Source organism: Lipophrys pholis, assembly GCF_963383615.2.
Source record: "Lipophrys pholis genome assembly, chromosome: 9".
In the NCBI taxonomy this organism is placed as follows: Eukaryota; Metazoa; Chordata; class Actinopteri; order Blenniiformes; family Blenniidae; genus Lipophrys; species Lipophrys pholis.
The window spans coordinates 17194803-17338981 of record NC_137639.1 but is presented as its reverse complement, the minus strand read 5'-3'; the positions used below and the strand labels follow the sequence as shown (position 1 = coordinate 17338981).

Sequence of the window (144179 nt, the reverse complement as noted above, 5' to 3'; positions counted from 1 at the left end):
ATTTCCAGTTAGCAGCTCCATTAAACATTACAGCTCACACTCTATTTAACCTTTGTCATACTGTAGAGGGGGGTAAAAAAAAGCTGTTGAGAGGGTAATAAACAATTGTATATTTTCCATAAATACAATTTAAAACATCCACACAAGAAAACAATCATCAAAAAAATGAGGTAGCATCAACCCCCCACCCCCACCCCCACCCCCACCCCCACCCCAACACTGATATTCATACACTGACTCTTCGCCTTTATAAAGATGAATTTTATTCCGGCTGCTCCACTCATCACACAGACTGCGACTCTATAGAAGTCTTCCTCTCTTTCTACCCTGTGCGTCTGAACCATGCCGTTCTGTTTTGCATGCTCTTTCACAAATATCATCCTCTTGCATCAGCTCTGTCTGACTGCATTTTCCGTGCTCTGAGTGCTCGACAACACCTCTGGGTTGTGGTTGTGTTGCTGCCGTGCACTGCCTGTTTTCACGCCGCTCAACATGTGCACCTCTGCCGGGAAACTCCCTTATTTCCCTTTTACGCTCATACCTGCAACACCTGCCTGGAACCACCGTCTTTGTTTATTTTGAGCATGTGGCGGCACACACAACACACACAACACACCTGGAACTGAATCCACCTCTTTGTTGTCACAAGGCGAATGCGCGCCATCCTGCAGTGCCCTTTGACTATTAGCTGTCTGCCATAATTATTATAATTGATTTCAATGGAAATTCTTCTCCTGCTAAAGTTCCATTGCAGGCATGTAATGACCAAGTTAAAACCTCGTAAACATGTAATTTATCAATGACCCTCACTAACCGGTTCTATTTTTGTCTGATTCACCATTTGAACAAAAGAAAGTGTTTTCATTGTAATGCCATTCACAAAGCACTATTGCTTGAAAACAAGAAGACCTCAGTACTGAGCTCTTCAGCTTCTTTCCACAATGCAGAAATGTTCAATAATAAATGGATTTCACTTATCGAGCACATATTGTCACGTTCCCTCGTTTTCAAATACACACGCTTAAACTTCATTTCAAGACGCTCAATCACTATTCACAGCAATTTGGGGACCAGTCTCTTACTTGAGGACACTTCACCAACTGAGCAAATGAAGAATATATGTAGACTGTTGATGTCCATGTCAGTGTTGATTATAGGCTCTTTCTGTGAGTGCCAGTAAACTGTCCATATGGGACTCTGCCATTTGTATTAGTGGCACAGTGTCCAACCCATGGGACACTAACCTGGATCAAATAATTATGCAAGTTTGATCAATAGTTAAAAATGACAATATTGTGACATGTCCTTCTCAGCATGAGTATATTGTGGCTAAGCTTAACTACACCGGGGGGAAAGTGTAACGGATCGAGAGAGGAACTCAAAAGCAGACTCACACAACAGTAATAGAGTTCAGAGAGTTTGTTGAAGAACAAAGGTAAAAAAATATCCAGAGGGTAATCCTAAACGAAGTCCAATACAAGAGCAAAAGTCCAGAAACACGAAAGGTCCAAGACACGAGCGAACATTAGGGAACACAAGGAAGTTGTGGGATGTCACGACGCAAAGGTATGACGGCAATCTGGCAACGGGCACATGAGGGAAAGGGGTTTATATACACTGGGGAAGGGGAAGACAGGTGAGATGTATTGACATAATTAGATGCACAGAGGGAGGACTGTAAAGGACAAGTGTGCATCGACGGAGAAGAGACAGGTGAGAAGAGACAAACAAAGAAGAGATGCAGAAAGACACACAAGAAGACCTGACAGGAGGTGATTAGTTATGAATAAATTGTAACTTGGATGAAAGTACAGTACATTTGGAAAAATATGCGTTTGTCGTTATTAAGGTTCAGTATGGATACTCTTCAGGTACTGCTCTGTGGACCCATCATCCACCTCAATTATTTCTACATGGATTTTCCCATCACTCCCCTTACGTCAGTCACAATTTTTCTTTTCTTTCTTTCTTTAGAAAAACTACTCATGACATGAGATGATGACAGGCTGATGAACTATATGGATGGATGGGAGGGATGGCTGGATGGATGGATGGATGGATTTGCTCATTCATCGATTGACTGCATATTGGACAGACTGACTGAATTTCTTTTCTTCTTTTTTCTATTAAATATGAAGATTGTTCATACTGTTGAGGTAATGTCAGTATTTTGTGAACTTTGGGGATGTCTCTGCTCTTTCTCCATTTATTTCTTGTTAAAATGACAATAACTGCAGCTACAAGGTATTGTTCAAAGCTCTCACCTTGCATGCTTATTGTCATATTCTGTGCTTAAAGTTTTCTGTCAGCTGTGAGGACAGCCTTTATGTGAAGAATAATATCCTCACTCTAATATCATTTTTGGAGATAAGAAAAAGTAAAGTATGAAATGTGAAAGAGCAAAATAGGTCCCCAGCTATATTTCTCTTCTGATTTAGTCCTTCTTTTTTTTTCCTTGCCAAGGGGCTGAATTGTCTCGAGATAATTACTGGAGCGGGTTGTCCTGCTGTGATGAAATATTACCACGTGTTTTCAGCAAACTTTGTGCTCAGACAGCACCTTGGAAACTCCCTGATGTCACTTTGTAAAACCAGCCCTTACAGTGGAAGACACTGGCTTGCGTAACACAATGTGACATCTTCAATTTGAATGTTGAAAAACAACGCGATTGTTTCAAAGGGAAACCCACTTCTGAACTCAAACAAAATTTTCTGCGTCGTTTTTTTAAAGGCATTTTTTAAAAGTAACAGCAGGAGCAGTAACAGAAAATGACTGACACGGTAATAGGAATAGATAAATAAATATAGTGGTGTTGGGTCAAATGGAAACAAAATGCCGTACACTCACACACGGCAATCAAGTGTTTAAAGAATAAACCGAAGAGAAGCCGTCTCAGAGTGATTTACATACATTATCCAACATCAAAAGGACCGTACACCGAGTTATTACTTCAAAAGCTTGTGTTTGCGACTTTGTGGAATTGAACGGCGTCCCCGTGCTTCACCTGTTCAAGATGAACCTGACCCTGTCCTTGTAATATTAAGGTGTTAAATTCAAAAAAGGTGCTGACCTCTTGCATTCCGAAGTGGTTTCTTTTGGGGATTTGTGGGTGAGGAGCTTCAGAATACAGAATTATCCTACAAAGCGAACCCTGCTGATAAAAAAAATAAATAAATAAATAGCATAAACATGATTTCTTTGCTGCACTGTTCTGGTCTTACATTGGTCTAGTTACTGAGTCACATTTTTTTTGGACACCCTTAACAGCAGTATTTAATTTCCAACATTCCACATTACAAGCCAGTTCTACTCACATCTGATATGTTTTATTGTCATTACGTTTATTTTTCAGGGACCATGTACAAAATCAGTAATCTTGAAGAAAAGATGCTTCATACCTGCAGTCACCGGGCAGGCACACAACATATTAATACATATTTACATATAAAATACTGTAAAAATTTGTAAAAAGATGATGGTTACAAGTATGATTATAATCATCAGTCTAGTATAAACTAGAATAGACACCAAATAAATTATTCTGCTCAATGCTGTTCTACCAGCAGGTTAAGCCTTATAAGGCTCCCCTGAGCAAATCGTAAGTCACCTTTGGTTTATTATTTCTTATTATTGCAGTATATGACTCGCCAAACAGCAGGCCTCTATTTGGACAGCCGTATAAGCGTCCCTGCTGCCCTCATCACATGTTGTGCAGGAAGAGACCGCTCTGACGACAGGCCAACTCGTTTGTCAAACGTCTTCCGCCACCTCCTTTTCATAATAAAGAGTCGTCCATAAAGACGCATCGGGCACAGATAACTAAATTTGATTTAATAACTCACGATTGCAGAGATCTCAGTCTGTCAGACACTCATATTGCAAAAAAAAAGGCCAGTCGTTACCACGGAAACCATGTTTGGCAAGCGTGGGAGATAAATTGCTGCAGTGTCTCGCAAATAATAATTTCTATTATCTGCGCTGGATGTTTAGATTATCATGTAAATAGGGGGATGTGCCGGACGACGGTAGGCAGGAGCTGAGGGTTAGTGAACAGAGGAGATCAAATATAACAGCCGAGCGATCACCACATGGGAGAGCCGAGACACATGCAGAGGAGGGAGGTAAGCCACTATTTCTCCTTTATTTCTTCGTCCTGAGGTGGTTCCTTTACTTTCTTTTAGTAGGGAGCTTGCAGAAGAGAGACTTGGAACACTTTGTTAAAGACAAAACTGCTTCATCAGCATTGTTAGAGTCTGCTCCAAGATTACCGGAGTCCAGCTGACAGACGGGTGGTACAAAAAGCTTGACAGCTCAGTTCAATAGATGGATAGGCACATTTCTTTCTTAATACTTCTCATGACACAGGTGGAGGAAAAGATATAAAAACAAAGAGAATTTCTGCGATTAACCAGCAGATGAAGGATCCAATGAAACAGATCATATTTTTTTTGTGTTTGTGTTTTGTGTAATTTACAACTGAAGTGAATTAAACATAAAGAAGAAGAAAGAAACCTCACCGGGTTTTGTAAACCTGAGGACTGTTCTAAACAAATATCTGCATTTCCATTTTTTTTTTTTGTTAACATCGCTGCTGGATGCCAAACTGTGTGTTGTTTCTATGACAGGATGTTTTAATATGACAGATTGGGATTGTTTTTTCTTTCCTTTATGATTCTGCTTCATATAAAGTGATTGGTAACAGAATCAGTCTGAAAAACAACAACAACAACAAAAATCAATTTCTCAGCCATGTCTGCAGGTTGCTTAAACTGGTGGTTCTTTGGTTTCGTCACTCTCCAGGCATGCAATACGAAAAAACTTCCTCTTGCTTAGTCACTAGTCTATAAGAGCTGCGTTTCTATCACACATGTTCACTCTCATTTCCAGCAGCTCAAAACAGAAGAGGGTAAGAGAACAGCCTTTTCCAAACCTTTAAAGGTTTTTATTTTGTGCTCAAATCTCAAATCTATTTATCTCAATTTTTAGTTCTTTATATCTCCTTCATGTACAGATATAGACATTGTGTCAGTGACAGTACTGTGTTGTGCAGACTGTGCCTGTGTTGAGACGTTAATTTCCCCTGTGTCGTTAACTCATTAAGTTTATGAGGGTCATCATTTTCACAGCATGTCCAGTATTTGTGCATATACTGCGAACAAGGCCTGGGAGTTAATGATCGAAGCATCATTGCACTGTATTTACAACAAGAAGCAACCAACAACACAGTGTTACACTCAGTTTGTGTACAAACTCATATGCCAGAATGTCACTGTGTCTCCTCATTAGGAGATAATACAGCACTATAATACACTGTGAAATAGGGATAAGGGAAGAAATTAAGAACGAACATTTGAAAGAAAGAAATTATTCTTTATCTCCGGATGGTTTGTTCGGTGTTTGAGCTTGTAAGCTGAAATTTAATGTTTCAAAAAAAATGTATAGCTGTGTGTTCTTAAACCAAGTGTCAAAGGGACAATAGTTTGAAATACTTTGCTGTGCAGTGCGGTAATCTCTTTCCATTCCCTCTTATCGGCAGAGCTCAAAGCCCTCGAGGAAACGATGAGCGCCGGTTTATTGGTGAGGACAGGAAAACTACGCTGTCTTGTCGGGTTTGTTCCGGGCCACTGACCCAATAAGACGCCTCCGTCTCCCGCGGTTCGGACCGCCTGACAGATCAAACCTCCCTCCGCTGAAGTCTATTCATCCCCCCTGAGTCGGGAACATAATGTGACACGTCTCGATTCTTGACTGACTCGACTGACTCACACACACCGAGGCCACCATGCAGCAGTGCCACACTTGGCTGTGTCTCTCTGTCTACATCATCACCTTCGTGCTGGGCTTCCCGGCCAACATCCTTGCCTTCTACACGTTCTGCAAAAAAGTGAGGCACAAACCCATGCCCATCGACATCCTGCTCCTCAACCTGACCATCTCCGACCTCCTCTTCCTCCTCTTCCTGCCCTTCAAGATGCAGGAAGTGATGAACAACATGCGCTGGAACATGCCCTACGTCCTCTGTCCGCTGTCCGGCTTCATCTTCTACATGACCATCTACAACAGCACCTTCTTCCTCACCGCTGTCAGTGTCGAGCGCTACCTGGGTGTGGCGTTCCCCATTCAGCACACCCTGAAGCGACGACCCGTGTACGCTGTTGCTGCAAGCGTCTTCTGCTGGATTTTCTGCGTCGCCCACCTCAGCATTGTGTTTATCATTCCCTTCATTGGCACAGAAGAATCCCAGAATTCCACCCCGGGCTCCAATGGCTCAACAAACGTTATGATGGTTGACAACAAGCGTGACGTGTGTTATGAAAACTTCACACAGGCTCAGCTGGATATCCTCCTGCCTGTGCGCCTGGAGCTCTGTGTGGTGCTTTTCTTCATCCCCTTAGTGATTTGCAGTTACTGCTACATCAACTTCATCAGGGTTCTGTCCAGGCTGCAACACATCGACCGACGCCGGCGTCTCAGGGCCATCGGCCTGGCCCTGGGAACTCTGTTAGTCTTTGCTTTTTGTTTTGGCCCCTATAACATCTCTCACATCGTGGGCATTATTCAGTGGAAAAGTCCTCACTGGAGGGACAAGGCCCTGCTCTGCAGCACTTTTAATGCCTGTCTGGACCCTCTTATTTTCTATTTCTCTTCCTCTGCCGTAAGAGGTACCGTGGGCAATGTGATGGAAGGGTTCAAACGTCGCCTCCACAGGTGCTTGTCCTGTCCCATGTTCCAGGGCTTCTGTGGGGGAATTAACAAGACTCCAAAAGATAAAGAACACAAACAAGGGGAGATCAATGCTATCCGAACTGACTGAAAAGGAGCCGTGAGCAGTTGCCTTTGCTAATTTGTTATTTTTCCATCCCTGGAAGGAGGAAATTACTGCAACGTTTATGTTTTTACCCATGAGAATATAATTTGTAGACAGTGCTACATGTCTGACTATCTGATGAACTCTTTGTTTGCGAGCCAGATTAGACAAGCTTTTTTTTTTTTTTTTTAAATGTTGTGTTATATATAAATCAACTGAGAATGGGTTCTTTGAACTGTCACATAAAAAAAAAAAAGAAGTTACAAGGCTTTCATAAGAAGTCTGTTTCTGCAGTCAGGTATTGTGGTGAAGCGTTTCAGTAGTAACAGCAACAAAATGATCATTGAAGCAACAGACTCGGACATCATCTCTATGCAATACAAGCTGAAAGCTTTTTGACCAGTTTTCATCAAGAAGAGGGCATGTTATCTGCTTCCAACAACATAGTCTTTATTTTGTTAAGCTCTCTTGATAAAAGAAGGAAGAGTGGATTCAAGTGTGCAGAAAATAACAACTCCTGGTAAACCATTCTAAATGTGAACATATTTTTTTCATACTAACATTCTTTTTCCTTACCTTGTGTTTGAATGGTGCTATATAAATACATATGCATTGCCTTGTAATATTACAATGTAAATAAAATAGTTTTTATGAAAAAGAAATCTCCGTTTAAGTTTTGCATCATTCCTGACTATTGCATCATTTTATGACGGCATCAGTTTAGTAAGAAGAGACCCTATTTGTACACACATGCATAAGCAAACATGAGGGAGGGGGAAGAGAAGATAAAAAGGCAACCCACACAAAGCCTATTTTCATAAATGAATCACATGATAATACATTTACATTTATACTGATCGAGATATAACCCAGTCAGTGCTGCTTGTATTTGCATGCACGCACGTGTACCTGAAGGAGCAGAGATAAGGACTAAGGTGTTGTTTTTTTTTAAAGAACAAATGATTAATTTTAGGACCGCGAGTAAATACCCACACGTCTCATGAACTCAAAGGTAATCACCAGATTAAGCTCACTATTACTTTAAAACCCATAAAAATAACAATATGGTGGTGTAGTGAATAGTATTCTTATTTTATAGAAAGAAATCTCTGGTTTGAGTCTGTTTGATATATGTTGAGGGAGAACAATAGAAAGTTTTTTGAGTGGAAAAAAAAGCATCCTGTTGTGGCACCCATTATGCGTTTATTTATTCTAATACTGTAGATACTTCAGCTTGCTCTAAATGTCATGTTCATTATTCCTGGCAGATTTTTTTTCCCCCTTTTCTTTGCTCTTAGCAGTGTGGGCAGGCCTAAATTTAAAACAAACTTCCTCCAACACGGGAATCAAGATCCAACCCCACACGCTGCGCACCTAAACAATGCTATCACACAGGCAAGCCCCAGCATTGGCTGTAATCCCGTTTTGTGAGGATTAGGCCTGTGAGGAGGTTGAGCTGATCACTGTATCTGTTTGACAGGTGGATCATGCATGAAGCATTCATTTTGACGCACAAACCCCAGTGAATCACTAAGATGTGCAAGCTCCCAGCCTCCAGGGCACAATAAGCAAATCCAAAAAACGCACTAGTCAGCATGCCACCGCCAAAGAAAAAAAATTACTGAGATAAACAGCTTTGATGTGCAGAAGACAGTCTCTGATGCGTCAGTGTTTGGAGGGATATACAGTATGAGAAAGGTAAATATGCACACACGTGAAGTGGTTTCGGATCTCTGAGGTGAAAATAAGCATACTTCTGGAAAATAGGAGAGAGAGAGGGAGAGAGGGAGAGGGAGAGGGAGAGGGAGAGAGAGAGAGAGAGAGAGGGAGAGGGAGAGGGAGAGGGAGGGAGAGAGAGAGAGACAGAGAGAGAGAGAGAGAGAGAGACAGAGACAGAGACAGAGAGAGAGAGAGAGAGAGAGAGAGAGAGAGAGAGAGAGAGAGAGAGAGAGAGAGAGAGAGAGACTCAACTAGCATTCACATGTCCTGAAGATTTAACCAGTAACCCAGAATTGATTGTATTTCTTCAGTGAAGATTCTCCACGTGAATTTGGATGATGATGTTTGTCAAAGGTTGGTCTGCTGGGACGAGCCGCCCAACACCCAACGGTCCTTTTTTGTTTTCCCTCCTATTTCATTTTCCTGGAAGACAATAATTGGTTATTGCGTCAGTGTTGACTTTTTCCAAACAATGTATGATAGGTTACAGGGATAAGCCAGCGAGCGAAGCAGAGAAAATGTGCCCTGTGTGATCTCGCCTGCACGTTTCTGTGTGCGCGTGTGTGCCTGTCTACACACTGTGTGTGTGTGTGTGTGTGTGTGTGTGTGTGTGTGTGTGTGTGTGTGTGTGTGTGTGTGTGTGCGCACATGTGTTTGCCAAAGGCAGAAGAAAATATTGTACTCACATGGCAGACATCATTTCCCTTGCACCCGGGAATGTTTGACTGCTGTAAGAGCAAGATTGCATAAATTAAACATATTCCTCCCCCCCTCACCAACATCTTTCTCTAATTCTTGCCCCAAAGAGGTTTACTCGCTCACCTTCCAAGAGAAACACAACGGCCATTGCAGACAGGAAACACATCTTGACAATATTCAAGTATCCAATCAGCTCATCAGGGGAGGCATCTGGAAAGTAGAACAAATAAAGAAAAAAAGACAAGGAAAAAAAAAGGCAAACACTGATTAGCACCGACTTATCTTGTTATTGAGCATGACAGGGTGAAATAAGGGAGGTTGAACAGGCTTCTACTGATGGACACTCTCCTCCTCCTCTCTGGGAGGAGAGGTATTTAAACATTGATTGCGGAAATCATTAATTTGTTCAAGTATGCAGTATTGCAGGCAATCTGTTGCCTTGGAATGATCAATGTCTGACCCACATTGACAGTCAAGTAGGGCAAACGCTGAGCGGGACACTTGTAGTATGGAGGTTGTGTTGCGCACTCTGCATCAGTGCAGATTGTGTTATTCTGGAGGGAGTTATCTTTAAAGTACAATAAAAGGAGCTTTTAGTATCCAGTAAAAGTCACGTTCAGGGCAGGTGACTGACAGCTGGAAGCCTTCCAAGACTCTTGGAAATTTCCTACTTGAATCATCATTTTATGAGCGGCAGAGCTGTCTTATCACATAGTATTTAGCAAATAAAAATTAAATTGTGTCTGGATGCATAGCCTATAAAGTTGTCCGAATCGATAATTTCATGAAAACACCGGATGAAACGAGTGGTGTGAAGCAGGTCAGACATGAGCTTTCACTTCCTTTCAGCTCTGGGGAGCTTTTCTAGGAAATCAAAAAAAAAAAACCCATTCGTTATTTCCCTGTCTGTTTTTTGCTCACAACTCTCTCTTACTGCCCTTTTCTTGACACAAGGGAGAGATGCTTTCAACAAAAGAAAAAGAAAAAAATACTACCATATACTATTTGCCCAGTACTAAACAGCAGACATGAAAAGTCAGCAGGTTGCAACTGAACTCAGTCTGTGGTTAACACTCAAGAGTAAAGATTGAAATTCTGAATTAAGCTTTAATAGAGCTCAATTAGATTATTTCACAAAATCCATTACTCTCTAGTACTCTGAGACAACCACTGCCCACCCGGAGAGAACATGCAGCCTCCTCGAAGAAACCCGAGCCCTGAACCAAACCACAGTGAGACATTACTGCGTGCCCTGATTGTGGATCACTGTATGATTAATTCAGTGTTCGTGCAGTGACATGTGCTCAACATTCACCGAATCGGTGATTCATGCAGCTGAGGTGATCTTCCTTCACCTCAAACACATCTTAATGTTTGAAGCCATCTGCCAACCAAAATGTTCAAAAACAAAGTTAAATAACCTAAACTGGAGGGCAGTACACACTGTTCTGTTCGTTATGCTGCTGAACATTAAGACTGAATAAAGTATCAAAACAGAATCCACTGATATTACCTCTGCTTTTATTTTACTGAAGAGACCAGATTAAATAAGTTTTATAAGTCTTCTTCAACAACTTTGAGGCCGTGTGTGTGTGTGTGTGCATGCGTTGTTTTGTTTTTCCAGTGAATGTGTGAAATTTATTTACCCCAGGTGAAGGAGGCAGTCAGAGCGCCGGTCATGGCCGGGTGGTCTTGCACACCACATGTGAAGATTATCCCTGCTTTTAGGGATTGCTTCTTTGGCAGGAGAAAAGCACTGAACAGGTACATTTCCTGTTGGTTTGTGTCCGTTATCTGGAAACACTTTGAGAGGTCTGACGGGGCCGAGCTCGCCAACCAGCCGGCCGAGTGGTCAGACACGTTGCCTCTGGTGCCGTTGGTCGAGAGTGTGCAGTTGGTGACTGAGAGGTGTTCGGTATCAGCTGCTGCTGCGCTTTGGTACGTCCAGGTGAGGCTCAGCGTACTGGGGTGAAATCCCCCCGTGAAACAGAATAGAGCCCACTCCCCGGTCTCTGGGTCTGAGGGAATCTGGAGGAAAAGTTTGGGGGCAGAAGGTGAAGCTGGTAGTGGGAAGAAAAGGGGACAAAGAAAGAAGCAAACAAGATGTGTTCATTCAGATGACCAAACTAGGTCAGTGCCAACGCAAATAATAACATTACGAGGATGAAAAATAGGGCAGAAATGTGAAAAGAGAAAATGTGGTGGTATTAGTCATAATGCAACCATCCATACAAAGGAGAAGTCAGGACAAAAACCTGACTGATTAAAGGGTAGAAATGAACAAATTGGAGTAGAGAGCTTATGGGCTATGATCAAAATGTAGACCTTCAACATTTTCTGGGAGGCAGAAAAAAAAGAGGGCAAAAAATAACATACACAACAAAACAGAAGGCATGCACTTATGACAAATCTGCACGGCTGATGTGAACTATTTTATCACACATGAGATTCTCTGACTCACACTGCATCCACTGTTTCTGCTATTTACCTTAATAGACTAAAGGTCTGCAACCTTTATGACCAGAAGAACCATTATTGCCCCTGTCACCATAGAATTGGTTTGTCTTGAGCTACAATGCAGAGATTATATCTAGAATAAAGATATCCCAGTTTATAAACTATATTTTATACAGTTTTGATATCAGAAATCACCATTATTGATCAGGTAAGTGACATAGAAGAATTGGCACGTATTTCAGTTGATAAAATATTGAAACAAACCAGTATTTTAGTGTCACAGGTACCATTTCAAACTGTGAGATGAGTCCGTTTGAAAAACAGCCTGGTGGTCATCAAAATGAAATATACATGTGTAGTCACTACCAGCTGAGGAGTTTGTGGGACTGCAGGGACGCAGGTCACACCAGACCAACTCCACCAACTATATATCATTAACGTGTGAAATGTGACTGAAAATACACTCACACATTTCCAAAATGATTAAAATGTTTAAACGTGTCAATGTTAGAAATTCTGGAGGCAATGTTCCACTCAAGGAAAATCATAGAGGAGTTTTAGTTTTTTTTTTCTTTTACGCATGAAAGATTTCCACATAATAATTTGGCAATCCCTCCCTGCCTTGTTTTCTGGTGGGTTTCAATTCCCTGGGCAAGATCGATACAAGGCACCGCACATAGTGCCGGGGTGATTATTTCTAGATCTGTCATGAAACTGCTCAGGCAAAAAGATGAACTCTGAGGGAATTTCTCACGACTTGAATTTTTATAGATTGCGCCTGGCTGCTTGCTTTATGGTGATACATGGTCCTCACCGGCCCTTCTATCGAGCTGCCTCGCACTGAAACGGCGCCTCTGGTTTCACGAATGATACAAATGAGACTTAATTTCAAGCACCTGAAGCAGAGCAAGCTTTAATGGGTAGCGGGTATGTGCATTTCTGTATCAGCGTATTTGTTTCTCACCTAAAACAACCAGCTCGGTACCATTGCCCCACTCGGGGTCCTTCTGCAGGACGTTCACTTCGCAGTAATACCACCCGCAATCCTCCAGTGTAACCTGAGGGATTACCAGGGAGGAGGTTTGATTCTTCTCCACGACGACGTGTCTGGATGACTTCAGGATGAGCTGCTTTTCCGGCTTCATTCTGAACCACTGAACCCCGTACTTGAGGGATTCGACTTTGAAATGACAGGAAAGGGTTGCTGTCTCGCCACGCATCACGCTGAGAGACGGGGGATACTGTGTAACCCTCAGTCCCTCTGGGGTCGCTGTCAAGGCTAAAGACAAAGTCATTAAAACAGTGTGTCATACGAGGAACTTTTAAAAGAGCTGATCAGACCTGTGGGGTCATCTACAAATACTTTGAATGTGTGTTTAATATTCAACGGCTGACAGCTGGGAGTGAGGTTTGAAAACTCTCCTCGACAAGTATGAAAGTATGAAATGGGTCCTCGATTTAGTATAATTGGATAATTCGACAAATATTTACTGAATCATTCTCAATGTGATAAACTTCACCGAAAACAAAAGATATTCTATTTTCTCCCCAACAAGGTTGAATGCAGTTACAGAAGACTTTGAAAGCGGTTTGATTGGAGAGACTGTTGTCTTGTGATCAAGTGAATATTAAATCATAATGCTGAATTGCTGCAGATCAGACAGGCAGTAATACAATTGGTAGCTCACAGCTGGAGTGCAGTCGACAAAAAGAAGCAGAATCACTTTTTTACAATATCACAATTATTTCTTTTGACATCTCACTATATGATGATGATGATGATGTCCAGCCTACATATATGACCATAGTTTGCAGGGGTCACCACAGCAAGTCATTGCCGCTTGCACAGTAGACTTGGTCATTTATTTATTTATTTGTTAATCTATTTTACAATGTATAAACTGAGCGCCACAAGTTGATCTTCAGTAAAACAAAAGGATGCAGCCAAATGAACCCTGTCACCACATGCCATAAGAAACAGGAGTAAATGTTATTTACTTCTGCTGAACCGACACACATCCTCGGTATTAGTTTAAAAAATATCTTTGTTTCATACTTTGACAAAAGTTCACCAAATATATGCAAAATGTTTCGATATTCAAAAAAAACAACTCTTCAAACAATCTCCTACAAACAGTCTGATCTATCGTTCATTGATTGTATCTCAAATAAAGGTCAAAACTAGATAAATATACTTGATCTTGCTACTTTTTTGCAGCACACTGTTCTATTTTTTAAAAGTTAGAATAAAAAGTATATATAGTAATTGCAGAGTTGAGAATTTTAACTTTTTGCTTTGATCTGGATTAATTACCAGACTATTCATATCGAACAGAGATTTTCAGCGACTATTAATCATAAATAAGTAGAAATTGATGCCACAGGCAGATATGACTCATGAGTGTTCAGACTGACCTGAAACTTGACCTGCCAACAGAAGGAGCAAGCAGAGGAGAGGCTGTACGGACATGTTGTTGCTGTTTGCCACTCAAGTCTTGAGTGGTGGAATAATTTCTCAAGCGCCTCCGAAGTGTGCTGTGCATTTAAAAAGTGTCCATGTCAGCTATGTTCTGTCTTTTTTCTCTGGTGAATGCTAACTTTGGAGGTGATGGTTCATTAATAGGTCATATTTCAACACAAACTCAAATTTCAAAGAGCACAGAGGTGAAAAACCAAAACCCCAATAAACAAATTACACTTGTCAGTGTCAAACAAATAGGCACTTTGTCGACATGCTGACAGAAACCACAGTGCAACTGTAAGCAATCTATCATTAAACTGCAGGTCTTCAACAAGTTTCCTGCCTTCTTCTTCAGGTCTATTAAATCCAAATATTTTTATTTTTAAGTAGATCTTTCCATTTTATAAGTAAACAGTAAAAGTAATGAAATTATATTTGACAAAAACATTATTAGAGGGAGTCACATGTCCCCTTTCTTTATTGAGGGATTCGGTACATGTTCCTGAATGTGTTGATTTATTATTTCTGGTGCAAGAGCCGTACAGTTCCAGAGTGGTCCTAATGAGCTGCGTTATATTGAATTCAGATCCGTTTTCTCTGAGGAAAGGAATCATGTGATGCTCGATGAAACAGTCATCATCAAAGCTGGAAACAGTAAGTTTTAAAAATGGTCTAAAGTCACTGAATCGTAGCTAAAGGAGAGTCACTCTAAAAATACCATAATGTGACCTCATTTGATAAAATAAACATGATGGATCAATTTGAAAATGGATAGTCAGTCACATTATTACTTGTCCACTAAGTTAAAATATAGAGCCTTTAAAATTAGCAATTGCCATCTCAGACTACAATTTACATTTGTATATTAATTTCAATTGAACAATCGAAGTTTCTATTCAGAGAGGATTGTAAATGACAGATGATTGAAATCTTCCTGGGACCACATATGGTGCTGTAGTGTTTGGCACTGTGCGCTCACAGTGGTCCAGGGTACAAGTCCGTGTGTGTGTGTGTGTGTGTGTGTGTGTGTGTGTGTGTGTGTGTGTGTGTGTGTGTGTGTGTGTGTGTGTGTGTACGTGAGAGAGAGAGAGAGAGAGAGAGAGAAAGAGAAAGAGAGAGGGAGACTGTGATTTCCTTGTGATGGACTGGTGACCCATTCAGTGACCCTGAATTGAATAAAGTGGTGGAGTTCTGAGAGATGGAGCCCGCCTGGCATGAAATCGGGTTAATTCTTGACATTCAAGGGGATGTGGGTTCAAATCCTGGTAGCAGCAGAAGGGGATCAAGCTTAAAAACTAGTCAACTTGTTGTGAAGACGCAACAGCTGAAGAGACTTTTGATATTTATGTTTTTGCTCGCATATTGGAGGCCCTAATCTTGACTGATGAATACCACTTGATAGCTTCCCTCTCTGGACAGATCTAAACAAAGACAATATGGGCTTAATTGCGTTAAAACAATTAATTAGAATTGATTAGCTCCCGAAAGCCAATACCAATTTGTTTGATAATTCATGATTGAACAAGTGCAGCTGTGTTGAAGTTGAAGCTGAGGAGAAACAGATGTTTGAGGAGGACAAGAGGAGTTCCCTCCTGGTTGTAACGTCTCTCACTTGGAGCTCCAAGCCAGAAAGAAATTAACACTAACCACCTGGTATTTTCATAGAGAACACGGGTAATGACTGCAGATCAGCGCTATCACGCAGTTATCACTCACTAATTCAAGCAGTTGGAAGGACTGCTCATGACAGCATCCCATCAAACCAGGCTTTCACACATTCTCATGCTGAAGAAAAGAAAAAAGAAAGGTTCAAGGCAAACCTGCAAACACAACAATAACAGACTATTTCCTCAGCACTATGCAAAAAGCAAGTTGAAACAACTTGCCTGACCTCACCTCCTTTCTAACCACAGGGGCCATCAGAGTCTAGAAACAAAGCCACACACAAGCTCTGTTGAAAACAAAACTGATTTTTATTTTTTGTCTCCCTCCACTTGTCGTTTTTTTTTTTTTTAACTCCACTTCATGGATTTTGAAAAGAAAAAAAAAGAAAAAACTTAAAAAAAAGAAAAAAAGGAGAAATGCATACTAAAATCAAAGTAAAAAAAAAAAAAAGACAAGTTCAACGACTAAACAAATAAAAAAAAAAATACAATCATCGCTTCACAGCACTGAACATCTGTCAGGGTTGAAGACAAATGTTTGGGTCCTTTCATTCTGTCTGGTGTGTTTACATTGATACAATCTGGAGAAATGTTACAAACGCTTGTAATCTTGGTGTGTGTAGTGAGCAGACCAAACAACACGCACGCACGCACGCACGCACGCACGCACGCACGCACGCACGCACGCACGCACGCACGCACGCACGCACGCACGCACGCACGCACGCACACATGGCACTACCTCTGTGGGGCCTTCCTGTTGACACAATGCGTTTCCTTGACCCTTTCTGTAACACAGTGGTGTTGAACATTAGGCCCGCAGGCGAACACTTAAACACCACAGTCCAGTCTGGGCCAAAAAAGACAGAAAATCTAATGTTTCAATAAAAGTAGCTGCTATGTGTGATTTGTCCACTTGGGATTATATTGTTTTAAAAAGAATCTTTATTTTTTTTTCAACAAATATGAGAAAATCTATGAAGATCGTGCTTCTTTGTGCCAAAACCACGATGAAATCTGAAGTGGTTCTTATTTATAGGATATGAATTGATAAGATTTCGCTGCTCTGGCCATACTGAGTTTAAACTCGGTTTTGACACTATTGTCCTAACCCAAACCTTCAAGTACCAAACTTAAATCCTGACCCTTACCTTAATTGTATAAAATCTCCTCTTCACCCTTAAAAGTGTGAAACATGTAAATTCATCTGGGTCGCTCCATTTTGGACAATACAGGTCGGACTCCACAAGTGCAGTGTGTTTTTAGTTCTTGGTGCTCACAAAAACAGTAAACAAGTCGACTTTCACACAGTCACTCGCAGCACTCTATTTCTGGTGTCTTCTTGTTGTTGAGATAATGCATTTTCTGCTCCCTTGTCCTAACTTTAATCACCACAACAATGTGCCCAAATCTAACCCTGACCATTGTCTCGACCATCAACCCTCAAGCACATGTTCATTGATGAGGCAGTTTACATTATGGACACTGCAGTGTGGGTCGGACTTTAGGATAATAGTGAGATCCCTGTTTTCTTGCTCCACTGAGATATTTACAAGATTGACACACACACAGTTAACCAACACCTGTTGGAGGATTTGAGGCGATTCCTACACAAAAGCCACATGAGGGCAACAAGACCAAAAGAAACCCAAAGGATAAGCGAAGAAGACAAAGAATGAAGCAGAGAGAAAGAGAGAGATGGGTTCTACTTCGGATTGTAACCGAAGACAACTCAATCTCATAATTATACACAGTGGGGCTCTTCTGGTGAAATTTGTTATTAGTTTTGCAATGAGACATTTTCCAGTAATGGCTCCTTGAGTCTGAGACTTGTTATTTCCCTCTTGAAGCACACCGTACCTGACCGGCCCCCCTGTCATACATCCTGTCACGTAGCGCACCGAACACGGTGGGTACCACGACGACTTCAACGCAACCTGGCATCCCGTCTATCTTGTAACGGCAACATAAATCAACACAAAAACACCAGTTGGCACTGTCACTTGTGAAAGAAATCCAACTTTTCCCTGTCAGCTTGCAGCACCACAACCAATATTTACCCATTGGGTGATTGACAGAGAAAATGCCAGGCGTGGGAGGGTAATTCTGGAAGGCCAAGTAATGGGACTCTTTCTATGTTGGAGATGTGAGGTGGGCGACTTAATGACTAGTGGAGACGCGGTGGGCGCGATGGCTCCATTGTGCTGCGCTTTCCGTGTGAACATCACTGTTGCTCAGCTGGTGGAGTGCAGCATGCTGTTAATTAGCCAGGCGTTCCTGTTCGTGGAGAGGTGAGTGATTGACAAGACACCATCTGTGGTCACAGTTAGGGCGAGACTAGTGGTCCGAGTGCGGAGGCTTTGAATTCATGCAGAATATCTGAACTGATATCTATCTATCTATCTATCTATCTATCTATCTATCTATCTATCTATCTATCTATCTATCTATCTATCTATCTATCTATCTATCTATCTATCTATCTATCTATCTATCTATCTATCTATCTATCTATCTATCTATCTATCTATCTATCTATCTATCTATCTCATTCTCTTATTTCTTGTCATAACCCGGTCTCATACATCGTACCGCTGCATTCATTAGCTGTAGTAATGGAAAAGTACTGAGCCTTGATAGACTTTCAACATTGACTTTGCCCATGAGAACTGAATGAGCCTGTAGATGGTTGGTAAACAATGGATAATTAGGATAATGTATGGGAATTAGCCGTGCTTTGCAGTAAAGGACATTAGCAGGGGATTTAGTACAATGAGAATGATTCATATATAATTGTCACTCCCCATAACATATCCGTTTGGTATACTGACTCCGGTGCCGCAGTGCCTTTTCAATTGCTCACATGATCAAATTATATTCTGCCACGCATAATTTCTTATTATTGCATTGCACACGCTCACCTAATGTTTGTGTAGATATACTAATCAGATATAAGCCTCCAGACACAGAGTGCCAATAGCTGCTGACGATGGCTGATGCAAAAAGCTCCAGGTTGCATCTCTGTTATTGCTGATAAGATACAAAGTATCAGTGCTGCACCTACCAAATGACACAAACAATGTGAAAAAAACAATAACAATGCTCGGCTCAGGGTATAATTATTTAGCAAATAAACGACAAATCCCAGCCTGCGTTGACATGAAAAGAAAAATGAGTGATTAATTCTTCACTGGTTGGAGGTGAACCGTGCTCTCTGAACACACAGTTTACTGAGCTGACATTACAGCTTTCCCAAATAGTTTCATGGAGGGGCTGAAAATCAATGCACAATTAGAGGTGTCTTGTATCAGGCATGATGAATTATGCTCTCTGTTCTAAGGCTGGTCTATAGACACTTGATCAATTCAGCTTCTGGGGACCTGGTAAAGCCTGGCGGAGGAGAAATTGCTCTATTCCAAAGCCATTCAGTCGAATATATTGATTAACCATTGAGTCCTGAATTGAAAGTCTGTACAGGATCTGCTTTACTGTAGCCAAGGTGCTGTAGGACAGGCTCAGCCTGCAGCCACATATACAAGAAACAGTTACATTCACATTTCCGGAGGAGACGTACACTTTTCTTTTTTGGGCTATTCTTCAGTCTTTACGCTGCAGTATCATATTAATCATAATATTTCACTGCAGCTGCAATGATTTCCGCTCACATCCATTTTGTTTTTAAGTTATCTGAGTATTCTGAGTAGGCGCAGAGCTCTTGGATGAACATCAGGTAGGCAATTTTGAAGATTCTTATTTCTAAAACCCATTTCATTATACAAAACAAAACTGTAATCCAGAAAATAAAATGAACTGAATCTAGCTATAAACAAAATAGTTACAAAAGTAGAGATTTTGTGCAAAACATTGAAATGCTTGGTAACATAGAGCAACTTTTTTTTTTTCGTGCACTCTGAGCAACAGCTTCACTGTCTTATTAACAAAGATTCTGTAAACAGATCATCATAACCAGCTACAGGAGCCAATCAACACTTTCTCATCAGGGTGCACTGAATGTAATTAGGGGCTGAGGAAACGTCTTGTTTATATCACTGTAAACTCATTGAACTCCAGTTGGGGGGTTATTTTTACACTTGAAGTAGGCCAGACTGTGTTTGTGATCAAGGCTATGTTAATGCTATTCATATTACATAGTGCAACCATAAATAGTGTGTGTGGTACACCTTCCCCAGGGAGAGGCCACGCCGCTCAAGTTTGGGAGTGCAACATGAGCGTCTGCCTATCTTCCTCTCCGAAATGGAGAGTTCACTGTCTGGTTAGTGTCATCCCATCTCCCCCTGGCTCCAAGATTTTGGATTTGCATTGTCAAGCTATCCTCCCACGGGCACCGTCAGACCAGGGTGCTCTTTCAGCATCCTTATCTACCCTCAAATTGTGCACCTGGGGATCTGCTGCAGTCCTGCCCACAACTCTCTCACCAGAACTCCTGTCACACCACCAGAGTGACTCATTTACAGAACTGTGCAAAGATTCATCATTTGGAGGCTGGGATCCGTGCCCGTCATATAATATGATCGGCTTGGCCCCTGATTGGTCCCAAATTAGTTTAACCAGTCAGTGACAACATACAGAACATAGTCTGACTTCTAAAGATCGAGACGAGAAGAATAGATTTCAGGTTCCACTTTCCTCAACTCATTTCCTGTTCAACTAAAATATCATTGCTCAAGTGTTTTGACAGTAGATTCCCTCCTTTCCCCAGCCTTTGATGAGTCATCATGCACTCAAGGGTAATTTCTTTTCTGCAACCAATACTCATGTTTGGTTGACGTACCTGCAGCTATGCAGGGTTCTCTCCTCACCGCCAGCTTTGGATGTATCCTCAAACTGGAGGGGGTGAGTATCACACATCCAGTGCAATTAGAAACAGTCAATCAAATCTGCAACATGCCCCCTCTGTTCTGAACTCTTCTTTTCACTTCTTTTTTGTTTTACAAACTATTAAGCTCGACTGTACCAAACAATTGACACAAACTATGACTAAAAAAGCAAAGTCTGATTAAAAAATATGCATAGATTAAGAAACTTTTAGCAATTTTTGCATTTCTAAAAAAAAAAATCATTACACTTATTCCGTGCCCATATGCAATTGTGCACATACTGTATATGCACCACCGGTTTGAATCGTTCTCAGCTCACCTAACTTGAAAATGTAATACAGCCGAGTTACAAATTGGGTTGAACCAGCTTTTACAGTGCAGCTTCAGAGAAAGAAAAAAATGTTTTGCATTAAATATGGTGATTTCCACTGAGTACCGATTCATCATCAAACTGGTAAAACACAGAGGACACAGAAAATGCTTCGAATGTGTTCTGAAAAAACCTGAAAAAACATGCCTTGTGTACCAGGAAGAAGTGGTGCAATTTAAAAGCAATTGGAGCTCATGTTCAACATTGATTTAGTTGAGGTTTTTGCTATTTACTGCTCCTTGTATGATGAATAAAAACTATTCATGCCATCGTGTTTCAAAGCTCGTTTTACTTTTAGTGCCTTAAACTTTTGCACAGCACTGTAAAATTCAATCTGGCCCATAGAAACATGTGATTTTGCTGCGTATTTGTACAAATGCTCACATTCAATTTACAAGCACAGCACCAATTTCAAATCACATTGTCTGTTTTCTTCTTCATCTGGACCATTTACCCACAAACACAACATACAATATTTCTTTTTTTTTTTTTTCTTCCCAAAATCCATCTGTACACAAATATCAACGTGCTTTTTTTGTTTGTTTTTTAAAACCCACACACATGACAATATGTTATTTTTTGTCCATATCTTTATCTTCAGCTTTTTTCTTTTTTTCATCAAGGACAGATTATGTACATACAGATGTTATATGTCACTGGAAGACCCAGTAGAACACTGACATGGAACAGTAGGTGAGTGACAAACTGATATAGAAAATGACATAAAAGACAGAGATAATGAGAAAAAAAAAAGTTGGTTGTGACACCGGAAAGTACCAAACGACCTGCTCTTGTGCTTGAAATGGGATCCGTCATTGTTTTTTTTTGTGTGTTTTTTTTGGAGCAACAAGATGCATGCACAATGTGTGTTCTGTCACACAGACAACCCAAATACATCGCGGAGGGCAAGACTCTTGAGTACAACAAGTAGTGTTTTAGATTAAGGGCCATTTAAAGAGAGCTTCACAATCATTTCAGAGTACTGTACACAATAAAAGTACAACAACAGACTTATTCGATATACCTTGTTAATGGTAGATTTCCAGATATTACACCACAGCTTTAACCATGACTGATATCTCTTGCACAGTAGAATTAGGGGTTATTGCTGGTTTGAAAAATAAAAACAATTAAAAAATAAAAACACATTCAGACATTTGATTCAATATAGAAGAATCCCATGTTCGGGTTGCAGTACTCAGAGTTCAGCCGGGCAAAAACTCTCCATGCAGGCTTGTTATGGCAAATTTGCATATAGTCGCTGCATGGGAGCGGAACAGTGATGCAGGGGAGACACGAGTGCCATCGTGTTGAAATACAGGCATTCCTTCCGCTGTTTGTGCTTTGGGGGTAGAAGTGGCTGGATAATTGTGCCATGAGGGGTTCTGTAGTGCCCATGCCTGCATCACAGGTACACACTGGGGGGGCGGGGTGCACCAAGACGAAGTCGTCCTTGAAGAGGATTCCTGTCAGCGGCAGGATTGAGCTTGATTTATGGGAGGCCATAACTGGGCGGCAGGAAGGACAGGTGGAGCTTGGGCTTCTTCGCTTAGCCAGCCACAGGTAATGGCTAATTACATCTTTATCTCCCTGCGGTCTAGTGGAACAAGAACTGACTTATAGCCACGACCAGAGACAGACACGGATCCAAATCATTTATCTAGCTGGTTGGTGAAAGACACACTATGATAAGTGGACAAATGTGCTGTAAATGTGTGTGTGTGTGTGTGTGATGCAGTATGACATGAGGGTCAAATACATAAACTGTTACAAATTATAAATTACACCATCATTCACTGCTTCTGGACTCAGATGAAATGATCCCTCACACAGTTTCTAATGTGTTTTTAAAAAGCTTGTCATGGCAAAATAGAGCACATCACTTCAAAAACTTTACATTTTTTTTTTCTTTTTTCATCGTAGTTGTTGAATGTGTATGTGTGTGAGTAAAGTACAAAAATCTTTTTTTCCCCCACGCACGGCTCTTTACCATCAGATTTTGTTCATTTTTTTCGCACATGGAATTACTATTCATAGTTAATCAAATACTTATTAACATCATCATCATCTTCATCATCATCGGTAGTATTATTAACACCAAAAAAGTAAAAGCAGGTAACCTTGCAGAGCAAAACAGACACAGTGCAGGGAAGAAGAAACAGAGCGGGAGGGAGGGAGGGAGGGTGGGAGTGATGGGAGTATGGACTCACAACAGGAACATCTCTAACCAGTACATGCTATCAACAAGCGACAAGGAAGATGAAGGAGCAGCCTTGAAACCGAAGATATTGTTGTCTGAGGACAGTCTCTTGCTGCTTCAGAAGACTGGAGCCATTTCAAGGCTTATGGGAGATGTTGTTCAGGGTGCAAGGTGACTGGAAGTCACTGATCCGGCCTCTGTACTGCATATATTTACACTGGGGGAGGGTAAATGAGGGAGGAGGACGAGGAGGAAGTAGGGCCACACAGAGCAGAGAACACTATAGCGATGCAAAAGGGCAACTAGACAAAGCACTTTTAACAGAGGGGCCGGGGGGGGGGGGGGGGGGGGGGGGGGGGGTAAAAAGGTCTGGGTAGTGAGGGAGTCCACATGCGAAACCTTGGTACAAACCCCCCCGACTTACATAAAGGGGTAGTCAGGACCGACGGCGTCACCACCCACCCTTTTTTTAAAATACATTTTTGACATCATTCATAGCAGCTTCACTGCTACACAGTTAAAACCAAAAAGCCAGTGTGTATGTGTGTGTGTGTGTGTGTGTGTGTGAGATCAACGGGTGACATTTCACATGGGCACCGATTTGACAATTTGACAGGTAAGAAGACCTCCAGTATTACATTGTAAGTCATCATTATCACTGTATCATTTCCATAAATATCCACCATAGTACTGTGGTATTATGTATAATTTCCATAAGGCAAACATTGTAGGTCAGTCAATAGTCTATGTAGTATATTACATAAATGATCATCCATTTAGATTATCTATTTTTTGTCACTGATCACCAACACAATCCTCATGAATTTACACTCTCTATAAACATCAGCTCGGTGGTAATAATGGGGAAAACAAGGTGAGGAGGGGAAGTACCAAGTCAGACAGATCTGCAAAGCATTCTGGGAGACAAGAGAGACTGTGTGTGTAAGAGCGAGAGAGGAAGAGAGAGAAAAGATAATGATGATGAGTTGACCTCAAAGTTGAATTGAGGGTGCTGGGGTTTTGGGATGGCGGGGGGGTAGTCGTGTGTTTGATGCAATGATTCAATGGCTCCTGGAATAATGCATATTCTTTTTGTTCACAGTGATGGGTTCGTAATTAAAGAATTTCATTTCCGTTTTCCTTCCGTAGATAAAGGGTGTGGGGGGGTGTGGGGGGTGCGTTGGGCGGGGGGCGTTCAGGGACATTTAAGGACAATTCCAGGAGGAGCTTGACCATTACAGCTTCAGGAGAAGAACAGCAGCGAGCGAAACCCAAACGGCCATGCTGACGCCCATCCCTGCATGTAGACCGCTCCCTCGTCCCTGTAGAGAGCCTGGTCCTGCACACAAAAACACGGGAGAGGAAGGAAAATTCAAAAACAATATTAACAACATACATAAAGCTACAAACACTAATTAATTATGACTGAAGGGTCTTTCTATGTGCTGATTTTGACTATAAATTACACAAATTCATTCTGACGAATTGGTACCATGCTTTTTAATCTGTGTTTTACATGAAGAATACAATGCTCGTGTATGTTTTATAATTTGCATCATTGTTACTACTGTTCTCCCACCATCTGATATTTGCTGATGTGATAGAAAGGAATTACTCTGAATTGAATTCAGATGATAGTGCAGCTACAATGGAAATACGTTGCAGGCTGAAGCACAACAAAGAGCATTCCTGGGAGATTGTGTTTGATCTACTTGGATGTGAATTATGAAACCCCTCCGTAAAACTGTGACTTTTGTTAATTATATAGTTGACAAACAATGACACACAAAGCATTTTGGTATCTAAATATAGTATTTTCTTGTGTTTGGTGGAGTGTTTTGTTGCAGCAATGCTTCTTTGCAATGGATTTCATCATGGTGGAAAGCATCATGTTTGAATATTGCCACATTTCTAATAAACATGTACTGGAGGGATGCGCTGCAGGGATGTGTACCACAGAACACACACACACATTTTCTTGTGATGCAAGTCGTAGACTGTGGGCACATGCACAATGACACCATCAATTATCTGATGTGGCTCCAGATAATTCAATAACATTTAAAGGTTCTTCCAGAATTTGCATAAAACTGTCAGATTTTTGGCTGGATTTTCTCGATCGCTCAATCCGGGCCGTTTGATATCCCCACCACTCCAGTAATTTTCCTCACAGTTAAATAATTTATATCAAATAATTTCAAGATGTTACTGAATCCCATTCCAAGCTCACAGGCATTTACAACCTTTCTTCTGATGGCCTACAAGAGCTATTCAGATCTTGGCATGACGCCATCATGCACATCAATAGAAAAGAGAACAACAGAGCGTAAATGTCAGATGCTTGAATAAGACAGGTTGTGTGTTTTGGCTAGAGAGGTTCTGGGGGTGTGGGGGGGGGGGGGGCACTTATTAAAACGTGTTTCCGTCACAGAATTTGTTGAGCAGAATAGAGATTAATTAAAATGATAAAATAAGTGAAAAGGTAACAGCAGGTGTGGACTGCATATAAAGTCCTACCAGATGTCAGATAAAAATGTTTTGATTGCCTAATAGCTAATAGTCATTAACAATTTTAACTTAGGATGTGAAACATATCTGGAAATCCAGTGTTCAACCAAGAACTACTACTTGAGTTGGGGTTGGCTCACTTTGTGCAGCCCCGAGCTCAACTGTGATACAAAGTAAAGCGAGTAATGATATCTGGAAAAAAACCAAACATCATTCACATTCATTCATCATTCATTAACAGTCACACGTAGGCCAGTGTCGGCATCAATAATGTTAGTTTTATCTGTGCGAAATCCCTCGATTAATTTGGCAGGGAAGATGAATGAGAAGATGGACATTCTGACTTGTGAATGAAGTGTTGTAATTGGCATATTGAAGAGGGCAATTGAAATGAAATGCAACACTAATTTATGTTTACGTGTTGCATCTGCTTTTGACACATCCCAAAATAAATCCGTACAAACTCTTTTAATTTGGTAACAAAAATATGTTTAATCTCAACAACAGAGGAGCACGTTATAGTGTTTGGAGTTGATTCTTTCACCTGTCAAATACAATACATTTTGATCGCGTCCAAAAAACTAATGACATAAAGCACGGCCTGTCTCATGGGAGTGTGCCAGAATGTCACGCCAGCGAGACAGCATGACTAATACGGTCACTTTGGCACCGGAAACCCACATGGCATGCAACCCAGAAAATCATTTGTAAATACAGCGGTGTGAAAAAGTCTTTGTCCCCTTCCTGAGCTCTTACTTGTTTGCATGTGTTCCACACTTGAATGTTTCAGGTCATCAAACAAATTTGAACATTAGTCAAAGATAACACAAGTAAACACAAAATGCAGTTTTAAAATGAAAGGTTTTATTAATGAGGAAGAAAAAGAAATTCCAAAGATACATGGCCCTGTGTGAAAAAGTGTTTGCCCCCTAAACCTAATAACTAGTTGGGCAACCCTTAGCAGCAAATACTGCAGTCAAGTGTTTGCGATGACTTGCAATGAGTCTTTTACAACGCTGTGGAGGAATTGTGGTCCACTCATCTTTGCAGAATTGTTGCAATTCAGCCACATTGGAGGGTTTTCGAGCATGAACCGCCTTTTTAAGGTCATGCCACAACGTCTCAATAGGAATGAGGTCAGGACTTTGACTCGGCCACTCCAAAGGCTCCATTTTGTTTTTCTTCAGCCATTCAGAGGTGGACTTGCTGCTGTGTTTTGGATCATTGTCCTGCTGTAGAACCCAAGTTTGCTTCAGCTTGAGGTCACGAACAGATGGCCGGACATTCTCCTTCAGGACATTCTCCTTCAGGATGTTTTGGTAAACAGCAGGATTCATGCTTCCATTTATCACAGCAAGTCTTCCAGGTCCTGAAGCAGCAAAACAGCCCCAGACCATCACACTGCCACCGCCATATTGTACTGTTGGTATGATGTTCTTTTTCTGAAATGTGGTATTACTTTTACGGCAGATGCAACGGGACACAGACCTTCCAATTGTCTCGTCAGTCCACAGAATATTTCCCCAAAAGTCTTGTGGATCATCAAAATGTTTTCTGGCAAAAACGAGACGAGCCTTAATGTTCTTTTTGCTCAGCAGAGGTTTTCGTCTTGGAACTCCTTGCGCCATGCAGGCCATTTCTGCCCCGTCTCTTTCTTATGATGGAGTCATGAACACTGACTTTAACTGAGGCAAGTGATGCCTGCAGTTCTTTAGATGTTGTTGTGGGGTCTTTTGGGGGGGGGGGGGGGGGGGGGGGGGGGCAACACTTTTTCACACAGGGGCATGTATCTTTGGATTTTTTTCTTCCTCATTAATAAAACCCTTCATTTAAAAACTGCATTTTGTGTTTACTCGTGTTGTCTTTGACTAATGTTTAAATTTGTTTGATGATCTGAAACATTTGTGTGGAAAACCTGCAAAAAAGTAAGAAATCAGGAAGGGGACAAACACTTTTTCACACCACTGTCGGTAGGGCCACCGTAAGATTGACTTTAATCTTTTTCATTACATTGAGGTTCCTCATTTAAAGTTTGAAAGCAATTAAATGCTGACAAGATAACCTACAGATGGGAACTATTCATATCGTGTGTGTGTGTGTGTGTGTGTGCACTGAAAGCTAACAGAATCTACTGCAGTATGAAATCAGAAAGACAAACAGCAAACCCACCTAAGTAGACACTTTCACCAACATGTGCAGCGTTCAGAAGTAAAGCCTTTTCAAGAAAAAAAAAAAGCTTACTACAAAATGCTGCAAATATCATCAACTAAGGGTGTGAATAATTAAAAAATAATTCACTAATTAATCACAACTCTGAGTGTAATTAATCTTGACTTATTGCAGAATTATGAATTTATAATTAAAACACAAAATCAAAAATTTAATGTGAAGGGATGGGGTTTCGTCTAATTTCTTTGACTTGAGTGGTGGCAGCAGCCCACCTTGCAGAAACTGCAGCCCCTGTATCTTTGATAATGATCAATATTTGGTTAAACGACTACATTTTTTAAAGAGGCCAGTCTGGGCTTAACTAACTTCATCCAGTGACTGGATTTATCTGGATTTATCTACGTATATCATGATTTGGAATGTTTGGTATATATTTTAGCGTCCAACCTGCATTCGATATAAACATTGAATGTATCCCTGTACTTAGACCGTCAGATCATTATTTTGGATTAACCAGTTTTATTCATGTGCCACCGATCCACAATTCAACCACTCACGTTTATAACAAAAGAAACAAATAAATCAAAACCTTCACTAACAGTACAATAATAAAAAAATTCCCCAAATAATCAATATGGAGAAAAAAAATTGAACAGTAAAATACTGAGAGTGATATAACTATTATAACATTTTATGGAATAAAGATAGAACAAACTACAGTCCTTGCGTGACCACTGTTCTCACACCACTGGGGTGCTTTGCTCTCATCTGTTAATGATGAATTTCTTTGGTGGTAGTTAAATTCAACATCATCCTTTTTTGTCTCTTCCATCGCAATACCAAAGCAGCAGTAGCAGTTTACACAGGAAGCGGTAGTGTTGGGGAAGGCAGCTTGTCATGTCAAATTAACGTCAAAAGACAAAAAAGTTATTGCAATAATTTTGAAACAAAAACAGATGCACTGCCTGTGATAATGTCGAGGGTGAGCACTAGACTGTTTCTGACTTTAATTCATGAAGTTAGGGAGTTAGTGCACGCAGGTTTTCCTCTTCTCTGCTTGCCAACAAGACCTTTCAGTCTGGAGTTTGCGTGTTCTCCCTGCGGCACCCTCCCATCATTCAAAAACATGCTTGTTGGGTTAATTGATTGTAAATTTAGTGCATGTAAATTCATTTGTACCTGTCCCTCTGTTCGGATCAGTTTTAATCCCATGACGGTATATCAAATAAAACTGATTGTAGAAGATGTACAACACGAGGTATCGCTGCTGAAGTGAAGCCATGCCACAAGTTGTGAGGTTTTAATGGATCAATCCAACTGAAGCCTGAAAACTTCCAAACTTCAAAACTATTCAGAGAAAAAGCTGAACATTATTCTGTATAAAATTAAGGATTTGTTTTCCTTCCAATTTTACATTGGTTGCTCCAGCAGGTTTCCTAACTGGCACTGTTGATGTGGCGAGTTTTAGCACAAGTTGCAGTTCCTGCGACATCTGGGCCTCGAAGTGAAAACTTCACCTGATGTGTCTACAAGAGGACTAACAGTGTACAAAATGTGAATAGAAATATTGAATTTAAGCCAAGGCATTGCAAATCTCTGGAAGAATCGTCTACACATTGTGTGGTATGTGGTCTAATAGATTAACCCGGTGGCTTTTAACTGTATAAAGTGAAAGCTGGTACAGAGTGCCAGCGGTGGGAGTAATGGACTCACTAGCAAAGGCTAATTACAATAATGTGCCAATTTTGATGTAATAGTGGGTTGTTGATGATGAAATGTTGCCTGTGGCACCTTTAAAATGGTGAACAAAGAGGTGCAAAAGCGGGGAAACAGAGTCATTGGAGGCAATGATAGTGAGGGACAGCACATGAATAGAAATGCCAGAAAAGTATCTGATTATGGTCCGATTTTCTGTGCCCGGGCCCAAGCAGAAAGAGGTTTGTTGTGTTCTAATGATGGCAGCGGGAGATTAGGAGGGAAAGAGGAAGCATAAGGACAGATGATGGAGAGATAGGCTGACAGAAGTGGCAGCGGTGGTGGAAAAAGAGAGCAGGAAGACGTATGGGTCTGGCAGAGGAGTGAGTCATTGAAGGGAGACTGGCCGAGATAATGGGTAAAGGAATGAAAGAAGAAAGGGGATAGATGAAGGACTCACTTAAGATGGTAATGCTGAATGCACTAAAGACGGACAGGGAGGGGTGTGACGGGCAATGGAAGGGTAGGAAATCGCTCATTGGGGACGGTTAATGTGAATGGGGCTCCGGGAGAAATGACAACTTCTTGGGTAACGGGACAGAGCAGCGAGACAGTGGGAGTGTGTACGGAAGAGAGATGAAGGGTGCGGGTGTGAATGAACGGAGCAGCGAGCGCCAGCGAGAAAGAGAGACGGTAATATAGGCAAGCAAAGCTTTAATGGGGCGGAGAATAACGAAAATGGGGAGAACTGGGGTGGGGGGGGGGGGGGTGGTGGTGGTGGGGGGGGGGGGGGTTCTGCGAATACGCTGCGCAGTGCACCGAGCCAAAACAGACCGGGTGAGGAGGAAAAGAAAGTGAATACCACTCCATTTTGTGTTGCAGCTGCGGGCCATTTCTTAAGTGTGACCCCTGCACGTTGACTGATAGTCACACCAAATTAAAGTGAGCTTCTTGGTGATACCACGGCTTTGCACACCTGTGCACGGTCCCCTGTCCACGCACCTGCATGCAGTTAGTTCTGCGATAACTTACGAAACAGCAGCATGCTGGCGTTGGAAGCCCCCAGACGATTTGAGGCGAAGCAGGTGTAGTTCCCAAAATGTTTTTCTGTAATATTGGTGAACAGCAGCAGCGAGCGCGTCTTCTCATTTTTGATCCTCAGGGTGTTGTCACTCTCTACCGGCCTGGGTGGTAGTGGTGGGTGTGCAAAAAAAAAAACAACGAAAAAACAAAAGGAAGGAAAAAGAGTAAATGTGTGTGACAAGAAAAGAGAGATAACACAACACAACATCGCACCTGGTGACTCAGCCTTCATGAAAAACTTTTTTTTCCTTGTCTCCCTTATCTCTGGAGACAACCATGCAACATAATCCCTTTCCACACATGCGCCCTGCTTCACCTTGGACTAATAGTGAATCTCACAGGCCATAAATAACAGAGACCTCGTATTGGGGCCTATTATACTCTATTAACGGTTCTCTCCGTCCAGAAAGGCTTTGTCTAAGTACTTCAGTGTCCTGCATTTCCTGATGCCAAATCACCTAAATCTTGTGTGCTCCCTGGGACCTTTTATAAACTTGAAGGGGGCAGTTTATGTGCAGGTAATATAGAGGGAATATGTTGCCAACAAGCTAATAATTCTCCAAAGAGGGCAAAAACATGTCTGATTGGCTCAGATGTTATCTGATGTCAGAGGCTGGGTACATTGATGGCAGCCAAGACCACATTCACAGTGAACAAGAGACGTCTAAATGTTGCTAGTTGTGCCTGAAAATATGTGGTTTTTCATCTTCTTCTTGTAAGTTTTATTGATCTCAGTGAAGATAAATATGCCAAAATACATTATTTTGTCTGATTAGAAATTATTAAAGAGAGAAAGGAAACAGCTATTTTTCCGAGAATCAACTGGTTATTTTTTTTCCTTTTCTCTTCCCTCCAGCTCTCTGTGATCACCTGCTGTAGATGTTGTTTTAGTGTTGCTCAACACTTCATTTATTTATTCTCATCAACGTATTTTCCCATTTTGTGTTGACAAACAACCAATGGGTTAAAAACAGTGGTTTGATTGGAGCTCATAAAAGCTCTGTGTTAACAAGGCAAACGGTTAGGGCTGCTCTCCTGCACTCAGACATCGATTAATCAATGTCAAAGCCACAAAACAAAAACACAGACTACCGACCTGTGCTGTGTGATGGGATGCACGGACTTTTAAAACGAGTGATCATGGGGAGTTTTAGAGGGAAAATCTGGCCTTTTGAATTCATTACTGCTTTTTTCCTCACCATGCACATTGTTTCCACAGTTCAGATTTCAGTCCTGAATCAAAGGCTGCATGTGAAGATCACAGCAGCAAGTAATCTAGTTTCAGTCAGATTGAAGGTAATACAAATAGTAATCAAGACCCAAAAAAAATCCTCTGGCTTGATCTCGAATGATGCCCACCTTGCTCTTTGACAGCAGCTGTGATTTGTTGCTGAATTAGAACATCTTTTATAGACACAGATGTTCCTTGATCCTCACTAATGACAGGATTGAGAACGGATCCTTCTCATAACCGTAACTACTCGAGTTCGGGTCTGCAATCTGTAATCTTGATAACAGCCACTTTTGCTCCCTTTCACCAAATGAAATCTTGTGTTGGTAAGTTTCAAAAGAATGCCTGGAATTTATTAAGTTTTCAGGTATTTCATTATATTTATAGCAGTTTCTGTCATTTCATTTCAGTCATTTTGAGTATTCTATGTATTTTATCCATTTTTATTAAATTTTTTCAAGCAAGTATAGCTGTTTCAGCAGTCTTAACCACTTTGGTTGTTTAGGTTGTTTTAACTAATTTAGCCCTTTTTAGCAATTTCAGCTGTTTTTGTCATGTTGGGCTGTTTCTAACTATTTGGGCTAATTGTATCTATTTATTTCCATTCGCTTAAGATGCGATCAGGTTTATTTTGTATGAAAAAGAAAAGGCGTTGTTGAATATTGAGGAGTGTTTTGATTGGATGGTGGGCTTTTGTGGACTCTTCCTCAGGTCCATTGGAGGGGAGATTGAGATCACCTGTGAGCTGATCGCAGAGCTCTGCCTGATTGGCCGGCCAAACAGGAGCATGGACATAACAGGACAAGGGATTTTCTGTTTGTCTTTGCAGAAGCTATAAGAATTGGAGAGTTGTTGATTTGTAACCTCAATGCTTCTGTTGAGTCAAATTAAGATTTCCTTTTTTTGTCACTTCACACTTGTAAAATCCAGGACCTGGTTATTTCACTCTTCTCCCCTCAAACCTCATACTGTCTGTAGTGTAACAAGCTGGTGAATCCGTGGAAAAAGTGGAAAAATATAAGTGGACACCATTTACCATCTAAGAAACTAGTAGAGTCATAAACACAAATTGTATTGACATCATGCCTGGCATTAAAAGGAGATGCTATATTGGGAAAAGCAAAAACTATTTATTGATCTTTCTTTGTTCATGCTACAGCCATATAATCAAAACAAATCCTGTCAGTCGAAGGGTGTAAAGGTTACTTGTGATTACTGCACTATGTATATATATATGTATCTATAGAAGTATACATTCAGTGTTTTTAATTCCATTTCTAATCTCTAAACTGTTCATACCGCAATGTATTTAAATAAATAAAAACATATCCAATGTTTATGTTTTATATGCAATCCTTAGCTGCCAGAATTGTGGACTACATGAAAAGCTCAATGCAACTATATAGCCCACTATCATGTGTGATTAAAATCAGGATGCAGTCACTTACATCTCACGTGAAAGAATATTTTTCATAACAGGACATTGTCTCAATAATGGGAAAAGATTTATCTCCCAGATATTCCACCAAGTGTTGCTCTTGACTGGTGACATAGACAGCCCATTGCCAACTTTATGATCCTGCCATTAAATTCAAAATAAGCCAATATTTTTAATGAAGTAGTATAATATCTAGGCTTCACTGTGAATAAAATATGGATTCATAAAAATTGTATCCTGCTTCATTTACATTTTAAAATTGTTCCAATATTTTGGGAAATGACTTTGCAATGCAATGACATTCAGGATTGGTGAATGATAAGGAAATGATAGTTTTCCCTATTTAATTTTAAGGCAGGTTTTTAATGCATTTGATTTGCTTTTTTAAATAGCATTTAGCTATGTGGAATGTGGCTGAAAAAGCCTTTTAATAACAAAGAAAAAAACTGAAATAAACCATATTGGGTTTGTAAAGTCGGACAATAGGTCGGTAATTGTTAATTTTGCTTTGAGCAGATGAAATTAAACATTATAAGCTCTGAACACGTCGACTTTCTCACCTGTGGTCATCTCTGTACCACTCAAAAGAGGCTGGTGGGACTGCCATGGCTTCACAACGCAAGATGGCTGTCTTCCCCAAATGTGCTGGCATGTTCTTCATGTCCGTGATCATTGGTGGATCTAGAAGAAATTAAAATTGAGAGAGAGAAAAGGGCACATAAACAGAAATATCAGATTCAAAACACCAGCATGCAGCCACCTGTTCTGAAAAGTCGAGTCAGGTCTCTCCGCAAGGTTGAAAAACACCCACAGAGAACTCAATTAAAATGTACACATAATAATGCATCTGCAGCATTTACATACATTATTAATACATCATTTGTGCACAAGAGGTTTTAACTGAATTATTACCTCAGGGCAATTGAGGGGTTCACGGAGGGATACTTACAGTTGACTGTGACTTTGACCTTGCGCTGGTCGGGCGGGGCCACACCGTTGTTGGTGATGCATTCGTAGTCCTCGGCCTGCTGCCTCTTGATCTCGGTGATGTCGAGGAACTCCCCCTCACTCACCAGCCCATCTAATGGAGCAAAGGGGAAGTCAAAGGTGGCCATATATCAGATAAAAGGGTTGACAGGTTTACTTTACAGCCGCACACAGACTGGCTGGGATAATTTATGTCGGGAAAGGGTTGAGAAAATCCACAGAAATCTGGAACAGAAAAACAACGTAATATCTCATAGCATTTGGGAAATTTGACTTGATATGATGCAGTGACAGAAACAGTTCTTCTGGTTTTGTCCTGAAATTCAGGAGATTGAGAAATCCAACTGTGTGTGTGTGTGTGTGTGTGTGTGTGTGTGTGTGTGTGTGTGTGTGTGTGTGTGTGTGTGTGTGTGTGTGTTTATTTGTGTTTGCCCTTTGAAAAGTCACATACAATATTTCAATCATCTTTGACAAATTCCTGCAGGATTCCCGCAGGCCTCACCATTTCAGTGTGTTTTTACATTTGTCTTTTCTAATTATTGTAGGTATTACTCAAGCACACCCAGTTTTTCTTATTTCTTTGTACATACTTTCACACAAATTTGTCACTCCGACATTAAAAAAAACAAAACACTGATGATGAGCACTGATATGTAATTTTGTAGAGATTCCAACAAAACTGGAATTAATCAATGTCACTCTAACCATGCTGAGCTCTCAGCCCCTTTTAGCAGATCACAATTATAGCTGCTCTACATGTACTGAGTTTAGTCATGTCCATCTGCAGAGCTTTTAAATTTGTGGTGGAGCTGGTGAACTGACCCACTGATGCTTTATTGGGTTTTTGTCCAGTCATAACGTCAATATGATGACGGTCAATGAAACTGACATTGTATCAACAGGAACTGGGTCTGAATATGAGTTTCATGTAATAATATTGCTGAAGGAAATTTGAATAAACAATGTGTCGGCCTTTAATAGTTAGTAGTAGTAGTAGTAGTAGTTGTAGTAGTAGTAGTAGTAGTAGTAGTAGTAAATATTATGACTGAGAAGTGCTCAACACAGTAGGACAAAGCAGATGAGGTTACACAGGTTACCTGTCTCTTTAAAGGGAGGTGATGTTTTTTTTTCACCATACTTTGAGTTCACTTCAAGAATTATAAAACCAAAATATCCATCCATCCATCCATCCATCCATCCATCCATCCATCCATCCATCCATCCATCCATCCATCCATCCATCCGTTCAGGGTAGCAGAGCACTGGAGCCAATCCCAGATGACTATGGGCGGGGTCTTTAGTCCATCTCAGGGCAAACACAGAGAGACAGGCAACAACATTCCCACCCAGTTAACCTCGCGCATGTTTTTGGACGCAACTCCACGCAGAAAGGACCACCCACGATTTCAACCAATGACATTTCCGCTCCGAGGTGAGACGCACTCACCACTGCTGCACAATATACTAGCTCGGTAAAATAATAGGTCAGTTGGTGAATTGCTGTGTAAATGCAAAGTCAGTAAACACAATCTGACAACACTGACACCATTACTTTCAAAGTGTCAAGGGAAATTGTAAGCCTGGCTTCTAAGCCCTGCACACAGGGGGAGACAGCTCATTCACCACATTACATAGCGAGAAGAAAATTTGGTTGTTATTTGATGTTGACAAACTCCCAGGTGCTCCCAAAACCAAATTAGTCAGTCTCACACTTTCGCTCTTTTTTCCGTGGGCGATGAGGAGCCACAGAATCGTTGCAGAGGGGGAGAGTCGAGGGGACGGGCAACAAGTTATTGCTCCTTCATGTGGGGGAAAGGATGCTGGGGGTGTTATTGGCTCGACAGCAGCAGTGAGAGAGAGCGAGAGAGACAGAGAGAGAGAGAGAGAGAAAACAAGAGCAGAGACAGAAGACGAATGAGCGTGCGCTCCCTCATCTCTGCAAGTCTCAGCAGCCAGCTGTCTCAAAGCCTCCAAAACCATTAGGCCTTTTTTTCCCCTCCCTTTACCCCATTAAAGAAGTCAGACTGTGGAACACGACATAATATATAATCTCGGCACTAACAAGGAAATCCAGCTCTTAAATTGCCGCTCACTTTTCCCTTTCAAAGGCCTCCTCCACAAAACATGCACCAAACCACTGTCGATCAGTAGACCTTCACTTCCCCTCACAAACACACCAACAGCTCCTGAGTGCCACACAAACACACACCAGTGAAAAAGACGCTAAACGCCACGATTATTCCTGTCAGAGATTAGTGCGGCGGTTCTAATTGAAGATTATACTGGAGGATTATTAGTGCGGCTACTGAGCTGGAGACGATTATTTGCAGCTGCTGCGGCAGAGCCTGAGCAGCGAGCGACAACTGCGGTGATGGGTGCCTGTGCCACGCGAGCGGCTGCAGGCGGGCGGGCGGGCAGGCGGGCGGACGGGCGGGTGGGTGCAGGGCGGTGGGGTGGAGTGGGTGCAATGTTATTCACTCATTCCATTAGTCTAATAAATACAGCTCTCTCATGACATCTCTGTCAAGCAGGCAGAGCACACAACTTTTGCAGGAAGGGTGGGGTGGGGGGCTGAGGCAGCAAGGAAGGGGAAAAGCGAAAGAAAAAGAAGAAATCAGACTAACACGGGAGAAAATACACACACAAAGCTGTTACAGATGAGGTCCAAGAAATAAAAAAGGACAAAGAAAAATAAAAAAATAAATGAGAGCGCTAGAGTGCACATTACAGACACAGAGAGCGGGAATTTGCTTGCGATGCAAGGGGGCCGGAGACACACAGATATGAAGATAAAAGAAAGGGACAGAAGCAGTAACATGACGAGGGGAAATAGTAAGAGATGTTGAGTCGGTTATTTGATGTGGCGTTTTTTTTTTTCTTCTGTGGACTTTTCAACCACGGCACCTATGTGTGATGTAATATAACAGTGCAAAAGCAGCGCTCTCTCTCTTCCTTCTTTTCCCCTCCATCTCCTGAGGTTCCCCTGCATTGCACACCTCTCTTCTCTTTGGTGGGAGATCATATCTGAGCTGAGCAGGGCCCTGGCACTCCCACAATGGCCTGTAAAATACAGCTCCATCAACCACTTATGGCTTTTGAAGGAGCCTGACTCCTGACCACCAGAGATAGTTGGATTGCACCTGAGAAGAGAAGGCGGGTGGGGAGGTGCACGAATGAGGAGGTGGTGGTGGAGGTAAGGGCAGATCAGGAGTTCTGGCCTGTCCAACAGCGAAGCGGCGCTCCATTTCCCCACCAGCACTTTGAGCTGGACTACATCATAAGGGCACTTGATTTCTCTGCTCCTCTTATCCATTTCCATTACAAAAACTAGCGTCAAGCCAGAAAGGTCTGATGTCAGGTTAAAACAGAGACGGATGGACAGGCTGACAGGTCGGTGAAACCTGTTATTTGGAAGAGTATGGGGATGAAACAGGTGTTATCTGAGGTAACGGAAACAGCTGAATTTAAACAAGGAAAGTCCATTCAGTCGAGTGCTCGTCCCTTTGCTTTAAAAGATCTTTATGTTCTGTCAACACTTGATCATTACTGCATTCTTGTTCTGTGTTCTTTCTTTGATCACGTGCAATATGAAGCACATCACAATTAAACCATGTTTGGGATGTTTCTGAAAAGAATTGTTATATAAATGACATAAAAACACCTTTCACTATAAAACATTATACAGAACAAAGACGCCATAGTCACAATGTGAAATAAGTGCTTGTATTTATCGTATTACATTTACCAAGGATAAAATAGATTTCTGATAAAGGACCTAGGTTGGCAACAACTGATTAGACACAATACAGATCGACATGTGGAGGCTGTGCTAATTAACCTTTTGGAACTGGAGGCAACATTTATGTAAATACCATTACGACTGTTTTCATTGTCTGTGTTTTTTATGTTTTGAAGCTCGGCGCAATGCAATTCCTTATTCCCCTTATTTCTACACCTTAAAGATGCATTTTGTTAGCCAGAGATTTTTGAAGCAATTATATGAATACATTTGGGAAAGCTCTGAAGGTGTTGCTAAAGGTTTTAATTAGCTGAAACACTGACATCTAGCCTTGAAAGTTAGCCACAAGAGGTTAACTCTTTTAACTACAAGAGTGAGCACATTTATTTAGATTTTCTCAATGTAGAATTCCCCAAAAGGTGCAATGAGTGACTACTTCAGCCACTGTTTGTCAAAGATCTGTCAGTTCTTTAAAATTACTGTGTGGTCTTGACTGTGCAGGAGTCACTGTAATGACTAAAATTTAGATGCAAAAAGCTAAATTCTTCAGATTTTTGCAGTTTTTTTTTACATTTTGTAGATGTTATTGATGGTCTAGGAGTTATGGTTATAAGAAGTGTGCAAACCAGTCCTGCCAGTGGTGATGGAGTAAAACGGCTGTGTCAATGTGGAAAGCTCAAAGATCATCTTTAAGGGTTTTATCTAAAAAGTTCGTTTATTAATAAGATTTCTAAATAACTTGACTTTCATCAGCAAGTGACAGGTTTTAAATGTCGGTCAATTTGTCTGGAACGGACTGTTCCAGCAGATTCGACTGAGGAGCAGAGCTCTACAAAGAGAAGTCACCCCCCAAATTTACTAGATAATACAAAGAAAGAACACAAGCACACACACACACATACTACCATTAGTTGTAGTTACGATTCTAAATGATTCATGTATTTTATTTGAGGGGGGGGGTTAGGTAAAATCGTTTTACATTCTGCTCAAGATTCTTAGATGAAATAGAATTTTCTTTAAAAACTTGAATTTCTGAGTGAGCAAATAATAAATAAAAAATCCCCTAAATTGTCTGTTTTTATGGTCAAAGAAATTCTACAAAAATCAAACCCAACAATACATTGATACAACAGACGAGTATTGTCGGACTGAAGTCTGATGAGGCTTATTCAGCTCCCCACTGTGATGATTCAGGCTTGGTGACATGTTCTTTTATAGCCATAAGCGCAGTACATTTGTTTGAGTTAATCCTCCACGTTGATGTTAAAACTTACTAACGTGTATTAATTCTCGTCTAAAGATGGTTGCCAGCAACCAAAATGCTGACTTTCTTTTTAATATCTACATTCAGAAATTTTACTGAGTCATATTTTTGTCAATACATATAATGAATCTGGAATTATTCTACGTTAATTTCTATGTTAATGGAAAGAAGCAGTGATTCTTGATGTGGGAGAGACCACATTGCCAGCTTTAATCTTTACTGCTGATATATATATATATATATATATATATATATATATATATATATATATATATATATATATTTTTTTTTTTCTGTTTCATATTTGTGATTTGAGCAGCTGCAATCAAAACATGCACAAAAACTTCTCTCCGGACACTCTTTTTTTATTTCCACCTGTCAGCTGCATGCCTTCGGACTTTCCCTTCTTCCCTGTCACCTGATTTCCCTCCTACCTGCACACCTGCTCCTGATTCCCACACCACCTGTCTCCCATTACCTTTACTTAGTATAAATACTTGCCAGCATGTGCCATTTATCTGACAGATCCTCTAATGCACTCAGAGCTGCAGTGTTCAAGCCTGTACCCTAGACTAATTCGCCTCTACTTACTGTTGCCCACCTCTTCAATGAATTCAAAGCAAGCCATATTTTAATTATACCTCTCTGTTGTTGAGTCCACTGCATGCGTCCACATAACACCCACCAGAAATATCACAAAGCAATCTATTACCAGCAATTGTAAACAACTTGTCAAAAATATAAAAGGGTAACTGTGCCATGTTTCTGCCTATCATTCAATCGCTGACATGTTAGCTTGAACTAAAAGTACATCCGCCGATATGCCTACAACAACAGTGAACATGTTCTCCTGCTAAGTCTGTGTGCCTGGGGGTTTTAATGGATGGTATGTCAGATGATAAGCCTGAGCCGCGCTGGTGTATTTAACTCAATGAGACAAAACGCCTGTGTGTGTCTGTGCAGGTCAACTGATGGATGCCAGTGAGAGTGATTGTATCTCTGCTTTAGTGAAGATGCAGGAGGCGGTGCCTGCAAATAACAGAGCAGAGCGGCATTACTATCTGCACTGTGAGTAAGGACTGTGGTAACTGCAGTCAAGTTGCAGAGGGGTCAGAGGCTTTCGAGGGGTCCCTTTCACCTCTGATGGGACGGAGGCTCCTGTTCCACCACCACCTGGCGCACACACACACACACACACACACCCCTCACCTCACTTCCTTATGCCCTCCACTCCTCCCTGTGGTTTCTCCATGTACTCACTGAGTAATGGGGACAGATGGCCAGCAGCTTCTTGCTGTTTTTTTGGGCTCGACCACCCCCCCTTCTTTCCTTTTCTCTGCCGCCCCTAGTCTCCCGCAACTGATGGCTTGGTTGCAGAGACTCCCACAGAATAGTAATGTGGGCCCTATCTCTTCCTCCGCAAGCTGAGGGGTTATTGGGAGGGGAGGGGGTAGTGTGAGATGGTGGGCGCGGTTAGAGGGAGGATTACTGCTGACAGAGGAGAATTGCTGGAGGGTTTCAAGTGAAGACAACTGCACTGAGTTTGTGATGTTAAGGTTTTGTGTGTGTGTGTGTGTGTGTGTGTGTGTGTGTGTGCGCGCGCGTTTGGCACACAGGTGTGTGTTCATGCATGTGTTCCTTTGCACATTTGCATGTCTGCAGGGGCGCGTGTGTGTATGTATGTGGGTATAATCATTACTGGCCTTGTCCCTGTCTGAGATATGATGCCGTGTTGTGTAGATTCACAAACACTAACTGTGCAGAGAAGGACAATGTGTTCATACTGTATCAGGCTAACCTAGGGACAGACAGAGTGGAGGATGTCGACCAGACCACAAGTAAGCCCGGAAACTGCTTATGAGTGCACTAGTACAGTAGGTTGGCCGAACAGTACAATTACAGGGTGTTGAGTAGCTGTTCACACTGACCTATTTATTACTGCAGTCTGGATGCCGCATTTGATCTTTGCCGCCGCCGCTGTAGTCGACTACAAATCAGCCAAATAGCGGCTGTGTGAAAAGCACTTTAGCCACGACTTTGGTGACAGAGACTTTCAAAACACCAGAAAGTCTAAAATAATAATCCTCAATGAGTTCCAGCTGTCAGATTCCAAAGTTCTACAAAAGATGTTTCTGGCACACACATGCCCGATTTTAAACACAACAAACAAAGTTCGCGGTTGACAGTTCACCCGGTGGTCACAAGGATCCTAAGCTTTATCCCACTTGAGAGAGAAACAGCAACACAACTGAATAACGTGCTAACCTTTTCCTCAAAAACAGACACATAAAATACACTCAGAAAGAAAATAATATATTGAGTCGTAACACAGTGGCGTATTAAATAGATGGCGTTTTCCTTTATGTTCCTGGCAGGTGACACAGCACTGCCAATTACAGTAATAATGCTAAAAATCCCCTATCTCTAGTGTTGTGACATCTTTGTGCTCTGTGCTGCCTCAAATAAGTGGGCTGTTATCAAGTTTCTGTGGAGCTTAATGATGAGCCATTCATTTGAATCAAATGGTGTTGGAGGTAAGGATGCATCTAAAACATGCAGAGATTTGGGAAACAGCTGAAAAACACTGCTCTTTGAGGGTTTGAGAGGGTCGTTTAATCCAACTTTAGAGACTGGTGACGATCATAGAGGGAATAAATACGGATTAAATGCTGTGCACATCAGATCAAATGGATCTGACTTCAACCATCGAGCCCTGCATCCCGACCACCCAGAACCAGCTCTGGTTCTTCACACCGACAGATGCTGAAAACAGCTGATTTAATGCCAAAATTGGCTGTTCACACAGTGATGCCCATTGACAGGGTAGATGAAGACAGATGCTGATGATTACGGGCAGCGCAGTGGGAATAATTACGTATAATGTGTGGTTATTTGGGACAAAACACTGGGACATTGGGGAAAAAGGAGGAGTGTGAATTTAAGTTAGGGACAGATTAAACAGCTGGGTTTAAGAATGATGACACGCGAACAAGGGATAAAGACACAGGCATGGGCTGAATGCTGATAAACCTATAGGCTGAGAGGAAAAAAAAAAAAAAAAAAGACCTCAACAGGCAAAACCAGGTTAGGGATGAACTCAAAAGACAGAGATAAAAGTGAAGCTGAGAACAAGAGATCAGTGGATCTGAAGACAAGCAAACAAGAAGAGAGGCTTACATTTCTGGTCCTTCCAGGTGACAGTGGGCTCGGGTCGACCAACTGCCAGACAGTAGAGATTCACATTCTCTCCCTCGTTCACCGAAACATTTTTAGAGATGTTGACGATTTTGGCCGGCACTGAAAAAAAACCAAAACAAAAAAAAAAAAAACCCTCAAGACCATGCTATTAAAATTTGACCTCAAAATCACCTTTTCTGCTGGCATACATTATTGATAAGGTGTGGTAATACAGCCTGTAAAGGTGTTTAAAATATAATGCAAATCTCTGCACCTTAGACAGACAGGCAATCAGCTGATTAATGAGCTGTACCCGAGTGCTTACTGAACTGTGCAACAATATGCTTGACCGTCTACTTAAAATGCACTGAATTGTAAATTGCTGCAAATGGGCATTAAAGCCTCCCTCTCCTTCTCCTGACATCGATTCTAATTTGATCTGTGGAGAAATGGACATTTGTAAAAGTGTTCGCAGGATCATTTATTTCTTCAACTTTTTAAGCAAATGACCACCCTTGAATACTCCTTTGCCCTCAAACTCAGTGTTGGGATGGTATGCGTGTAGCTAGTTTGATAACAAGATGGCCCTTGAATTTAAATGGCCCATTATCATTGTTTTTAATGAGCTTGTCTCTGAGATTGCTTTTTTTTTTTCTTTTCTTTTTTTTTTACAAGACATCTACCGAGGATCCTTTGCTCCATCTTGCAGGAGTTGAATACTCGCAGCGATAAAGCAGATTGGAGCCTCGGTGAAGCTGCTCCTGCTTGATGCACTGACTTGAGGGTGTAATTATTTCGTGTGATATCAAGCCTGGTCTGCAATTGCAGGCGACTGGAATTGGGTATATAATTGGGTGTGTGTGGTCTGATCTATGGAAAGCTTTTGGGTCCGGTGGACAAAAGGTTCTGCTGCGGTATATAAAAGCTCTTTTAGTAAAGAGGATGACATTGTCTTGTTCACCTGTGAACTGCAAACAAGCTCTATTTATTTATTTTTTTATTCTAGCAGAATCAACCTCATGGTTGCTGATATAAGTGGTTTCATTCCATTAGCCATGTACGGCTGAAAAATATTCATACAAATTGACAGAGGCGCGGGGGAAAAGGTCTGAGATCCATTCTTGAGGCAGTCCGGCGTCAATACATCATGTCGCACAAGATCACTCAGACTCTCACTCACTTAGCCACTGACTTGATGACTGAGCCCGAGTTGTGGTCCTGCACTGTCAGTTATTTACTCAGGCAGTTGGACAGCCTCCTGTATACCTCATCTACCCAGCACACGGCCTCATCCATCTGATCCACCTAACTTTCTGTTTATAAAGACAAGTAACCTTAATGGGCCGCAGGCAAATAACAAATGGACCTGGGCTGGGCTCCGCTCACAATCGTCTTTCTGGTTATTTGTCAACTGTGCGTGGCCGACTTTCCTGAAGACACATGCACACAGTTTTCAAGATGTAAGTAATTTCCCTTTGATAGGGGCATAAATAGCAACCTTAAATACAGATGCGTCGTAAACTTTAACGAGGAAGTCGTCTATCATAAATTTTAATCATATGTTTAAGTGTGATTTAACGGAAAAGAAACACTGAAACGTAACCACAGAGAAACTCCTAATTATTTTCCCTGATGTCGAACCTCAATCACACCCAATAGACGACACTATGCTTGGATGAATAACAATATACATAATTAAACCATTTAGTGAATCCAAGGCAGCGTACAGTACCATGGGCACCATAAATGTTTAGTCAATCAAAGGCAGCATACAGTACCATGGGCACTGTAAATGTTTTTCTGCAACCGCAGTGGCAATCAAATCTGCATATTAGAGAAATTACCTGGGGCTACTGCACACGTTTTACGGCCACGTATAATGAATTCCCTTACTGACCTTGAACGATGAGGTAGACATGGGCAATGCGAGGCTTGTTGTTGGCCTGGAACGTGCAGGTGTAGGGCCCCTCGTCAGTTACTTGGACTTTTTCGATATGAATGGAGAAGTCACTGTTGTTGCTGTTGATCAGAGTCACACGCTTGTCCAGAGACCACTTATCTGTCCCAGTGAAGAGGATATTAGAGCGGTTCAGCCAGGCCTTGTGGGTCACCTCCTCGTCAATCCGACATCTGTCAGGCAAGAGGAAGTGAAGAGCAGATGGAAAAGATTGTTTCAATTTCTGTTGTGATATATCAGTATCAGATGCATCATAGTTCCCTTATTTTTGTCCTGCAACAATGCTCCTCAAAATGTTCCTCTCATTAGGTGGAAATGGAGAAACAGATTCCAAAAAAAGGCAAAAGCTAAACCCACATCAAATGTACAGTACAAAAGATTTAAGTGCGATGATGCACTTGGGGACAGTGATCCAGTCTGCCCTCAATTCAACTCAATGTCTTATTTAAATAACAGAACTTATGACATATTCATCCGATGGCTCCCAAGAATACAACTTAACGTTATAATAGTAAACAAACAAATCCCACAAGAAAACAAAGCCAAAGCCGAGCCACTACTCCTCCACATTGAGAGGAGCCAGTTGAGGTGGTTCAGGAATCTGATTATAACACCCCCTGGTTCCCTCCCTTTAGAGGTTTACCAGACATGTTGGACTCGGAGGCGTCCCCGAGGTCGGCCCATGACTCTCTAGTCTAGAGAGATTATACCCCTGGTTTGGTCAGGGAGCAACTTCGGTACTGCCCAGGAGAGCTGGAGGAAGCTGCAGAGGACAGATATATCTGGACTTCTTTGTTCTCTATACTAACATTTTAACCTATATGGACTAAGCAGTAAGGATGATGGATGGATGGATGGATGGAAATCCCACAAGAGTAGCCAAAGCAAGGCAAATTTATTTATAGCGCACGATTCAGACGCAAGGCAATTCACAGTGGTTTACAAGGAAATACATTAAAACAAGGCGATTAAGAAATACATTAAAATGAAGTGATTAAGAAAGGCTGAATGCTGCGACACCAGATCCTTCCCACAGTCAAAGCGGGAAGTTTCAGAGAGCTCCAACAAGCTAATATGATGTCAACCACATAACATTTATGCATCTGCACAATGTTTCTTAAAGAGGCCATCTGTATAAACAAACCTTGTCACAGTAAAAGGGAAAATAGCCAGACCTCATAAGGGTAGCTTCAGTAGTAAATCTTTATTTTAAGTCACAAAGAAAGACTTGCATTCTGTGTAGTACTGATTTCTACTGATGCTATTAATTGTTCAAATTAAATTTTATTAGCGTGTTGCTTTATCTTGATGAAAACTGTGAGATACTGATAGGAGACACTTTATCATTTCGCTATGTGAACGCTCCCAAATGGTAGATTTGAGTCTCAGCTGCATGAATAGGCGATGGTACAGGCAAAAATGTCCATTTTATGAGAGAGAAACCTCTAGCACCAGATGATGATGATAAAGAGGAGTAAGAAGAGGTCAAAGAGTAGCAGCAGCAGCAGCAGCAGAAGAAGAGATTTCAGCTGTCAGAGTCAGACAGTTTGCTCTAAGTCAACAGTCCTCTTGAGCTGAAATCAACATCATATTTATTACTTCACCTGCGAGCATGTAGCTGCTGACTGTCTTCATGAACTGCAAAATGGACACTAGAGTGACTCTGCATATGCTTTTGTGGTAATAAAGAGACGATACAGGACAGGCGTTTAATGGGTTTTAATCATACATCCCATTTTAGTACTTGAGCATTCTCAACACACTTTACATGATCATTCATATTCACCCATTAATGCGTTACGGCTGTCATGCAAGGGGCCACACACTGAGGATTCTTTGACGCAAACCTGCCACCATCTTAGCCACAGCCAATTTGGTAAAGTCAATTTTTCTGCTTTTTAAAAACAAGATAAAATGACTGTTTTGTTAGATTATTTCAATTCTTCTGTTTATTTTTGAAGGTTTTAAAGAAAATATCTGTATTAGTGAGGGTCTTAGTCCAAATAGAGCAAGCACCAGAATGGCTTTATAATTATTGGCATAAAAGCCGTTCAAAAACTATTAACTCCAAAACTAATTTCTTGATTATGAGTGGAAACACGGACGGAAAAATCTACAATACCATTCACCACATTCCCTTCTCAGTTAAGAAATGTTTTTTCCCTGTACATTTGTTGTAATTACACCTGTCTAAAAACTTCAGCAATAATTTTCTATTTTTGTTGCACAGAGAAAAATCCGCCACACTACTTTTGAGTAATTACATCTGCATATTTATAAGGTTCAAGATACAAACAATTCAAGTCAACTGGTTTTCCAAACACTAGCTGAAATATAATGATTAAAAGGAAATTGCATCTACTAATATGAAGAAAATATATCATTATGTGGAAATGTTTGGAAACTCGTGTATTCAAAATTGGTGAAGCATACACAATATGTTTTAAAGATGGTGCTTGTTTTCTTACCTTGGCCACTAGATGTCCTTACCCAGCTTCAACTAGTTTAATGATATGCTTCTGAAGTCTTAATGTTTAATTAATATGACCTGGATAAATACCATTGAGGTAGACGTTAGATCACTTGCCAAGTAGGTGGCAGGGACACAACAATAACAAACACAACACAGGTAAGCTTGAAAGTCTTTGATAAACAGGCTACAAGACACAGAGCTGATGTTCAGGTCGCCTCACCTCAGAGCCATTACAAAAAAAAAAAAAAAAGATATTGATTGCGATTAGATGCATGGCTGTGGCTGTGGCTGGTAGGTTCAGATAAAGAAACACCAAAGTAAGAAATCCCATCATAAAAATCCATTATCTGTGGACACAAATGCTCTATTAATCTATTTTTAAAAATAATCACTTATGCACTGATGATGTTGCTACAGGACGGCAAGCCCAGAGGAAATGAATACCATAATAGCATCAAATGTGCCTTGTCTTAATGGGCCGCATCAAAACTAACACAACAGCATTGTCTTAGGCAAAACAGAAGTATTTGTGCCACTTGAGCAGTGATTTTACATTAAAATGAAGTTTATTTATGAATCTCTTTAGTCATTTCTTCGGCGGCTATTATTTGCTGTCCGGCAACACACACATCTTATTATAAAATGTGCTATCGAACAGTACTACACAGCTTTGTGTCACATTTGATGCACAGTGAATTCAGTTTGATGGTTCATATGTGAAAACATCAAGAGAAAGTCTCTACATGGGGCTTCACAGCATCAACAAAACACCTTCAGGCTCCACATCTTGTCTACAATATAGATCAGCAGTTTAAGTTCTTTGACTTTCAACTTTGACAAGGACTTGACGTCAGTAAATACTGACAGATCTGTTGGCTTCACAACGAATGAATCTCTTGAATGAAAACTAATTGTTCAGATTGAATAGCTGTTTATTTTTTCTTATGAATGAGAGTGTGGTGTATAGGTTATATCCACAGCTGTTTAGTCATATATATTCGAGCATTTATGATTGTATGAGTGCTGCACTGCATGTGTAACTTCTGGCAGATTCACCTGTCAGCCATAACATTATGACCAACAGAGTCCGTGACTGTGATTATCTTTTCATTGTGGCAGGAATTGACAGGAACAAATGACAGAACGTTTTGTCCTGAAAGCTGATGCTTTTGTAGCAGGAAAAAAAAAAAAGGGCAAGCGTAAGAATTTAAGCGAGCTTGACGGGGGCAACATGCTGATGGTTAGACCTCTGGGTCAGAGCATCTCCAAAACTACAGCTCTTATGGGGTGTTACCGGTCTGTAGTGCTCAGCGTCAATCGGTAGTGGCTCCAGGAAGAACAAGCAGTAACCAGTGATGGGGTCATGGATGACCAAGATTCACTGATGCATGCAGTCCGATGGAGGTCCACCTCACAACCTGATGGGATTAAAAGATCTGCTGCTAAAACCATGGAGCCAGATACCCCAGTGCAGCTTCAACTATCCATCTGAGTTCAGGTCAGGGCTGTTTTGGCAGCAAAAAAAAAAGGGGAGGGCGATATCCTATCAAGCAAGTGGTCCTCGCGGAAGTGTCTGCAACCTACAGCTATGAAGCCACCTGTGGGCCCCCAGTTCTTTCACTGTGGCTCCCTGAAGCTTTCACAACATTATTTGTGAAAAATATTTCATTAAAAAATAATGGAACTGAACTAAAGTAGCGAGAAGTGACTTAAAGTAGAAAGGATACAATGGCCAAGAACAACTAAAATCGCAAAAACAATGAGAAAAGGTGACAAGGAGAAGTTGCCGAACTGTCTAAGAGTCAAAATGGCTTTAAAAGCAAAAATAGAAAACAACTGGAACTGTTTAAAAGTGTTAAAAGTGCTAAAATTGTTCAGGTAAAACTGCAAAACACAGCAAAAAAAGTCAAAGATGTTAAACGATATCCACAGTTTAAAATTTGAGTCATGAAACTTCATAAATCGAACCTAAGAAATAAGTTTTGTCTGTAAAGCAAAATAATATGTACAACGTTATGAACTGTGTTACTTCATTTAAAAGGTTGAATATGTCAACCTTTTAACTTGTGACCCCAAGTTAAATTTATTTGGTGGAAAATGGCAAAAAAGGCTCTTTTGGTCATATCGACTGTAAACTGTGCTATGGCCGCTGTATAAACACAATGCAGGAGGTGTGTATTTGTTTGTTCACATACCAATAGGGAAAAGAGAAAAGGGAACAAACTAATGATGTGAATATAATTTTACATTGAAATTAAGATGGTTCATAAAGCTCTTTAGTAATGCCCTTGACAACTACTTGCTGTCTTTCAAATCTACTCCAACATCTGATAAAATATGTGTTGTCTTACTCCACTGCTCTGCTCCGATTGATGCCAAACGGTGAGGTAAGAAAAATGTCACATTTGAAGCCCAGACTTTCATAAACCCAGTGCATTCTGTTTTGAGGATTTAGGTGCGAAAACACCAAGATAAATCCCACAGATCAGACCTCACAGCATTATCAGAACACCTTGGGCGATGCGGCTTGACGACAATATAGATCAGTGGTTTTACTTCTCTGATTTTCAACTTTGAGGGAGACTTGTTGATGTTAACAAATATTGACAGAACCGTACATGGCTTCAGAATAACATATTTGTTTTTCCTAGAAAGCGGCTTTTTTTTTTTTCCAAAGGAAAAAAGAACTTAAAAATACGTTTGTTCAGAGTAGTTGGACCAGCAGATAAAAGTGATGAAAATAGTGTTGACTTAGATTTTTTTTTTTTTTTTTTGGCACTGCTGAGTTCACTGCCATGTCACATGCATGCAAGGGAGGAAAGAAAAGCAAGCTGGCTGTTTTTCCCTGCTTGTCGGCTGGGACCTGGGAAGAACTATGATTTCCACGGTATCACTCACAGTTAGGCAGGGGTGGTTGGACAAAGAGGAGGTCGACCCACTGAGGTGACCTGGGCATCATTATCAGAAGGTGATTGCAGAAACACCGGGTGACACCGAGTGATATTTAAAAGACATTATCATTCAATTACCTTGGATAGACAGAAGTGGAAAATATGGCACAATGTGGGATGCTTAATTGAAGTTATGAGACAGACAATTGGCAATTACACCAGACTGGCAGGTGGCGGGGGGGGGGGGCAAACATGTTTTCCATGTAATCAGTTGGTGCAGGTGTAGCATCAAGAAATACCTCAAAGTGACGTTTTCGTCTTCAAGCACCGTGATGTTGTCCGGCAGGTGTCCGAATTCTGCGCCGCTCACACTGGACCCTGCCAAGAAAAATGAGAGGAGAGCAATGAGCATCCAATAACGACAGCAGACGCTGCGCTGCTGTTCATCAATCTCAGGTGCTTCAGGATCTGCTGCTGCACCAAGTCATTTGGAGCGGGGGGATGGCGTCCCGCATCCGGCTTCCTTATTTCTGAAGGGAAAGTAATAAATATACTAAACAAAAGAGTCACAATGTCTGCACTGACCCCCATACTTGAATAATGATTTGGTTTTACCCTGCATTCTGGTGGGATGCACGTTCATTGAACAGCACTGATAATGAGCCAGGGGAAGAGGATTCACGCGGAGCCGCCGGAGCATGAAATGAAGGGACAGCAACGGTAACAGAAGGGATGCTCATCCTGCCTACCAATACACACACACACACACACACACACACACACACACACACACACACACACAGTGAAAACGCTATGCTTACAAAGGCACAAACATACATTACCAACTCACACAAGAGCAGACACACATCATGAGAGTCATTACCTGAAGACAAAACACAAACTTGGCAGCTGTGAGTGGCTGACACACTGACGCTGACACAGAGGAAATATACATGAAAACAGTTTGAAGCCATTTTGGTGAACTCGCCACGGACTGAAAACAAAGATAACCAAATAACTTATACGCTGGCCTTAATATTGCCTGCTGAGGCGAGCCGCTTCCCAGTAAGACACTTGGCTCTGTCCGTCTGAACTCTGCCAACACACAGCATGGCACCCAATACCTCAGCTGGAGTCCTCCCTCCATCCTTTCTTCACTTTGCCTGAAATATGACCCCAATATTCCAACAGACTTTTGCTGCTGTCTGGCCTAGAGGTTCAATAAATGGTGACTTTATGAAACAAAGCTACTGCAGTCAGGTGCTAAGCGGCATCTCAATGTTTATTATAGAGCAGCACAAAGACAGAGACATGTTAAGCATGCCATATGAGAAAATGTGAAGAGATGAGACCCAACAAATGCACCATTAAATGGATGAGAAATGTGGGTTTTAAATTAAAGGAGAGTCTTTGAGGAATCATGATTTGATTACAGAGAATAATGAGATAGACTTCTGAATTTTAATTCACAACATGGACGACTAATCAAAAGATTTTCAAACGCATAGCAGAAAGTCCCGCCAACTACATTAAATAGTAATTTATCATCTCTTAAATAAAGACTAATTATGCCTGTTTTCATGCCGGTGTTGCTGGTTTTGTAAACTTGAGTGTGGTTTACCTTTTCTCTGTGGCTGTGTGATGATAGACAGAATATATTCATGCCCGTGTATTCATATATTCATGTGTATACAATTGTATGTGTGCATCGTCAATCCTGGCACATATGAGCACTTAATATGCCGAGGTAACTGCTGCTCCTGAGCGTGAACGTGCACATTTGTTTGCTGACATACCGACAAGGAACAAGAAAAGAGAACAAACTAATGATGCCTCAAAAGAAAACTGGCTCTGAAAATCTCCTGCTAAAAGCTGTAATCGCATTAATGGTTGCAGCTGCTGTGCTATCTAGGCTGGCCAAGGAGGCACAAACTCTCTCTCTCTCACCCACTGAAAGTCTTAGGGGAGGGGCGAGGGACATTAGCCATTGTCGTCAATATTAAAAAACTGCAACAAGCTTTACTTCAACTGTGGTTTTTCCTATGGAGTAATGTTGCATAGAATTGCTTCCTGTTGCAGATCATTCTCAGCTCAAGTCCTTTCGAAAGCTGTGTACTCCACAGACTAGACTTTATTTAGGTTAATTCAATTCAGTTCCAGAGGTTGAGGCTCGAAGATGGGTGTCATAAATAAACTATCCCACATATGCAATTATACTGACACATACACAGATGGAAATACATTCTCCCTATCAGACAATGTACCCACAGGGACCCATGCAGTCAATTTGATTGAATGAATGATGTATGCATATGGTGAATACTCCAAACAACATTGCAGAGGTTACAAACCAATGGGGAGCAATTCCCATTTCCCTACTCAATTCCCAGTTTCACAGTTCGATTGGCACCTTGTATTCTAAAGCCTGCATCACCCAGGCTCCACTCGCAGGCAACGTGCGATGTGAGAACCGGGTCAACACATCCAGTCCGCACTTTTTCCCCCCAACACCAAATCACAAGACAAATCACAAGACAAATCGCAGATTAGGCAAACATATGACTGTAGATGCAGGAATTCATTATGACAACAAATAGAAATAATTTACTTTACTTTCCAATGTGGTAAATACAGATGTGATTCCATTAAGAAACAAGCAAGACAGAGAGAGAAACACATTTAGTGTCCAATCGCTGCACACTATCGACATACTTGATGCAGCATGTCTCCTTCTTGATCAACCCACTTTAAATGCATCAGTATAACAAGACCAGCATCTGTCTTTGAGCGACAGGAGACCACCTCTGTCCTAAGAGCAAAGTGCCCCCGGGGCAGTGCGAGCATTCACTCTGCTGTTTTTTCTCCCTTTTGCTTGCAAAGCAAAGCAATGTGTGGGAAGCAATGCTGTAATTACTCACTTGACAGGTGGAATACTGTTTTGATTTTAGGATCTCAGGAAAATTAATGCAAACTATGATACATAACATCCATGCCCAAAGGCATGTCAACTGACTGCACAGCTTCATGTATATTTATAGATGATGGAGAGGGACAAAAAATCAATTGAAATAATAGTGAAGACACACAAATATGGGAAAGAAATATTGCTTTACTTTGATTATGTTGTTTTGGTATTATCACACAGTAGCCATCTTTTGGGGGGATGTTGTATTATCTCATCTAACAGCTTTTTTTTTTTTTTTTCTATTTTCCATTAGCAGTAAGATCGGGAGCCAAAAATTCTGCAATGTATCTGTGTGTAGATTGAACGTTGAAGTACCGGTGGGAAAACTGGCCAGGGCATTCAAACAAAATACTGTAATACATTTTTTATTTATAGAGATAAATGGTTATTACTGCCATGGATAAAAGACAATGAAGCAGCACCAAGTGTTGGGTGTAAAACCAGAATGCAAACATCATTTGGCTGAATGACAGCATGCACCTCCCACCAACCATTTATCTCTTTCTGGCAATTAATTCAAATGTTCCTGGCCAGATACAAGGGACATGATCAAACAGAGCAATAATGAGGCCAGAATGCATCACCCAGCGTGCCACAGAATGCCCAGTTCTTCAGACGTCACTTTGAATTTCTAGAGTTACGTTCGGGCTGTATTGATCCCCATCTCCGATTCTTCCCCCTCCCTGCTGCCTCCTGGGGCTCGGCATGCAGGCTGATGAACTGCGCCCACCAGGATGATTCAGGAGTTCTGAGCATTGACACTCCTGAAGGGGAAGCATTTGCCAACAGGGAAGCTCAAGCCATCGACTACCCTGCAGACTTTAAATGTGGAAACAGACACACCAAAAGCTTTTTGTCTTCAAAGCTTTGGTACACTGCAACAAAGACAGGAGAGAAAAATGGAGAGCCAGTTCTGGACACTGTTGTTTGTGAAAGGGTGTAGTGGCCCCCAACGTTAGTGTGGCCACCGGCATATTGAGTTTCACTGCTCACTGCTGTCCACGGCAGATACAGTCTGGTCTGGCGACTGGTATCTCTTGTCCTTGCTATGACCTGCTTCACACACAAAAGGAACCCCCCACCTTCACACCAGACCACACAAACACAAACTTGAATGCTGTCCAAATGACTCCCTCAAGCTTTTGTCTGCACACAGTATTGCGCTAGAGCTGACATTTGCAAAGAATAAAATTTTATAGGTACGACTGAGGTATTACACACAGGAATACACTAGGCAGGCAGACTATTAATTTGCAGATACTGTACTTTTTTTGTGACTCACTTCTGTTATTGTGCACCCTACAACAGCAGAAGTATTTTCATCTGTGGATAAGACTTATCTATTGCTGGCCCATATGTAGACATTCACATAATTCCCTCCACTTGCGGTCCACTGTTTTTGTTTCTGCGCTCTCCTGCATTGTGTCTTTTGTCTGTGAAAACATTGCGAGGCTGCTTGCTCAGTACCCACGAGACATCTATTATGTGATTTGTATTCTCTTGACTTTTACATGCGCCTGTTTGTAATTTCACTTGCTACTGGCAGACACTTATGAGTAGAGCTCTATTGAGCTGTACATCTTTAGCCTGCAATGTCCTTGAAAGGCTGTCTTTGTACTGTTCATCTAGTTCTTGCCCTTGACGATCAAATAAAGACAGAGAGCAGGGAAAGCTACTTCTGAATGCATGATTGGCGTCAAGACGGATAACAGCAGTGGCTATAATGAAACCCATAACAATAATCCGTTTTAACAGGGGCTGCTGTGGTTTTGAAATTGGAAAAAAAAAAAGGAGAGTGGTTTAACGCAGAGAGCAAGGGTGAGGTGGAGATAGATAACTGAGGTGAGGTCCTGAGAGGGAAAGTCATTGAGAACGAGCCAAAGCAGTGAGTAGTTGAATATGGAATCAAAGATGCAGCAACTGTTACTGCAGCAATAGTAGCTGTGGCGGTAACGTCGCAGTTGTGATAACAGCAGCAGAGAAATATGAAGTGGAGAGAAACACTGGGGCAGGGAGCAAAGCAAAGAAAAGTCACAACCGCATAATTAACAACGGCATGCTGCAGCCAATTAAATATTTACAGAGGCTCTTTCTTTCGACACCTTGATGATGAGGAGCGGCAGCCCAAGGATTATCAGATGCCAGGAGCCGCAGGCTGGAGGCAAGAGGTTAGGGATGCGAGATTAAACATTAACTGGCAAAGATATCCCTTTCTCTTCATCGTCTGATCCTATTAACACCAGACAGCCCAAGTCCGACTTCCCAGCCTGCTCTGCAAAATAAAAAAAATTAACAATTCTGTTTTCAGGCTCTCCTCCTCAATCTTCTCTTTCCATTTTCTCTACTACCTATTCAGGCCCTGTACGACCTATCAATGAAATCCCCGACTACCCTCCTGGCTGCTTCCACCCTCAGCACCACCTGTCAGGGACAAAGCAACAGGAGAGCAAGGAGAGAGTGATGGGCGAGTGGCGAGAAACCACCTGGATGCCTCTCTCAAACAGCAAAACAAGATGGATATGCAGGTCTCTCACTTTTCACAATTGCTGGTGAAGCAAAATGGATGTCGGCAGGATTCCACTTGACAGGAAATCTAAGAAATGTCAGAGAAGTCACGGTGAATGAATTGTTTTGAATCTGTCTGGTAATGTCACCCCCCCCCCCCCCCCCCGACCAAATCTGTTTTTTCCTGTAGGGGGTATGCTCTGGAATGGCTAAAATGAGTGTTTACGTGACTGTGGGTTGTTTCCACATGAGGCTGTCTGGTGAGCTTGTACTCGGGGATCAAGAGGATTGGTTGGACATTTAGCTGCTTGTTATTCAAGGTCATACACTGTTCGTATAGGGTCCCAATATCAAAACCATTTACATGTATTTGCTAACACAGCCTGTTTTCACGAGCATGCCAAAATAATCAACATTGACGGTAAATCAGGTCATCACCCTCCGGTGTTCGACTGAGCCTTACCATAAATGTGACATCTGCCCCCCTTTTTTCATTGTAGACATGCTGCATCTACAGTTCTGCCTCTGGTCTCTCCCTCCCATCCACCATCTCACTCCATCCCCTCGTCTCCCTCCCACCTACTAATCCCTCTTCACACATCAATCAATAGAGCACTGCAGAGTGCACGGAGCCATACAGTACTCAATGCAGCAGTTGCACAACTTCAATGGGCTGCTACAGATCTTTACCATTGAATCAAGCGTGGCTGGGGAGGAAAGCCGAACGTGCTAAAACCCGGGACGAGCCCCACTCCGCTTTCTTTTACCCCCTATTTTCCTCGGACTGACGCCTACACCCCTGAGCACTCTTAAAATCAATATCGTGGTTAAACTGTTACTTCCTTTTTCGGTAGACACACACACACACACACACACACACACACACACACACACACACACACACACACACACACACACACACACACACACACACACACACACACACACACACACACACACACACACACACACACGTGCTTGCCAAGACCCTGTAGACTCCCCTAAATACACCCTGTGCACTGGTAATTTGACAGATTTGTGGGCAGTGCTGTCAATGGCCTTAAAAGAGAAGCTTAAAATACCAATTCACCCCAAACTGCCAATATCCTCAAACAATAATATAGTTTTTTATAAGCAACAAGAGGAATATCACAGTTGCAGTTCATGATCCAAGCAACTTCATGGGATTTTTTAGGGCACAGAGGAAATTCAGTTCCAGTTTATTGTTATTTTTAAATCAGTAATATATATTTTACATTCATAAGTTATACAGCACTAAATACCGTAATATGCAGCGTGTTTACTTCTTCATTACAATGATATTCCTACATTCAGCATTGTTTAAATGGTAACTTCTGGATGCATTTGAATTTACTTTCAATATATTTAATAAGTCAGCCATTATCTGAAATGCCATTTTTCATTGTATGAGGTCTGACATCTCAGCATTTTTTTTTTCTCAAAGTTTTCTTCTTGCTATGTTTTTGCTGAAGCATTTATAAATTTGTTGATGCCAAACCATTGCTAACGAATAGGGTGACGGATGAGCTGAGCCGCTCCATACTGTCTTCTTCTCAGACTGCAAGCGACCTTAAGTAAAACCTTAATCCTGGTTTCCAATTTGCATAATAACATCAATCCATCTTCTGTACCACTTATATCCTGTTCAGGATTCAAGATGCATGATGACATATAGGGTAGAATCACTTTTCAAAGTTCAAAAAATGAACTGATTAATTGATTACTGGTGATTACTTTACCATATGGGCCATTAATGTTGGAATTTGCTTGGAATTTCTCCAATGCAGAAAAGTAAAAGTGAACTCTAAAGGTTTTGTTATGGTTTTATGTAAAACTTATCAAACCACGTATTAGTTGCTTGTGGAAGTTGTTGTCGAATCAGCACAATGTGTCTGAAAAAACAATGCGAAAGTGACCACTTTCAAAATGAAATGAGACATATGCTTATTATACAGTCAACAAGCCCCTTGTTCTATTTTTTGCAATGTTACTGATTTGAATTCAGAGTTTTTAAGTAATCATTTTTTGTTAATTCTTAAAGATTTTTCCCCCTGGAGCACTCTCAGCCTTCTCCTCTAATGAAGGTTGCAAACCACCTCTGCTCTCTGATTGCAGAAACACAATGAAGCCAAATGCTGGTTGACGTAACCAAGCCTCCCTCACCCTCAAAATAACATAACTCAATTGGCTCTTAAGTTTCAAAAGCCTCATTATTAACTGCAAATCTGCTTTTGAAATCCTTGGATCTGGCCAAGTTCTCAGGTTAGGAGCAATAACCTGAGGGATCAATTCAGCAAACAAGTAGATCAGAATAGTACTTTAGTTTGCATTTTCTTTTTTCCCCCCCAAAATAATTAATTTCCCCTTTTCAGTAAGCAGTCCCAGTTAGGGTGATGCAGGTGCAGAGATCTTTAAGCATATTTTCGCTGACACATTGTCTCTGGATTTCTTTGCCTTAAACAAAGTGGTTGAATCCTTTTTCCTGCCTACAATCCTGGACTCTACAGTCAGTTTGTTTTATCTCCAATCCTCTAAGTGTCAGCTGTTGACCACCAGTCTGTTGGAGTTTTGTTGGGGGCGCCCAGTGTCTTGTTATCACTATTGATGCCGTAATGTTACTGTCTGCTATTACCTGCAACATGTCTCTCTCACAGCATGTGACTATTCTAAACTCCTGCCGAGACCAGTAAATCCTTATAAGATTTTATTTTTTTATGGGTAGTATACTTGTTTTACTGGCCAGAATTTGCAAATTTTGCAGACCATTTGCTCTTTATGTCAACAGTTAAGAAGCACAGCCAGCGAAATAACATTAAAACTTCAGTTGTGTGTCTGCTTTGTTCTGAACTGAGCTTTTCTAATAACTATCAGACAAAAAGATCGTTAATCATCACTTTTGATCATTTTGTGTTTTTTTGCATTCCATATGAAGATTCTCAAATTATCTATGTATGTATCTTTCAATTATCCTTTATCTTTTGAATATATATATATATATATATATATATATATATATATATACATATATATATTTTTTTTTTTTTATCATTTCTAGGAAAGATGCTGTTACATAAAGTCACATAATACTAACTTCCTAACATAATCACCCGTGTTATAACAATCTTACCCACATTTCAAAACCTTTTCCTCATAGTTTCAATCATAAATTGGTTGAACTTATGTCATTGTTTTCACAAATAATGTTTAAATAGACAATTCAAAATATAGTAAAACTGAAAAAAAAACTTGAGCAGGAGTTAAGAAAAAACTAAGTGCTTGTAGAACAGCTTAAAGTATTATTAAAAGGCACAACAATAACAAATACCTCTCAGAAGTAATGGGCAACACAGAAGAGAAACAAATAGGTAACAAACGTAAATAAAGTATGACATCACATAATTAGCAATACACAAACATGGAAAAAGAATAATCAAAGCAAGTCCTCAAAACACACTAATCAGGAAATCATAAATAAACAATGAATAAACTTAGAATGACGCATTCGTGTTGATGAAGAAATCTCATTAGCAATCAATAAAAATATATATTTTTCACAATTCTAATGAAGAGGAATGAGGAGGAAGATTTTTCCATTTTTTTTCCTGAATCGCCCTCTAAGAGATTTAGATTCATCTATTCATAAAGGGGACAGATATCAACGAACACAAACATGCAACGTTAAAGCCAGAGAAAATGTCCACATTTAGTCCTTAGTAAAACAACGGCAGCCACATGAAGTTAATAACGTAAAGAACACAGCTACGTATAATGAGTAAAATATAAAACATCCTCAGAAAGTGGTAACTGTCATTTAACTCATTTGTTTTTTTCTTTGTTTTTTCCATTAAGACCTTGTTATTCAATCTGAAATACAAAATAACAAATACAATCAATCACAACTTCGAATATATTGTTTTTCTGTATTTTTGCTTTTGATGGGATCATTGTTTATCAGATGCTGTGAGACTGAACAAATATTTCCAGCCAAGTGGCTAAGCTTGCAGCACAGCGGTGAGGCTTACCCTATAGTTTACTCTTGAGCCTCTAAGAGGCCACAATAAAAACAGCAATTACCGACCGATAGTGACAGGAGACAAAGTGTAATAGCATGGGAGCAGTTATTTTTGATAGAACCATTGGCTATAAAGGAGAGTCAAAAGGAATGAGGCATCAAAAAGTCCGTTGAGTGTTTTGGGCTGTGTGTGTGTGTGTGTGTGTGTGTGTGTGTGTGTGTGTGTGTGTGTGTGTGTGTGTGTGTGTGTGTGTGTGTGTGTGTGTGTGTGTGTGTGTGTGTGTGTGTGTGTGTGTGTGTGTGTGTGTGTGTGTGTGTGTGTGTGTGTGTGTGTGTGTGTGTGTGTGCGTGTATAATGGATGACCAGGCAACACAAGCTGCCAATGGACATTTACTCCACACTTGAAAAGTAGGTCTAATGAGAAAAAAACTGAGTTTGAAGAGAGCGTGAAAATTACTGCCGCTGTTGTTAATCTGGACATTAACTTACACTGAAAAGAGCTGAAATCATGCCATTTCCATCAAAGACACAAGATAATATGCTGAAAATGCATTCAGTGAATTCTGAACAAAGTCTCAAGTCATTGTGGAGCTGAATAAAAGATTTCATTCTGCTTTTGTTTGGATTTTTTCTCTGCATGCATGCAAAAGCCTTTAGAGTACCACTAGTGTTTAGTTTATTAATTTTCCAACCAACATTCATTTCCTTCTGATAATGACATATTTCCATGGAAACATGCAAAATAAGTAATATACCCAAATAGAGCAATAAGACCAGTTGATTGTAATGTCTGAATGGAGGGCAATTAGCTGCTGTCTGAACCCACAACCATAATGAGCAATCTAAAATAAGTCTTTCTCTGTGTGTGTGTGTGTGTGTGTGTGTGTGTGTGTGTGTGTGTGTGTGTGTGTGTGTGTGTGTGTGTGTGTGTGTGTGTGTGTGTGTGTGCGTTAATGTATCCTGCACAACTGCACTGCCAGTTCAGAGCTTTTAGAAGAGTGAGGGTGAAAGGAGGAAATCCAGGCAGGAAGAAAAGGATGGCGTTGCGGAGGAAAGAGAAGTGAAATAGTCTGGGGCATGCACGGGGGAGTAGGTGAGGGCCAGAAACCCAGGAGTACAGTGCTGTCAGGATAATTCACAGCAGCGGTACTTGCTGCGAAGAACAAAACAGAATTACCTGAGGGAACAGAAATCAGCTAACACCTGGTTAGGAGGGAGCTCCTGAGGGATGGCATGGGAGAAGGAGGAGGGAGGCATGGTGCAGTGCACTACGATGTTGGCAAGTACAAATAAACTAAGCATGTGTGTATGTGTGTGTGTGTGTGTGTGTGTGTGTGTGTGTGTGTGTGTGTGTGTGTGTGTGTGTGTGTGTGTGTGTGTGTGTGTGTGTGTGTGTGTGTGTGTGTGTGTGTGTGTGTGTGTGTGTGTGTGTGTGTGTGTGTGTGTGTGTGTTAACACATACGGTATATATTTATTACTGCCACATAACCCATTAAGGGTATTAGTTCATGAAAAAAACGAATGTTTAGGTGAATACATGCCTGGTTAATGTTGGAGTGAGGTTATAGTTTAACGACTGACTTGTTTGAATTAGCAGAAACATCTGCAAGAATTATTAAGGTCACTGCAATGTCCCTGGAAGAAATGAAAACACGTGAGTATTTCTGAATGTGTTTAACACACAGTACATTGTGGGGAACTATACCTGTTAAAACATTTAAATAATGTTGGCATCTTTTGATGAAGGTTTTGTGATTTCGATGCAATGACGTGTTTTCATTGACAATATAAGGACTGTGTGTTGATATCCTACATTTCGGGGGCCTAGATAAACCAATTAACAAATGAATGGATTAATTATACCTGCCTAAAATATGTTAATGGTTACCTTTTGACACAAAGTCATGCTTTAAAGCTTAGAGTTAGGTTGAGGTGAGGGTTAACAAGAAGTAGTAGTAGTAGTAGTAGAATGTGTGTGTGCGTGCGTGTGTGTGTGTGTGTGTGTGTGTGTGCGTGCGTGTGCGCGTGTGTGTGTGTGATAGAGAGGGAGAAAGAAAGCAAGATAAGATATGAATGTGTGTATTTGCATGCTCTTGTAAATCTGTTTGCTGCGCGCATGTTTTTGGTTGTGTGTGTGTGTGCGTGTGTGTGTGGGTGTGCGTATGCACACGTTTTTGTGCATGTGTTTGCACACTTCCGTCTGTTTGTGTGCAGCCAGCTTCCGCCTGGCTGTGCCCACAGCCGCCCATACAGCTGTGGATGGGCTTCATTTGCATTCTGAATCGCAGCAGCAGCTTTTGCCATTGTTGCTCCACTGCTGTGACTCGTCACTGCTCCATGCCGTACACATAGCCCCCATGCCAGCTATGTCTGGCTACAGCTGTGCTGGTGAGCACGTGGCAGACTTTCAAACCGCCGCCACAAGCTCCGTCTTTGGTCTGCGAGTTGGAGGGTGCTAAGGTTGACGTCATTTTTCTTTGGATGCTACCTGGATCACTACTCTGGAGTATATTCTCCCTCAATAAAGCGCCGAGCTCCTCCTCTTAGTGTCTGCCGGCCTGTCTCACACCAGATGGAGCCGGATGACACCCTGGCTCGCTCTTGGCACCGCCAATGCACTGTCGATGCTCAATTGCAGAAAATCCCTTTACCCATTCTCTCAACAGCATGATAGTACTGTTCTCTGGTTACTCACTCCATTTTGTTCGGAAAAGAGAGTGAGTTGAAATATTCTTTGAGTAAACCCCCCCCCCTCCTCCCCCATCCACCCTCTATCCCTTTTCTTTTAGCCTGGGTGGTGATATGCTTTTGGTATTTCTTGAAAGAGGCTAGTGCATTAGAAAGGAGCAATCGATAGAGAGCCCATTTAATCTTTGCAGCTGAGTAAAACCGAGAGGGATCTTGTGTATGACATGCTGGGGGGGAAAAAAAAGAAAACATAGTCCAGGAACAAAAATCAGAGAGATGAGAAGAAAAGTAAAGGTGAATTAATGTGTCATAGTCTGTTTGAGGAGGGAACAAGCAAGCAGCCAGTTACTTGAGGCAAAGCTAAGCTGTTCGTTTATGTCACCCCGGTGGACCGAGCCACTTATGAATCTGCTGGCTCATGTTCCTGATGAAGCTGTTTCACCAAAGCCTGAGGCAATCGAGGAATATGAGGAAATCAGGAGCATGACTAAAGCTGTGACAGAAGTAATGTGTAATTAAATACAATGCCACTGGCTAATTTTCCCTTTCATTTATCTTTACGCATCTTGAGTCTTTTCTTGTCGTGTTTTCTTGCACATGGCGTGGTATCGCTCCTTTTGCGGCAGTTATTAATCTTTTAGTGCACTGTTACAAACACAAACAAATTCTGAAGTCGTCATAAGTTATTAGAGGCCATTTCCTTGGAGCTGTTTGAATTGGATTAATGCTCCTTCATGTGGAGCATTGAAAATGATCTCTGGTCTCCCCACTCTCTCATGTGTGAATGAACTGCAAAAACAATTTTCCCACAGTGCCACAAGCAGACACAAACATGTTAATACTGCAAACCTCCATATGCATATACCTCACATCATAGCAGGTAGTACATTCCGAGATACAAACATACGCATTCTCAACTGCACTGTCATTTTGACAGCTGTAACTGTTGATAACCGCAGAGAGAAAACCTGGGGAATCATTTATTTTTCAAGTGTCCTACAATTTACAGCCCATAATACAGTAGGGAACAATAGGCCATCAAGATGTAGCCATCTTCCTGAGACATGAATTGAAATATTAATAATAAAACACACACAGCTGCCAGAATTTATTGCAAATGTCAAAGACAGTGAAAATCTGTGAGTATGGCAACAACTCTTCTGCTGGAGAAAGCACATTCTGGCCTACAAGAAATCGCGTGAAAAATAAGAAAGCCTTGAGGTGGAAACTGCAGGTATGCTGCTTTTCAAAGTGAATCCAAACATATACAGTACGTTTATTTATAGCTCCAGTGGTAATTACAGGGAAGATCAAGAGATTGCTAATTGACATGTCAGTCCTTATCACTATTCACCAAGTGTCACAGTGAGCTCGGTTTTTAGCACATCATTTCTAACCTTTTTACAAGCTGTCTCATTATCTTGTCTCTCTCCATACTGCATTGGCACCGACTTCATCTGCAAATGACCCAACAAAACATTAGCCAGATGTTTTTTCCGGGCATTTTTGCACGGGTGTCTCGAGTAAAGGATTAAAATCAGCCCCCCTCTGATATATGTCAACCTCCAGCACGACGTGATTTTGTGTGACTCAGCGCATCCGGACCGTGACTGACAGGCACTTCTTGAAGAAAGCAGAGATGGTGGAGAAGATTAGGCGAATATTTTCAAGGCAAAATCGTTCTTTTGAATCTTTTATAGTGTGATTTACAATCAATCTGCAATGCCTGGTATGTTTAAGAGGTATTTTATCATTGTATAATTCACATTTCGAGGGTAACCATCGAGCTGTAATCTTGCTTAGATACTGTACTTATGTTAAGGTTAATGACTTATTATGCTCTCAAAGAGAATTGCCCTGCTGGAGCTAAAATGTAATAGGCATGTGAAGAATTAAAAAAAAAAAAAAAAATGCTTGCAAGCATTAAATCTCACATTTTAGACATAATGTACCACACTTATCATGAATAAAATGTAAAAATGAGGAGTCTAACTTTCCACCGTAAACATAAATCCTTTTTTCTATGCTTGTATTATAAGTCATGGTTAATCTGGGCTCGAGCTGATTCCAGCATCGTATCAATACATGGGAATCACAGAGATACCTTTTACTCGTGCTTTTTATAAATTATTTTACTGCAAAAGAATCATGATAAAGAGAAAAAAAAAATAAGTGAAGTGTGAGACTGAAAAATGTTTCAATGAAATAAGTGACAAAGGAATTAATTTTAGTGATCGAGAATAGAAAAACTGGTTGAATAAGAATCATTGCAAAAGCATAGGCGCAATACCTTTGACATTTGCAAACTATATATACATACTGCAAAATGTGAGCCTTTGAACATTAGAAGAGATGCATTCTATCGACTAAGGATCTCAATAGCCTTTAACAACAATATCTTACAATGTGGGAAACAGAAAATCCTGCAATTCACCAAAAATCGATACTTGGCTTGACACAAAAAGTTTTGAGGGCACAGGGTGGTTTAGGCATTGGGAGATTTACAGTCACTGATTAACTTAACATTGTATTTGGATTTTGAGAGGAAGCCAGAGTACTTGAGAGAAAACCCAAGTTTGCACCCAGACAGCAAATTCTACACAGGAAGGTCCTTGGCCTGAGCTGAACCAGTATCACCTCACCGTGTGGCAAGACTGCTAACGACTACTACACTGTGCCGTCCTCGCTGTAAACAGAATTATGTAATTTTTCACAATATAATCAGATGCAACGAGAGCAGTTTTGCTGATTATAGACGCAAAACAATTGTTTTTTTTTTTGTTTTAAATTATTGCCCCCTATGCCCTCATTTACCTCGCAGCGGTAAGGTCTACTGCCTAACCATCCCTGAGCCCCCACACACATTAGCCCTCAGTATCATTATATGTGGAGCAGCCTCTGGAAGTGTGCCAGTGGTGGCTCAGGTCCACCATCAGTAAAATAAAACATATTTACGCTTGTAATCAGGCTGCACCTTGTTTGCTCTATAACCCCATGACTGAATGTTATGAGACAGCTGCAATCACCCACGGTGTGCAACCTGTGGCACTGGAGCCACATGGAGCTATTTAGCCCCTTTATGGTGGCTCTCCAAAGCTTTCTGAATTCACATGGAAATAAATATTTTCTTTTCTATTTGATTGTTTGCAAGACAGACTACTCTGCAAAAGGACTCCCATCGTGCTGCAAAACAAATGACAAAATATGGACAAATAGATACGATTTGACGGAGAAATAGTATAAAAAGTCAAAACAGCCAAATGACAAAAATAGCTGCCAATAACAGCCACAACTGGCTGAACAACTCGGTAGAAATGACTAATGGCAACAGGGATATAACTGCAAAAACAGAATAAAATGTCTACATATTGAATTATGGCTATGAAATGTAATTTTCATTTGAGAATATTCTAGATGAGCATCCACTGATTTATCCACCCATGCCTCTTCTGTACGGGTTGCTCGATCCCAGGCAGAAACCTGGAGAAATCCCAAGTAAACATGTGAACTCTGAACAGAAAGGTCTCCAAGGTGATACTCCAGATGGCTCACTGCTCCACACCAGCTTAAGACGAGCACACTCCATGTAATTACATAATACAAATTTAGGTTTCACTTCTATGATGCATTTTTGCACATCGTTTTGGACACAAACTATATTCAATTTTGAAAATGAGGTCATACATGTAATGGACACTGTGTTAACATATTACAGCATTCACAGTGATCTGGAAGTTTCCACAGTGACAGAAAACATTATAAATCGGCTTTTGTGAGAACACTATAGTTCATATAGTCTTTCCTCTATTGGATGGAGCATCAATGTTATCAAGATTATTATTATTCATAGAATTACACTGATAACAAAAACAGTTTCTCCCCTCGTGTCTGACAGCGCTGTTGGTGTCCTCTTCAGTAACTGCTCTTGAGAAATGTCCCTGTTTAATGTCCCCTCCAACTGTGAAATATATTAACCAACCTTCCAACTGAGGCTACTGTAGTTTCAGAAATTGGCACCTAGTTGAGTCTACACCAAAGATCTCACTGTTGGGTCTGTCTTTTTCGTTATTTATACGCTGCACTATGAGAGCCGTCAGACTGTAAATGAGTGTTGATGCCTTCCTCGCTTTGCAGTCTCCTTTTTTTCTTCTTCTCATTTTAGCTTTACTGTATACTTTCATGCCCAGGCCTTTTGCTCTGTGTGCCGTTGTTCTGTGTTTGGCTTGCTTTACTTTACATGATTGAAGGGATTGTACACCCCAAAAGAAAGTGCTTTGTTGGGAGGTTCAACAAACTATCAGCTAAAGTTTTATTCTCGAGGTAAAGAGTTGAACTCGCGGTATCACCTCTGGTCTTATAGGAGTGTGTAAAAACAACCAAAAAGCTCAATTCTCTGCAAACAAACCCTCTGTGTGGAACCTACCCTGAATACTAATCAAAGTTTACGTGAAAGTTAGCAGCTCAGTTGCACTCTTGACTGATTATCCAGCAAAGTTAAAGCAGCATCTGAAATGTATTTTTTACTTTAATCCTGACAGCAAAAGCCAGAGAGTCTTATCAGGATTATTCAGAGAAAGCCTGTTGGAAGAAAGCAGGATAGCCTCACTATTGTCATCGAATACATTCTAACCTGAAAACAGACCCATTTAAATGTATCTTTCAGTATTAAGTATTTCCTGTCTTATTTAGTATTATTTTATTGCTTTGTGTGTAGTCGTAGTAGTGGCAGTCGTTAAAGTAGAAGTAGAGGTAGAAGTAAAAGTAGTAACAGCGTAGCATAACATAGCATATAGCTGGCACAATATGACGTGAACTAGTGGAAGGGGACATTTCCATATTGTTTTCACGTTGGTCTGAGTTTACATATGATTTTACACTCAACTGAGAGAAATATATGAACCTCGCACATGAGCTGGGGTTTTCAAATATATGTCCAGGGAGTTATCTCTAATGTTCACGGCCCCATTTCATAACAGTCCTAAATGACGTTCACATCCGTGGCATTATAGAATACTGGACTCTGTTCAGAATGAATCATATACAGAACCATTGTGTGACTACATGTTTACTACGAGACACATGTCCGCAATCTTAAAGCTTCAAGTATCCAAGTCTGAATTTTGTTATTTGTTTTGCTTTTTCAACAGCATCATGAGTTATTTAGCAAAGAATTTCTGTTCTGCCAGCTGTAAATCAAGGTTAGCCAAGCGACGTCCACTGGGACCTGTGAATAAGCAGCGGGACATTTCTGGGCATAGTCGTCATTATAAACAACATTTTTGAGAAATAATCTTCCAAGATGCATTTGATTGAAGACATAATTTATCCAATAGATGTGATGTTGAACAGAAACACAGCTTGGAATATACTAAATCGTTCAGAAAAATCAAGAAAGACATTTTGAAAGAAACTAGACATGATCACTGACTTTTAGATGTTGAAACAATCTGAGATAAGTATAAATAGGTACGTTATCAAATCATCTTCAGTCACTGTCGGAGTCTCATCAAGTATATTATCATCTATCTATGTTATAAAGGAAGGACATTTACAACTCTACTGATTCAGGAGTTTGTGACGAGTGGCCGTATTTTAAAAGAAATAATGATTCAAATTATTGAACAAGTTTGTAGAAATCCACCAACAGTGTGGTGAAGCTCAACAAGTGCAGCAGCTTTGACTATCATCTCAGTCACTTTGTCCTCGAGCTCCTCTTTAGTCATTTTCCTTCAACCCCACATTTCTTCCTTTACCTACTTCCTTTTTTTTTTTTTTTTTTTTTTTTTTTTTATCATCTCACCTCTTTGCTCATCTCCTCTCCCCTGCAACGCCACAACCGATCTTCTCCAACGTCTAATTCCACTGCTTATCTGAGCATACACGTTCCGCAAAGCTCTATGATCCCTGTCACCTCGCAGCCCTCGTGGGATTCGTGAGTCATTGCTGCAGATAGACGGTGGCGTAAGAGTTGGATGGTGGGGGAGGGGAGGGGGAGCGGGGAGGGCATGTAGTGGGTTGAGGAGGTGACAGAATGAGAGGTGAAGTGGGGGGGGGTGGGGGAGTGAGGGGGGTGGGGTGGGGGTTGGGGGGCTCCATGGGAATGCTGGAGTCGTCAGACAACTGGAGGAGAAGCAGAAAGGAAAACGCAATGAAGTGCAGAAAAGAGGGCAAAGATAATGATCTGAAGTGTCCTAAATAAAATAACGATTGTACGCAAGAAAAAAGAAAAAAAAAAAAACTTGCTGGATGTAAAAATCTGCAACTGGAGAGTTTTCGTGTTCAGAACGTGTGCAGCATTTCATTTCTCTGCTGTGCTTTGTGGCACCTATCACTGCAGATCACGTCAACCAAAGCAGAAAGAAGTCTGACGTGATTTTAAACAAAAGCAAGAGGGAAACAGAGGAGAGCTAATGGATATGAATTAATAAATATAGAGAGAAAGAGAGGACAGTGTGTGAGAGCCACAGCTCCCCAGATAAAGACAGAGACAGGCAGAACATCGTTGTAAGAGATTCAGTACAGATGTGTCAGACAAATCCTGATCTTTAGTCTGACTCTGGCGGGCACAAAGGACATCCTGCTGCCATGCAGAGGGCCCCCATTAGTCCTCCTCCTCCTCCTCCTCCTCCTCCTCCTCCTCCTCCTCCTCCCACTAGCTACTGTTTCCTCATTTCTCCATTTGCCTCAGTACATTCCTCTCGTTTTTCTCCTTTGCACTGCCTCATCTTTCCCTTTTCTAATTGTCTCAGTGCTCCCGTACTTCACTCTATTTCTACGCTCTCAGTCAGTATCCTTCCTTTCGGCTCTCCCTTTCTCTTCCACTCTTCCTCTGCTTTTAAAAGAGATCATTTTTATTAAAAAAACTTCAAAAGTCTGCTCCCACTGCCCTGTCTGCTGCTGCTGCTGCTGCTTCTGCCCTCTTGATCTCTTCTCTCCTCCCTATCCGGCTTTTTCTCACCCTCTGTGTCCCTCTCCTAGTAGGTTTTCTCTCATTTTGTCCCTGGTTTCTCTGCGGCTAATGAAATTTGGGCACTTCGCTGCCACAGATGGTGCAGCAGGCTGCCCCTGGTGGCCGGGTCTGGCTTCACAAACATGAAACGAAAGAAAGAAAGAAAGCGTGGCTATATAAGGTCTGCCATCACCTCTTTTATACTGCAGATAGACCAGAGCATAATGGCAAATCCGCCTCACCAAAACCTCTTTTTTCCCAAAGCAAAATAAAAAAATAAGTACACACTTCAACCACACAACCAGTGTGTGCACACTCCCTCTTTATTTTTTATTTTTTTTTAAGAACATTTTTCTCTAAGCACTTTTTTCCATCACGCTCTTCATAATCCGTTTTTTTTTTTCTTTTCTTTTTTTTTTTTTTCCTTGGTGGCACTCTGGTTAATTGCAAACCCTTGTTCCTTCCTGGCAAGCTTGAAACCTTTTTCCCCTGCAAGGGAGGCTTCAGGCAAGAAAAAACAACCTTAAGGTTATGTTTCTCTCTCCAACTCTTCAGCCTGCACCACACCCTTATCTATTTTATTTTATTTTTTTCAAAAATTCAACTCACACACCTTGCAGGAGTCCAAGCTTAATTTATTCTGCCCTTCCTCTCTCTCAGAGTCTAAAAACACATCAAGGAGAACGTGAAAGTACCAGTAATAGAATCATGCACTGAGAGGAGCTGGAACCGGAGCACATTTCTTCTCAACTAAAGTTTCGGTGGAAACGTGTTGTTTATCACTCGTGACATCTTTCACTCATTGGTTAACTGTCAATTATGCTCATTTTTTACAAAAGTTTTTCTGACCTAAAAAAAAAAAAGAGAGAACAACTTCAAACTAAGTAAAACATGGAAAGAAAATGACTGTTTGAAACTGGGTCAATTCTTAAGGTCAGGACCTCTTTGAAAACTCAAGACAAGAACCAAAATTAATCACAACATGATTTACAAAGAAATCTTTTGGCAGCACAAAATCACACATTCTTCTTCAACTTTTCCATTTCAATTTATCAAAAGCCGTGAACTATTACAACTTTTCTTTGCCTCAAGCGTTCAAAATTGATTCATCTGAAACAATATGAGACTGCACTTAAGAAGAACTACTTCATACTTAATGTCATTCACTGAATGTGGTCAATTCAGCTTGGTGAACTTTTTTAGGTAACTAAAGTTCAAGAATGGTGGTTAACAGTTTCATCTGACAGTAAGACAATCCTCGGTTTAAGTCCAGGCTTGAGAGAATTCCTTATGTGGAATTTGCATGTAGCTCTGGGTTCCTTCAACAGTCCAACAAGATGCATTTGAGGTTTGTTTGTGACTCTGAATCTAAGAATTTCACTGTTTTCCGTGTAATGGACTGCTGGAATGTCCAGATGACCATTTTGCCAATAATGTAGGGCTGTACTTCTTGGAAATAAAGGCTTTTTTGCAGCCTTTGTGCAGATTGCTTACAAAATATAACGGCGTAATTTCTGGACTATTGAGCGCACCTGAATATAAGCTGCACCCACCTAATTTAAAAAGAAAAAAATGTTTTTTCATATTTCACTATGAGGCTCGCGTGTGGTGTGAGGCTGGAGCTGCTGGAGGAGGGCAGAGGCTGTGTGGTTGAGACGATGAGCCTCCCATGGGCTCAGGAGAAGCGTGTTGGGGGGTGGTGGGATGGTGGGTCAGATGGAGCTCTGTGAAAAGTGAATAAAGCCCCGGAGATGTATCCGTGGCATGAAGCCCTTAAAAGTCCATATATTGGCAGCGTCATTGCATAAATTCAAAGCGCGTGAAAAACGTAGCGGCTTATAGTCCAGAAATTACAGTAATCATCATACTCATTCATTGAAGATTCTGCAGCATTCTCTCAATAATAGCTGTCAAAATTATTTTTTTTTTTTTACTATTTATTAAATTGACAATTCATTAAGGGATTAAGGCTTTATTACATTCGGAAGGGGCAAAGCCATTCCATGATTGACAGTAATTACATTATTGGTTGTTACACACTCTGTAAAGTTCACTTAGTCATCTGTAGGGCGAGCACAGAAACCGATGCACCTCTGGCCAATTCAATTAATCAATTATCATGCATGTCTTACAAAGATGTGAGGACGATAAGGTAAAAGGAGACAAATCAAGCAAGCACATGGAGAAAATGCAAACTCTACAATGAAACACCCTGACCTGGAGTGAAACAGGGATCCACTCACTGTGAGGTCAGCAGGCGAACCACGATGCCCCGAAACCTTATTGTCTTGTAAAATTCAAAAGGTGGAGTGCTCAAATCTACATTCTGTGTAAAACTCACTTTCTCATTCTCTGCCTCATGATGGACTTTGGAATGCCTGCAGGCTCGACAGAGCACAGGTGTAATCTCCAGGTGAGCATGTTTGGTTTTCTCTGCCCAACCTTCAACTCTATCATCACTGAGCAAACAGAGATAATATTGTCAATACAAAGCCATTGGAGAGAAGACTGCGCTCAGATTTTCTTGTGTGGACGTCCCCTCATGTGTCAGCACATCCTGAGGTAACACTGAATGATTTATGAAGATGGGAGATTTAACATGCTTAAAAAGCACTACTCAACACTATGCTATGTTAACCTCTACAGAGAGCTATGTATAGCACTATTGGGCATATAGGTTAATTGTGCTACCTCAAGGGCATCACAGCTGTTTTGCCTTTGAGAGATGTACCATTATATACATTTTAAGGCCAAGCAATTCCTCTCCATGAATCTCACTTTTCCTTTTTTTTTCCCCCCCACTTTTTTCTACTCTTCCTTTTCTCTCCTCTCATCTCCCTAACCCCTGCAAACAAACTGCCTCGTCATCACCATTGTCATTTCCCTTGACAACGTTGGTTGCTTTCAGTGCCCCCAGGTGAAAGCTGTTCTCCCACAAAGAGGTCAGTGGTTCAAGTCCAACCAAACTTTTTTTGGAAGCGGGCAACGTCACCTTACTGTGCTTTTGTACTGTTGACATTTCAGACAAAGTACTTGTGATAAAACAGAGAGCGAGCGAGAGAGAGAAATGTTAGACTCAGGGACTTTCTGGATGTACAGGGGAAACAACAAAGAGTATTGATGGAGACTCGAAGGTATATCTGCTTTCCCTGATGCTACATGATTTTTCTGTGTGGTGCTGCTGCACTTCATTTAAAATCTCACACTTATTCAGGAGGTGCCATAGCTGGATTACATACTGACCTTTAACAAACAAATGGTACGGTGATGTATCTCTTTCCTTGATAATTGTGTTGCATGTTTTTGTTTCACCTGTTGGATTTTCAATTCCTTTTAGAGAACAGGCCATTTATTGTATTGCTCTGCGTAATCACCATTCCAGATCTCTTATTAAAACAATCTATATAGTTTGTCCTGGGATTAAAGGAAGACAAAGAGGGCTTTTATCAAGCCTAATCCACAGAACATCCGCTCTGCAAGATGTTTGGAAAAACCTGAGAAGAAAAGACATATAGTTTAAAAAAGTAAGGACTCACCAAATAGTAATGTTCCTTCTGTTTGTTCTCTTAGCATTCTGTTTTGATAAAAAAAAAAAAGAAAAAAAAAACCTTTTTTGAGAAAAGTACTGCATAATGTAATTCTTTTTTTGAGGGGGGAAATGCAGTTTTAAGTGTAATTGAAATAAATCTTTACAGGGAGAACGCAATGAAAACAATCAGACTAAATACACTAAAAAGATACGTAACGACTGAGAGATCACTCACAAAAGAAATGCAACCCTCAAGAAAAACACAAGCCAAAACATACACACTTTTCCAGATTGAAACTGATTTAGTTTGTGAGACTTTAATGCCTGAAATGACAGATGGGGATCGCTCTAGTTGACAGTTCAAATGCTTTGAATGCTTTAAATCGATTAACTTAGTTGTGTAATTGAAAAATAAAGCCAATATGTATACAACCAATCTGTCTAGGACGGCAACAAAAGATCACTTTTAGTTTTGTTATTATTTTTTAATCAATTTATGCACATTTAGTGAAAGAGAGTGTCCAGGATCTTCAAAGTGGCTGTTTTGTCCAGCTGACAGCCCATCAAGACCACTAAAACAAAGAAAATTCACATTTGAAGCGATGAGAGCAAATAATTTCTTTTTTGGGGGGGAGGTAATTCACTGAAATGAGTCATTGATTAACTAAATAGCCATTGCACAAAAGCAGTGAACCACTCTGATTAGCAATATTACCCCTGAATGGACAGCAAGCAGAGATTTTAAAGGAAGATGGAAAGCTTTTAGCATCTTCACTAACAGACAAATCTCTATCGCCTCAGGATATCTATCCTCCTATTTCCCGTCTCTAAACCGAGCTAAACTGTACATCCATTAATGAGAGCAGATGATGATGCTTAATTTTTTTCTCTCTGGCTCACAGTAACACAACTCACTCTTCACATGCTCACACACTGTCACTCCTATCTCTTTCCCACAGGAATAAACAAACCACGGAACAAGTTTGCTCCAACTTATTTTCTTTCTCCAAATCATTTCTCATCATTGCTCTTCCCACTCCGACGTTTTCTCATTCTCCATCATTCCCGGAGGTAGGCGGCGGTGCGGGGGAAACTGACAGCCGTCATTGCATCGTTTGTCGGCTCGCCTGCTAATCTGCATGGCGTTAATAATTGATTGAAGGCTGCAACCGCAGATCCATGATGGACTCTCTTCCTCTGTCTTGCTCGCTCTGATTCGTTCCGTCTTTTCTTCTCCGCCTTGAACTGTACTCCCACTTCACTTCCCCCATGCTATGAAAATGCTTTTTGGGAGCTTTTTGTCCCCTCAATTCTCTCTTTCGTGATGAATCAACTGAACCATTCTAATTCCTTCTCCACACATCCACAAAGACACTCAAGGCCCACCTCTCCCTCCGAAACTTTTACATCTCTGTTTCAGCTTTTCATCCACCTGTTCAGTTTTTTGGGAGATGAGCCTCTTCGAGTTGTTCAGCTGTCTTCTCTGTGTGAGGTGGCTTTATGTATTCCTTCTCCAAAATACACAACTGAACAATGACATGTCAATGCCTCGCCACCTGTCCCACAATAGTCTGCACCACTATCAGCATGGGTGTGTCCACACACACACACACACATGCACGCACGCACGCACACACAATTTTTACCTTGACAACATAATCCTGCGACGCTGCTGTCTGTGATTTATGAGACCCAGTTAAAAGGATGTGAGGGTTCTCTCTTTCCCTCCCCTCTCTCGCTCTCTCTCACCCAGTGGCTCTCTTTTTTTTATATCTCTAAGGGTCGAGTGTGTGTGTGTGTGTGTGTGTGTGTGCTGGAGGAGGGGTTCTACCTATAGGAAGTGCAGGGTGAATCAAGTCACTTGAGTTCCCCTGTGAGTTCTAACCACAGGCTTTTGCACCAAAACATTGCAGTGCTCATCACTCACCTTCCCAGCACACACACACACACACACGCACACACACACACACACGCACACACACACACACACACACACACACACACACACACACACACACACACACACACACACACACACACACACACACACACACACACACACACACACACACACACACACACACACACACACACACACACAAATGCATGAAAATATGCCCATTAGAAGAGAACGCATTGACTCTTATAATCTTCTAACGATTTCTCCTTAACTGTAATTTGCCATTAATTTTTCACTTTATGTGTGTTCATTTTGAAAACCTGCAAATGCAGATATTTGTCCCCGCACAATTAGGCTATGAAACAAACAAAGGAAAAAACTTGTCGTTCTGTAATTAACTGTGTTTTTAGCAGAAACAATTTTGAATATCGAGCATCGTTTGACCATTATTTCAATTTCAAGAATTTTGGTTGCTTTTTTGAAATTTTCAAAATCCATCCATCCATCCATCCATCCATCCATCCATCCATCCATCCATCCATCCATCCATCCATCCATCCATCCATCCATCTTCTATACTGTTTAATCTAGTCTGGGGACACAAAGTACTGGAAATGATCTCAGTTGGTCAAATTAGTGAATATGATAAAAACACCCTGAACAGCTAATAATGGGGAATCACACAAAGACACATACATTTAATACAATTTACATCTATGGGGCAATTTATAGTCAAAGATGTGCCTCAAATTCATGTGTGTGGGATACTGTGAGAGGATTACCAAGGCAAACTACATCAACACACTGGGAGAACATGCGAACCAAAACAGAAAGGCCCCCCAAGCCTTTCCTCAAACGAGGGATTTTACCATTGTGAGCTGAGAGTGCTAATCATTGCACCACAGTGTAGACACATTTTCATATTGTTCTCTAGAATGAACTCCGTGCTTCTACACCTCTGTACCATCCCATTTTAACTAATGCCGGAAAATCCTAATACCTACCGTATTTTCAGGAATATTGAGCACACCTGAATATAAGCTGCACCCGCAAAAATAAAAAAAGCACATATATAGGCCACGATTGACTATAAGCCACAGGTGTCCACATTGTAAAGGGGCTGGAATTTCACTGCGGGAACATGGGAATTGCTCATATTTTCATAATTCCCACAAATCTGTCTTTCATAGTGCTGGAAATTCCTGCGCACAGTGCCAAGTGTGTGTGTGTGCGGAGAAGAGCGCAGACAGACACAGTCAGCTCCACGGAAAGCAGCACAAGACGAGGTCATGAAGAGCAGAAATATCACTTTTTTGAGAAGCAGAGGCTCAAAACAGCATGTGGAAGTAGAATCTAGCGGCATGGAGCCCGGTCACCTGTAAAAATCCAAAACTTTGGCGCGTCATTGTATAAGCTGCAGGGTTCAAAGCCTGTGAAAAAAGTACCGGCTTATAGTCTGGATATTACACTAATTATTTTAGCACATGTTGTCTTTTCCCAAAATAAATATTTGTCTTTATTCAAATGATATGCTCTCAACATGCAAGCCTGGGACTTCGCCACTGATTAGGAAAAGTTGTTTGGGGGTCTAGTTCAATTATAACTTAGAAACTGTAGCCTGTCGTGGGCTTTTTTTTCGGCCCGTGAGAAATATTTTAGGGAAACAGTGAATTGTCATAATAGGGACTCATATTTGCCCCAGGGTGCACCGACAGGTTAATATGGATCTGTTTTGGCGATAAAAATACATATACCTTCCATCTGCAGCTGCATAATCGATTCAATCCTCTCACAAATATGCACACAACACACACACGTCACATACATGTTTTCTGCACAAGCACATGAGTCCTTTCCCTGCAGACACAAAAAAATCATAATAACATGTTAAGGCAGCCACCCACAGCAACTCAAATATATCAGAAAGAAACAAAGTAGCAGGAGATACAGAGATATATGTTTGTATGGGTGTTTTTTCCATGTGTGTGTGTGTGTGTGTGTGTGTGTATGTTCGGTCATCCTCCGGCTGTGCTGCTGCTCCTTAATGACCCGTGCAGTGCCTGGGAGCTGGGGGTGTCACGGCATCGTGACTAACAGCTTGGGCAGATTGGCTGCTGCCAAAGCTCCGGCCCAAGCCAATCCCAGTCCCCCATGCGCGCACACACACACACACACACACACACACACACACACACACACACACACACACACACACACTCTAATGTGACATCACTAGAAATAAGCAGTACCCTTTTGTTTGCTACCGGGGTGGTTAAAGGGGACTGAGAGATAGATACTGCGCATGAACACATGCAAACACACATTATTTTCACTACCATCCACAAGGGGTGTCACTGTGGCTTTAGCACGCCAAATGGGAATCGTCAATTCAATTACTTAATTAAATCCAGAGTCTCCAGCGCCCTGAGAAACTCAGGAGGATGCTAATTGAGAGGATGGCATCCTCACAAGAACCCCGGTGTGGCTCTGCTTCCTGACCCTTGCCACTCCATGTTACTCAAGCCAAGCGGGACAGCTCGGGGACAGAGCCCAAGATATGATCCCCAGGCGAGACAGAGTCAGAGCAAGAGGGCCAGAGCTGGATGAATCAATGAGATAAGTGGATTAGAGTTGATTTCTGCTTCCATGGACTTAACATTGAACCTGAGGTTCAGTTGCAACAAGAAAGATAGGAATAGTAGTTGTGATCCTCACTTAGGCCGACAAAAAAGTGGTTGTTTACCACAACAACAAAAAAGTAAGTTTTATGATCCGGTTTTTGGAGTTTAATTGTACTGATCTATAGGTGTAATAAAAGAAGCTGAGAAATAATCAGCGTCCCAGGGAGAGCTGAGTGGTTTGTTGGTCACCAATGTGAGCAGCTCCCCACCTGAAGGGGGAAGTTGTTTCTGTTAAGGGCAATGAAGGAGGAGAAGAAATTCTAAATGGCTTTTAATTAAAATTTAATCAAGAGATAATTTTCTCTTCCCCAAACCATTTAGGTGAAATAGATGGATAGAGATGAGTAGAAGGAGAAGGAAGGAGTGCCATGGCCATGATAGATTGGATGCTTAAACCCTACAGAGAGCCCATCACGGGTGCCTGGTTAAAATTTAATCAATCAATTGATGCTGAATGAAGCTGCCAGATTCAGATTTTTTTTGTAACTTTTTTTTTTTTGGAGGGGGGTGATCACTATATAAGTGAACTTGTTTCATTTGGCTTACCTTCACGCACCTGTGTAAAGTCTGAAAACCTGACAGATTGAAAAGACTCGCGGGGACCGCTAATACCATTTGTGTTGCTTTAACATCAGGTCAAATTGAAACAAGTAAACACAATTGTGCTGTAAAAATGAATACAATTAGCTTTGCAGTCTTCTCTGGGGCTCACCCATTATTGCTGATAATGCCACCACCTTCTGTACAGGCATCACCTTTGCTTGGCCACCAAAAACAACCCGACCTTTAAACAAAGCCTGGTGCTCAACAGAACTTTATTACTTTATTGACTTCCCTGGCTTAGTAGTGCCACTGCTGCACTGTAGACATTTCATCCTGAATGTCAGACTGCTGAAGTCATAGTTGCCCGGGAAGCTGGTCCCATCTTCATGAAACCATAGAGCCATGTAATCATCTAACCCCCCCCCACTCCCCAACTCCCTCTTGCTTAGCTCCACTCACTGCCCTTTATGAGATGCTTGGTGGGATGGGCAGGCTGCGTTTTTGCCCGAAGCCTGACCACAACATTACATTCTCCTCACTGATGTGCTGCAATATCAGAAAACACCACCAGTAATCACATTATCATATTCACGCAGCATCTGTGTGACTTATAGAAGTGGAGTGACTCGCTTCGAGGTGGATGTTGCATTGGATTACATTTCAGCTGAGTGTTTCCTGTCGTTACGGCTGGCTATTACTATTATCATTTTCCTTGCTAAGACGGCAGCCGAGAAGCACAAAGTGAGAATGTCACGGGGGTTTTAGAGGGTAGGAAGTGGTTCGGAGGGGGGTGTGGTATAAGGCTTCGGTGCATGGGGCAGAGTATGTTTCTGACATGGTGTGTGACGAGGGGCATTGCGCGACCCCTGCTCATGAATAAGACATGGGCTCAAAGGGCTGCTGGGGCACCCACTGTCCATTTGCCATTTGCACGCTTGGCCAAAGCCATGGAGGACGGCTGGTGAGGGAGAGCTGTATGGAGTCACTCTAGGAATGTGGCGCAAAGTACACAGAGGAGACGCCTGTATGCAGCTGTGCCATTTATGGATTGAGGTTTTTCAGGTCTACCATTATGCAACAGTTAATGACCAGTTTGCCTGATCACATGGACATTAACAGCATGCCGGTCTGATTGTTTTTTTAAGGAAAAGCATTTGAGATCCTAATTTTTCCTCATCACTGAGAAGATATCAGCTCATCAATGCCCCCCTGCATCAAAGTATATTGACATAATGACAAATGTTTTCTGTTCCTGTTCAATGTCTAAATGACACTGAGGTCACAGACACAATAACAATAGAGAAATAGCTGAAGGGCAAGATTTACTAATGCAGCACAGTATGTTTTCAGCACTCACTTTGGATACAGATATTTGCCTTAATCATTTCCAAAGTTGGCCTTGAGCTCACCGATCAATGCTTTTTAATGATTTCCTATGACAGTTAACATCTTGCAGTCGCACCGTTTGAGAATTCAATATATATGTCACTCAATGGTGCACGGAAAGGCAAATGTTGAGATAGCTTTAAAAATTATGATAAAAAATATCATTATTTAGTTTTCAGTAAACCAAAAACGATTGATAACTTTAATAAGAAATGCATCCGACCCAACCTCCCCATGAGAGGTTGTGCCAACATCAATTCTTCCCATCTTTTTCTCTTCACTCTTTCCATCCAACCAAGGCAGATGAGAATCAATACAGAATCAAGGAAACTGATTGAAAATAAGTTGGTCATGAAATTTCTAGATTGAACCTTCACTTCAAAAGAAACTTCTGAAACAGAAAGAGAGACAGACAAACCCAGTCAGAGAACTCTGAAGCTTGGGCCTTGTGGGTGTGAAGCAGCAAATTGAGGTGAAGAGTCAGAGAGAAGATGCTGGCTGTTTGGATAGAGAATAAGAGGTCAAAAACACTGCAGATGAATGGGACAAATAATTGCACTTCTGTTAACACAACCTGACACCTGAACAGAAAGGCTAAGCCTGGTTCAACATGGCTGTTTTTGACTTTTCATTGGAAAAAGAGCTACGAAAAAGGCTCTCAAGATTTACAGCAGGGAGCTCGCACTGTGATGTAAAGCTGAGAAACACAGCCGCACTTACGGTTCTCATTTTCTTGGAGTTATTGGATATGGTGAAACTGGTCTCCTCTTCATGAGGCTTGCTCAAATGTAAACTAATTTAAATGTTTGATACAGCCTTTAACTGCAAGCCCAAAGGTCTTCATCCTCATGTGTTTGATACACCTTTCAATTGAAAAAAAAAAAAAAAAAAGCCTATTTCAGGAGAGAGGAGAGTAGTTCAACAGAGCTGTTAACCATTGACACTGTGGCTCTGAGTGCCTGTTAGGAGAGTAACATGTCCAACTCAACTACACGAGGCCCAACAAATTATGTAATGGACACAGCAAAGAACAACAGACATATAAGGACAGTGAAACTACTGTAGCTTTAATTGAGCAATTTCCATGGCAGCGACACGCAAACACCAAGGAATTGCGCACTATATATAGTGATTTTCTTTTTTATGTTCTATTAAGCTGTGTTTTGTGCTATTTTATGCTACTTGCTATAATAATACTTCTAAAAAGATTGAATTGTCAGTGATTCACTGTTTTCCCATGTTTACTAAGAAATCATTAAAAAAAAAGTTTGCCTCGCTGTAAAGTTTATTGAATTTGTGCAAATTGAGACTTTAAATTAGTTGGGGAAAAATGCCTTTTGATTGTTGATTGTCCTATGAAACAATATAAACCTAAATGACAAAGACATTCCTTAGCAAGTGACATTTGTTCCCTATGAAACATGTATCGGGACCACACTATTTTACAGGCTGTAACACACTCATGAAAGAGGACTCAGAAGAATACAAGGGGTGTGATTATCAGAGAGCCTTTAATTAAGGCTGAGTGGAGAACATCTAGAGGACCAGTGAGCTTGCTCAGCGGGGATTATGGGTGGTCATCCTTGGCAGTTGAGAATAAAGACGAAAAACATGAAGAAACAACTGAAAGGGGAAAAAAGGACGGAGTTGGTGAAGGGTGAACTGCTATTTGAGGGTTTGATTGAGTAGGTGGAGGCGCAGGACAATCTTGGGTCCAAGCACTGTGGGAGGGAGAGTTTTAGTGAAGTTGGTGATTAAAGGCAATAAAACCCGACTCCAAGTGTGAACACTACAGTAATGAAAGAAGGAAGTGGAATAGAATAAACTGAAGCATGGAGAAACACAAGGTACAGGTGTGGACAGACGGTGGTGCTGGTGATGTAGTGTGGTAATTGGCTGGCACACAGCGAGCCTGAGACAATGACTGTGTACGTGTACTGCAGTAGAGAGAGCAGTGATCATAAGATTTGTTCATTCCCGTGGAAATGCTGGAGGCAGGATGGGGTAAAAAGGGTCAGAGGGACGAGGCTTGCCCAAGTCCGATCAGGGACAACAAAGATAAACAAGGGAGACATGGTGCCGGAGAGAGGAATAAGTGGTCGAGGGAGTGCAGAGATGCAGGAAAGGAAACAAACCAAAAGAACGGAGAGAGAAAGAGACACTGACTCATGGGAGATTTGGACCCAAATACAGAGGGGAAAAAAGAGAGAAACTCATTTACAGAAACCAGTCAGAAGTATCTTCAAAGTTTTAGATTCGATCACAGAATTTCAACTATCAAGACCGGATTACGGCTACCACAACCAAATACTTGTTTCCTATGAGAGCAAGATATCTCTGTCCATTCAGGTGACTCAGATAGTCCGAGGCAATTTATGTGCTGGCAAATATTGTAAGCTCACTCCAATCTTTCCTGTCCGGACAGTGACTAAATAGTTCACACGTACCAGGATTTCTTCCAACAAAAAGCAAGAATGATTATTTTTTCTTTCTCACTTTGTCTCAAAAGGGTAGAGGAATTGGAGTTCTGTGACAGAGCATATGTGCATTGTAGTTAAATGTGCACTGTAGGTTTAAGTCACTGCAAAAAACTCTTATTTGTCCACTTAACCCTGGCCGCATGTCTCTGCTGTCCTTGTCAATGAGCACAGCTGTCAAGTATCCCAAATGCCTACTTTTGTTACAGGTATAATGCTTGAGTTCAACCTTTACAAATATAGTCAGTTAGCAACTCCACATTGAACAATTCACCTTGTAAACCAGCTGATAAGAGAACACACTTTAAAATCCACTGAGATCGAGTGGAGTGGTGGGATCTTAATGAAACATCTTTTAAAAAAAAACACTCTGTAAGCCTTATATTAAAGCGAAAACTTAATTTTGAAAGGTTAGAAGTGGTTTGAGATTGTGCTTGGATAAATAATCACACACACTGAAGTGAGTACTGTAACAGGGGCACAATGAGTAGATAAGAAGGGGGGAAATAAAAATGAAGGCAATAAAGGTGTGCGAAAGACACAGAAAATGATGGAAAAGGAAAAGCTCAGGTGTGTGTCGCAGTTGCATTGCAAATCTCTCCAGAGAAGGAGCGAGGTGAAGGGAGAGGAGAGGATAACCATGAAGACAGATATTAATATTGCACTAAGTCAAGCAAGACTTAGGTGTGAAAATGGCCTCCAGTTTGTTCACCTGCGCTTGCCAAGCTATCGGCCTGTCCCCCACAGGCAAATTCTCTGCGACACAAACAGACACTCATATTGAAGGAGAGAAAGGGAAAAAAAACTTTTCTTGCGGCAGATAATCAAGCTCCCATCGCATGGAGCTGCATTTGTAATGTGCTTTTCCATGCTTAGGGTTATAATTCAGGACTGAAGGATTCTCAAGTTCTTACATAGCCTTGGTCACTCTGCTGTCAAGATTATAGGTGAGGCATTGATAAATCTTCCATGAAACCAGCTCAAAAGTGAGCAGAATAATTCTATAAGCCCAGAGGGAGGAGGGTAAAAGACTGCTGGGGGAATTTCAATGGGAGACGGAGAGCCAGAAAACAGGCACACTGGAAGAAGTGAGCAACAAGCTGTCGGTCTCCAAGCACTCTTGACCTACATGTCAGGATTCGAGGCTGAGCAACAAAGCCCTTCCATTTGGATGGTAATAAAATTTGGCAGCAGATGCTTTGATGTCAATTTAACGTCCTTGATAAATTTAAACAAACTGCCTTGACTGAATGAAGAGCACAAGTTAGGATGACAGGAGCAATGGCCATATGACACTATATGGACAGCGTTGAAAAACAGCCCATACGGGATATTAAAGCAGAAACCTGCCCTGCACAGTCATTATCCTCTCAACCCCCAATTCTTTCACATCCCAAACCACCAAGCCAGTCCTCTGACAAGTCCCCTGCCCGCCTCCTGGAGGCTGCTCATACTTCCTGTAAGTTTTCCCCTTTTTGGTGCCAGAAACTGGAGCTTGTTGCCATAGAAACAGCCTTGTATAAGAGGGGAGGGGGGAGGGGGGGGGGTCTCTGCCGCATTGCTCGACTTGGATGAGTGTTTTGTATGTGCATGTGTGTTTTTGTCTGATAGAGACCCTATGAATGAGTATGTAATCAAGCACTTGTGGAGATGGGATGCTGTGTTTTTTTGTTTTTTTTGTTTTTTTTTCTTGATGAAGAGGAGGAATGGAGGTCAAAATTGCTTAATAATTGTGTTGGGATTTCTATGGGAAAAGTCAACTGTCCATCATCCTAATTTGTATGCGCAGTGTGTCACATCCATTTATGGATATGTCGATGTGCTGTTACTGATCAAATTTCCCACCCATTAATGTTTGTCATTAATGTAAAACAGATTGGTGACATCACATTTACTACACGCATGGCAGGTCCATTACACACCACAGCCTCTTTAAAGCCTTTTAGCCAATCCTGGGATTGCTGTGCTGGAATTGAATTTGTTCAATTTGCTTCTGGATTCCAAAGACCTTAACAGCCTTTACAGTTGGCAGGAACCCTCCCCCTACTCTCTGACTAAGCTCTGCCAGTGGCGGAGGTGACATTATGAATTAAACCATCTGAGGAAGGTCGTGGACCCTTGGTCTTCGACTCCTATCCCTACCCCCATATTCTCATTCAGGCCCATGAGCTTGCCTCTCTCGCTGCTCAGTAGCCAAGCAGTGCATGTGCTCTATTGATCCCACAATCTCATCAAGCATGTTTCCTTGAAGATGCAATTTCCACCACATCAACACAGAGGGCCGAAGCACTTTGTTCTAGCTTCACCCGTCGTGTCATTGATCTCGCTTGCCGCTTTCTCGCCAGTTCCCCATTCCTTCCTCAGAGATTCACTGTCATTGCACTGCAGCCAGCATCAACTCCAGCAGCTCGCTGCCACCCCTCATCAGGCCTCCACCCCCACTCTTCAACAGCCCACGAATCTTAGCTCTCCACCCTATCTCCACCTCAGTGAGCGTATGCCTGCTGTTCATTTTCCATTTCTGGCCACACTTTTGACTGAAGGAGGTTCAGAGGAGCAGTGAACCACAGTGCACCCATGGACACACATACACACACTGCTTATGAACACACACATGGAAGCACACACCATTCCAACAGGCACACAAAAGTGCAGCCATATGCCCTCCATCAAATCTGTGGCAGCAAAGGCCACAAGGGACTCAATGGGGAAGCTGATGGGTATCCTCTTCTGGAAAAAAAAAATAAAAAAAATCCTCACAAAAAATTGAGTTGCACTTGATGACACAAACAGCATCTCTCCTTCATTATCTACAGTGTACAGTGAGCAAAACCACAGACATAGGCATTCTTCATATATTTGCTTTGAATGTAATGCTTTTTGTATTTCTTCACTAAACATACACCCACACTCTAAAACACGCACACACACCTCATCCCCTGGCCTTTGAATAGTGAGGTCATGGCAGTCTAAGTCTACACCTCAGGGCCTCTGAGACCTCATCCAATTCCTGCCTCCTCCTACTCCATGTCTCATGTCTCCTCCCCTCTCACCCTTCTATAATCCGCTTCTCTTTTTCTTCATGTAATCTTGTCACAAATGTGCTTCAGATATGACGAGCACATATTTCTGTCCATTACCCGCTTCCTTTCTTCCACTCCTTTCTCGCCTCTTCTCTTTAATTACTGAGGCAATCATATTTACCAATTCATTCGCTTGTTTATCCCTCCCAGTAACTGTTTGAATATTGAAATTGCTTCATTTATTTGTCTTCCCTATGCTACATTCTTGGCTGAAAGAGAAATGTAAGATGGAATTGTGGGGATTTAATTGAGTGGGTCAGTGGCTTTGCCATGAATTATTTAATAAGCAACAAATATCACTGACATGCAGGCGGTAGCAGTAGCAGTACCATGACTAAAAACACTACATGCTTGTGCGGCACCCTCCCTCTGCTCATCGCCTTGCCTCCCTCTCACTTCTACGTCAGTCCCTATATTGGATGTCAAAATTGTCTGTCACAGTCCTTTTCAACTGGCAGATAAGACACAGACTTCGCAGCAAGTGGCCTTTCAGGGACTGATGTCAGTGTTTATTTTCTGGTGTCCACAATTACGCCACTCGACGTTTGATGGCAGTGTCACCTTGAGTGAAATCAGGAAACTACGGGGGCAAACATCAACGCAGGTGAGAACTCAAACTCATGCTGGATATTTTTAGCCGTAACCAAGTCATTTGGGCATATTGTATGTCTTTCGGATTTGCCTGCTGCCTCTGAATATCTACATACTGATGGTGTAAGACTCCAGAGTAGACAACAGTGATTCACCTTTTCCCCTGTCCACTTACCTAAAGATTTTATGGCTTCTGACTTTTGTCTTTCCAGCACAATAAAATACAGCAAGGCTAATCACCACATCAGTATGCCTACAAAGGTAGTACAATAACAGGTATTGGGAATGCAATGTAGAGATAATGACAGTCCATTAGAAAAGACTGCTTCTGTTTAAATAGACTGGAGTCATAGTGCATCAAGCAGTGTCCATTCTCTAAATTGAGAATCATCCGCCATAATGCTTGAGTAACCGGACCATCTTCAAAGACTGCCACTGTTGACATGTTTGGCAATCAGCACAGAACCCCTCTGGAAGTCAGCCTGATTACCCAGTGGGGGGTAATGACATTTGTGAGTGTAATTAATCACATGTTGAGCGCCACTTTTCTCAGCAAAAGTGAATCATGCAAGACATACGTACGTCGGCATACCATTTAAAAAACAACGCCTTCTGTCTTCTTTTCTAAGCTTGTGTTTTATTTACATCCAATTACCTGGTGGTTGGAGTGACAAACACAAGTGGTCTCAGTTTCCAAGAATACACTGACCTTGTTTCTCCTTGCTTATGAAACAGAAATTAGAAAGCCTGCACTGCCTGACCAATCCTTCCAAGTGTCTTGCTGCTGCGCTGCTCTTGGTTTTAATCAGTAAAAGGATGGGACTTGCTGGCCTGTCTGAGGTAATCAACATCAGGGGCCATAAAGCGATGCTAATTGAATGGTCTCCTCATTGTCATGCACATGGGGTATCTCTCCTCATTCCCTTTCTCTCCCATCCTTCTCTTTCCACTCTGACTCTCCCACCCCTTCTTCTCTTGTTTGCCTCTCATACAAGTCCCTTGGAGACCCTCCATTGCTGGCGCTGGCTTTCCCACCAACAGCTCTAAGAAAACAGGCCTTGTTTGAAGTGGATGTAGGAGCTGCTGAGAGAGTTTAGTCCTTGTTAGGTTCCAAATTTAAGAGTGGGGCGTGCTGAAGTGAGGGAAAGAATTGGAGGACATTGTAAAAACATTCTGAGCAGATTGACGGAGCATGCGAGGTGAACGCACACATGCGTGGATGCTGAACAGTGTGTTTGTCAGACATACAGATTGAAGTTTTACATGTAGTGGATGACATCGACAAGGCTCAGAAAAAAACATTGTATTCAATGCCAGGTCAAAGATTTTTCTTTCAATTGCAAAAATTGTACTTGTGAGGAATTTATCTTTGAAAGTGCTGAAAACACAGAAACTCCTGACTTAGTTAGGTGTTCCCTCCGTGCAGTCGCTTCTTGCTCTGAGAAACAGCGTGAAAACCCATAGAGACAAGCCAAGACCGTGACCGAGCACATTGGCTAGAACAAAAGGCCACTGATTTCATATCCAGCTTTGCAGATGAAAGGAATTAGGGTTACATCATGCATCAGAATATGATTGCACATTGGTGACTCACGTCGAAAAAAATATTGTGGGAGGCTATGTTATTTGCTCCAGACATCGTTCAGCAAATTCATGTGGTTGCACAACAAGTCAGCTTAACTTGAACAAATGGCATTGCTCACACTGAGATCAATGATCTTTCCGCATATGGTGGCGATCTCCATCGAGGCTCCTTCCTCCAGGCTACAGTGGCAGAGGTACGTCATCTGGGAAGGCAAGCATGGCACTTCCAGAACCAGAGGCAGTGACGTTCTCCAGCACAAACTCCATAAAGCCGAACCATCACATACACGCACATTCACAGCGCCCACGGCGACAAGCAGAAACCACACAGCAGAGGAGTTTTCTGTGGGAGCTGAACAGCGGTTCGAGCAGGCAGACCATAGCATACTGCCTACAATTGATTTTCTTTTGTGTGCGCCTATCTTCACCTGGAAATATAACAACAATGTAATCACCCACCACCCCCCCTTCACCATCACCACTCACAGGCATACCCCTCCCCAAGGCAGCTGCTGCTCGAGCTTCCATCTGGAGAGAGGACTGACCACCGCTTATCAGCCCCTGGCTCATCTCACAGCTGGCACAGAGTCACTGGGAAAGAGGAGGGGGGTGGGGGGGGGGGTGAGAGGAAGGACAGAGCTGAAAGAGAGGAGGAGTAATGAAGGAGGGTAAAGTTGGTGCAAGAGATGGTGCTGTGGGAAGATGAAGGGCGATTAAAGGAAGATAAAGAGCAACAAATGAAGAGTGACAACAACAAAAAAGATGGGAAAGTGACGATGATTGCCAAATCAGGACATCAGCAACAACGACGATTAGATTTGAAAGTGTGTGAAAATCAGATACAAAAATGTTAAGCTCTGGGATTGTGCGGTTGGGAGTGAACCAATGTTTTCGTCCTTTACGCCTCATAAACTGTCTTTCAGGGCATCCTTCTTAAAGACTATTGATCTGAAAACGACACACACACATCCTCAGGTGTGTGGAGAAAAGTGCTTGTTGCTTCCATTGGTGATGTCGCTATTTACTCACACTTTCATTACAATCTGCACTCCTCTTAAAGAGAGAAGAGTAATACCTTCTCTGTCCTTTTAGCATCTCAGCCTACACTGCTTGAGGTACAAGCAGGGTAGGCTGTTTCAGGGGTATCCTCCTAGGTCTCTTCTCCTCCCTTGCCTGTAATGACACTTTGTGTTTGGACCAGACACTGTGTCAGTCAGCTGAACCTGTTGAGGCCATGTGTCCATCAAATAGTCCGTGTGAATCTGCAAGTGTGTCATGTAGGTTAAATGGTACACAGGACACTGTATATCTCCCATCACCTGTCACAAAATGGCTTGACACTGACACATTAAATCAAAACTACATTTTTGCCACTGAAGTATTCCATCCTTATTTGTGAACATGATGGTCTCTCTCTCTCTCTCTCTCTCTCTCTCTCTCTCTCTCTCTCTCTCTCTCTCTCTCTCTCTCTCTCTCTCTCTCTCTCTCTCTCTCTCTCTCTCTCTCTCTCTCTCTCTCTCTCTCTCTCTCTCTCTCTCTCTCTCCTCTCTCTCTCTCTCTCTCTCTCTCTCTCTCTCTGTCTCTCTCTCTGTCTCTGTCTGCCGGATGGCAGTCATTGCTCACAAATGCGATTCCCCCGGAGGCTGAAAAACCTGCCTCCTGCTTTAACTCGGTTGTGTTCCTCCTCCTTGTTACCCAACACATATTTACATCAAGGCATGGGTGGAATGCCACACAGAGACCCAGTTTTGCACTTGCTGTATTTCACGAATAGACCACTGAGTAGGACTGGTGGAAAATTACGTGCCTCATATGCTCAATCAATCTGATTTCCTTGATTCAATTGTCCAGCTTGGCTCAAAATTGGCCCTCAGTGTGCTGGGATTTCCTACTGGGCCTGCAGCTGTGGGACCATGTTGAGGCTCTGTGGGCTATAGAATATCTCACAGTAGAAGGATAGCCAACACCAGGTGTGGTCTGTCCACCTCTTGAGAGTCCAAATGGCCTCAGCATATTCCGTTTCCTTCTGGCTGTAATTACGGAATTCAACCAGTCATTTGGATGGAAGCTCACACTATTTCATTCAGTTTGAAAAGTCTTGAAGACATGTTCTAATGAGATGATAATTAACCAGCATCTGAACTTCCATGCCCCCTTGAACAGTGACATTATCTCCTCTCTTGGTTACACTAGATCAGTGAGATGCTAGTTGTCACTACTGAAGCTCCCTTCTGTCTTGGAGGCATGGAGTAAACCTTGGTGAGAGACAGGCATAGCAACCTGATTAAATCAGCAGATTTATTTTTCTGTGTTGGTCCCTGTTGTCTCTTTGTTCCAGTTTGCTTCCTTTCCAGAGTGCTTCTGATGGGAAGAGGGAAAACAAAAGGAGCAGCAGCAGAAGCTTTCTTCTTTTTCCCTCTAAAGAGATTATAAGTGCTTGCGAAATAAGACAAAAACAAAAAAAACAACACATGGAATTTTTATTTCTTATTCACTTCGTATCAGCCTGCAACCAACAACTTTGAGACGGCTTCCAGGGAGACAAAATGGCTTCAGAGCTCTTGCCACACACAGAGCTGCAACAGAAAATAGACCAGTCTTGTTTAAGCCTGCACCCCCCCCCAACCGCTCAGCTTGTTAGTTTGAATCCACCAGCCTGGTCCTGCAGAGTGGTGTAGTGGGTGGAACTGGTCAGCGAAGACTAAAGGTGTCAGGCCAAGGTTTGACTGTTAAGCAGCCACAGGAATGATCCACTGTGATCTCTTTAATTAGTCTGTTGAAGCGTGTTAATACTCCTGCGATGGAGATTGCAGCCCCTTTATTGCACATACACTGGACAGGTAACACGGACGAACTGCAGTCTTGATTCACAAGATGTTCAAAAGTGCTGGAACGCTTCATCATGATTTTTTTTCCCCCCGTGGTATATTTTTGTGTTACTATGTCTGAACTTCCACTATCAAAACTACTGTTTCATGATACTCCCACACTCTGATACTCCCTGTTTCATGGCAATCACTCCACTAAGCCTACCGCACAATACCAAGGCTCTCCCCTTGTGAATTGCCTTCCCAATCCAAAGTGACTGATCCAATTCCACATGCGATAAAACAAAAAGTTCTGGTCCTGTATGGGTGTGTAGTAGCTACTTGTGCAACTCTTTGAAAATGTCAATGGTATTGCTTACTCCCGGTTTCCTTTGTCTCTTGCTACACTTATTCTCGCTCAGTAAAAGTTCTAATGAGTTTTTGGCACGGCGTGGACTGATGCAGGAGGTGCTGATATTGGAGGAGACTTTGATGCCAGGTGGTGAATTGCTCAGAAAAAAAAGAAAGAAAAAAAAACCCAACATGAAGGTTGTCTGATGAAGTCTATGCAGCGTTATGATTGACTTTTATGGTTTTATTAAGTTAGAGTCCAGATACTGCATAATGATTTCATGATATCTAATCCTAAATAAAATATGTGTAAATTGAACGGACACATTTTTAAATTGACGTTTCGATACTTTTATAAATTAGTATGAGGACAGTCTATTACATGGCAATTATACCCTCAGATCTCTTGCAATATGGCATGAAATTAATTACAATTTCCAGGATTTCTATTTACAAATTCTCTAGATAAGCATTAGGCCCCTTCATTAACATTGCAAATAAATCATCAGGTACTACTGTGCTAATGTATTATCTATAAAAAAGGACACTTAGTATGGCCTCCTACATGTATTGTATGTTTGAAATTAGGTACTGACACTTGCTGATATTCAAGCACACCTTTTACATTGTTTCATATTATTTAAGATGAATGCATCAATCATGTGCACTAAAAGAAAATAGGATGTGATTTGCTGAAACAAATGTGGCAAATACATGAGTGTTCATCTTAAAAAAAAAAAAAAAAAAAAATGCTACAAAATGACCAAGCTCCATCATTTACAAAATGTTTTTTTTTTTTTCTCTCTATTTTCTTTTGGTTCCTTCAATTAAATACTTTTAGTTAGGGGGGGAAATTACAAAGATGCACATGTTACCAAATGCACTCATTTGCTCTATGAAAAGTGACAAGAATAATAATGAGTGTCAAATCTGTCTGTCAAAACATTATGTCAGCTGATTCAAATTAGAGGGGAATTTGCTGTATTTTCTCCATCAAATCAGGTAAGCTAAAAATGACAATGAAGTTTTGCCTTGAGATCATAAAGCCACATTTAAGACATGCATTTAGTGATCATAAGTCAAATTCATTGGTATTGAAATGTTATTACAGAGGATAATTACAGCTTTGTTGGAATCATTATTCAATTTGTAAGGAACTAAATGGATGCAGCCTTGCTTTGATAGCTATCACCGCAGTTGGTATGGATAATGGGGATATCCCAACTCACACAAAATACATTAGCTTGGACATAAATCTTGACACAACAATCCTTTTGTCATGCAGATGAACACTTGTCAGAATGAGGGAAAAAGGGATATTACTAATTATAGTTATTAAATGCATGCCTGACAGCAACGACTTGCTAGGAGGCGGACATGATGGGCTTACTGACTTATATAGAGAAACCACTTAATTTGCTAATTATCTGAACAACCCAGGCCACTTATACAGCCTCCACAAAACATGAGTCTTAAAGTGAGAGGTCCCGGTCTGGCTTTTAGAGCATCTACCCTGCCGTGTCAAGCCACGCTTGTAAAGTTTTAATGTCATTCAGATAGGAATATCAACTGTTATTTCCATTTGAGAGAGGCATAAAAATGCATGGTGGCCTGCTGCTCAGTGTGCGGGTATGAAAAAAAAATATAATATAAAAAGTCAATATGAGCGACAGCCGGCAAGCCAAAGCCGACGCATGATTGCACTCCACAAACCACCTTCTGGGGAAAGGGTCAAATGAGACTGAGATCCTGACAGAATTCTTTAAAGTCAGCAGGCTCATATCTCAAAACTAAGTATAATTTAAGGAAGACAACAAGGGCTGCAGCTGAAAATAGCAGCTAATGAAACAGGCCCCGGAGTTGTGTTGAGGAGGGAGTGACAAAGTGATGTCAAAGTGATTGGACATTTGATGAGATGAGAGTTAAAACAGAAAGCAAGTAGGAGGAAAATGTCACTCACGTTCTCTTTCTCTCTGCCTTACTGTCTCTTTGTCTCATGCACGTACGCACACACACACACATGCACGCACAGACATGAATACACATGCACTGGCACACACACACTACAAGTGCCAAGTCAAGTAAAGCGGTCTCAGGGTTGCCCTGGGTGCTGCCCATGAGTGACAATTAAACCCAGTGATCCTTTGCCACTCCGTGTCACTGGTTGCCTTTTCACAGATTTACAAGAGACTATCGTTTTTCTAGGGGCCAACATCGAATCGAAAAAAATCAGATTTTCCCTCAGCTGAGTCTTATGGTGTGTTTTCTTTCTCATGTCATCTCGCTCATTGTCTCCTCGCCTTGTAAGAGCCCTGGAAATTAATGCCTGTGTTAAGAGAGTTCGCCTCATTTGAAGCAAGAGAGTGACTTAAAATGCAACAGAAAATCCATAACCTTTATGTGCATGTACCTCAGGAATTAGTAGTTTGTGCAGAAATGAGCAGGAAAATCGGCTGAGGAGAATATGGAAAACAATTTGAAAAAGCGGAGTGGAAAATGCTCCAGGGTGACAGCCGAGGAGACTGACACAGCCATTTTTTCACATCACACAGTCGAAGTTTTCATATTGTTCTTTGCCTGCTGTCTATCAAGTTCATCACTCCACCAACACCCTAAATGCAACACTCTCGCCTGCATGCGAATTTGCTAATTTGCTGCCTCCTCTTATTTCCCCCCAGACTCATTTGAGAGGCCTGGCGTCTGCCGAACACGAGTTGGATGCACACCAGCAGGTTCACAGTCAATTAAACAAAACACAATGCTATGGTGATGAATAGAAAGCAAATGGATTTGACGATAATTTGCGCCCTTGTAACACCATTTGTGAAAGTTTGCTTCTGAAGCGATCTATGATGCTGTTATCACTACAGAGAGAAAGAAGCAGAAGCAGAACGAAAAAAGCCAGATCCCATGGAGCTGCTAGCATCAGCATACAACTTGTATAACAGCCAGCTAGTTATGAAAAGCCTGGGTGCGTGTGGGTGTTCTGCTTTTAGTCAAGTGCAAACATTTTAGCCTTGAGAGGGAGATCTGCCAGAGTCCACTGCCAATATGAATGCACCATCAACACCCACGCCATTCCCACTGACTGCAGCGCACGCCTCATACATATGAACACTGCAAACACGCACACACACACATATTCAACAAGCTCTCTCTATATTACTACTCACGGGTAAACAATTCCATACTCTGGTATGCATTGTCACACAACTTCCCTCTTGTGTGAACAAGAGGACTTGTTGGTTCACACACGTCGGGATTATCTGTCGCCTATATAAAACTATATGGAGTAGACAAAATGCAAAGCGTGGGATTCAATGTGCAGCTCATTTGACTTCAAAATTTTATATTTGCTGTGGGCAGGGAATTCACCCAGAGAGAGAGAAACCCTCAATCAAACTCTGGTGCTTGAGAATCTAATAGGCGGATTCCTAATAAAACTCCTGGACTTAATGAGTTCTGTCTTCATTTTTGACTTATCCCGAAATCTAAATAAGACGTTTCTTAAGGCATTAAAGATGAAGTAAAACTCTATGACCTTTATGAAAATCATACCTTCTTAGAGTTCTTGATAAACTCGGGAAATATCAGGTTTTTTTTAAACTTGCCACTCCAGGAGGTGCTGAGAATCAACGTAAATGTCCTTTAATCAGAATTATCTGCAGCTTTCCGCTGGGTAAAGGAGTAACTATAAACAGTCATCTTCCACCTTGACTTGTTGAGTAGGATACATTTCTTTTCAGTAACATGATAGACAAGAGAAATCGGATCCATCAAACTGATGAGGCAATTTAAGATTTTTGTCACGCTCCGAACCGTGTGGAAGACAATGCCATCACGCACGGGTCACCCGCAATATGTACGACAACGAAAGAAATTCCTACCATATTGCTCAGTAATGAGGATGATAGTGATTCTGGGCTGTCATGTGCGCACTCTGTGGGTCCCCATCTGTAGCAGCGAAGGTCACCACGACACAGCGACACAACCAGCGAACACCCCTCACCCCGTCACAGTGATGAGCAGGCGATGCTGCTGGTCCCCATTACAGATCACCTCCTCTCTGATTAATTAGACTCATTCTGCTAATTGAAAGTCACCCCTCACCCACTGCTCTGCTGCGAGGCTGAGAGCACACTGAGGGATTGCGACCGTCCCACCCTGGAATGGCGAGCCACTGATCTGCCACACTTTATTAAATCAACTAACAACTGCTAATTTTTCTCACGGTGCATCCTCCTGTCCCTCTGCTCCTGTCATTGGTCGTCCCCCCCCCCCCCCCCGCCCCCTTCACGTTTTTAATGTTCGTGTAGGACTCCTATGAATGACAGCCAACCCACACCAACTGCCCCGGGAGCAATTTGAGAAACAAGTCAATTAACTAATTAAGACCTAACGAGGAACTGGGATGCTCATTTGGGTAAATAAACAGATTTTTTTGACTGCACTTGGATGGGTAAAACGAATGTGTACTTGCAAGAAGGTCAATAAATAAAAAACAAAATAACAGAGTGTACACAGGTTTCTGCCAACAGACGCCTCCTCTTGTATGCATCAGGCGAAGAAGCAGAGACAGAGCAATATGGTGATTCATTTATTCTAATGATACTGCTGACATCAGCCAAGCGAAGGAGCTGCTCAGATCTGTCTTATCGCAGTAGAGAAAAGGGGGAGCTCTTAGCCTTCTGACTGTCAATTCATTGGCAGCCGCTGGATCATAATGATGTGGCCGCATACCAAACTGTGAACAGACACGAGCTGAATTGTTACTGATTCTCATGTCGTCCAGCCTCACTCTACATCAGGAGACAATGCTCCCATTGATCTTCCAGTTTGGCACAAGCTTTGATGAAAATGTTCTGTCAATTAGGGCTATATGACGGTAAACTGGAAGTTTAATGTGCTTATTTGTTGGTAGAAATGCAATGCATGACATCACAAGGCCTCTCTAGTAATGATCCACCGCATATGATGACGGTCATCAACTAAGTTTATAATACCATAACATTTTTCTAACTGATGTCTGACTTGTAGGGGAAAGAAGTTGAGCTGATAAAAAGAACGTGAATACACTTTTCGTATATGTATATTTCACATGTTGCTGTTAGCATCTTCTGTTCCGATATTTTTTTAACATTATTGCCTGAGATGTATTGTTTCATAATGACACAGGTTGGATTGGAACCTTTTGGAAAATTGGAATAATTGCCTGGAGTGATAAATACTGTGAGCTGGGCGAGACGACACGATGGGTTCAAATGACAAATCCTGTTTGGTTTTCCAAAAATGTTTTATGTTTGGTGCTGCAAAAAAGAAAATGTGTGCAATCGCAGGACCTTCATTACAATGGAGTCCTCAAAGAAGGACAAGCTTTATTCGAGATAAGCGTTCAATGAGCAGTCCATGGTGCCCTGCAAAGCAGAGAAAAAAAGGCATCAAGCTTAAGACCCTAACGTGTGTTATTAAGTGTCTGGTGTAAATCTTCATGCCACAGATTCAACTCTGGCAACCACTGCGACTCTGATCAAGTGTGTGGCTAATCCCCTACGACTGAGCCTCCAATATGGGTTACAAGCAGCAGGGGGGAGGACTGAGAGAAATGGATGCGTGTTTGTATACAGGGAGGAAGAGATGTGCAGAGGGAAGCAGAAAAGAGGGAATGCAAAGACCAAAAATGGTGGGAGGGGGATATATGAGAGATGGGGAGGAGAATTGGATCATTTGATCTCGGGATGAAGAAAAAAATGCTGAACAGTGGAACAAACACAGGGTGTGAGTCAGAGTTGATATCGGGGGGAAAAGTGTTGTTGTGGGAGAGAATTGTGAGATGGGAAATGGCAGTTATGATCGCTGAGAAGCAAGAGGGACCAAAGTATCAAAGTATGTGAGAGTGACCGGTGTTTTTCATGGTTGTGGTAACGGAGGTGTAGAGAGGGGCGAAAAGAGCTGAGGGTTGAGTTTTTTTTTTTTTTTTTTTGTCTCCCTTCATTTTCTGCTGGGAGTCAGCAAGTTCGGTTGTGGACTGCAGGCAAACGGATCGATGCAAGTTTCTATAGCCACAATGCTCTCGTCCATCTCTGACAACCTCCGCGATGGCGTGATAGACCAATGGGACGGAGGCAGCAAAACAAGAGAGCAAAAAGAGGGAAAGTGATGGAGTGCAAGCCTCCTAAACTCTCTGTGACCTGCTTTGAGAAGTGCATTAAATCTTCTTTGTTGACAATTAAAATTCTAGAGACATCAGTTTAATGATTCTCCTGCAGTTAATATATGTATCTCAATGCACTAAACATAGAAAACTACAGAGATGTTACACATTGATTCAAACAGAAAAAAAACCCTTAGAAAAACACATGCAAGAACATCCCCAGTTTGAATCTGGTTGGGGGCTTTCCTGTTTGGAGTTTGCACCTTCATTCTGTGCATTTGTTTGATTTTTCTCCAGGTATTTCTGATTCCTTCCACAAGCCCAAAAATTTATTTTATAATATCCATAACTGGCCACCCTAAACCTCCCGTAGGTACGAATAGATGCTATAAATGCACCTCCAACACCAAATACCAAAATCCATGTCACGTAATTTCGTCAGCCCACTTGCTACATTTCAGCCACTTCCTGTCACACACAGGAACCACACAACACATAGAAAAAAAAACACACGCACATTGTAAGAGTATAAAGATATCATTTTCAAGCAGAAGTCTAAAAGATAGTCAGTTACAAAGGGTTAATCCCCAAAGCTTCATACAGGAAGCTGAACTATTGTGTAATCCTACATACTGACAATGAAGGAAGGCCTGGCCTTGGACTGCCATAGGATAAGCTAACAAGCTGAATTAAGTGAGGAGGGGGAGGGCCACTGTACAAGGTTGAATCCTTTCAAAAGGGCTGAACATCCTCGTAAAAGCACACAAATAAAAGCACACACTCACATAAAATTTAACTGTTCATTATCTCGGTTACGCCAACTACTGTACGTGCGATGTTAATGCTAAGCCACAACTCCGTCATTTACTAGTTCGCATTATGCTTCAGCTTAGGTGAGCCGCTGAGAGATTTATGTTTGTCTTTATATCCCTGTACCACAGCACTCTGGGCCTTTCCTCTCATGCAGTGTGATATACTGTCCAGTCAATACGAGTCGGGAAAAAAAAAAAAAAGTCATGAAAACAAAGGCTGTATTTTGGAGCAGAACCAGGCCATTCAAGCCGGCAAATGGGTTTTGAGCCACCTATTGAGGAGTCCCAGCATGGAGGAGCCCTCGCATCCACTCCACACTGGGACGGAGAGAGAGAGACAGTAGAAGAAAAAGTGTAAGACTGCGATTAAGTCCCAAGATGAAGGAGCGTGTAACGCTGACAATGCCCTTCAGGAAGGTCCTTAACCTGGCCCACTCAGGCAGCACTAACTCACTAATGTGCACTGTATGAAAAATATAAGTGGCTCAAATTGCATTAGATCAAGGCAGCCATGAAGTGAATAAGTGACTGAATAAAACAATAAGCCTCAATGGGGAAAAGCACCAGCAGGAGGGAAGGAAAAAAAGCACATGGCATGTCGCTTTAGTCCCCCAGATCTGCCGGCTTCACGCTGCTGGCAGGCGGTTGGACACGCGCCACCGCCAGGTGTAGGGGATTTTATGCTTGTTACCTTGTCCTCTGTTTGAATATTGAGTTAAATTACAATCCCATAACCTGAAATGCGGTCTCGCGACTTTGTTTTTTTTTTTTTACATTTATTTTCCCTGCCCTCGCAGCAATTTGTATCACAGAGGTGCCATGTGGCCGCGACACACCTGAAAATGGATCAAAGTGCTGCATTGCATTTTTCTTCCTACCGCTTTTAGTTTTCTGCAGCGCCAGGTAGAACTGAGCTTGGTATAACGCAGCAAATCAGAGGTTTCTTTGTCCCCAGCTGTGTCCCCTGATCCCAAACTGCTACTCTCCAGGTCCTACAGCAAAACATAGCGAGTAAGCGCAAGAACACATTTTCAGTTATTATTATGCTCTTCATCAAGTCTGCCCCGCTCACTTCAGGTTTATGTTCGTTCTGTAAGTAGTTCTTTGGAGTAAAGAATGAAATTCATCACCGCACTTTTAACACGGGAATCAAACCCAACCAAATGGATGAAAAACTTGCTCCACAGGTTTATATAGGTCTCTTCTAACACTGTGACATAGAGTGTGCACGCTGATCTGAGACTGCTCTGTAGCAGTGACTAAAGTTGTAAAAATAATTTACATCTTTGTTGGAGCTTTAAGTGGCCTACAACTGACAAGAATAATAAAGTCAACTCTAAAAATAGGGACTAGTGGGTTAGCTAATTAGAGCAAAGCCCCAGAAGTGTAATTTATTTAACAGCTTAACGCTAAGTGCCATTTTTCTGGTTTGGTTCAGGAATGGGGCCTTTTATTGTTATATTTCAGTTTGAAATCTGTTTCACAGCATCCCATAAATTTCAGACAAGAATTTTTTTTCAAAATGATCATTCCGGTCACAGGTTTGTTGTCGTTCGGAGAAGTTACGAAATCTGTGTGCATTTATATGACAAAGTGAAATGAAAGATTTATTCGAACACGAGGATCAAAAGAATACATTTGAATACAATTCCGTAGCTTTACATTAAGGGAGAGGAAGTGTTTGAGAGAGGACCAAAGAAGAAGGAAAGTTCAGCAAAGTAGGCTAACTAAGGATGCTCCTGCTCACCTTGGGGCACTGTGCGTCTCAGTGGAAGCTCGTAAAACGGTGCAACGGGAGCCCCGGGCCACTCGAGGATTTCCTATCTCCAGAAACAGAAACAAAGCTCTGCAGTCATAATGTTTATGTAACATGTAAGTAGTAATGTAGCGCGATAACGAGGGAATGCCTTGTTGATATAAAGCATATGCAAAAAAGGAAGACGGTGAACTTTAATGTAGAGAAATAGCTGAATAATTCAAACAAAAATGAAACGTATGACTAAAATCAAAATATTGCCCTGCAGCTGCAGAGGTTGTTTTTTTATTATGTTTTATCTAAATTTTTACTTTGCCTGCAAAGGTATGTCATTATAGACTAAATTTAATGACTATAACGAGTCAATATATTTCTTTTAAATGCCGTCAAATAGATTCAGAGCTGCAAGGCTCTTCATTCGTGCAGCACTCAGGTCCTGCCAGTGGACAAACAACATAAGCAAATGAGACCGAAGAAAAAGAAAAAAAAGAAAAAAAAAGATTATCCTAAATTTATTTTCCAAGTGGAGCGGCTTTAGCTTGCTTCATTGGCCAGTTCCCCTTGATGGTCTGGAATGATCTTTTCCTAATGATCCCCTTATAACGATCTGAAAGACAAAACTAATCATGTATCGCCTCCTCTGGCTGGATGGATATGAGTAAAGAGCTGCCGTATTCAGGGTGCCACTACTTTGCCACTGGGCTTTAATGTTTCCACAGAGGTGAGTTTCATAACACACCTCTCAAAAGTAGGATTTTGATGCGCTGTCACTCTGACTCACTCGCTGCCTCTCGCTGCAGTTTCACACCTTCTCACTTCCTCTTTCACTCCTTTAATTATAATAACCTTATTTGCGCTGTTTTCCACCTACTCAACAGAGTACTGAGCTGACCTGTGTACCTCTGTGTCTACTTGCTCTTAAACCACAGCTGTCTCCACCCCAGTTGCCATCTTTAAGTGGATCACATATTTGAATTCGTTTTTGGGAAAACAACACAAGAGAAAAATGCTGATTTATGTTGCTTGTGAAATTAGGAGTTGGTTCATCAAGATAAACAGTCGTGGCACTAATTGTCCTGTTGGGTGCCAAATTGCAAGAAATGAGGAAAGATGAGATGTCATAATTAGAACGCTCCCATCAAATCCTAACTGGTGAGACATAAATACACAGAACATATGACAGCAATATGGGATTTACGTTTCTTTTCTTGATTAATTTCAGATTTGTTTTAATCTCAAGTATTTTAGTCCTGTTTTTTATTTTAGGGAAAACATATGTTATTATTAAGATTGCCATTTGTCATGATACATATTTGGTTCTTGTGTTATTTTGAGGACACGTTTACACTTACCCTGGTATTTGAAAAAACTGAGATATTTCTCTGCGTTTACACATAAATGCAGGGACGACTGACCACAAATAATGATTCCTGTAAAGTCCGGCCACAGTGGAGATCTGGATAAACTCTGTGTCTCCGGTTGCATCTAAGGTAGATATTTACATCACAATTTGTGACTTTGAGTTTCTTTCCAGGATTATGATTGGCTATCATGGCTTCATGCTTCCCGTTTCACTGCCCCCTACAGGTTTGGCATGCTCACAGCAGCTCTGAACCAGATGTATATGTGGGTCTGCGTCAATGAAAACATTTTTGTAAACGTAGAGGGGGAAAAATCAGTTTTTGTAAAAACCCAGGTACGCGTAAACAAGGCCTGAGAGTTCCACTCTGTGTTTGGTTTCAGGCTCCTTGACTTTCCCTCCTCGCGTCTGATTGCAGGTCCTTCCCTGATGTGTTTCACCTGTGCCTGAGTGCGATTGTCTTCACCTGGTCTCTGGAGTATATATTGGGCGTCGTCCGTGTGTTCTGGTTGTTGGTTCATCTGTGTTTCTGTGCCGGTAGCTCTCCAGTGTTTCAATCTTGTGTCCTGTGTGTTTAGACTTTCCAGTGCTTTATTGTTTTTTTTTAATTTTTTTTACTTTGATCTCGAGGACTTTATTTTGGTGATTTTAATTTTTGGTTTGTTCCAATAAAATGAGCTTCAGTCTCACCAACGGCGACGTCTCGGATCTTGAGTCATCCTCTGAGCCAAACGCAACACTATTATCTCTTTGCTATAGATCTCTGAGTGCAAATTGAACTGTAAATTGTGGATGATGTGTTTAACTCCTTACAAAGTTTAATGCTGTTAAAAGCAAAGCTGGGAATTTCAGTGTAAGCTTTGTAAACGTTCACAGGTACGCCATGTGTTTACTGTTGCAAAAGATGTTTTGCAAGGACAGTGGAAGAAGGGAAAATGTTTTAAGACACAAATCGTGATTAAAAACATGGGATTTTATCAGCTTTTCAGCAGCCATTTCTTTGTGAATATTACTGGTCTATTAGTGGTTATCTCCGTGAAGATATTCTGCTGTTTACAAAACTGATAAAATCAAACAGCAAATTAGCAAAACTGCAGAATACAAATGCAGCTGCAATTTTACTTAAAAAAAAAAAAATCCCCATTTTACACAAGAAATTTTTTTAATTATGAATAATTGAATTCATTAAAATTTTCCAGAGAGCTTTATAGAACCACTAGAGAGGGGCTAAAGGGCCACATGACCCCTGCCTTATAAATGACACGCATTCTGTTCTGTGTCAAAGTCAGCCACTTTAGTTTCATCACCGTAAAATTTGACCATGAAACTTTACTAAGAACAGTAAATAAATATTTGAAAAAAAAAAACGGAACACTTATTCATTTAAAATAGTTACATATCATTGAACGTCCTGCATCTTACAGGTGCTGCCCTCAGCTGGCTCCCCTTGTTTTAGCTCTGTGCTCAGCTCTGCCTTTGCGCTCGTCTCTTTTAGTTCACTCATTTGTTTCACGTCTCCTTCTGTCCCGTATGATCCCCCGTGAACTCTTGTGTGTCTTTGGGTGTGTTAATTAGTTCTGATTGTCTTGGTGTGTGTCTGTTCTTGTGACGTGTGTTTGTGTGTCTGCTGCTCCTGTGTGTCTCAGCCTTGCGTTTCCAATTAACCAATTGTCTTCTCCTCCACACGGAGGAGAAGACGTGGGCACATGCCCATGATCCTCATGGGTTTTACCTGTGCCTGACATTGCTTTGGATTACTCTTATTTTTTTATATATCTATGCCCTTGTCCTCTGCAGTAATCTCCGTTAAACCTCATCCAGCCTGAGGTCTGCTTTTGGTTTCGAACTGAGTTGTGATAGTTTGTTTGGGGTTTTTTTTTGTTTCTTGTAAGCCACTATTTTGTTGTTACAAAGTGCTTTGGTTCCTTTTGTGGCCGTTTTTTTATTATATTTGTTCAGAAGTGAGGAAAGTAACTTTGTTAAACCAACTTCCATCTGGTTTTTATGTTGACTTTATGTTGACTTTTTCCAACCTCAAGCCAGGGTATGCATAGTATGTTAAACTGCATCAACACATTTAGATTGTTTTGGCACACAGACAGAAACCCTCATTTTTAATTAGTTATCTTTTCAGAGCTAAGAAAGTATTGGTCATTGGATTGTTTGAAAAAAGTTCAAATCAGTGCTTCACCCATCAATTGAAGTCAGAATTCCTCGTCAGACCTCATTTTGTTATCTGCAGTAAGTTTCATTAGAGCATTATGAAGAAAGTTCTGTGCTTTGTATTATGTACTATATATTATAATCACAACCCATTGTTTTTTGTTTTTTTAAACCAGCATTTACATCTAAGCGTTTTTCAGATGTATATTTAGATATTCTAACATATGTAATGAAAATAAAGTGGTTGAAAAGCCACGTACAGCTTCATCCCACTCAGTATGTATCAGGGCTGTAGTCAAGTCCACCTTTATCGAGTCCAAGACGAGTCCAAGTCGGGTTTTGTCGAGTCCAAGTCAAGTCCGAGTCACAAAGGTCCAAGTCAAGTCTGCCTCCAAATGACATCTGGAGGCACGCTGCGTTAAACTGTCCAGTGCTGCTACTTAAACTGGCTTTAGCAGCAAAGATACCGCCTGTGTTCAGTTTATTTTGATAAGATGAAAAACTTGGTTTCAAATTTCTTTTGAAGGACATTAATCTCTGGGAATTAAAACAGAGTTGGACTCGGTCGAGATGATTAAAATATTTTGCGAGTCCAATGGCCGAGTCCGAGACAAGTCTGAGTAAAATACCAAAGAGTCCGAGACGACAAAAAAAACGACTCGAGCACTACATCCCTGGTATGTATACATTATGGTAAATACCAGACCTCTAACAGATTCCCGTCTCTACTTCGAAGTCAGTCCTATTATTATCACTTTTTGTCCTGGCTGTCTGTTTTTGACCCCATTTTGAGATTTTGCTAGTGACTGACATGTAATTGCTGATTCTTTGGTGACTAAAGCTTTGGCTATCAAGTCTTAAATACTCAGCTTTATTTATATAGGCTTTTACTACTCATCTATTTACTTGCAAGGAGCTTTACAATCTGTACAGTATAAAAACAGCATGGTAGCGCCACATTCTTAGTCACCTATTATACTGGTTTATGTTAGGGTTAGGAAATCTGACAATGCTGCTGCTTATATAACTCATGTTCTGATCTAAGAAAAGCTTTAGTGTGTTTGCTTGTGTAAAACATTAAATCAAACACCAATGTTTTGAAAGGACATGCAGATTATGTGTGATGAATACAGAAACGTCTTGTAAAACATTTAGTTTAAAGCGTTATTTCCAGTACTGGCGCCAAAACTGCTGTAATGCTGATACAATAAAACGTCCAATCCCTACTCCAATCCAGGTTTGAGGCAGCGAAACCCTGGGAGTGAGCATCAAAGAGAGAAAAAAACAGAAATTTGGAATGAAATATTTCCTCAGTAAAATATTCCTGTGAGATTAGGCCAACTATGCTGAGTTAATTCAAAGTGCAGTGCTAAAATCAGAGATGCCCTGTGTTTCAGCACCTTTAATCCATGTATAAAAAAACACTTCACTCTATTTCACATCAGGACTGCCACAAGCTGAGCACATCTCTCAGTACTCATCTAATTATGGGGGTCAGTCAGCTCTGCAGAAAGACGAGGAAAACTTGACAGATTTGCATTCATGTCGTGAGTAGAGTTCAGATCATTTGCAGAGCCATCAACTGGGTGTCCTTTCATATCCGAAGTCTCTGCTGTCCTATCACTCCTACACACGGGGGATCTTAATGATGGCTCTCTTATTTGCAGTTATTTCAGGAAATTCAATGACTTACTTGCCAGGGTCATGAGCAAAATGAACAAGACAAGCATCTTTGAAGATTATGATAATGGAAACGGAGGGCAAAATTGGAATTGTTTTAAAATTCACCCGCACGTTCCACATCTTATTATCCCTCCACTTGGCAGTCGCCCATTTTCAAAGGCGTGATAAAAATACACATTAGATACATTCACTGCGACTGTTATGTAGCAGAGTTTTATGGTCTGTACAGTCTGGCATTTCAGGATGAGAAAAAATAAACACAGCAAAAAGCAAAAGAGACGAATCAGAGATCTACAAGACGACTGTTAGCCCATCCACAAAATATTCATTAAGATTTAGTCAGCACAGAAAATGACACGCAGTCATAGATCATATAATTTGCTCGGGTTTTGACGCTCATTTCAGCAGTCATCTATGCAAGCGAAGTAAATTGAAGCTTTCCGATCTCAGTGGGAGAATGACTATTCAGTGCTTGATACAGAACCGAACTAAGGGCCAGATGGTGCAGACTAAAACATACTTTAAGAGGGAGGATGTTATTTCAAAAGACAAACTCATGCAAATCAGGTCTTCAGTGAAGCTGTTGACTCATACAATTTCACAGTGTTTACCAATAACAAATTGGAATGGCACATTAATAGTCTTTTCACTGCGAAGCCTCAGATAAGGCCGAATTTTCAGAGAAATGTGTTATTAAAGGTGACCTCAAAACTCAAATGCTACATTAGCAAATTATAAAAGGTTTACGAGGTGTCCTGCATATAATGAGTGGTGAAGAGAGGACACGCCAACCTCAGAAAATACGAACAAAATAGGAAAATGTTGGTTATGGCCTTTGATCTCCAGGAGCCAAATGCAAAGTGACAAAAACATGTGCGATTACATCAGCAAAGTAACCTCTGAAGTCCCATGTCCAATAAATAGCCTCACAATCTGCCTCCTGACCACAAAGTTATTTGTCTCATACTGGACCTGCTGCATTTTGATTAATACCTTTAGCCACTAATTAGAAGAACATGTGATAACATTGTCTGTGCCATTGTTTTTAATTGGAAATAACATTTTCATTTGAGTGTGACTGGTGTAAACAAGTTAGAGCAAATGTTAAATTCAAACATGTCCAGCAGCCTCCACGGCTGTGTGCCATTTTTCTGCCTCCGTGGTGGCTCGTACAGCAGAGTAAATAAACAGTTTTTTTTTTTCTTTTTTTGCAGCAGAGAAGACAATCTCTCAAAGATAGTGTTATCTGAAAGTTTGAGGAGACAAATGTGACTTTTTCCCCCCCTGTATTTTGTGAAATAAAATATGCATCACAGCTTCCTATGTCTCCTCTGAAGAGCCTTTCACTGCAGATGAATAATGTTGGGTTTTGGACCACTCTATTGGTGAGTTCACTATTATGGCAAGGACTGGATTATTTGTCTGGTTGATATGTGGGGATGAATTACAACTAAAACGTACTATTTAGACACCTTAACAACACAAAGAAAAAAGCCACTAAATGTATCCTTGCTGTTTGGTCAAAGCCTTTCCTTCCTGAGGCCATGAGAAAATGATATTCATTCATGCAGGTTTTGTCAAGAAGAGTTGTGGTTCTGTTTCAAACACATTAACTTTGAGCATAAAATCTTAACTTTCAGCATCACTTCCAAGAAAGGTGCCATAGTAAAACTGTTATTCACTTCACTTGTCAGGGGTCATACTGTTAAGGCTGACTGATACATCTGAAAGTTTCTAAGTTGCATTAACTCCATTTGGAAGGTTGGATATGTTTTGTAAATCCTGACTAAATCTGTTTGGTGGGAAGGAGCCCAAAATGCCTTTTCTTTTTTTTTTGGTCATAAAGGCTGCAGAAAACAGGAACAGAATACACAAAGCTGCTTCTTTTCCACTGGCCATCCCGCTCTATCTATCTATCCATCCTGTTTGTTGTGATGGACATCTGGACTGCAGCGGTGGCTAAAGGAGCTTGGAAGGACACAACATACTCTGTGTGTGTGTGTGTGTGTGTGTGTGTGTGTGTGTGTGTGTGTGTGTGTGTGTGTGTGTGTGTGTGTGTGTGTGTGTGTGTGTGTGTGTGTGTGTGTGTGTGTGTGTGTGTGTGTGTGTGTGTGTGTGTGTGTGTGTGTGTGTGTGTGTGTGTGTGTGTGTGTGTGTGAAGAGACCAGGTGCTGTGAAGTGTGAGGCTCTGCCCTCCCAGCTGATGATCAAAGACAGGCATAACAGCCACTGATGACCGTGGCTGTTGGCCAGGCCAAATACACAATACAGACTGCGGTGTCAGCTGTATCAAAGCAACACCCGCCATAAAAAGATATTACTGGCACCACAACAAAACAGCACATCTACTCTGAAACAAAAACTGAATAATGTCTCATCAATTATCCATGAAACACATTGTCTGCTTTTAGTAACCTTGGATTCCCTCATTTAGTCATTAACGACTGCGAATCAGTCGCACACTTTTAAAGAGGTTTTTTTTTTTCATGATTGGGGATTATTCAGGACAAGGAATTAAGAGACACAATCTGTCCCTGCAGCCAGTCAGAAAAGATAGTATTAATGACATCTTATGGGACCTTCCACTTTCAGGACTCCAGCACTAGATCCAGAGGGATCCAGTGTGACTCTTAGCACCTCTAAGATAGCTCCTTGATATTTTTTTTTTCTTCAATGAATTAAACTCTGTATTAAAGGAAAGTTTCCAGACGACCATTATCTATCATGTCAAGTTATGTAAGCAAAGGTCTCCATGGGTATGCAGATGGAGAGTCTTTTCCCTGAGAGAGAGCTTTGTCGAGAGGATCTTATAGCAGAAGAAGAGGAGAAAGAAACAGTCTGAATAGGAGAGAGCTGCCACAGTCTCCCAGTGCTCGGCTGTGAGAAAATGGCCCCATGGACCAACGAAGAAAAGACCATTCATCGAACTGATGGCCAAGGCTTGAACTGTCATCCTAAATGTGCCTTCACATAAAGGAACATTATATCACTTCTGTCCTTATCCATGGCTATAGTGGTGAAACAAAGGGTGGTTAAATGTCACCAGCTACTCTGGTACAGTCCCACAAGAGTCATGATGATGGAGAGATGGATCAACCAGTTTTCATCTTCGCCAACAGCTCTGGATCGAGCATAATTTGGGGTTTTCAACAGATTACCAAAATGTTATAGCACTGTGATAGGTGTTTACTCCATGTTTCTGCAACAGATTTTGCAACTAAATTACTGCGGTAGTTCTATATACTTAAGCATTTTGCTTAAACACTTGTAAAGCATGTTTGAGTTGGAAAAAAACCTTATAAACCTCAATGTTACAATTTGAAGTGAGGCTTAATCTGAAAATTGGCATAAATATGGTTCTTTGACAGCTGCTAGTTTCAATTAAGATGTGAAATTTCTTTTCGGTGAACCCTGATTCTCATTGTGCCCCAAGAAGTCAGTCAGCTCCAGCAGTGCTCACAGTCTCCGTAAAGCCTGCATGAAAGGCACCTTTGGTTTAAAAAGCGAGCAAATGTTATTCTAGGATCTGAGTGGCGGATAAACAGTGTTTTGGTGAATACACCAGGAGCACAACACAGAGCCACATTGCGAACCAAGGTCAAGTGTATACCTTTAACAGCATGTTGCTGTGGATGAATGAATCTCTTGAAAATGAACTTGCAAAATCAGTGCAATCCAAACCATTGTACTTAAACGCAGGTCAAAGTTTAAAATGATGTGAAAGAGTACAAGGTTGAGTAAGGTGAGAGGAAAAAAAGAAATCCCACTAAAACTGCAAGTGACTTCTGAGACCTGATAACCACTGTGCTATATCCAGTCAGGTAACTTGATCATTTGTACTTTGGTCACTATATCCTATTAGTAAAATCAGCATTTCATTTAGTTTTTATTTGACGTTATGATATACTGACAGCAATGCAGCAAAGACTTCACTGGTGCTTATCGTGCACTGCATCTGATAGGCGTGCTTGGGTATATTCCATTGTCACAAATGACTCCCTATAAAGTGCTGAGAGATCAATGCATACAGGGCTAACACCTGTGCTGCCTGGAGCCCTGCTAAAAGCCTCTGCGTCTCGTCTAAAGATGGAATTGGACTCCCTGGGGAATCGCCTTACAGCGGAAAAAGGGAGCCTCCCCCACAGTGTGACATAGCTGTGGAAAGCTTCATCTTCCATCTACTGTTGGAAAATCCACACAACTTCTTTTTTTTAGTTGTGTGATGCCAGAAAGTCTGATTAACTTTGTTTTTGTTTTGTTTTTTAAAGACGGGGCTTCACCACTGTTATTGCACAGCCTCATTATGGGGTGAGCTTGCAGCGTGATAGTACAAGCTGAATGTCATGCTCTCCTTGGGCCGATCAATCCAGGCGATCAGATATCAGACACCTGAGGGATGGCTCCAGCCACAGATCACTCACGCACCGCATCACACGGACGCGCACGTGAACACAATTGAAAAGGCACAGTCAGGTGCATCGCAGGGCACCGTACACAATCCCAGGAAAACCACACAAACACGTGCAAAACCATGACTGGGGCCAAGGGCGAGAGCTGGTCTGCAGACAGATGTGCTGAGCCGAATGCTTTTCCTTCCAGTTTGTCTTTCTCCTATTTCAGCCGTATTATTATCTGCATGTCAGCTTGATGAGATGACTCCCACATTGATAAGACCCTCTGTTCAATGCAATTGCTGCACTTGTCACATGCTCACTGACTGAAAATTGCGTACCTTGCTGAAGGTCACAGACAGTGGTTTACCCCGAGGGAGGGAAGGAGCGAGGAGGCGTGCAACTTCCTTTGTTTGCATGTCTTTGTCTTTGCTTGATTTCTAATTGCCTCTGTTAGAGGTTGTGGGGTTAGGGGTTAGGGGGGTTGGAGGGTGGGGGTAGGGGGGTGGGTGCAAACAAAACCATTTTGTATGTGCTTGTATAAGTCATTCAAAAAACAATCAGCAATGGTAAACATGCAGTTTGCCGACAGTGGGAGTGTTGATGACAATCATTCTGTTAGCAGATCATCTGCTTCTAACCTAGAGGGATAACAATAATTCCCTCCTAAACCTAGGAAAAGATGTTGTTTACAGAGGGAGGATGAACCTTATACGCTGCAATAAAGACTCACAAGGCTCCTGGATGTTGCTCCCTGTCAAGAACGATAACCTCATTCATCTAAATAACACTATTGTCAATCTCCAATCTATCGCACCTATTCGCCAGTGTTCAGTTTCGAGACAGTCGCGAGCTCTCTCTTTCTGCCCTCCCAAGCTTTGTCAATATGTTCAGCCATAATTCACGAGTGTATAATGCATGCCCCTATAGCTGTATGCCACCTTTTCTTTACCATCCCGCTCTGATTCTTTCTCTTTCAGTGTAAAATGTGTGGCTGTATTTTCAACTCTGACCGCCTCATTATCTCCCTCCACTATTCCTCTCCCCTTACTCTCATTTGCACAACTTTCCACCACAGCTAACAATACTCTCCAGTATTTCCGACATCAGCAAAGTATTCTCCCTTGACACTGCCATGACTTCTCATCTCCATTGCAACAAATACTCCCATTATTCTCCATCTTTCTTTTCCCACTACTCTCTCCTTTTGCTCTCTCTCCTTTCTACTTCTTCATATCCTGTTTTGTTCGAAGTAAAATATACGGGAGTTGACGGGACCCCAGACATTCTCTGTGGTACATCCATGACCCATCTTAGCAGCAAATGAAGGCTATATGGTGGCCAAGCTTTGCTCTCCCACTGAGCTGCAGCACTAATCCGCCTGGGGAATCACATCAAATAGAATTGCTCTAATGTGTCAACTGTATTTAGAAGAAAAAAAAAACAGAAGCATGACTAATAGTGCTCACCAATGTACTTCCCATATAAGATTGACTTTCATTAAATGGCGTAGCAGATTGCAGCTAGAATACTTGAGAGAATTCAACCATAAGTTACTGTGGATGATGCATTTGTTGGACAGTGCTGCACAAACACACTCAGAGTAGCTTTTAAGTCGGATATTAGGGTTAATTTACTTGGATTCTCCAGATAATTTAGCAGTTGGGGAAACACTAGAGAGTAACAAGCAGCTCAGTCATCCATGCTGCTGAATCAAACTCAATCTAAGCATGTCCACTCACTCTCTTCTCTATGCACTGCCAACATCTTCCTGGATACTAGAGTAATCCAATCAAAATGCATCATGGGGATACCATTATGAGCTCATTTGTGCAGCTGCAAAGCCTTCCCATCAAGGCAATATGCAGGAATCAATGACTCAAAACCCTTAGCTCCCTCACTTATAAAAAGTCCAAATTACATTTAGTGCAAAAATCCAATGAAAGTTTTGTTTTTAGTGTCTCTGTGAATAAAAATGGGTTCTATTGAAGTTGAGTGCAACAGCAGAGTGCAGAAGCAAGTCATATCAATCAATCTGAACCTCACCGGATTTTGTTACATCGTTAAATTGTGAAGAGAATGAAAAGGCAAAAGATAGTCTTGGAGCATTTGGAAGATGCATAATTTCTTTTCTCTCGCTCCCTTTCTAAAGGGAAATGAGCTTAAGAATTCAATCAGCTTTGGAGACCCAAAGCTGTATGAGATCCAGCTCCGCCTTGGTGTTTGTGTCCTACGTACATGAGTGAAAAGAAAACAACAACAGAAAAAGATCAAACAGAGAAAAAGAAGAAGACATTGAACCAACCACCAGCAGAGCGTAAATATAATGCAGCGCTGTTACAAAAGAAAACGCCAAGGATGTCCAAGCTGTGTACACATAAATTACTCTTTCACGAAATAGAAACAAAATTAAACCTACAAAACTTCTTTACACGGCCATGTCTACTTGCCATCTGGCCCAAGTGCTTCAATCTCGGTTACACCTTTATGCTGCTGCCTGAACACAAACCAGAGCTCTGGTATTGATCCAGTCGTATACCCCTTTTATTATCTCTTCTCCCATCCAAAGGCAGCTTTCCGCTTTGATAGCACCACTGTTGTAGAAAAGCATAAATTCTCAAGCCCATTTGCTGTGAGGGGGCGGATAAATGGATGTGAAATCAAGCCATGAAAAGCCAACATGGTATGGTGGAGAATTTTATCCTGAGCTCATTAGGAAAAGCATGTTTGCTTCTTCGCTCGTAATGGTGCACAATATGCTGAAAGAATGTTTTTCTCTCTCGGGCTTCCACATTTTATGAATGCTTTTTAATTGGGAATGTTTGTTTGGGCTTTTGTTCGACAGTTATTCTGTGGCATGCCAGCCGTGGGAGAAATCAAGCTTGGCTTCAGCTTGTCAAACTAACAGTAGGCCATAGAAAAGGTGAGGAAGAGGGTCCCGAAGTCACTCCATGCTTTGCAAACAACAGGGCAGCTGTGTGTCAGAGAGACCAGAGTAAATAGGGCTGTGGGGAGTCACAGAGCTGCCCTGATCAAAGACGTCGCTCTCAGTTTGCTGTCAGATTCTAACATCCTCTTTGTTGCTACTTTGCCCAGATTTACTAACTGACTCCCTGGCAGATGCAAAGGACGAATGCGAATGGAGGATAGGCCAAAAACAAGGAACGGAAGACACTGCTCGCAAAACTCAGTTGTATAAAATCAGTTTGTGATCGAGTTGGAGCAGGTTGGAACTCACATTCCTTGCTGCCCCATGTTGCCTCTAAGATCCACTGGTGTCTTTTAAGTTTGTTTGTTTTTTTTGGATAAAGCTGCACAGGTAAAGAGATGGTCCGGCAGGGGGAACACTGCCTGTTGTTTTCTTTGAATGTTTCTCCACACTTGCTCACCCACCTCCATCGCCTCTCTCCTCCCCGTCTGAAAACCCTGCACATGTGAAATAAGGCCTGAGGTGCATTGTTTCAACAGGAATGCTAATAAGATTCACTCGAAGGAGGAATTTCTCTTTTAGTTTTCGTTCCTCATGGAGGTGCCATGCCTCAGGGGACTGCTATGCATATATTACATTACCGCACATGGATTAGCATGAGTTTGTCAAAGAGTGTATGCATGTGTGCGCGCTTCTGCTTCTGAATGTTTGTGCTGAAGCTCAATGTAGCATGCCCTCAGAGAAACATACATACATACATTCATAAAATGCTTGAAGGTCCTGATCTTCTACCTGCCCATGCTTTATCCTCTTCTCTTTCTCCAAATGTGTTTTACCAGAGCTGCAGGCCATCTCCAATTAGGAGAATTACACTGTGCCTCCACTCAGCTTGAGCCCAGTGTGCATATCTTGCCCTCTTTCCCACATGGTGGGATCGCAATGAGGTGATGCGTGACTGCTCATGATTGAGCCCCCTTTAGCTAACAGGTGCTATCATCTCTGCAAACCTTCGCCGGAAACACACATTCACAGCCCTAACAAAAGAAGTAAAAGATGAACAAATGTTTAAAATTATCTGATCACAAAGATAGGCACAGCATGAAATCCCCGTCTGAATTAACATTGAAAGCGAGCTTTGGGACTTCAGGAAAAGAGGTAAAAAAAAAAAAAAAGAGAGGGGGGGGGCTGAATTTCAGGAACAGGGGCATGTTTTTTGATTTATGTGAGCAAATTATGGTGATTTATAGCTGTCCTAGGCAAAACTGAAAATATATTAAACAAACCTAATGGTTCTGTTTTATACAATCAAGCAGCTTGTGTTTTAAAAGCATTTGCCCTTGAATTCAGATTACTGGCTCCAGAAAGATCATTTAAAATCTCCCCACAATAACCCAAAACACTCTGAATTTAAAGGAATATATGCGTTTCTGGTATCTTCTCATTAGAGTGAGTGAGGTGGTCTTGATTACTGACAATCCGTGATGATGACTGACTAAAGCTGTGTCTGTTCCTTTACCACGACAATGTTGAAGAACTCCCACTCTACATGTCTTGCTGCTTACCGCGCTATCAACTTTGCTACACCATCCTCCTCCAGGTTTTGCTTCCTCCCCCCTTGCTGCAAATCACAGTCTTTGCACTGGTAACATCAGGTGAGAGATGATTACACCCTGCAAAGCAGAAATTGAACTGAGAGTTTGGCTGACCTCACTCGCACACCTCCACCCCCACCTTGTCTATCTTGAGTATCAAAACAACAACAACCATTGACTCATTATGTGCACCTGTGGTATTTGAATATTCATCTATTAAGGTTGTGATTTGTTGGACAAATTAGGAGCTAAGTGCATCATAACAGACATACATCTGTGCTCCTTTGCTGATAAGTACATGCAAATATCTCAGACCTCTGTTACCCAACCCCCAACGAAGATGCTTGGAACAGGACAGGGAAGTAAAGGCTGCGTTTTCTAATTCACTAAGCCCAGAGGCTAAATGACAGTTAGTCAATGGCCTGCTTTTCTGCATGCAATATCTCCCACAGAGTCAGCAACAAACTCATTTTCCCTACTCGAAAGGACCATGAAGACTTTGCAAGCATCCCCATAGTTCCTTCAGGGAGCTGTGGGAGCAGAGACGGAGAAAGAGGGAGGTTGGTATACATAGCAAGGGGAGATTGAGGTTGAGGACACTAAAAAAAAAAAGGGGAGGGGGGAAAGATGTGATGGATTGAAAAGAAGGGGAAGGAAGGTTTGAAGTGAGACGAGATAGCGTCTAGCTTGGGGGAGGGAAGGGGAGAGAAGATGGGAGGAGGACGGAGAAAAAGCGACACACTTTCCTGGCTTATTTACACGTAGCTGCCAGTATGACAGGTAATTTGGGCAAATTCTCCACAGAGCCTGCAGCAGACGGTGAGGGGATAAAGACGAAAGGAGAGAGCAAAAGAGAGGGAAAAAAAGGGAAGAGAGAGGGAGGGAGACGAGGGAACAAGCACTGAAGGGGACGTGCACAGACTACCTGACATGGCCCGAGTTGGGTCTGAGAGCAAGACCGCAAATGGGTTTCTAGATTCCAATCAGAGGTGGGGAGTGGGATAGAAGGTGGGGGTGAAGAGATGGAAGGATGACGGCAGCTCGGAGGAGGAGGAGGAGGGTGAAGCAGGGGTGGAAGTCATCCTGTTGACAGAGTCTGATCATTTTATTTATCTGCAGCAAGGAAGAGATATCAAAAGCAGTTTTTAATTCAATTTCTCTTTCTCTGTCGAGGCTGAAAGATCAAGCAGGAGGCAGGAACGGAAGAGGCAAAAAGAAAGACGGAAAAAACATATCCAGATCTCTTGATTTATTCAGCATCTGATTTATTCACTTGTTTGTCTAACTCCTGCTCACAGCGTGCATGTATGAAGACAGGTGTGAGTGTGTGTGTGTGTGTGTGTCTGTGTATGATTTAATGTGCATGTGAGTGTCCCTCTCCCTGCATTTCACTTTGGTGAAACGAGCCTGTTAGACTGTATTTATAGAAAGCTCTTGTTCTTGTTCGCATGGCTGTCTGTCAGTGCTCAGAGCCAATTAGAAAACACTTGTTAATGGAGCGAAAGCTCCCCTTCCTGCCTCAGTGTGTGTGTGTGTGTGCAAGTAGTCGGGGCTGATAACTTTATTCTCCCTTGCAGAGATGGGGATGGAGGTGTGAACGGCAGCAGCGAAAGATAACAAGGAATACGTCCCTGCGGGTGCAGGTCCCCTGAGGGGACAGAGGGGTGCACACTGCACTGGACCCTTCCACTTCCCGTGGTGACTCATGCTTCATAGGAGGAGCGTTTACCCTGTGATGACCTTCTCTCCCAGCCTCCTTTATGCGCTCAAAGCCTCAGGCATCACAGACATGACCAAACCTTCTCTTGCAACCAGATGCACATGCAAATGCAGCCGTCAATAAATCGTACACATACAGACGCACACCCTCGATCACTCCAATGTTAGGCCCACTTGTTATCAGTCTTTCTTCAAGGATTCAGTTCATTCACACTCAGGAAACACCTGGTTAACACATCCGCATGTACACATGTGCATAGCGGCTCACGGCACACAAACACACTCTGCCGTAGCTTTTCAAGAGCTTGCACCTCAGTCACCAGCCATCTGCACCCCAAACAGCTCCATGCTGTGCTGTACGCCCGCTGTTACACAGCAATCTCACAGTTTATGACACAGTAAGAGCAGAGGAGCAACAGAGGTCCCCCACATAAGAATGAGGGAGGGGGGGGGGGGGGGGGGGCAAATTGAATGAAAGAAATGGGGAGCAGATGGGCTGAGAGAGGAACACCCAAAGGCACAGAAAGAGGCTTCAGAGGAGAAATAAGAAATAGGTTTTAAGAGAGGCATAAACAAACAAAAAGGAAGCAGTAACAGGGGAACTTCAAGAGTAAAAAACAAAATGACAGAATGGACCCCACTCTTATCCAGGGTGCAATTTGCCATGCTGTTGGTGGGTGGGGGGATGCCAGGTGTAAACCTTCCCTCTTTTATATGTATCCCCTTACTACTAAATTGTTTCTATTGCAGGCAGGGAGAAAATCCACCCACCTTTATAGACATTAAAGCTCCTGCACTGGCAGACCAGACAATACACATCTAATAGGTTTTCATGTCTAAGTGAAACAGAGCTGCCAACTCGTCTGACTGACTATGAAGGCACATGCCACACACGCTGTATCTTGTGTTAAATCGTCATGCTTGGCTGAATACTGGACTTCCTGATTTTCACATTATAAGATGTTATTGTTAAAAAATAGCAGGGCCCTGTGTACAATCCAATGTACAACTTGCCCGTGAGTGTTCTTTACTGTGAAAAGTGACACGAGTCTTATAATTAGCCGAGCAACCAAGTCTGTTACTCTTAAAATAAGCATTATAGCTTATTTTATGAGTTTATTCATTACATTTGCCCTAGATTAATTTGCTTTCACTGTTTGTTCTAATAAAAAAAAAAAAAACATTAGTTTTAAATGCCACATTGTTTCCTTTCAAGAATATCAAGAGACAGGGCATGTAGTCATTCTACACTACACTCTGAGCACTTGCAAAACATGTGTGACCTACGCTTGCCCTGTCCCTAAACACACTGATACACACACAGAAGAGCACTTACTGCTGCTGCAGCTGCTGCAGCTGCTAAACATGCTGTTCATGCTCGTAAATGATGACAGTGAACAGTCTCAACATCATAGTCTGTTTTTTAGTTTTGTCTAGTTTGACGTGGGCGCTGTTTGTGGATGAAAATTGGCAGCCATACACTCGAAGCAATGCTTTCCTGTTTGTGTAAATCCATGCTGACACAGTTAATAAATTCTCAATCAGTGGCCATAATACTTTCAAATCATATTTGTGTGCATGTGGATGTGTTAGTTTTCAAGAGACGTGTAGTTAGGCACCGTGGCGGCATGTAAATCATGATGTAATGCATATTTATAATTGCATGTCATAAATGTAGGGCACATACCGTCAGACCCTGAAACTCAAGTGTGAAGACTAACCCCAAATGTAAGTTTCTTGTCCAAAAAAATTTTTATATCTTTTTTTTCCACACATAATGCCATGCACACATAGGTGATTGTCATGCATTGAGGTTTTTCCATAGTGTAGTATTTCCCGAGACTTTATCAAATAATTGCAGCAGAATTCACCAAGCGTTGGATTGTTCACCCAGTAATAAGAATCGTGACCTTGATTTCGCCGTGAGACAGGTTTGTTTTATCCTACTGATGATGTGTTATTTCAATAGTACTCTTATGCAGACTGAAAACATGGATTGCAATCAAGACAGGTACAACCCCATTTTCAAAAAGGTTGCAATGAGGGGTAAATTCTCGACAGGATTTAATGATATGCATGTTCAAATGTTTCCATCGCATGGTGGGAGGATTAACCGGAATGGTAGCAAATGTCTGATTGAAACAAATTAGTTCACTTTCACTATGGTTTGAAAATTTCAAGGATTTAACAGCTAGGTTTCGTGTGTTGTTGTTTTTTTTTTTACGAATTTCAGGAATAAAATCTGAATCAGAATGAAAAATACTTTATTTGTCCCTGAGGGAAATTCTTATTTGTTTTGTCTTAATATGTGCTGCAGAGTTTGATGCAAATGAGATGAAATTGTAAACTCGTGTGAAACAGAACATGAGTTGTACAATTTTAAAATATTTTGTCAAACTTTTTGTTTTTATTCCTATGAGACTGCTGCTGGTGATACTATAAAATATGCAGATACTTGTACTTTGTTAGAGAATGTTCAAAGTTGTGGTACAGCTCTCTTATTCTGGCCCAAAGTCTAAATCATGTACTCACAATTTTAATTTCCTTCATGCAAGGAAAGGGAAATCTAAATATATCATTCCATATATTCAACAACAAGAATTAAACCATTTTAAGTTTCTTCACAATTGCGTATATTTAAATAAAAAAAAAGATGTAAGCAAAACAAATTCTATTATTGAATGTCATGGTGTATTCTACAACATAATTTCATAACTTCCACAGCAGTGCTGTGTGCTGGACCAAATGTAATAAAATACATGTGGGAATATTGTGGTGGTATATTTATCAGCTTAGAAATTCCCACCAGGTTATAGAAGTTATTAAAGAAGTCAAAACACCAGCAGGAATTCCTCAATTAAGATCTGCAGCAAGCATACGGTGCTTCTGAATCCCATCACGTTCTGTGTTTGGTCCATTTAGAGCTCTTTGGTGTGCACTGCATTCATACTTCAATCAAACTTCAATCGAGCTGCACCAGAGTTTGTTTTGCAAGCAGACCGAGACCTGCTTTTAAAATGGCCTTGCTCTGCCAGTTCAGTGAACACCAAGGTTTTGAAAAGCAGCGCTGCAAGTGAATCACAAAAACAGAGCAATGACACCAGAGTTTGTTTTGATTGGACTGATCCTAACAAGTGTAAACAAGCCCAAAGAGAACCATGACAAGTTGTATGAGGACTGGCACCACACCTGCATTATGTTTGTATTTGACCATGATCCTTGGTTGTTATGGGTGAATTTATATCTGGAGTTTCATGTGGTCACACACTGACTTTCATAATCAAAAATGCCTTCCTGCATTGAACGAATAGGTCTACAAGTTCAAATTGCAGCAGAGAACACATAGATACCGGGAGTGGGAGGATAGTCTTGATGACAATTGGTTGAAGAATGAGCGCAATGAAACATAATCAGAGTAAAAGAAAGGATTACCTCTTTTGCTTCAGTGGAGTATGTAATTGTAGTGAGGGGGGAGAAAAAGCACTGACTTGCTGTGACAACAAAACACAATTGTGCCACAGAGAGCCGAGTGTGATGCTGGGAATTAGCAGCAGCGATAAAGATGGAGATAACAGTGAGAAGATGGGAGAGAAAGATTCGGCTGATTATCTGTCTTGATGATAACAGTGTTGGTGGTTATCATAATGAAGGTGGTGAGGATCAAACGTAGTATAATGCCTTGATGATATGACAAAAAAAAAAAAGATGGCTTGATTAAAATTGCTACTGATGCTAGGGATGATAGTGATATTTTGTTGGCACAATTTTAATCACCGAGAGTTCAGATGGAACATATTCTGCCCTAATTCAGTGTCTCAGGCAGCAGTTTCACATCATGTAATTCCTATTTCTTCCTCACATATAAAAACACAATCCCCCATAAGACTTAATAAATATTCAGCCACCAATACTGCCCTGGGGTATCAACAATGGTGTCACTCACTCGCTTTTATTTTAAATCTAGCATGACTGCTAACTCCAAAAATTAAATTAGGCCTACATGGCCATTTTATACCTACAGAGTCGAATTATTACTTTAAGCTTTTAAGCTTTTCCACCCCCTTTCCCCTCGGCCAGTGAAGGTCCCACCCAAACTCTTGTCACCCATACTGATGAGCCGTCCACCCCGTAGCCCGAGGCTGAGTCAACCTGCGTCCACAGGACCCCGCTCAGGTGCGGAAGAAGATGAGTAGGAAGAGTTAGAATATCGGAAAAGGTTCTTTCTCTTAATTAGTTGCAGGTGCTTATGTTTAACCTAAATACCAGAACAGATTATAAAGACACTGCCATCTAGCGGTCCGGTGAAAATTTCAACTCTTCTCAGCTTTACTTCCTCCACGATTACACAAAGGAGCTTTACCCGGGGTCCCTTGACATTACAGAGGAGTTAATACATTCTGCTCTCCGGATTGAGAGTATCAGGTGTGGTGGAATTGTGTCGGTCCACATCCGAGTCATGTTATATGATTATTTGATCCTGGTGAATGCAGGAAAAGAAATTCAACGCACCAACTGGATCTACACTGGAAGACGTGAGGCAGGGCTGATGCACATGATTGTTTATGTACACATAAATGTTTAACTTTGGGTAAAAATACTTTTCAAAAGACAATATGAAGACTGAAATTGAATCTTTACATGAGAATAAAGTTAATGCAGTGCAGCTCACAGTGCAATAAAAAATCAATAAAATGTCACAGTTTGATGGGACCATGAGTATTAAGTTGAAATCAGGTAGGGCATCGGTTCACAGATGAGGCATCTGCACATCAGATTCAAGTCTTTGCTTCGGCACGCCGTATTTGCTCTGCCTGTATGTTCTTGCTGCTCAATTTTCCCAAAAAAGGACACGAACACCAACACAATTCACTGACCTCAGCAAGATATAAACCATGTGAAGATGAAATGAGAACCACTACCGACTCGCTTTTACAAAAGTTTTTTTCCACTGCAGTTTTGTTATCAATTTAACACCCCATCTATCCATATGTGCTTTATCTCCAATGTCCTACCTTATACAGACGTTAACGCCAGGCGAAAGGACGCTGAGAAGATCAGATAGTGCAGGCTTCAACACACGGACAAAATGACAGACAATCACACACAGAAACATACAAAACCTTATTTACACTCACCAATTAACTTCAAAACTTCAGATTATGGTATCAAGCCAATGCACCTAGAGAAAACCCAAGTAGACACAGGAAGAGCATGCAATCGCCACACAAAAATGGCCCCATCTGCCATCACATTCACACCTCACAGCACCCCTATAATGACTGATAACTGCACAAGATGATGACTAAACCGTTATCATATTAGAAACAACTCGACGGGTCAAAACAATTATTTATCAGCAATGAGATGTTGAGATGTCAAGATTAGCGTGCGATAGGTTTTGCATCTATGTATACTAATGTGATTCCGTTGTCCTCAGGTTTCAGACTGGAAGCGGTCCATACTTGCGTAAACAAAGCTTTGATTAACTGGTCTTCGCTCTGACCCCAATCTTGGAAAAGTCCAGATATGTGCTTATTTCCACGTTGCATTACACAGGTAGTGCGTGGCAGGGTCATCCGTCAAACCTGTGTAATTAACTGAGTGGCCTGAAAATGCGCCTTTAGGATACCATTAACCCATGCTAGCCTAACAAGGCTGTGCAAACACAGGACTAAATACACCAGCAAACACACATCCGTGGCAAGAGAGAGTGGGCGAGCAGAGAGGAAAATCCATTTCATGAATATTGGATTTCATTATGAGGGTGAAAAAACAGCTTTGCTGTGGATCATTCTTTAATGACCCGAAAGTCCACACGCATGAATCTTTTAGCAGCAGCTGTCTGTTTGATATGGGGGAAGGAATAAGAGGAAAAAAAGACATGGGGAACTTGTTTCCCAATGGGTAATCATGAACTATGAGATGAGTGTTGGGTTGAGCGTCACGACCATGATCTCAGACAAACTTTTGGACAGGTAGGTTACCCTGCTGCATGCAGAGAAGGAAACCAGCAGGGGATTCTGTTCTCAAACACATTTATTACCGATTAGCTGACTAATGGAAAGACGCAAAGGCAAACAAGGTTTGGGTCTTGAATTAATGTGTGTGTCAAACATTAATGTAATATATTTTATAGATACTGGAGGCTTAGTTTCTTTTTGGTCAAGGTTTGTTTTTCATAAAATAGACCAGCATGGCATTGAGAGCCTCTCTATCTTTCCAAAATTATCTGTACCAATTGGCCAAAAGTTGAAAATCTTTATTTCACTTTTATGTAGTCGTGAACCAGAAGGCTCTTCCACACGGTGAGAAAAGTCAAGGCTGTATTAAGTATGAATGAGGAAATTTTTAAAAAACGTAACTTTTGAAAGATGACATTTCATTTCTACTTAATGTTTTCCATGTCGGTGGAATGGACAAAATTCCGATCATTATTCGCAATACTCAAATTAGCTGATTTATTTCATTCTTTTACATCTGTGTGTGTGCAAAAGTAAAAACAGGAAATAGAAATTATGTGGTCACAACATGAGGAGAAGACAAAAGACCAAAAACATAACACGCAACAGAAGACAAAAAACAACTTCTGGAAGAGACAAATTTCATAAAGTGAATGGAAAACCCGAACCAGGCTAATGCTAGGGCATCATCGTGTTCAACAAGACAATACAATATGTTATTAAAATATTAGGTTTGAGTATTATGCCATCACGTGTACATACTCGAAAAGAAGCCTGGAAATGGAATGAAACATGTAGACTGGGGTTTTAACACATTAGTTCTGATGATTACAATTATCCGATTTTTCCCAAGTTTTTTGGAGTGAGTAAGGGTTCACATCACTCCGGTTCAGGGTCCCTCCAGCCCAACTGGAGCTCCGAACCCGTCTGTCACTAGTAATTTGCCAACAGTTCACCTTTCTGGCCAGATTACACTAACCCAATTTGTGACACAACAGATGTGCGATCCTGATTTGTATGCACCTCAAATCCAACACAAATATATTTCCTCTGGGTCTTATTTTGGAAATGGAGGGCTGTCACATTCAATATATTTAGTCTCCATCCCCCCCCCCCCCCTCATGTAAATTCTTTCTCATTCAGTCATGACATAAGTGATTGACATTATGATGAGCAACGGAAAGAAACACTGCAGAAATGAAAATAAACCAGCAATAAACATGGCAGGGAACATAATATAGGTAAATATTAGTCAGGAAAGCCGAGTTGATTCGTCACACTTAGTTATGTTGCGACTCTGCTGCTCAAATCAGGATTTTCTGGTTGTATCAAAGCTTATCAGTATGCAACGATACGACCCAGAATATCAGAAAAGGGAATATCTGAGATCAAAAGGCCAGCGTGTGCACGAGATCAAAAGCTTAAAGCTAATAGAGAAAAATGAAACACATTATTAATCACTTGTAATTATCGTGAATACCACATTGGCTTTGCACTAATAACATTTTTTCTGCAGCTTGCGTTCTAATATTATGGAGCTACTTGAAGCCAGCGACTACACCTGAAGATGCAGGTGGGGGTAACACAGGCATGAAATGAATGTAGCAACCAACCTGGCAGAGCTAATCAATAAAACAACCAACCACAGCCAGACAGAGCTCTCCATATGGTGCGCTCCTCCACTACCAACTCTGCCCGCCTCCACTCTCCTCTCACAGTGTACTTCAGGAGTGCCCTCATCCTTTCCAGCTATTTACCTCCTGTAATGCAGTATTCTCCTCAGCTTTCACTTGTATGCAGCAGACACTACAGTTTCTGTTTCCTGATGATTTCACTGCAAACAGGATTCACAGACTTTTCCATTCTTTGACAACCTAAAATAAATGGTTTTACACTGTGGAGTCCAGTGCCAGCATGCTGCATGCATACAATTGTTTACAGAAAGGAAATTATGAAGTTATTGCCTTGTGATTGCATGTCTCTGTCAAAGCCAGTTATCATTACTGACCCATAAATCATGTCATGGAGACATTTGTGTAATATAATATTTGTTAATAAGTGCCCATTGCACTTGCCACTATTGGGGTCACTGACTGTGACCTTGTATTTTGATTGCTGAATACCAAAAATCTAACCAGATGATCTCAGACTGTCAGTAAACCCATGCCCCAAATTGGAAACTCCATCATCTCTCTGCTGCTCCCTTCAGGGGTCATCACAGCGAATCATCTGCCTCCATCTCACCCTGTCCCCTGCCCCGTCTACTATTACACCAACCTGCTCCTCCATCACTGCATCTCTGGTGTTTTCCTCTGCTCCTATTGACTGGCAGCTCCATATTCAACATCCTTTCTCCAATGTCTTCTAAAAATATTCTAGACATTTTGTATTAAATAGAATGATTTGAATTGACAGTCAATTGAAAATCACTATGTTTTCGGAGTTTTGCTGATATCAACACAGAAGCAATATAACAAATCTACCTCCATACCCTCGGGGTATGACAGCATGAGCCAAAACATTAGCATTTTTGACAGCACTAACACCTATTTTGTTGAAAAAATATATTCTCAAAATAGTAAAATACCACATGGAGAATATTATTAGCAATTTGGCCTTAAAGCAAGAAGAGTCAGTTCACGTCCAGGCTTGGCTCCTGCTTTCTATGTGGAGTTTGGATGTTCTCCTCGCGTAATCATGGGTTTTCTCAGAGTACTCTGGCTCCCTTCCCCCCACTTGTTCGACACACATGCACTGTCTTCCAGTTTGTTTGTGTTTTCATATCCCTCTTTGGGGATGCCTTAAATGCAGAAAACACTTTTTGCTGTGCATCAGTTGTATGTATGACATAAGATGTTCCTTCTTTAAGTGAAACACAATTTGAATAGATTGCAAAAAAGTTAACATACATTTAGACGTATGGAGTGATGAGCTCTCTTTTAAACTTACTCTATGGGCTGCTTACTATCTAGACACTGTCACTGAGGTGTACAAGCGATTGAAATGGTTCAAGAACTGCAAGGTGCTGCAAAATAAACCCTAAAACACCCTGATTGCCAATGTGTCACACTGCGGCGGCCGTCCTGAAAATTAAAGTAATCCTGGAAGCTGCTCGGTAAGTTTACTGTCAGAATACTGACTTAAAGGGGCTTTCATTACTTTCACCTGACAACACTTGAACCAGCTCGGATTCCCAATCACAGGTTCCATCACAGAGCCAACTCAGAGAGACAGACAATCGTACACATCTCACATTCTCATCTACGGGCAAATTAGAGTCACCGATTAACCTCAAACACATGTTTGCGTATCCAGATAGAACATGCAAACTGGAGGAAAGGCCACAGTCGCAGAATGAAATCACTGCCTTGCTGTGAGGCAATAATGCAAACTATTAGAAGACTGTACATTCAGCAACTTTAGCTGCCATCTGCATCATGGTAGGAATTGTCATTATCTATGGACACTCCCATTAAAGTTGCTGCAGTGGGAGTATGTTACAGGGGGGTGCCACAGCGAGGGGGGGGGGGGGGGGGGGGGTGCACAGCTTTTATGAGGCGCTGTGAAGTTTTGGTATTCCCCAGGTAATCAGGGAAAACACAGCAGGTTGACAACTTTGATGGCACTCTTTATCACATATGTCCATTTCCCCGGAGGCGTCGAGTTGCCCCAGAAAAAGCAAACAGATGGCCGCAGGTCGTGCACGCGCCTCTTTAAGTGCGAGATGAGAGACGGAAGCAGCAATGGGTGAGTGGGCACAGTCAGAGGGACTGAGGGGTCCCCAGGGCTGGGCACTAAAGCATAAACCAAGCACAAACTGCCTTGCTTTTACATTATAATAAACGTGGAGCCATGGCAATACAATTCTATCTACTTCTATGTTTGACTGTGTAATTGTTGTCTTCTGAACTGAATGTTGCAGTTTCAAAGACACAGTTTTTCAAAGCCATTCAGCCTATATGGCTTGACATCTTGTGTTGAGCCATCTCTGCTCTCAGCCTGTGCCGCACACTTGAATAAAAGGGAATCTTTGCTCATTTAGAAGTCCCAGTATTAAGAATGAAATCACTGCACAGCATCACACTGCGCTGTCAAAATGCTGACAGCAGACATGTATATGCCGGAGAATAAAAACCTCAGTGAGATGCAGGGAGCAGAAATGAGGCATTAAATGACAACCACTGACTAAAGAATTCCTCATTCTGTGCTGTGATATCAATCGCATTCGTTCAATTGCATCATATTCAGCTTTTCACATCAACATTTTTGTGAGAAAACATGCTTCAATCGGGTGCAGTACATTTCCCATGCAACGTTATTACTCAAAGTGTCAGAAATAATCAAACCTGAGGGCAAATGCCCCCCCCTGCCATCACCTCTCTTTACCATTCACCACTGATAAATTAAAAAAAATATATATATATATCATTTTGAAGAAAAATCAATAGCACCAGCAGAAATCCTTCCAACATTTTTTTTAGATTTATAAATGTTCTGTGAGGCTGAAGGGGAATACTTTTTATTTTATTTTTTTTTATTGCCGAAACTTTTCCCACTGTAGTCAATCAACTGCTGTCTGCCATTTTTTTTCCTACTGTCAAAAAAAGTCTTAATAGAAGCCCAGCATCAATAAGGTTTGATCATGATGGATTCAAGGGAGGATCAATCACGTCGGCCTGATTGAGAAAACACCTGCAGTGTCTGCACCACATTTGTCATGTCTGATTTAGCTGCCTCCCTGTAGCACACAGATCAATTCTGATTACACATGTCAGACCCCAAATAACAAACAAAGGTAAGTGAAGGTTTGATAAAGCAGATATTTACGATAAATACACTGACGTGGAACTTAATAACGGGACTTGAATAAGGTTGTTTATCTTCAATGATCCAATTTAAATATCTCAATCTGTGGCCATATTTTTCATTCCATTGTGTCATTTAAGGGGATCTCAATCACTGAGTTCTTAACCTGTCTGCTGCGGCAAATATAGGTTTGTTTATGAAGATGCAGTGAAACCTAAATCAGCCAAGTCATTTTTATAATGTCAACAACTTCAATAACATCTCAACGTGTGCTAAAGTCCCGTGGTTTTCGTCAGCTATAAAGATATTGACTTGTCAGCAAAAATATGTTGTATTAGAGTACTGTTGCCCAACATTAAGCAGCTAATTGCCCTTTTCTGACACCTTCATTATATCTTAATGGAATTGGAGGTCTGCTGGCCAGATAAAGGTCACATCGATACAGCCGGTGCCCTCTTGATAGAAAGAGAGTGAGATGTTTTGCTGCAGTGACAAAATGATTCTCCAAAGTCATTACTAAGGGGGGGGTGCTAAAATATTTGCCTTTATGTCCTAAGCCTATTTGGCGCTTCCAGCACTATATTTGATCAGTGCCTCAAACAGAGCATTAACCCTGAACACAGATGACAACAACTTCTGGCTATAATTTACATGTGCTCTTCTGTTGCAAAAACTGCTGTGACTACAGCAGCTGAGCAAGGACGGCATAATGAGGAAAAAATTTTAATTTGAAATTTGATTTGCATCCCCTGAATGATATTATGCATTTTAATGAGCACAATTTGGCCAAATCCCCGTTATACTTTGAATTGCTTTAACAAAAGAAGCCAAATGTAAGCGTGTGTTTTTAAAGTAAGTGCACCAAAGCCTTGAAAATGTGTAAAGAAATGATTCTGTGAGGGGGAATTAGGGAGTCACACTTGCATCTCCGGAATGATACAATACAAAAAGAAAACCAACATGGCAATATTTATCCATGTCCTTCCATAAACTACAACAACAAACAGTAATTGAAGCACGACTTAAAAATACAGCGTATCCTTGAAATGTCTTAATTATATCAAGATGAATGCTGTGCTCAAATTCTCTCCCATTTCAGTACAAACAGAGAGGGAATTTCACTTACTTCATTACTTAACCGGGAAAAGCAGCAGAGGCTTTTAGTGTTATCCAACTCAACATCTAATTAGTGAAATATTATAACACAATAATGCCGCTGCCTCTCCTCCCAAACCCAATTAATGGCCTATAGCAGCACAAATGTTTGATGAAATCGCACCTAACATCCCAATTAATACGAAACGACCACAAAAATCACGACTGAGATCCTGTGATATTCTGCTCAGGATTATATGTAGCAATTTTTAACACCCCAATACCCAGAGGCAATGGAGAGAGGATGCAAAGATTCAAGACAGCGTGGTGTGTCTTTCCTGCTCCTCTATTGGTGGAGCTGTCGCAAACATGTATATTGTGAGTGAAACTTTGCCTGTGAGTTTCCACTGTCGGTATGTCGCGCTGACATAGACGCTTTAATGCTGAAATCCCACCAGCTCCTTCACAGCAAGAGTCAGAGCCACATGCGGGAATTATACGGCTGGAACATTTGGGCACGTCTCTAAATCACAAGATATAACTCTGAATGCATGCACCAGACATCCTCTAATGCTGCCCATCAACATGGAAGGTTTTTTTTCAAAATCATGTAGTTTTTGCAAAAAAAGCATGTTATTTCTGCATATGTCTACAATTTATTAAGTTTATTTGAATATATTCCATGTAGCCTGTGCATGCTGAACAAGTTCCAAACCACTCATTTTGATGTGGGTGCACTGCATGAGCATCTTATTACAGGGGTGCCACCTCGCTGGAATGACTCCCTAACTAGTGGGATATCACATTAGCACCAGCTCCTTACTGCTGCAATATCACACAACTACTGACCCTGAAACAATTTTACTACTCCCACTCACAGCAACAGCACCCAAACACAGCTTTCATTGGCAGGATAAACCTGCCACGTTTTTTTATTCCACCTAATCATCTGCCTGCAAAATCAATCCATCTCGATCACTGCCTGTTGCGGGTCTTTGGATCCCCCCTCCCCTTCCTCCCTCACGCCATCTGTCTCCCTTCCTATGCTCTTTCCCAGCAGCCCTCTTTCAATCATTTTTTCATAACTCCTCCATCTCTCTGGCCTGTCCATCCTCATAAGCGCTCTCTGTCTCTCTCTCTCTCTCTCTCTCTCTCTCCCTTCGCCGTCCCCGCTCTTTGCATTAAACATATACACCGTGCTGCGTTCTGTGCGTGTTAATTTCATGGCGATGCGAGAACACGTCAGCAGATGATTGCAGACACTGATGGCGGCCACGCCTGACTCGCAGCAACACGTTAGCCGTCTCAGCTGTTGACCAGCTCATTATCATTTAGAGCTGCTCGCTGCACAAACTACACACCCACACAGTCTGTCGCTAACTCCTGACAGGAATTAGAATTATGTGAAAGTCAGGACGCGAGAGATTCTCAGAGTCACTATTATGGCGTGCCAAAGTCTGAGAGTCCAGGTACTCATATGGCTTTTTTTTTTTTTTTTGTTCCCATAGAAGACCATGTTGGTATGTGGTCCTCGTTAGCACGCCCTGTGACGCTTCTCCACCTCTCACTCATTCCTTCTTTCTCTGTCTATTAAAGTCTGGTACACAATTATCTCCATTCTCTGTCGCTGTTTCACCCTCCATCTCTTTCACTCACTCTGAATGAGAGTCTGGAACACAATTACCCCTGTTCTTCCTCTCCCTCTCTCTTTCGCTATTTCTCTCTCACTCCCTCTCTTCCGTGCACTTTATCCATCTCCCCCTCTCTCTGTGTCTCCCTCCACCTCTTATGGCTTCAGGAGAGGCCTGTGAAGGGAGCAGCTGCTGAAATATTTATTGATCTGTTTTCCTCAGTTTTATTTATTTCCCTCTCTTCCCTTCTTGCGCTCCCTTTCCCTTCACACAGACCCGCAAACACCTCCAGCATTGCGAGATGTCAGCGGCGGCACGAGGGGCTGAAAATCCACAACATAAAACCATTATTTAGCATTTGTTGCACCCAGTAGTTTTACCTGTGTAAACAAAACAAGAGACGCGAGGGCAGGATGAAGGTGTGTGCAAGAGCAGCAGCGGCATCCACTACAATGGGGCCAGCTGCGGCACGGATTGAGCCGTGAGACGGGCAGGATTGTTTCGACATATTGTGACGCCAGAATCTGCTGCAGGGAGTTGTTGACAGGAAATACCAAGTTGCTGCTCTTTTTAGTCAGTGTTCTGGAAGTTGTACACAACTACTGGCTATTGAAGTGAGAGTAGTCATGGCAACAATGCCCTGAGCAATTCTAATCACAACATTAACGGCATTAGTAGTGGCCTAAATGGATTCGCAGATGAATCTGACGTTATCGCTGCATAATTAAAGGGCTTCCATGGTATCACGTGTCCATCACCGCCGCTAACTTAGAGTTTTGAGGTTCCTCCAACACCAAGTAATTCAGTAGTAACTAATGTTTTGGACTGTTGGAGTACAAGTGATTAAACTTCCACATAAACACAAAAAGCACAGTGATCAAACAGAGAGAGAGAGAGAGAGCGAGAGAGAGCGAGAGAGAGAGAGAGAGAGAGAGAGAGAGAGAGAGAGAGAGAGAGAGAGAGAGAGAGAGAGAGAGAGCGAGAGAGAGAGAGAGAGAGAGAGAGAGAGAGAGAGAGAGCTAAGTCCCATCACCAGACATGGCCTGCATTAGTGCCTAAGCCTTTTCCATTGATTTGCCGGCGAGCTCCTTGTCTTTTGGTAATGAGGACAGGGAGAGAAGCGGGACCCTCGTCCCTCCCGGTTCCCCTAGGACAAGCCAACTGCACTAATCTGAATTGTGTTTCCAATGATGCTCACTCCCTGGCACAAAAAAGACTAGAAGGAAGAGAGATAGAAGGCAAATCACACAGCTCTCTCTCTCTCTCTATCTTCCTCTCTCTCCTTCTGTATGCCCCTCCAACAGTATCCATGCCTCCTAAATGGGAAACATCTGCACATAACCAAACAAGAAAACATATTTTTCTCTCCACTTTCCTCTTCCCTGTAGATTTGGTCCAGTTTACAAGTTGGACTAAAGTCTCAAAGAGCCAAGTGGAAAAATTTGCACTATTGTAAGTCTTATTAGGTTGTTTTGGAATGAATACTATTGAATAGAGATCAATGCGAGTTATTAATATCCACAGAGATGTATACATAAAGATGGCCTCTTCCCGTCGGCTTCCTATCGATTAACTGCTAACACCTTTAGTGGGGAAATTGCTGATATTCATCTTCCTGGGGACCAAAGTATAGGAAGTATTCCACACTGTGCGTAGCATGTTTATTTCTCTGTGTGACTGTGTGAGCCCCCACTTGTTTCTTCTTCTGCAGCCACTCTGCACCCTCCTGTCTGATCCTTCTCTTGCGTTGAATAAAACATACTCTTTTTATTTGCATTTTTTATACCGTGGACTCACAGCTCGTGCTCATATCCACACCTAGACTGGGACATGGGGAGGATGAGGAAAGGTTGTAACAAAGCAAATGATTAGAGTAATTAAACATGGTATAACTGGCTGTCCCAAGCTGAAAACGATCCCAGTTACTTTCCATTACACTGCACTCCATACATTATAACTGTAATTATAATTGCAAACAAGCCTTGCTGTAATCATAATTTATGACAGTGATACTATGTGTAATTGCCAACCTCCCGAACCAATATGTGAGGCCCAGTGAAGTGTTTATCAAAACTGACAGGCGAAATCTCAAGGGCAGCGGGATGGTGCCGCACAGCGTTGTCATCCACAGCAGCACTTTGGTGTACTCTCCTCAAAGGACTTGAACCTGTGACCTTGCAGTCAATGCTTTGGTCAGAGAGGCACTAACACTATAAGATGCACAGTTCAGCTTCAGCTTGACAGGCCGCCGGGTCACCAGCACAAATGTCATTCATCTGCGTCGAGCCAATAATTAGAAATGCAATGAAACGCGTGCAGAGGGAGAGAGCCATACTAATTCTATTCTGTTTTTGTACAGTCCCTCCAGGATATCAAAGGAGATTTGTTGTTCAATGATGTGGTCAGAAAGTCATCATTTTGCAACCACTTAGATTATATATATATATATATATATATATATATATATATATATATATATATTTTTTTTTTTTTTTTTTTTTTTAATGTTCAAAATATGACCGTCCTCTGCAAGGAAGTATTTTGCTTTGCCTTTATGCATTGCTCCAAACTGTAATTTCTTAAAATGACGGTCAGATTTGTTTAAAAATGTATAGCACTGAAAATGTTTTACATGTAAAAAAAACATTTTTTTTCAATAATGAAAAGGTGTGTGAAATATATAAACATATTTTATTGAATGGAATGATTATACATTGCCGTTATTACAGTTTCTGTATAGTGTTCTGTCAAATTTTTTCACTGCAATTACTGTTTTTCATTCAGCATTACACTTTTGTCTGTGTTACCGACCCTTCTGTTAGTGTTTGTATGTTTCATTCATCTACTAGCCCGCCGTATCCTTAGAAAATGATAGTTCCCAGAGTAAGATCCACGCATGCACAGGGAGAACATGCAAACTAAGCATGGTCCCTAAGCCAAGGCCAGATTCCAACTGTCAAGAGGGGTAAGCACAAGATCACTGCGAATTCTCCATTACCAACAAGACTGACGTCAGTTGGATGTATTTTGCAGTCCCTGAGATGAATAGATCTTGAAACTGAATACAAATACTGGTTGCTAATATGATTTAGTGCACGCCATTTACAGGACTGTCATGGTGCAATTGTAATTTCACCTGTAAAGTAATGAGCACAGCAAATTAAGTTAGATAATTGGTGTGATTCTGCAAAGTTTGTTAGTGGGGAGTGAAGAGTTTTTAGAGAAATTGTCCCTGTGTTTTAACATAATAAGATCGGCAGTTCTTCTGTGTGCTTATTACACCCAGTAACACAATATTAATATCTAAATCAGTGGAAAAGTGAAGTGTGTCCCCACCCTTCACCCGTTAGTCACAACAACAAAAAAATATACATTGTAGATGTATTATTCCACAAGCACTACTTAAGATTAAGTTCAATTACAACATTAAACTAATCTAATTTCCATATCCTCAGCACTGCTCGCCAATCGACAACACACTAAGTTGTGAGCTGCTCCACTGTGTGCAAGGAATACATTTGGTGTAACATACTGGATGCACCGCACCACAGGCTGCCGCACAACTGGAGAGAAAAAGCAAAAATGAAACCTTAGGGGAACACGTTCAGACCACAGGCCCACTCCATGCCGGTTACACCTCCAAACCCTTCTCCCCGAGGCTCTTCAGTCCAATCCAGGTCCTCTCACTCCAACACTTGCAGATAAATAAAACCTGCCAAAAATGGCAGAGCATTTCTAAGCCAAACATGGAGAACAACAGCACACAGAAACTGTGCATTTCAAAGGGAGGGAGAAAAGCTGAGGCCCCTCCAGAATAGGAGCGCAAGGCATCTGTTGATGCTGGCATCCCCCGTCTCTTCATGTCCAAGCCAAGAGTGGTGATCCAGTCGAGCGTGTGTGTGTGTGTGTGTGTGTGTGTGTGTGTGTGTGTGTGTGTGTGTGTGTGTGTGTGTGTTTGTGTGTGTGTGTACACTGAGGTGTCGACATGGTAACATGTGCAATGTGCATTGACCCCACTTGGCCCCCATATGTTGCTGGAAGAAGAGGGATGGCGGGCTAGAAAGTGACCCCACTTGTTTTCACCTGTGTTCTCACCCTGCATGTTTCCTCTTTACCAGAACCTTCATCACATCAGGAAGCCGTCTGTCGGACTGGTTCACCATCTGCGACATATACAGGACGTATAGCTTACACCATGTGCTCTGTGTAAATTCATGCAATGGAGCCAAGGATTACTGTAAAGCAGAAACTTTCCTTAACTGTCTAAATATTGATGGGTTTTTTTTTACGTGACCGAGTGACCATAACAAGCAAAAAACACTTTTTCTTGCCACCTTTACTTTTCATATATTCAGCAATGATGTTACACTAATCATTAAAATTCACTGGTCAATGTTTTAACTGAAATCCTTTGAACAGAAGTGTGTGTGTGTGTGTGTGTGTGTGTGTGTGTGTGTGTGTGTGTGTGTGTGTGTGTGTGTGTGTGTGTGTGTGTGTGTGTGTGTGTGTGTGTGTGTGTGTGTGTGCGTGTGCGTGCGTGCGTGCGTGCGTGCGTGCGTGCGTGTGCCTGTGTGTGTGTGTGTGTGTGTGTGTGTGTGTGTGTGTGTGTGTGTGTGTGTGTGTGTGTGTGTGTGCGTGTGCCTGTGTGTGTGTGTGTGTGTGTGTGTGTGTGTGTGTGTGTGTGTGTGTGTGTGTGTGTGTGTGTGTGTGTGTGTGTGTGTGTGTGTGTGTGTGTGTGTGTATCAGTCCCTGCCTTTATGTTGGACTGGGCTCACTGAAAAAAAATAGTTTTGAAGGATTACAGACTGTTCATACATCCAGAGTGTGTGGATGTTTAACTGTATGTACAAGCAGGCACTTGGCCATCTACCTCTCTAGAGATACGTATGGTGCTCATACATTTTATGTGAAAAGACAGATGAACGAAAGAGAGAAAGGTATGATGGCATGCCAGGCACTGGCCATCACACCCATGGAGTGGCCTGTGCTTTCACACGCCAGGCTGACAGGAAACCTTTGAATAGCCTAATGGTGTTTTGCAGCAGAGAAAAGGGCTGTTTTCAGCCTGCTTGGCCTGCCACTGAGCAGGCCTGAATCACATTTGACTATGGTTTTGAATATATGTAGACAAATGCGACTCTCTAATAATTGCAACAATGTCAATAGCTAAATAAGAGATGATCAAACGGTGGAGTCTATCTAAATGAATAAACTATGTGAAAGCGGAATGGTCAAACAGAAGATTGAGTCTTGAATACCAAACAGACTTTAATACAAAGCAATCTGCTAAAAAGTGGTGGAAAAGCATTTGAGCAACCACATGCCACACTTGCCTGGCTCTCCCGAGGCCACAGATACAAAGGATAGTTCCACTGGTGCATGATCTATCAAACAGCAAATGGCGCCCTTTCAACTGTCATGTTCCTTCTTCATAATGCATGTTCTCCACCTTTAAAAACAGACATGGCACGGACCCACAGCAACTCGAAGCAGCAGGCGGGATCCCCCACACGCACTCAAACCTGATTCACATGTGCTGCAATGTGCACAACTCGCATCAATATCCAATCATTCCTCAAGTGTGGCTTACATGATCGGTCACACTTTCACATTTTCGAAACCCACAGCTCACAAATTCAGAGGGCTGCTACCTGAAATAAAACTCAGTATGGTGGAAGGGGGCTGGTTTGTGCAGCGCCGAGTCCATTGTGTTTGCGTGCTGTGTGCGTCCTGCAGTGATGTCCGTCTGCTCTCTGCCCGGTGTGGAGAAGGGGGCTTGCTGTGGCAAGCCAACCATGACGGGCTGGGCTCCCCCTGCCCACAGGCAGCTCAGGAGCAGGAGGCTCTAACTGGTATGCATCTGCAGGTTGTTAACCTCACATCTTATTGCACTGACACATCAATTATTGTTATTAAGGGCCAGAGTAATTTATTTATATACTGATTTCCCACAGGAGGAAGGCAGGACTAATTGAGCCAGGTGTGTGTATGTGTTCAGAAGAGTTGGGCAGGGGAAATTAGATCATCAAAATGTTGTGCACAGCAAATATAAGGTGGGACATCCAATAACATGCTAAAATATCTGAGGATGGATTAATAAAGAAATTTGAGAGCATTTTAATTACTCCCTAGTCCGCATTCCTGTGAAAAACAGATTTTTTTTTCCTAATGAAGAGGTTTTAAAAACCACCTGAATTATCTGTCTTACAAGTAACTTTAACAATCCCAACTAATTTGTTTGTTTTTTGTGGTTGTTGTTGTTGTAGTTTTTCAGATGAATGAAGTGGGCTTTAATAAAAGCCGGAATCAAGGCTTGACTGCTGAGCCAATGCGCGCCAGACCCCCACAGGCTTTTCAAACTGTCCATCCTTCACAATTTCCTCTCTCTTTCTCGGCCTTGGTTCTCAAAACAGAGAACAAAACGAGTCTCTCTGCATTGCCTCTACTCGTACTCTTAACTCCACAGCCCCCCCTTCCCACCCCCTCAGCTCCCCACCCGCACTGACGATGATGATGATGATGATGATGATGATGATGCGTCGTGAGCGTGGGGATACCGGGCCATTCATGTCACGTAAAGGAATGTTCACAGAAGACCGGGGTCGGGAGTCTATTCTTTTTTTTTTGTTCCACCATCACTCGATGTCTTACATTGAACCACGAGGCTGGCTCGGGAGATGAACCTGACGCGCTGCGCACACGTGCACGCGGTGCGCGCGTACAAACACGGCGTTTTTTGGGTTGTTTTTTTTTTTTTTCCTCCAACAACAAACACGATGCTGGTGCGTGTACAGACACGCTTGATTCACAAGCAGGTACAATCCCTCCACCCACTCCCCCCCTACTCCTCCATCATTAGTATTCACCTCCACAGTCGTTTTTTCAGAAAAATGAAAGATACACGCGTAAAGGCGCAGCAGCGCAGAACCGCAAGCACATCACTAAAGTAGCTTGTAAAAACTTACCTTTTGACAGCAAAACCAGGATCAAACCAGCAAACGCGTTCCACAAGAGAGGGCAGCCCATCTTGGAGTTGTGATTGATTGTCTGCTTGTTTTCGCAGCCAAATGTCTCAGTATTCCTCCCTTATGATGCCGTTGCGAGGAATCGGTGAGTTTAAAAAAAAAAAAAAAAAGAAAAAAAAAAAAAAAGGAATTAAAAAACAACAACAACGAGCCAGTGGTTGAATGTCAGCAGCAATGGTCCAGCACTTCTACATGTGAGTGGACAAACACATCAGTGTCGACTTTTCCTTCAGATGACTCCCGCAGGCAGGACTGTTTATCTTCTCCGGTGCAGGAAAAAAATAATAGCACACCAGAATGAGTATTCCAAATACACTTAGTTTGTCTCTCAGTATTTTAAAGAAGAGAGAAGATATTGTAGAAAATGCATGTGAAGAAAAGGTAAAAATTGTATCTGTCCACGGATATCACGTTGATGGTTTTTTTTTTTTTTTATCTAGTTTTGTTTATTGTTGTAGGATTTTTTTTTGGGGGGGGGGGGGGGCGGGGGTCAGAATGCAGGATGTGGTCTGCGCGTCCTGGCCAGAATGAGCCTACTCCGTGTGGTTTCCTCCGTTGGTATGCAGCGCGCCTCTTCCTCGCTCCGCACTCCGCGCGTCGCAGGCAGCAGCAACTGAACGCGAGTCGCACAAGTAAAACAGCGTGATTGACAGTTCAAGGAGAGCGCCTCTCTCCCAATCACCGGCTCCAAGGATGGAGGCGGGATTTACGGTTGCGCCGAAGTCCTGCTTTGGAGCGGCTTTACCGAGGAGCCTCCGCCTCCAATCAGAGGCGCGCAGTGGGCGGGTTGAGGCGCAAGGCGAAGCCCGGCGCGGCGGTAATGCAATGTGATTTATCGCCGGTTTGGTGTTGCTGCAGTACTCCGAGAAAACAGTCCACAGGGGGACAGGCAGGCAAAATAACTACAGGGACAGAGGCGCGTGGTGAGTGGGAGGGGCTCCGGTGGTGAGCTTTTGAGTGGCAGTGTGTGCAGGTGATGGACAAATATCACCCAGCAGCAGAGGATGACTACAAACCAGTAGTGTTGAAGCTGTTAAAAGAGCTGGCGATGACTGCATTTCAGCAGAAAGCGCACCATCTGATTGTGCTGCAGACTTAATGGCAGGCAACATAAACCGATTTAGGAAGACACTTTATATTTATGCTGAAGTACTAATGAGCCATTTGTAAACATGTTAGCCTCTAAGTCTCAGTGCTGCATCTGGCACTAAAAGCTTAAAAGGCAGTTGCCTATAGTGAAGATATAAAAAAAAAAGGCCATTCACACTGTGAGCTAATCATTTTGCTTGAAAGCTGGAAAACACAGAAAGAAGAGAAGCTGTGAAACTCAGGGAACACTTTGATTGCCAAATTTATGCTCACTCTCCTAACATTTGGCAGTTCATTACAGTCATATTGCATCAGATCAGGCCTGCTTGGTCAAAAACATACTGCTCATGTCGGTCTGCTCCTCCTTGCATTATTTACAGTTTCCATGCAATGATTACTTCTATATTACCAGATTTATTGTTTCCTTTTTGACTAACACACTTTGTTTCTTTATCCCCAGACTAACCAATTAATGCTTTAATATTGCAGAGTGCATAGGTAATAAAGCGCCTCTTGCTAGATTTATGGTGTTGGGACAGAATTAGAATGAATACATTTGGGGATAAACCGGCTGTGTATCTACTGTATCTGCCTTGGACTAAACATAGAGAGAGATGAATGGACAAACAGTGAGGAAACCCTCGACAGATTAATGAGTCAGCTAATCAAAGCCCAGCGTTACTCACATATAGACGGTGACTTGTTTGTAAATACTTTTCACTACCAATTGGATCTGACGCAGCAGCGTGAGTCAGGAGTCAGTCACGTTTATGATGTTAACCACTGGTTCATTAATCTACAATCCAAACAGTGCTTCAAGATTTCTGGGGAAACGTTAATAATTGATGATATTGCAGGTGATATTACAGAAAGAGAAGATCAATATTTTCCTTTTGTAAGAGTAATAGAGAAATACAGCAACAGTATAGAGATGTTCCAAAGTGAAAAAAAGAAAATCGTTTGGCCTGTGCAAAGCGCAAACCCCTGTTTCTAAATGAGCTTATGCACCCTTTATGTACATGTTATTGTTTGCACAAAACAATTAAGGCAAGCAGAGTATGGTTTGTTGTTCCCATAATCAGCATGTCTTCCTCCCCCTCTCAGTTTTGGACTTTCAGTATTTGCACTTAAATGCCTGGAGACAGTTATTGCGCCGCTTCCATAATAGCATAGAGACACTGCTGTCGTGTGACACTAAAAAGTGTAATCCAAAAAAGAGATACTGTATTTGCACTTGGGAAAGCCTCATTAATGTTATTCATGATTGTAATCAGCAATTCTGCTGTGTTCCCATGTTCTCAGAGGTATTATTTCTGGGCCTGTCACAACTTGCCGTTTGTTTGTGGTCTGTTGTTCCAACTTTACGCGATAAAAGTAGAAACACCTGAGAAAATGTTGACATAAATTTGCATTTTGACTCCGATTTTACAAAGCCAATTACCCTCAGACCTTGCCAGCTCCCATCAAACCACATGACACCCTGAGCTCAGTGAAGGCAGGCAAACAGGAGGGCCGGGAGAGAGAGGGATATTTCTTAATTTTGGAGAGACTGACACAAGGAAGGTGGTGTTGAATGTTGCACTTCTTCCCATTATGCAAAAGCCAGGCCAACAGCAGAGCCCGTGAACCAAACAAAGCATATGATTTGTTCTGTTTTGTTTTTAAGTACTTTCTTTTTGTGGCAAACCTGTTAGCAGTCCTGCTTTTTCAGCTTTGGTGAGCAAAATTTGGAGTGGAAGTGGAAAGGAGGATGCGGGTCTCAGAAGGTCTCACAGGAAGTTCGCATCAAGCATGACGAGTACCCGAAGAATGAGATTGTCCATTCATACTAAAATGATAAGAGTAGAACAAAGGGTTGCTGGAGGTGAAGTTGGTACGTTTACCCTTCGCATCAATGAACCAGGCCCAATCAACTGATAAAGTTTCTAGTATTAGTAGGAATTTTCCTGCATTTGTCATCCCTCACAAAATATTTGAATCAACTAATCTCCCCATTTATTTATTTATGACTGACGATCAACACAAATGATCAGTTTTGTTCCTTCTGTTGCTTGTTCGAGACACATTTTACAACACTTTATGAGTCTTTAATGTTACACCTTCAACATCGTCTCTTAGGAAAGAAGCAGTTAAAACATTATATCTTGAACCAAACCCAGGCTCTCTAAAATAGGCATAGACTATAAAAAGATTGGACAGTTTTAAACCACACGACTTTTAAAGTGACTTGAAGTTTCTAAAGTCGAACTGGATTTCTTTCAGATCTGACTAGGACCCTTCAAAGCAGATTCTTTAAATAAGACTTTAAATAGACTTTTGATTCTTCACGGTACGACTGCATTGTTAAAACTAGATCAGGATTTGTCAAATGACAAAGTGATGATAAAGCAGCGCAAACAACAAAAATTTCCCCCAATTTTGTGTGTCAGATCTTCTATTTTTTTATGAGGCACAAAATTTCCCAAATCGACATGATATGACATGTTGGAGCAACAACAATGAATTATTATGTATTGAAAAGGTTTTCTGTTATCATGTGAGGACCGACAAAAGCAGGACTGGACAGAAGAGCCTCATTATCTCTTTTCATCTTATGATTTCGAAGTTAAAAGTATCTTGCCTGTTAAGTCTGGTTTGATGTTTTCAAATTTACATAATTGTATTTCTTTATTTTGGGGATTTGAAAGCATTATTGTCTCACTGCCTGCTTTTTTTTTATTCCCTCGAGGGCACACACTGCAGAGAAGAACATGAGCAATCATATTAATCCTGCATCAACTTTCAACAATAATCGGAGCACTGAGCTGGAAGTGATGGCTGCTTCTGCAAGAGTCCACAGAGACCCGCTGAGACTGCTCACATAGACTGATGGTGGACTCTTGTTCCAGACCTAATGTTGCTCTAAGACACCTTAAATGGGCAAATGGAGAAAGAAAAGACCTTCTTTGAGGTAAACGTAGAGGTATTGTGGTAAAAAAAAAAAGGTGGGGAGACTAAAGCCGGCAAGCGTTTAAAGTTCAAAATGAGAGGCAATTTAAAATGTTGGTTGAAGACAAAAGACAAGAGGAGGCAGGTGGCTATGAGTAGGGTTAATGTTTAAAGTGGATGGAACACATTTTGGCAGCTCAGGACAATTGTAATATACTGCACAACGAAAATGCCCTCTTGCCCACAGAAGAACCACTGAAGAGGAAGACCTCATCTTCGACCAAGGTAACACTAATTACAGTAGTCATATCAGATTGGTGACCTTTTGTGGATTTTCTGTTTCTACCATCCGTCTTTAATTTCCCTTCTAAGAAAAGGTTCTTTTTGCTGCAGTAACCAATTATCCTAACAAAATTTTGATTTGATAATCACACTCTTGCAGGGATGTTACACAATCACCTCCATGTTTCATGACTTCAGTGAGTGACTATTTTCTTGTTGCCCCTCTTGTACAGTGGTAACAAGCTTCGCAGTGCTGTCATTGTGCAATTAAAGTAAAGCAGAGTGATTATTTCTTTTCTCTTCATGTTTTTTTTTTTTTGTTTTTTTTTTTTGCATGGAACTCTGAGAGTCACACTGATGTCGGTTTGTTACAACTGATTACAACTAATGTATGATTGGGGTCTCCATGCACAGTAGAGTACAACTGGCCACAATGCCAGTGAGTGCATCATTACTCATCAGAGGGTGGAGCGGTGTTTTGCAATGTGATGGATTGCAGATTTAACACACTGTGCTTGTAAATTGCATTGTTGCATATATGTGCACAGGTCTCTCTGTGCAGGATTTGGCTTAAATGGGGTCTAAGGTTCTAAGCTGGAGTCTCTGTTCCTCTCATTCGCAGCCAGAGTCGCAGAGACACCTTGACTGTCTCCAATGAAATGACAGTGTTTTCACACCCAATTAATAGACCACAAAGTCGACCCATACTATAATGTCAGATGGTGGCACCTTGTCTGTGAGGACAGACACTGGAAGGACAACTGGCTGAGATTGTGTGGAAAGCAGACTATTTTATGCAAACATGTCTGCCTTGGCGAACGTCTGGCTGGTGGCAACCTGTCCCTGAAGTGTCTGCTGTGGAGCTACCGGTCAACCTGAGACACCACACCAACCTATTTAGTATGGTAATGCATGGAGATGTGGGCACGGGCACTTTTTTCCCCCCCTCTTTCCCCTTGCTCCATCTTGAAGCCCCCCCGCATTAATTGGTATGGCAGAAGCGGCAGACACTTGGTTGTAATCACTGTCCCTCTGAGAGCCCCACTGAGAAGGATTGAAGGGAAGAGGGATGGAGGGAGAGCGTGTGAGAGCCTTTGGTCTCGAAAGGCTTGTCCTCTGAATTATGTTTTCCCAAGAGGGGCAAGGAAGCAGAAAGACAGGGCGAGTGGAGCAGGAGAGGAGGATATGGAACAGAGAGGGAAGCTGGATAGGAAATTGTGACGTGAACTGCCTGGTGCAAGAGAAATATAGGGACAGAGGTGTGAAAAGAGTTGAGGTAGAAGAAATGGAAGATTCATGTTGGGGATTACGGATAGAGATTGATCTTGAATCTGTAGGAGAAAAAAAATTCATTTGGGGTGTGGGAGGTAGGATGGGTGATCGACATGAGGAAGATGAGAAGGAGGGAAAAAAATGGAGCCGCAGGATGATGAGGGAGGTTGATTGACATGAAAGCTGCAACTGGTGTAAATTATTCTATCATGTGTGAACTTTTGGAACTGTGAAGGGAAACAAAACGAGCAAGGATCAGGTCTCACCTTTTAATCCACATAATTGATTTGTTAACCAGAACCTATTAATTTGGTTCATTTCCACCGGTGGCACAGCCCTGGCTGCTCGCACCTCACAAGTTGATGTTGTTACATCCACTTTAGACACACAATTGTTTTCACTGCTGATTGCTGCAACACGCCATGCTTGTAAAGTAGCTTGAAATTGAGAAACTACATTTGAATCCAAAGCAGCAATGAAACGGTGTTTGCTGAGAGATGAAGGAAATGAGGAGATGTCGAAGAAATGGGGATTTGAGGAGAAATAAACACACTGGAGCTTAACCTCCACCCCCACCCCCACCCCCACCCCCCGTAACGGTCCAATGACTGGTCAGAGCTGCTTTCTGTAACCAAAGCACACACACGTGGGTGAAGTGTATGTGGATGAGCACGGGCATAAGAACACGGATATGGTTCCATGTATGCAGAGAGTGATGGATATTAAATGATGAAACAAGGCACAGGGAGAGTCACCTTTTAAAAAGCGAATGGAGACTGAGTGCGTCAGAGAGTGCGGCCTTGAAGCCAGATCAAAGCCACGAGCCGAGCTGTAATAGATGATGGAATTTAATCATGTCTGCTGCCTTATACTGAACCCCCCCCCCCCCCCCCCCCCACACACACACACACACACACACACCCTCATGCTCTCTATGACTGTTTTACAGCATTCAAAATGCAATTGCCATTTTTCACTCATTTCGATTCTCCACTCTATCAAATTTTTCCATCATTGCTGCGTTCTGACTTTGTAGATTCAACTCACTGGCGTGGGTTATTGAAGTACAATGACCAAAAAAACATCACCATAATTGCTTTATTAGCCCAGACTGATGGCCTGGTCATGTTTCATGTCACTTTGCTGCTTTAGTTAGTGTCCACTATTTTCCTCCTGGGCACGTCGGGGCTTTTTGCTGCTGAGCTCTGTTGTTTTCCCTCAGCCCCAGAATAAGTGTTGCTTCTCACTCTACAAACCATGGTCTTCTAATTAGAAAATTCTTAATGATAGTACTTCAAGAGCATTCCTCATTCCATTAATCATCTACATATCCCATAGATCGGTGCAGCTGAATCCAAACTATGGGGGGGGGGGGAGGGGGCACAACAACAGTATGGTTCATTATCATCAAGCGTATTTTTGCATCCATTTGTTCCCATAACTGTTGCACTTGAAGCAGCTCCTCATTAATCAATGATACATTTGTAGAGATTATTGAACTCTGACTCAGCCATAAAGGAGCAGCAGAAGTTCACGGAGGCAGTCCAGCCCGGAGAGGATCTTTAGAGCTGATGGGGGATGCCATGAGACACTTCCGCTCTGAGGTTGAGTTGGTATAGTCTCGAGCAGAAAGAAATGTGACATTGATGAATAACTGCTTTCTGAAGGTAGATATCTATCGTGGATAACCATGCCAAGTGCAATAGCTTTTAAGCTTTCAGCATGTCTGCTTATGACTGCCCCACACATCATCTTCTCCACTCCTGAGTTCCCTAATGTATTTTCTGCTTCTGTCGTCTGTGTCGCGCCATCTCTTTCATCCTTTTTTTTCTTTTCTTTTAGCCACAGAGGACTGAACCAGTACTCTTGTCTGCCTTTCTTTTTGTTTCCATGTTGTTGCCGTTCCCTCTCCTCTCCTCGTCCTCTTCTTTTCTCATCTCTCTCCCATTATGGCCGTCTTCCCTCCACAGTCGACTTTTTGTCTAGTTTGGTGTCACTTTCTCTGCTTCCCACTTCCAGTTTCTGTCTCCACAGCTTGATTCAGCAGTAATGAGTGCAGCTTAAGGTGGGGCTGGCCTGAGGTGAGCTAGAGAGAGACAGGGAGGTTAATGAGGATAGGAACCTCGCTTTTTGCCTGAGGTGTGAAAAGAGAGTAGATGGAAGAGTGACGGAGTGAAAGCGAGGCCAGGAAGACGGACAAACTGACGGCCAGTTCTACTGTTCACAATGGGGAATTCTGCCGATGCCCTAAAATACTCGTCTTCCAGCAGGACCATCAGTAAAGTATACTGTGTGTGTGTGTGTGTGTGTGTGTGTGTGCGTGCGTGCGTGCGTGCGTGCGTGCGTGCGTGCGTGCGTGCGTGCGTGCGTGCCCACTTGCCTGCCTGGGTGCATGCGTGTTTGTCAGAAATCAAGGTCACATTTCAATGAATATTTGCTTCATATAAACACATGCGCGGCATATTAAAGAATCATGATCATTAATAAATCAACACTGAGTTGATATATTAATTCATGATAAAATATGAATCAATGTTGATTCAATTTAATATAGAAATATCACATAATTGATTCACCTAAATAGAGGTGCACTAAATAAGGTTGACTTAACTACAGTATATTATGAAACCTTGTCAATGTCGTTGCTTTTACTTAAACAATCTTTCTATAAGATACCAATTGATACAATATTAAATTATTTGATCGTTTCAAAGTGTGTCTTTAAATATAGTCTGCAATTGTCATAAGGTTGTTCTAAAAATGTCTATTTTAATAAATTAATTCATATTGCCTCTTCTTCTTTTAATCATGATATGAGGGTATCGACATGACCCTGACCCGTTTTGGTTTTTCATGTCAGCTGGTGCACCGGCTCTACATGCACACACACACATACACAAACACAAAACAAAATATGCTTCCTGTTTGGACTTAATGTTTCCAAAGAAACAAAGGAACTGCACAAAACATTGTTTCAAGATATTATTTTCAGAGTGACTTCCTAACAGAAAGCAAGTTTGAATGAATAATTACTTCATAGAATACTGTCTGTCCTAAAGTATAGTGAAAATTAATAGATGTTTCAGTAATCTAATATACAATAAAAGCATTCCGTCCTGTGGAATTTTCAGAATAGCAATGCCGAGACACTTGTGGCTTAGAAAGTTACAAATCAAACGAAACACAAGGTGTCACATAGAGAGACAGTGCAGCCCACACAGTTCAGCAGCTTCGAGATGAGCGAGTGACGCTGGTGTAGACTTACTCTTATTCTTCAGAAATTCATCTTGTGAAACACAATAATACATGTTAAGTGGAAGAGGAAATGGATTAATGAGTTGATGAATTAATAAAACGTTTAATAAATGATGGCGCTGATTCTATCGTAAAATACAAATAAGGCCAAAGCAAGAGGTGCTAAATTGACTTCAAACTCAAATGTAACTCAAGGAGATGTTTCAGTAGAAATCTTGTGATTGACACCGGAGTCTTCCATTTTTGTGCTGTGTATAATTCTGGCAGGCTGTCATTTTCTCAGGTGACTTCCAGTCACCTAAAGGTGACATCTATTTTCCTGTCAACCTCCCCTACTATACGCCCCCTCCGTACCCCTGCACCTGCTTTCATAGCTATT

General features: G+C 41.7%; 2 protein-coding genes across 2 annotated transcripts; one reads left to right on the top strand and one right to left on the bottom strand.

The window, feature by feature from the left end:
* Positions 1-4873: 4873 nt before the first annotated feature.
* Positions 4874-7461, top strand: LOC308115147 (free fatty acid receptor 2). The gene is made up of 2 exons (XM_080472516.1): positions 4874-4906; positions 5537-7461. Exon 2 carries the CDS (start codon positions 5783-5785, stop codon positions 6812-6814), a length of 1032 nt encoding a protein of 343 aa, XP_080328642.1. The 5' UTR covers positions 4874-4906; positions 5537-5782; the 3' UTR covers positions 6815-7461.
* A 16990-nt stretch (positions 7462-24451) lies between these two features.
* iglon5 (IgLON family member 5) lies at positions 24452-134975 on the bottom strand (the record flags this gene model as incomplete). The annotated part of the gene is made up of 8 exons (XM_080472179.1): positions 24452-24555; positions 30621-30772; positions 33901-34021; positions 34290-34421; positions 42508-42627; positions 44405-44637; positions 50128-50206; positions 134915-134975. The coding sequence occupies 8 exons, from the start codon at positions 134973-134975 to the stop codon at positions 24452-24454; spliced, it is 1002 nt and encodes a 333-aa protein (XP_080328305.1).
* Positions 134976-144179: the final 9204 nt, after the last annotated feature.

What these genes read in the sequence shown, in the direction of transcription:
- LOC308115147 (XM_080472516.1), top strand. Translation starts at nt 5,783, where the DNA reads ATGCAGCAGTGCCACACTTGGCTGTGTCTCTCTGTCTACATCATCACC.